At 40.2% G+C, this 116141-nt stretch overlaps 4 protein-coding genes across 7 annotated transcripts; 3 read left to right on the top strand and 1 right to left on the bottom strand.

Moving 5' to 3' along the window:
- Positions 1 to 22632: 22632 nt before the first annotated feature.
- On the top strand, positions 22633 to 73947 carry LOC118805807 (dedicator of cytokinesis protein 7-like). Of its 3 annotated transcripts, XM_036566870.1 has the most exons (50): positions 22633 to 22757; positions 26784 to 26871; positions 30124 to 30299; positions 30493 to 30561; positions 30806 to 30932; positions 32302 to 32514; positions 33065 to 33150; positions 34138 to 34204; positions 34401 to 34550; positions 35702 to 35782; positions 36141 to 36297; positions 38628 to 38752; positions 39344 to 39437; positions 39561 to 39723; positions 46083 to 46200; positions 47040 to 47110; positions 47227 to 47365; positions 47679 to 47780; positions 48883 to 48969; positions 49058 to 49289; positions 49743 to 49907; positions 50315 to 50487; positions 51017 to 51118; positions 52578 to 52664; positions 52858 to 52953; positions 54076 to 54216; positions 54372 to 54485; positions 54611 to 54781; positions 56193 to 56332; positions 56594 to 56763; positions 56954 to 57102; positions 58241 to 58423; positions 59980 to 60106; positions 60193 to 60277; positions 60584 to 60680; positions 60846 to 60980; positions 62479 to 62631; positions 63437 to 63595; positions 63699 to 63799; positions 63888 to 64080; positions 65104 to 65247; positions 65363 to 65494; positions 66805 to 66819; positions 67248 to 67373; positions 67530 to 67619; positions 67732 to 67968; positions 69161 to 69304; positions 69391 to 69497; positions 69585 to 69761; positions 72622 to 73947. In XM_036566870.1, the coding sequence occupies exons 1-50, from the start codon at positions 22708 to 22710 to the stop codon at positions 72662 to 72664; spliced, it is 6351 nt and encodes a 2116-aa protein (XP_036422763.1). In that variant the 5' UTR covers positions 22633 to 22707; the 3' UTR covers positions 72665 to 73947. The 3 variants fall into 3 exon arrangements, with proteins under 3 accessions (XP_036422763.1, XP_036422766.1, XP_036422765.1); XM_036566873.1 differs by lacking the exon at positions 51017 to 51118; XM_036566872.1 differs by lacking the exon at positions 52578 to 52664.
- si:dkey-114l24.2 (uncharacterized protein LOC107990273 homolog) lies at positions 41765 to 44011 on the bottom strand. Its single transcript, XM_036566874.1, has 4 exons — positions 43476 to 44011; positions 42529 to 42678; positions 42126 to 42242; positions 41765 to 42015 (listed from the first exon to the last, which is right to left on the bottom strand). The coding sequence occupies exons 1-4, from the start codon at positions 43770 to 43772 to the stop codon at positions 42004 to 42006; spliced, it is 576 nt and encodes a 191-aa protein (XP_036422767.1). The 5' UTR covers positions 43773 to 44011; the 3' UTR covers positions 41765 to 42003.
- A 2482-nt stretch (positions 73948 to 76429) lies between the features above and the next one.
- Positions 76430 to 98225, top strand: kank2 (KN motif and ankyrin repeat domains 2). Of its 2 annotated transcripts, none has more exons than XM_036566868.1 (13): positions 76430 to 76558; positions 84478 to 84588; positions 88752 to 88824; positions 89355 to 90749; positions 90877 to 91095; positions 92119 to 92224; positions 92360 to 93124; positions 93231 to 93318; positions 94012 to 94231; positions 94602 to 94744; positions 95655 to 95855; positions 95963 to 96061; positions 96167 to 98225. In XM_036566868.1, the coding sequence occupies exons 3-13, from the start codon at positions 88788 to 88790 to the stop codon at positions 96221 to 96223; spliced, it is 3330 nt and encodes a 1109-aa protein (XP_036422761.1). In that variant the 5' UTR covers positions 76430 to 76558; positions 84478 to 84588; positions 88752 to 88787; the 3' UTR covers positions 96224 to 98225. The 2 variants fall into 2 exon arrangements, with proteins under 2 accessions (XP_036422761.1, XP_036422760.1); XM_036566867.1 differs by having other exon boundaries at positions 76430 to 76562.
- Positions 98226 to 98666: 441 nt separating this feature from the next.
- LOC118805806 (hemoglobin embryonic subunit alpha-like) lies at positions 98667 to 102036 on the top strand. Its single transcript, XM_036566869.1, has 3 exons — positions 98667 to 101112; positions 101237 to 101444; positions 101845 to 102036. The coding sequence occupies exons 1-3, from the start codon at positions 101018 to 101020 to the stop codon at positions 101971 to 101973; spliced, it is 432 nt and encodes a 143-aa protein (XP_036422762.1). The 5' UTR covers positions 98667 to 101017; the 3' UTR covers positions 101974 to 102036.
- The last annotated feature ends 14105 nt before the right edge of the window (positions 102037 to 116141 follow it).

The raw sequence follows: 116141 nt of genomic DNA, 5'->3' as shown, positions 1-116141 counted from the left end.
CACCTTTGCATTGCAATATCACAATGTCATGATGCATTCTCACGCACCTAGTAGCTACTAGTAATACTGCATTCTGGACTGCCTTGAGGAGAGGATTGTAAATGGTTAAACAAACAAACTGACATAAACAAAATCACTACATTTTGTTAAGAAGCCTATAGCGTACATTTTTGCTTGTATTTTATTCTCTGTTTCTATTATTTCTATATGTATTTTTCCCCTGGGGTCTACTGTCAGTCATAATTTATTTTTACATGACCATTTTCCAACTTCTCTTCAGCTCTTTGAAACAGGCTGTTTTTGTTACTGTCCCTTCAAGATTGATATATGTAAATGCCCTCAGGACTGATTGGCTGCCCAGTATTAAATCTCAAAAAGCAGTACAGGCTGAAACATTCTTTGTAACTGCAGGGTGAATAGGCAGAGCTAAACTGCTGCAGTCTAAATAGGTGGATGTGTGCTAATGCTTTGGATTTCGTGACATTCCAAAACAATGAATTCAAAACAGGCTGTTTTTCCGGCTTGTTTTCCGTATATGGACCGTATAGATGGGGCAGTGAATAGTTCAGTTTGCAACCTTAACAGTGTTTACACTGTTCTCTTTTATTTTAAAAAATAAAATCTCTTTTATTTAAAAAAAAAAAAAGAAGAAATTTTGTTTTTTCCCCGACATAGGTCATTTAATGTTATTTGTATTTTTCTGAATAATGCTGTTTTCCTGAGCAAAAAAAATCTTACTGCCCAGATAAATAGCTGTTGAAATATAATTTTCACAGTACTGTGTGTGTGAGTGTGTAGGTATGTATATGTATAGGTTGTCTAGTGTGAACATCCCCCATCCTCACCTCCCCCAGCACTGTCCTTGCCTGACCTTGTGGAGTCTCTCGCCGTCCACTCCTTAAATAATCATATCAGTGATTATACAGATTGCTGACAATCGCTGCTCAGGTAACAGGGAGCGGAGTCACCGAGGTCGCGAGTGGGTGGTTTTGTTAGCGTGCGAAACCACAGCAATTTCAAACCTACTTTCAGACGCTGCTTTATATATGGGCAGTATAGAGGCAGCCACACTCGCCTCAACAGAAGGCCTAGTGCATGTTCCAGCTGATGTGTTCATGCCCAGAGAAATCTGCTGAGATGAGTGGGTGGGTAGATGTGTTTGGGTTGGGTAAACAAGCAAAATGTTAACCGCTCCATGCTGTGTCAATGAGACTAGTTTAGCTTGTGCTTTTCTGGGTTATGGGTTAGTGGTTTATGTAGCACCTTTTTTTTCTGACTGTTATGATGTTTAGTTATTGTTGCTATTGTTTTATTTAGTTGAGATTTACACTTGAATGGAAGGTGTGTTTTAAATAAGAATGTATTATTGTTGTCGGACGCATGACTGGACTCAGCAGATTTTTATATCAAGTATGTAATTGGCCATTTTAATATTTCTATTTTGGTCAATCTGTGCTGCAGTTTTACGATGTAAGTAATGTGAGTCAGGTAATTTGCCTTATGCTACATTTGAATGCCACCGATACACCTATACTGAAATGTTGTAGCATGACATAACACAGCTTATCATGGTATATCATATTGCTGTCCTGTTAGCATGTTAGCTTGTGGCTCACAGATTAACTTGTGTTTAGAAAATTAGTTTGGGACACTATAAAGCAAAGCTTTTGTTTCAAGTAGTGTACTTTTATAATGTTCAGTGCTCTAATAAGCTGTATTATTAACTAGTCGTTCTTTGTTTTGAATTGAGGCACCACAGTATCATATAGTATTAAATAATGCATTTTATGAATCATTACACCCCTACTAAATATTGAGTTGAGACTTACTTTCAATGTACCACTTTATTTGATACATATTATTTACCCCTTAAATCACATGCTTACTTCCTAAGGCTCACTGTCCAGTAACTACATGGACTACAATGCAAACTGACTAAGTTATAGAAGTGTAGGTAACACTTTAATTGTAGGGCAGTGTTCACAACACTTACATAAGCCAACTGACATAAACTGGCATAACCCTTACATTTACTGAAAAGTGACATAAACCTTACATTAACATTTATAAAGGTTTGTGTGATCGAGTGTCAGTTGTCATAACACTCTTGGGGGGTGAAATTTACTAAAGCAGCCTTCATGCCAACTTATGCTTGGTGGAATAAGCCTTTATAAATGTTGATGTAGGTGTATGTCAGTTATCACATAAAAGACTTACGTAGATATCATGTAGCCTTCGGTAAACTGTTATAGTGTATAATAAAACCTGAATCTGCCAATGGTTCAGGTCATTTAAGAGGTTAAGTAGGAAGCTGATTGTTCTTTATAAGAATTCAAAATGCCATTTTTGCTTGTTAAAGAGCACTGATGCTATTTATGTTTATATTTGGCTAATGGAAAGTGCTGGAAATGTGCTAGTGTTTCATGTGTTTATTTAGCCCACACAGTGTGAGCTTGGGGTTAAAAACAGAAAGGCTAATAAAAATCACATAAAAAATTAATTTAAAGAAAAATGACCATAGGCCAGTTTGGCTTTAAAGAAATTAGAATCAGCCATGAAAATTCATCATCAGTGCATCTCCATTATTATTATTACGATAATTACTATTAGTGCACATTTTCCATGATGTCTGCTAGGGGTGTTCTGAAGTGCGCCATTGCTGTACGAATGCTGATTGTGTGCATCATTGTAGGAAGTATTACTCTTTCTCTCTGTCTCTCTCTCTCTCTCTCTCTCTCTTTCTCTCTCTCTCTCTCTCTCGGTCTCTCTCCCCCTCTCTCAGTCCTTGTCCTGCAGCCCTGCCCCAGTCCATGTCTGATTTTTCTTTTTTTTTTTACATAATTGCCTTACATAAGTAGCCAGCTCAGCTCAGAGCTTGGATGATATTAGTGGCGATGAATATTGCATGAGGAAAGCTCTCGTTAAGCGTTAATAAGAGGCTGGAGATGGTGAGGACTCATGCTGTCAGGCTGTCTTAACACCGCACCCCCACTGCCGCCACCACCGTCTCCACCGCCACACCCTCTCACCATCAAACCATCATGCCCAAACTCTCTTGGGCTTGTGTACACCCGGCCGGGTGTTTTCGTACATCCCATTCGCCGTGAGCGTAAGAGAAAGATTTAGCCATTTGTCGCGGGTGTTGCAGAGGGTTTTGTGAGGCAAATAAAAAAAGGCCACTTGCAGCACAAAGAGCTAGGTTCACACACTTTCTCTCTCTCCCTCTCTCAGTCTCTCTCTCTCTCTCCCTCTCTCTCTTTCTACCCCGTTCACACTTTGCGTGAATAAACAAGCTTAATTGCGGAGGCTCATTAAGGGTGCTGGCAGGCAGTGAGGACAGCTGAAGCCAGCCTGGAGGTAAGAGGGCATCTGAAGCACCTATTCACCGCGCCGATTCAGAGGTTCAAGCATGGCAGTTGCTTGAAGCTCTCGCCGTAATTTCGGGTGATTATTTTTAATGTTCAGGAGGCCCTCCAGAAGAGGAGATTAACAGCCCTGGTGCTTTTGTTCTCCCGGACATTAAGGCATAAGAGACACTAAGGCTCTCTAATGGCTCTTTCAGCCATCGTTGATTTTGTGTCTGAGCTTTTTTTTTTTCATCTTTTCCAGTCTGTACGAACATGTGGTTGTTGTGTGCGAGATGGTAATGAGTAGCTCGAAAACAGTTTGTGAAGAGAGCATATCATCCCGTGGAAAAAAACAGATTATCCAGCTATGAAAATATCTGAGCTACATGTGGATGCACCCATGACCTGAAAGATTAACATGGGACTGGCTGCTTTTCTTGGTTGAACTGAAACAGTAATTGTGCATTGTGTCATGTTGACATCTGTTGTGACAGTCTTTAATCAGAGCCCCTAACATTGGATTACACACACTGCTGTTTGTGTGGGCACTAACATGCAACATATTAGCATACTCTATTGTGCAATGGGGTTTTGTGATGTGATAGGCTGTTGTGTTGCCTCATGTCAAGCGTCAAGCCAGGACTCCCTAAATCTATTAATTCCCCAAAATAGTACCTACTCATTTTCATTGGCCTTGGTCAAGTACTTGCATTAGTATGTGTGTGATAAGCGATGCTTGTCACTTAGGTGCTTGTTGTGAAAAACAGCCATAATGGCCTTACTTAGCTTAGCCAATGATAGACAATCTCATACCACGTATAGTGATCTGGTGCTTTTATTGTTTTGTTTGATTGAAACATGATTTTGACGCTGCTGTGATAATGGAAATAGTCCCCACTTAGCATTTCATATGTTAGCATTCATGCTGTATTTGCATGAGTGCGTTTCTGTGGGTGATCTGACTGTAGCGGTGTTGGCAAGTCTGACAGCATAAATGGTGATTTGGGTGGGTGTTCTGAGGTGTAATGCTGACAGTTAGTAGTTTTGCCCGTTTAGGGCCATTTCCAGGCCACAGGTGCTTCAAGACAGAGCTAAGGAGGGTCCTGCAGCTTTTTGGCTCTGATACAGTACTGGCCCTTTTCACTGGGCTGTTTTTATTTAGGTAAAATAAGTGAAAATATGTGATTTTCCAAAACTCCTAAACTCCTAACAGCTGTGCCTGATAGACCTGGTAGACCACCAACACAGTTACCATCAAATAAACTGTACTTAAAATTTTCATTTTTGAGAGAGAGGAGAAAAGTTCCACTCTTGCTTCAGATCTGGAAAAAATCCACAGGTGTTTCTGTCCATCCTTCTACTGTGAGAACTCGACGTTAATAGTCTGAAAGGTTTTGTAGCTGTCAAGAAGCCATTTCTGAGAAAATGACACAAAAAGAGTAATATTTGCAGATCAGACAAAGAAGCTGCAAGTGTTCTCTGAACACCTCAGAGTCCAGACCTCAACATCTCAACAACTTCTAAGACTGAACTTTGAAGTGTGGAAAAAAAACCCTACAGATATTTTTGAGAAACTGAAAGCAAGGCTCCTGAAATGATGGGAAGCTGTGATTAGACAATAAGTGGGCACACTAAACACCGAAAAATTTGATATTACATATAGTTGTTAGGGTTTTTCTGTAATTTTCTGTTAACACCTTAGCAGGCCAAGCGTCCGCCAACAGGCCCGAAGTTTTATTACACACTTTGCTAACCTAAAAATAGCTCAACCAGTTTGCATTGGAGTCCCTGTAGTTACTGAATAATAAGCCTTAGTATGTAACAAGCCTGGGATTCTAAGGGGTTAATTTGTTTTCTGTTTATTTCTTGATACCAAAAAAACAAATATGGCCGTTTTGACTGGCGGTGACATAAATGGAGGGTGGCTTCTGACTTTTGCACAGTACTGTATATTGCCCTAATTCAGCCCTGCATGTATTATTTGGCATTTCTCTCGAGCTCGCTCTGTCTGTTTTTTTTTTTCTCCTTCTCTGCCTCTCCATGTTGTCTTTGGGCTATTATTAGAGCAGACAGGCGGGTGGGAGGAAAGAGCTGAAGTAGACGCCTCTTGTCATCTTTTTACTTATTGATTCTGGTTGGCTTTCCATGCCCGGGTATCTGCATGTGAGTGAGTGAGTATGTGTGAGTGTAGAGCTGAATGTGAAATGGAATGAAAACATACAGATGGGAGCTGCACTCTATATTATCATCGCTAAGTCCATATGTTAGCACAAACTTATTGCATGGTTTGTTACTGTGCCTGCGGTGGCATGTGTGTGCATGTGCAAATGTATGTGTGTGTGGGTAGAACTGGGTGCGAAACCTAATGAAAACACACAGTCTCGTACTGTAAACGGTATATTAGCAACACATGGGTCAGAATAGACTTGCACTTTACAGTTTGTCGAAGTGAGGGAGATGGTGGGTGGGCGTGTGACCACCACGCCTTGTTGAGAACATGTTTTACACCCAACCTTGTTAAATATAGAGATGTGGTTATTAATCTTTCATCCAGAGCCGTCTGCATTTGGTATCTAGGGAGAAAACCTTAAATACACAAAGCACTGGGATGCCCTCTTTCTTTTCCTCTTATGTTTCCTTCCTCCTCTCTCCTTCTGTCTCTCTCTTTTTTTTCCCTGTCTCTTCCATTTGCACAACCCTTCAGCCCCCCTTCCAATACCCCCAGCACACGAACTAACACGTCTAAATGTGCTCTGTGCCGAGACTTGGGAGCGAAGCCCTCTCTGCCATGGCTGCGTTCTTATCCTTATCCTTAATTACAATTACACTTTCTTTGTATTCAGCACATGCCCTACTAACGCCCCTTCACTGTTAATGGAATTTGCTCCTTGAGAAGCATTTGGGGCTAAAAATACGGGTGAGAAAGCACCAGGGAGTGAGGGAGAGGCTGGAGAGAGAGAGAGCGAGCGAGAGGGAGGAAGAGGGAGAGTCCATCACATACGTACACGCCTCCTCGTTCGCTGTTTGTTAAAAAAATGAGCTTGAGATTCAGGACTCGTAGATGCTGCCTTGTGTTCTACCCCCACCCATGTCTTTTTTTTTTTTTAATATCACGTCCCATTCCACCTCATCTTTCTCCTCCCTTTCTTTCTCCCTCCCTTTCTCCATCTCTCCCCTTTTCTGCACTCTGTGCTACTCGCTCATCCTTTCCCCTCGCTCTCTTTCCCTCTCCCTCGCTTTCCTCCCCCGCCGCAGTAATAGGAGACTTGCAATCAATAGCACATTAGTCTGGCCGGAAACTCTTGCCGAATTAAATATGAATGACTGAGATTGCAGCTCTACCTGCCTCTCTCGCTCTCTCTCTGAGAGCAGACTCAGAGCCCGGGGGGGAGGGGAGCTCAGCTTGGTGCCGCACAGTAAATTCCCCTCTTATGGAAGAAACCATGAGGTTTGGAGAAAGCTGGTTATATGGTAGGCATATTTTACTCTGTTGAAACTGTAAAATCAGGCTTAGCGAGTATTTATTATTCTTAAGACTTATTCAAGACTTAATCAAGAATTATTTGGTACCTACTTTACATCTTTTTTAGTAATTACTCTGAACATACAGTGTAAGTTATGAAGGTACATTGAAATTGGTCATGGACTAAAGTTGCTCCAAATGTGTACATCATTTTAACATGAATGAAACACTTTGCATTAACACACTTATAACCAAGAGTAAGGGGAAACTGTGTTGATGGAATATACTGTTCATGTCGAAATGTACACAGCTGAACCAAGTAAATTCAATTCACACACATTTCAGTGTATGAGAGAAGAATTGAAATGTGTACCTACATATGGGCAATTTAAATGATCAAGAATGAAAAAATGCATTCTGTCATTGTATAGCAACATGCTTTGTACCTGGGCTTGATTGCTTTTCACTGACTTCACAAAAACACAGCTGGTCTAAATAAGCCTGTTTCTACTGCAATATAAAGCACTGTTCAAAGAAGAGACGATCATTTATTTAATTTCCAGTCAAAACAGCCACTGAGTAAAAAACATTCATTTTCAGTAGATATTACTGAAGAAATCTGATATAGATAGTCTACTTCTGTAATAAGGCAGAAAGTCAAATGAAACAAAAACAGGAGTTTCCAAAACAAGAATTTGAAAAATGATATAGAGAAGTTATACAGAAAACAAGCATGCAAGACCTGGTAGACCACCAAAACTGTCACCATGAGATAAACAGTATTTAAAGCTTATATCTTTGAGAAATAGGAGATAATCAAACTCTACTCTTGCTTCAGATATGAAAAAAATCACAAGTGTCCTGTCAGTCCTTCCACTAAGAGAAGAAAACGTTGTGAGTCTGAAAGGATGTTTATCTGTCAAGAAGCTGTTACTGCAAAAAGGAAATAGACAAAAAGAGGAAAATTGCAAATTAAGCAAAGATTGCTGGTGTTCTTAGAACAATGGACTGACCAGCCTGAAGTCCAGACCTCAACATCATGGAACGTGTTTCTGATTACTCAGATTGTGAGAAGTGGAAAATTCAATTAAGACTGAATTAAGGTGTGGAAATATGTCCCTGCAGATTTTTTAAAAAACTGAAGCAAGTCTCCACAAAAGAATGGAAGCTGTGTTAAAGAAAATGGGTGCAATCTCTAAGTGTGAAAAATTTTAAATTATATTTAGTTGTAAAGACTTCTGTGTAATTTTCTGTTAAATATATGTTTTCTTATCTTGCTGATGCAGAAAAATCCTCTGACTTGTGCACAGTGCTGTATCCAGGCTGGGACAGTAAGTTGTGTGTTCACATATTTCAAATATCTTATAATAAACTCAGGAGCGAGTGGCCACTCCATGAGTGCAATGGCCAAAATGGTGCAGCACTTTGGTCAGTTTTATGGGCTACAGGCAGAGGAAATAGCAGGCAAATGGGAGTAACGCGTGGCTTGATTTAATCGGGAGCCATATTTCATCTGAGCGGAGACGAGGCAGCTCGTGACAGATGGAGTGATATTGTTCCCTTCTTTCTTTTTTTTTTCAGGCTCCGACGGGTGAGGCCCTCCCTCTCCTGTTCCTTGACAGATGCAGAGGGAGGACCGGGCCCTCTTCTCTTTCTGCCCATTGATTTAGGGTGCTTGAAGCTCCAGGGATAGTGAGCAGGGGGTTGATGACTTCCTGTTGGTCAAAGGAAGAAAAGAAAGCAGAGGAGGTGAAATACAGAATCGTGCGTGCAGCCGTTCTTTTTCATTTTAAAAACACAAAAAGCAGGTGTGAGAATAAAACACAGAACTTTTTTTGTTTTTATTCAATTTTTTTCCAGATCTTCGCTCTTTAAAAAGGTTTCACTGGACGTTTATGAACACAGTTTAGTTAGTTTAGTTTACGAAATGCTTTATGTAATGAAATCATCTGCGTTTCTAGTCCAGTGAGTTTGTTCTTTCACTGCCCATGTAAAGCAGCATCTTACAAATAATAAAAGAGATTGGAAAGAAATACACCATCTGGTGAGAAATAGGCCTTTTAACCCCTTTGATATTTAACATTTAGTTTGTGCATATAATGCTGAGTCATTCAGTACTGTGACTGAAACTGTGCCTTAAAGTGCATTAGATCATTTTTGGAAGAAGAGCATTTTTCAATTAAAAAAAACCAAAAAAAACAAACAACCATACTCTTTCAAAACAAGTGTTAAAACCACATGTAGTGTGTTATTTTTGACACATCTGTGTGTTCAGTTAGCGACAACACATTTTGTGCTACTTGTAACACAACTGTTAAGTCATTTAGCAGGTTTTTAACATAGAGTTGTGTTCTTGTGATAGTCTGTGTTTGAGATAAGCTGTTTTGTGGCCTGAAACTAGAAGTGTTAAATTTGTAGTAACTCAAAAAGCATGTTGGTAATTAACACATCATTTTTGAGAGTGTGCGTTGCTTAAAAGTATTTGGAACATCTCTATCGTCACTTGTTTTTAGAAGTATTTAATTTCCAAGAACAACTCTCCAAATCGGTAAGTTTACAGGAGAGCGCAAAAACATCCTTGACTTTTAATGTAATTTAATATAAAGGTGTTTTATTCCAAGCAGTTACAGAGCTTCTTTATTGGTCCATTCATTATGAATTTTTTACACAATATGAAGGGTAGCTGCTGTGTATAAATGATATAGAAAAATAAGAATCAAGGGAAAAAAAATATACTTGATTTTGTTTGGGCAATGACGGTTTGTGACTGTATTGTGGAAATCTTGCTTCATTATATGCAAAATTACATGATTTCAGCTATATTACTGAGAGATTACATAATTTACTTAATTACATAAATTATGTGCTTTTAGTTATATAACTCATCAGTACCTTTGGTGAAACTGACCAATAGAAAACTTGAAAACATTCACCCCCACTCAACATTTCTTTAGCATTCTGAAAGAGATTGCTTTAGGAAAGAGTCCAGAGTTCAATTTATCTGTCTCTTGGGTAACAAAATGTCTGTGAGAAATTGGTGATGCATCAAAAATTCCACAAACAAGTGTAAAAAGTGTATTGAAGAGGTAGAAAGAGACAGAAGGTGTTCAAAACCTGCCCCAGTCTGGCCATCCCAAAGAGAAACTCCAGCAAGCCTGGTTGAGCCTCTGTTGTGCAAACTCATGCTCTCCATGCTTAGAAGACAAACAACAACTATAAACAAAATACTAAATAAAATTCTACATAAAAGAAAGATCGACTAATGTTTGTGCCACTAATGTTTGAGAACTTTTACTTGCCTTGCAATAAGTGTCCAATTAATTACCAGGATCATTTTGAGTTTAATTGTTATTTCTGGTTGTTGTAACTTTTTTTGATGGATTATAAATGATTGATAACATTAGCTTGAAAAACAGTGAGAAACAAGACATACATCATACTCAGAGGAGTGTCCTAAGAGCACTTTTGAGCACTGTATGTGATTAAATTACTCCATCTGAAGTGGAGACTAAATACCAGGCAGAAAGTACCATACATAATGTAGATGTGAAGCAAAGTGAAAGTGGAATTCCTCTTGAATAAGATGGAAGTCCCAGTTCTCAGAATACAGAGTGCTGGCTCTTGTAGAAAATACAAAAAGCTAGTCATCCAGTGTCAACTTGAATAAACTGACCTTGATTCATAATTCAGCACGTTGGTGTTGGCTTTAAATGGCCTGCATAATCACTGTGGCAAAGGTTTCGTTTTCCAGCTTTATCTTTTCCGTTTTCCCCTTTCTGGGCTGTTGTTTACTGTAGGGGGTCACACCTTTACTGAATTTAACCCTTAGAGGTCTAGAATTATTGTTGTCCTTTTGCTATACCTTTAAGATGTAATTACATAATTAAATGCATATTTACATTATTTGCATTCTATTTACATCATGTATCAACGGGTTCAAGCAAAAAATATAAAGGATGTTATGTCTTTCTGCAAAACAAGACTCCACACTTCTCTTTTATTGATTGAAAGTTTAGAATTCACACTTTCAACAGAATTTATCTGCTTGTTTCAATTAACAAAGTGAAAAATAATGTAAAAAGTGATCTGCTTTTGTAATCAGTTGTGATAACTGTGATTCTAAGGTTTAATCTCTATTCGTTCTTTGTTCTTATGTAGTCTGTATGTACAGTGAGACTGAACCCATATCCTCTATCACTCACTAAAGCTCCTACAGTGTAACTGTAACAGGAGAGGATAAAGTGGCAGTATGGATTTCGGCTTGCGCATTGATTAACCAGATTTTAACACATTCAGCGGTCAGTTAGCCCTGCCCCTGGCTCATCAAGGACAGTGCAAATTCCATTAAGTGACCAGCAGCTGCCCAGCGACAGATGCCTGGCCGGGTCCTGCTCCTCTTCCCCCTGCTCCCTAGAGGCGCGGGGGTGGTCAGGAGAGGGGGGAGGGGTCCGCAACCACTGCTGTCCCGAGCAGGAGATGTGTGTTGATGTCTCAGAGCAGCGCCATCAAATGAGCATCTGCCTCGGCCTCCTCCTCCTCGTGCTTCAGCAGACATCACTGCAGCCCTTAAGTGGAGTGGTTTGCTGTTGCGTTGGCCCAGATGATGCATGGCTAAAATTGGCCATGATTTATAACAGAAGCGTGCCTGCTTCAGAACACATGTTGATTGGATGTATACGTGCAGGCGTACTATCTCAAGTACTTTCTCTGTGATTTATTCATAAGCACTCTTTCAGGAAGTGCTATCCTCCCATCTTCTTTACTGGCCATTGCGTTAATTGGGCTTTTTTTCTTCTATGACAATTTACGTATTGTTACTTTCATATCAAACCATCTATTTTACCGTTTTATTTCTTTGCCCATTTGAAATCACCAGCCACCCTTTACATTGTGTAAACACTTCATGACACATGGACCAGTAGAAATAGTTCAGAAGGACTTGGTGTACGTCAACGTTAATGTTAAATGTTTTTTTCTCCTTCTGTAAAGTTTCAGAGATATGCAGCACTATGCAAAAGTCAGAGACCACCCATCATTTATTTAACTTTCAGTCAAAATGGGCACTACGTACAAATTATTTATTTTTCACTTCAGTGTCAGGAAGCAGAAAGCTTTTATTTAACAGAAAATTACACAGACAAGTACAATATAAATTCTTCAGTATTTAGTGCATCCATCCTTTTTCCTTTATTATAGTGTCTTTCTTTTTGTGAGACTTGCTTTCAGCTTTTAAAGAAATCTGCAGGAAAATTTTTTAACACCTCTAAAGTTCAGTCTTGTTGACATTTTCCCCTTCCCACCATTCCAAACACATTTCATGATGTTGAGGTCTGTGCTCTGGGGTAGTCAGTCCATCGCTCTGCGAAAACCAGCAGCTTCTTTATTTGACCTGTAAATTTTTTTTCTCTCACTAATGGCTTCTTGACAGCTACACACGCTTTCAGACTCATAGTGTTGTGTTGTCTTCTCACAGTGGAAAGATGGACAGAAACATGTAGATTTTTTCAGATTTTATGCAAGTGAGAAGCTTGATTTTCCCCTCTCTCTCAAAGATGGAAGCTTTAAGTACTGTTTATCTGATAGTGGCTCATTGTCTCTGTGTCTTTTATTCAGTTTTTGTAAACTCGTGTTTTTTTCACTCACTTTCCTTCAGCATTCCCCTTAATTATGCAAGTGGATTATCATATATCTAATCTCCTTAGAAATATCTCCCGAAAATGAATTGCTTGTACATAATGGCCATTTTGACTGGATATTAAATAAGCAAATGGTGATCTCTGACTTTTGCACAGTTCTGTACAAGGTTCAACAATCAACAATCCGTACTTACGGTAAATGTTTATGTGCGGGATTTTGAGTTATCCAGAAAAGGGAGACATTAGACTGACGAAAGTTGTGTCCTAGGGCTTTATCCAGTCCTGTCATCTCAAGGACTTTCTTGGTTATCCAGCTATAAGCACTCTTAGGAATCTTATTGACTGCCCTTGTCTTTAATTGTGTGTTTAATTGTATGACTGATTTCCACATTTCTTTGACACTAAACATATATATCTGTACTAAGGGTTTTCTGTGTTTTTTGTCTGGGTTTGTAAGGTCTTGTGTTGTCACTAAGAGTCATGTCCACAAGTGCCATTGTGCCATTTACTTACATCTCCTTTACTATCTTTAATTGAGTTATTTCCTTGGCAAGCTGTTTTCAAACTTATGCGAGTACGATAAGGTTTGCATTGCATGCTGTCATGCTCATAAGAAAAGGCTTTTGTCAGCACTGAAAGTCGCATACTCAAGCTAGGCCGCAGCAAGCAAGCAGTTAACGATTTGAGCTTGGCTGGACGGCGAGGCGAGGGGCGGGGGGTGGAATGGGGCGAGGGAGGGAGGGAGGAAGGGTGGACATGGGCGCGTGGCGAGAGAGCAGGTGGATGACGGGCAGCTGAGGAGTGGGGAAGGAGGGGGCCACATCCATTTTGGAGGACTCTTGGGGGTTCAAAGGGACCCTGAAATAAAAAAAGGAAAAAAAGAAAAAGGCAGCCCCATCTGGAGGGGAGTAAGAGAGGTGGGGGCTGGGGTGTGAAAGGGATCTGGAGGGTGGTGTCTGACACTCTTGCTTTTGTTCTTTCGTGATGCAGCAGGGATGGGGGGGTTTGCTCTCCTGCCTGTGTGGTGGGGAGGGGGAGGGGCAGCAGAACAATAGTGCTGCTGGTCGAGGAACTGAAAGCTTTGCCTTCGTAGAGGAGAACAGAGACTGGAGGAAAGCTCTGGAGAAAGAAAGGGCAGGATGTGATGTATGCTATCTGCATGCATCCAGCCAGTTCCATTAGGCTTTTGTGGGGTTAATGTGCACCTGACATGTTTCCCTAAGCAGGATATGCTGGGCGCACAGATACAAGAGGCAGGTTTGACTACATTTAGCAGCATTTATATAAACTAAACTAGTGTCAGAAGACCACGGCTATATGCATATGCTTGTTCTTATAGCCGCAATGCGGTAATTTCCCTAACGTAATAGCTGCAATAAGAATCCATTACATCTCCGACGCAGTCTCTTCCTGGTTGACTACACTGGCCATCCTTCAAAATCACAATCTCTGATACATTCTATTACAGAGGAAACAGACGTCGCATGAATCTCAATAAGTCGGCGACGAAAATCAGCCTTATGTTGTAGCATCAGAATGCAGCGACCTGTACGCAGGTAATGGGATTTGTTCCAAGCTGCTTGTGTTCTGTGGGTGATGCTAAGGTCTTTTACATTAGGTTGAGGTGCTGTGCTGTGTTTGGAGGAGAGGAGAGGTGAAGACGGAAGAAGAGAGATTCATTTATCTTCATTAATGTGCTCTCTTGCCCAGACTCTAGCCTGCGGGGAGGGAGAGCAGCATATATGAAAATTTCCCAAAATGTGGCAGGCCTCTCTCGCGCTTCTCTTTCTCTCTGTCTCTGACTCTGTCTCTCTCTGTCCAGTTCTCTGTGTCTCTTTCTCTGTTCTCTGTCTCCCTCAGTCTCTCTCTCTGTTCAGCGGTCTATGTCGCTTTCTCTATTCTGTCTTCCTCAGTCTCTCTCTCTCTCTCTCTCTCTCTTTCTCTCTTTATATATATCTGTCATCTCTCTTTTTCATCCATCTCTTTTTTCTCTCTTTATCTCCCTTTCTCTCTTTCTGTCTCTATTCTCTCTGTCTCATTCTCTATTCTGTTTCTCTCTTTTTGCTTTCTGTCGCTTTCTCTTTCTCCTCCTCTTTCTATTCTCTCTTTCTCTATTCTCTCTCTTCTCTCTCTCTCTGTGTCTCCCTCTATCTGTGTCTCTCTGGATGTATCCCTCTCTCTCTCTTTATCTTCCCTTCTCTCTTTTATCTCTCTCTTTTATCTCACTCTCTATATATATATACATCTATCCCTCTTTTTTCATCCTTACCTCTTTTTCTCTTTCTTTATCTCTCTCTATCTCTCTTTCTCCTCTCTGTCTCATTCTCTATTCTCTTTCTCGTTGTTTCTCTTCCTCCTCCTCTTTCTATTCTCTCTCTCTCTCTGTCTCCCTCTATCTGTTTATCTTTATCTTCCTTTATTCTCTTTTATCTCTCTCTCTTTTATCTCTCTTTCTCTCTCTCTTTCCCAAACATTAGTGGAATAGGGGAGAGCAGAGACACTCTCAGACATACTAATAACACCCAGGTGAGGCTATCAGTGCTTCATGCACCTGAAACACACACACACACACACACACACACACACACACACTTGTTTTTATACAGTGTCTGGACATGGAATTCCATATGTTTTATATAAGTAAATATACCTACCTCATGTATAATAAGAAAGTCTAACCCTAAAGCAAACCCTAACCTTAAACTCAGTAAAGAAAACAAAGCAAATAGAAATTGTTTTGACATTGCAGTTTTAATACAGCTCATGTAAAAAAGCAGTTTACAAAGTCAGGATCATTTTGTTGGTCCCCACACTGTATGTAACCCATTTTTCACTCAGTTTTCTTTTGTGGTCAGGGCATTTTTGTCCTGGAAATGTACAAAAACAAGCATGTACACACACATTCCTTCAGGCCAGTGCAGGCTACAGTAAGTGTGGGCTACCTGCAGCAGCAGTAGCAGCTCTCCGTGGTGCTGAATTAATGGGCCAGGCTGCTGAGATGAGCTGAGCTGTAGGGAGGGGACTGCCAGCGCTGTGTGGTCATACTCCAGCGAGCGTGGGGGGAAGGGAGCCACTTACAGCACGAAGGAACAGAAAGCAAGGAAGGTTTCACTATCAGCTCACAAATGCCTCTCCTAGCCCACAAACAGCAAGGTCAATAAATGCCTCTGGATCATCTAGTTTTTATAAGGAATGGATATTAAAATAAAAAAGGTCTTATACACAGTAATCATGATATTTGTGTGAATGCAGCAAATATTTTCCATCTCACAAACAATCAAACAATAGCGGAATAAAATCATTGGGACAGTCCTGCCCATAGCACTGCCCTTTAGAATCGCCTGAGCATGCATCAGCCTGTTCTTATTAGGGGGATGCGACACTGTCCCTGAAGAACATTAATCATGCTGGTAAACAGGAATCTGTGAGATCTCTACTTCTGAAATCTGGACAATACACAGGACAATAGGAAAGGTGGTTTGGTTGAATCATGACTGGACACCGCCTTTTCATGGCCTTCCAAACACTTGTGGTGTACATTGCCCCCTGGTGGTCACAAAGTCTTCAGTTTATTTATTTATTTATTATTTATTTATTTAACTGGTCATTTGTGACTGGCGACCTGTCCAGTGTGTATCCTGCCTTCCGCCCAATGACAGCTGGGATAGGCTCCAGCACCCCACTGCGACCCAGAAGGATAAGCGGTTTAGATGATGGATATCACTTTACAAGGTGGAAGTTAAGACTGCAATAAATTACATGTCGAATTTGAATATATACACAATAATATTATGTACACATATATTATGTAAAATTATTATTTGTTAAGTTATCTGCCTTTTTGATACTTTTCAAGTATGAAGTATTCATTCTGGAGATAATTTATATTAGAACTTCATACTTTTTGTTGTCAAGCTTTTCGGTCATTTTACAATCAGTTATAGCTTTGTTAGTCATAAAGCCATATCCAAAAGTTTGGGCGCCCTTGGTCGAATTACATGTTGTTTTGATTTCCATCCACATACTGGGGTAAAAAATTAAACAGGAAATGTAGCATGTGCAAAAGTTTCGGTACACTGTACGTTTTTTTTAAATATATATTAAACACAGCAAATAAATAGAAATTTTGTACTCAAATTAGCACAAAACTGCTATATTTAAGTTTATTCTCTGTAAAGGATGAACTTATTTTCACTTAAAAACTCAATGTAATTTGACGGGGTGTTCAAACTTTTGCTAGCTTTCTACTAAGTATTTGAAACCTGGGAAGTTACACAATACTAGCATATTACATTAATTTATATATTTTTTCTGTATTTCTACAACACTCCCCAACACCCAATTAACACAATGTCTAAAGTTGACTGTGTTTTTTTGTGGTACAATGGTTAATTACACAAAACAGCTAGCATTTGTTTGTTGCCCTTCTGGGTCAATACTTGGTAACCACCTCTGGCTGCAATTACAGCTGCAAGTCTACTGGGCTACATCTCTATCAGCATTGCACTTCTGGGTCCTCATATTTTTGGCCACTCTGTGTGGCAATATTGCTCAAATTCAGTTACATTGGATGGGGACAGTTGCTGAACAGCAATTTTCACGTCCTGCCGCATATTCTCCATCAGAGTGAGGTCTGAACTTTGACTCGCCATTCTAAAACATTTGGGTTCTTGGTTTTAAACCACTCCAGTGTAGCTTTGGCAGTAGGCTTAGGATTGTTGTCCTGTTGGAAGATGAACTTCAGTCTCAGTCTCAAGTCTCATGCAGAATGGTCCAGATGCAGATCTGTTCAGTTCCTTCAGAGTTACCACTGGTCTCTTGGTTGCTTCTCTGAATAATGCCCTCTTTATCTGTTTAGTGACCTTTGGTGGACAGACTCTAGGCAGAGCCATGTTTTTGCCATATTCTTTTCATTTTTTAAAATAATGGATTCAGTGTTCAGTGGAATGTTTTTTATAACCAAAAATTGATACTACTCTGGAACTTTGTCCGGAAGGTGTTTTGATAGTTCCTTGGTCTTATTGATGATGATTCTTTAGATATGTTCTCTAATATAACATCTGTTCCAGGTGTATTCATGATGAGATCACTTGACACTTGAACTGACACAAGTGGACCCCATTCAATTGAGTATGTGACTTCTGAAGACAGGTGGTTACACCAGAACTAATTAAGGGGTTTCATAGCAACATGGCTAAATACTTGTGCCATCACAACATTTTTATTTGTAAATATTCTGATAGTTTTACAGACTATATTGATTTTCCCCCACTTCAGTATGATGGGCTACTTTGTGCAGATTCATCACATAAAATCTCAATTAAATCGTTTTCAAGTCCTGTTTGTAACAATACAAAATGAGGAAAAAATCAAGGGGGATGAATACTTTCTGGAGGTACCTTTAGGAGGTTCGCTCTCTCTCTCTCTCTCTCTCTCTTCCTCTCTTCCTCTCTAGGTCTCTTTCTCCAAATCCTAAACAAATTCAGTGATGCTGTGGCCAGTTCATTGTTCTGAGAACACCAGTAGATTCTTGGTTTGATTTGCAAATGTTCTTCTTTTTAAGTGCCTTTCTCAGTAACGAGTTTGTGAAATCTTTTATCTCCCAGGTCTTGCACAGTTGTTAGGAGTCTCATTTTCTCTATATCTTTTAATACATTTTTATAATTTTTGGAAAAGTTTTAGAAACAGCAGAAATATGCCTGAGAAAGAAATCTTTGAGGCAGCTGAGGTGTGTTTGGGTAGTTTCTTGTGTGAATGTTAGTGTCTCTTTGAAGGGGAACATAATGTCAGTGACTCCTTTGGGAACAGGTTTTGTTGGGTGGACACAGCTGTAATTGGTTGGTGGCATAGGGTGCACAAAACTGGAGTGGACCAAGTGGAGTGAACCAATTAAATACTGATATAAGTGATATATTTGATATTACAGTGCATCTGGAAAGTATTCACAGTGCTTCACTTTTTCCATATTTTGTTATGTTACAGCCTTATTCCAAAATGGATTAAATTCATTTTTTCCCTCAAAATTCTACACAGAATACCCCATAATGACAAAGTGAAAAATGTTTGTTTGAATGTTTTGCAAATTTATTAAAAATAAAAAAACAAAAAATCACATGTACATAAGTATTCACAGCCTTTGCCATGACACTCAAAATTGAGCTCAGGTGCATCCTGTTTCTACTGATCATCCTTCAGTTGTTTTGACAACTTGATTGGAGTCCACCTGTGGTAAATCCAGTTGATGGGACATGATTTGGAAAGGCACACACCTGTCTATATATGGTCCCATAGTTCACAGTATATGTCAGAGCACAAACCAAGTCATGAAGTCCAAGGAATTGTCTGCAGACCTCCGAGACAGGATTGTATCGAGGCACAGATCTGGGGAAGGGTACAGAAAAATTTCTGCAGCATTGAAGGTCCCAATGAGCACAGTGGCCTCCATCATCTGTAAATGGAAGAAGTTTGGAACCACCAGGACTCTTCCTAGAGCTGGCTGCCTGGCCAATCTAAATGGTGGGGGTAGAAGGGCCTTAGTCAGGGAGGTGACCAAGAACCCAAGGGTCACTCTGACAGAGCTTCAGCATTGCTCAGTGGAGAGAGGAGAACCTTCCAGAAGGACAACCATTTCTGCAGCACTTCACCAATCAGGCCTGTATGGTAGAGTGGCCAGACGGAAGCCACTCCTCAGTAAAAGGCACAAGACAGCCCTCTTGGAGTTTGCCAAAAGGCACCTGAAGGACTCTCAGACCATGAGAAACAAAATTCTCTGATGAAACAAAGATTGAACTCTTTGGCCTGAATGCCAAGCGTCATGTCTGGAGGAAACCAGGCACTGCTCATCACCTGGCCAATACCATCCCTACAGTGAAGCATGGTAGCAGCATCATGCTGTGGGGTTGTTCTTTGGCAGCAGGAACTGGGAGACTAGTCAGGGTCGAGGGAAAGATGAATGCAGCAATGTACAGAGACATCTTTGAAGAAAACCTGCTCCAGAGCGCTCTGGACCTCAGACTGGTGCGAAGGTTCATCTTCCAACAGGACAACGACCCTAAGCACACAGCCAAGGTGACAAAGGAGTAGCTTCGGGACAACTCTGTGAATGTTCTTGAGTGGCCCAGCCAGAGCCCAGACTTGAACCCGATTGAACATCTCTGGAGAGATCTGAAAATGGCTGTGCACCGACACTCCCCATCCAACCTGATGGAGCTTGAGAGGTTCTGCAAAGAAGAATGGGAGAAACTGCCCAAAAATAGGTGTGCCAAGCTTGTAGCATCATACTCAAAAAGACTTGAGGCTGTAATTGCTGCCAAAAGTGCTTCAACAAAGTATTGAGCAAAGGCTGTGAATACTTATGTACATGTGATTTCTTTTTGTTTTTATTTTTAATAAATTTGCAAAACATTCAAACAAACTTTTTTCACTGTCATTATGGGGTATTGTGTGTAGAACTTTGAGGGAAAAAATGAATTTAATCCATTTTGGAATAAGGCTGTAACATAACAAAATGTGGAAAAAGTGAAGTGCTGTGAATACTTTCCAGATGCACTGTATATTAAGGGGTTTGAGGATTCTGTGTAATTTTACTGTTACATGTTTCTCTTTTTTCTAACACCGAAAAGTACTTAAAATGGAATTGCGCTGATTTTTCAAAATGTGTTCATAATTCAATCATTAAAATATGAACTCAGTCAGAGTGGTTTGATGTGAGATGCTCCACTCCAGAGAAACTATAGTCAGAATTGCTCACAGTGATAGTGGGAGGAACCAGACACCCAAACAGTTTAATGCCTCTAAAAGCTTCCTCACAGAAAGCAACTACATGAAATGGTTACTAATACTGCCTGATGTCTGAGATGTTGTTTTATGACAGTTTTGAGATAAGCTGTTGGCCTCAAACATATTTTTGAAATCAGATGCATGCAGGGTGTTGTAAAGCAAAAAAGTATCATAAGTATTTTTACTTTTACATATTTATTACTGTTTCATAGTTATCAACATTACTTATAAAAACTCAGAAGATAGATGTAGGTTTGGTAGTTGTTTTGGATAGAGAGTAAAATGACTATATTTCTGTTGAGTCAGTAAGTTTCTCTTCAGTGAACAATTTCACATCAAACCATTCTGAATGACTTTGTTTACATCTCAGCAATTGAATTTTGTAATTGTTATTTTGAATATTGGCAACCTATCATTTACACTGAATATGTTTTCCAGTAAACGGAAAAAATAATGAATGTACTATTTTATTTAGTAGGCAGCAGAGGACATGGTTTAGAACAAAACACCATTTGTTTTTAAACTGTCCAGTCTCAGGACTAAAGAAATGTTCTGATCATTCATGACATTAACATTAGTTATTGGTGTCACAACATGTCACTGGTGTTATTTAAAAATGGTTTAACACCAGTGACTGTGACACCAGTGACATTCTGGTTAAAACTGAGGATTTTGTAAATTGGCTGACTCATTGGTGGTCAGGTGACCTCATGCAACTATAACCCCATTTCCGAGCTAAAGACCACTCAGCCTGCTATCAGTGCACAGTTCAAAAGTCAGTATTCATGATGGTATAGGGGTGCATTAGTGCATATGGCATGGGTGACGCACATCTGTGAAAGCACCATTAATCCTGAATGATATATACAGGTTTTAGGAACATATGCTGCCATCCGGATGACATCTTTTTCAGGGAAGGCCTTGCTTATTTCATAAAGACGATACTAAACCCCATTCTGCATGTATTACAACAGCATTGCTCCGTATTAAAAGAGTCTGGGCGCTAAACTGGCCTGCCTACAGTCCAGACCTGTCACCACTGATAACATTTGGCGCATTATGAAATGAAAAATATGACAAAGGAGACCCCGAAATGTTGAGCAGCTGAAATCCTATATTAAGCAAGAATGGGAAAACATTTCACTTTCAAATCTACAGCGGTCGGTCTCAGTTCCCAAACGCTTACAGTGTTTTTACAAGAAGAGGTGATGAAACACAGTGGTAAACATGCCCCCATCCCAACTTTTTTGAAACGTGTTGTTGGCATCAAATTCAAAATGGGCACATATTTTTCAAAAAAACAATAAAATTTCTCAGTTTCAACATTTGATTTGTTGTCTTTGTACTATTTTCAATTAAATATAGGGTTTACATGAATTGCACATCATTGCATTTTGTTTTTATTTACATTTTGCACAGCGTCCCAACTTTTTTTCGAAATGGGGTTGTATTTAAAATCAGTAATAAAAATGATATATGGCATTATTTTGACAAATTTTTAATTTGTCAATAATTTTGTTTATAAGGCAGCACATAACTTATATGTGTCGCTGGTGCTATGTGATGCCTGATAAACAAAATTATTGACAAATTAATGAAATATAATAAACAAGTATGGACTTGCCTTCTTATACATTGAGATGCTTCATCTCTATTGAGCCCCGACCCAAAGAAGCACTTTAACAGAGTTGAAAATACTATGTTAAAATGTATTACGAGAGTCCTGTATTTTTTATGAAATATAATAAAATACATACTTTTTAAATGTAGTATCGTGTTAATGATATAAAAAGTAAACATAAATCTGTTTTATACAAATTCCTAATTTAGTTTAAACCTCTTAAAAATATTGTTTTTTATTAAAAATGGTTTCTCAAATGTTAACAATTGGTTATGTGACGAGCTGTTTTACATCTGCAGAGCGACTGTGAAACAGGATAAAAAAAGAAAAATCAGAGAAATCATAAGGGAAAAGTGTTATTTAATATATCAACTGTGTAAATGTACATACTGACTTATGGGACCGTGTCTAAAATTTTAAGCCCTGCAGCCTTTGTGCCATGGTTTCCCACTACAAACGGAGAATAACCCGTTTGTTGTGTCCACCCTTTGCCTTAACATCTTTCATTCTTGTCAGCAGAGGGGAATAGAGTGAAGGAATCTTGGTCGATTCTTAAACGGTCCTCCTCTTGTAGATCGGGATCCACCGTCATTCACCGCAGTTCTCTCGGCGCGAGCGCGGCCTGTAGCTGCTCTCTCGGTCACATGGTGTCGCCTGTTCGCTGAGTGAGTGAGCTCAGGTGTTTACGGAGCCGGTGTGGAGAGGAGTGGAGCTCGGCCATGTTGGCCCCTGACCGCTAGGAGGAAGCAGCACGCCCTGCACTGGACACAAGGAAGCGATGTCCAAAGTACCGCACAACAAATAATCAGCCAACTTAGACGAAGAGAGTTTCGGGGGAGCAGCGCTTCAGGCTCGGATAGGATGGCAAGCCTGGCGAGCGAGCGGAGAGCGTTTGCTCACAAGATTAACAGGTCCGTACAGGCTGCTGTTGATTGTTTTTGTCTGTGAGTGAGAGCGGCGAGGCGGCGGTTGCCCTCGCCGTGCTCCTTTAGGTCGGGCTGTCCGCTAAAGCGCATGATCAGATCGGTTGCCATGAACCGCGACGGTTGGAGGCTGGACACGGAGGAGCCTTTTGTTTAGCTCGCCGAAAAGGCGCCTCAGACCCATTTGAAATTAACACTGCTGTCCTTATTGGCGTCGTTCCTCAAAAAAAGAATCACACGTTGCTATACATATAACCGGCATTATCCATATTTTTGTCCTAGAAGTCACCGGAAGGTTGTGTCCCGTGTCTGGGGAAAAGTTATGCGGCCATGTATGAAGGCTATCGATTTCTGGTTGCGTTATGTTAACGTTAGCTAATTTAATTAAGCTAGCTAATAGGCGAGCTGGACTGGCGAGTATCACTGTAGTTTATTCGTGCTTTTATTCCCGTAGAACAGAGACGGTTCGTCAGTTTAGCATAAATGTTGCCTAAAATGAATAAAACTCGGCTAACTAGCTAGTTACGTCTTTTCCACATAAACCGCTTCAGGTCGGGTTTCATTTAGTCATTACACTATCAATCGCTCTTCTACTTTCATTTGGAATGCAGAACAAGGAAATACAAGTTCTCCTTTTGTTTAAGTTGAGCTCTCTCTCTGGATTTAGGACTAACTATTGACTGTTTGAAAACGGTGCTAACTGTTATCTCACTGTTTACTCCAGTCCTTCTGACGGCTAAGCTGCACATCAGTGTTTGCAGTGATGCAGGCAGACAAGGAAGGAAGCTCTAAGAAATAGCAGTCACATTTCACCGTACAGGTGAATACATTCCTGTCCCAGATTAAATCTCACTAAATTTGGTACTAGGAGTGGGCCATGACTTTGTCTACTGTGGTGGCATTGGAGCACACAACATATGCCCCACATAGTACCATGGATACATACACTACACTACCTAATTCCTGCATTATTGGTGCAAGTTTTTATGTGGAAAACGAGCCAGTTTCAAATCTTATGTGGTGCCTCTGTGATGTGACCTCCACATTTATTCTAAAACCTGTTCATTATAATGCTGTTAGCTTCTGCAGTGTCCCACCTATCTTTCTTCCAGTGTGGCTGAGTTCATTGTTTGAGTGCAGGATACAGGAAAGGGTGTGTGGTCCATTCCGGCTGTTGCTTTTAGAGCAGACGGGTTTTCCTTTTTCCTCTTGAGGTGGGAAATGGACGTCCATTATACATACAGCACTCATGCATACATTATTGACTCTGTGTAAACATTGCCTTTATATTCTGCAGTTGTTCTTGAAGACCTGTAGAAAGACACAAAATCTTTGGATCTTGGTCTCAGCTGTATTGCTTCCCTGTTGTGACCATGTGCACTAGCATCCATATTGAGTTTGAAGGTTTTTCACACTTCAGATGAGCACAACAAAGCTTCAAACTGACATTCTTGTACTGTTCTATAAGGCGTTTTCTGACCGATTCATTATCTCAGGAAATCAGTTCCTGGCCAGCCGCAGTAGTGCAGTACAATGTTGACCCCTGGGAGAGGTCTCTCATCCGGTCCACAGGCCTGCTCTCCACTGGAGTATGTTGAGTTGAGGTCAAGGAGTTGTGTCTGTTTGGATGATGGTGCGGGTAGTTAAGAGGCACAAGCTGTCCCTACCACTTAGACAAATAGTTTGGCAAAGAATTAAATTCACACAACTTTCTTCTTATCCCAAATACAGCCGATCAGCCAAGACATGCTTGGCATCTGAAGTTTGATTCTATGAGCTATAGTGCTCTAAGGCTAATGTAGCTAATGGTCAAATGTATGCTGGATAGCTAAAAACAGTAGTATTTAGAAAAATGTTTGTCTTTGCTTTTGTCCAATTTTGTAGACTGTAATAATATGAAAGAGTTTTTCTCAGTAAAACAGTAGAGTGTTTCACTCGATGGTGGAAGGGAAACATGATATTGTTGGTTATTATTATTACTGATGATCAAAAGTCAGCAGTCATCTTTGAGGTGGGTCTAATTTAACTACACTTTGAACAAAAATCGCAGAAAGATAAGAACTGTGTCTTTTAAGTGATGTTAGGAATCATGCTTAATATGAGCTAACAAGGTGAAAAAGGGCCAGTTTTGGTTTCAGATTGACTTTAACATCTTGATCTAGTTACTAACGATTTAGTCACGCACTTCGCCTAGTACTAGTTTGACTACATTGGCCTATCTAATGGGCAAAAATACAGACAGAGGTTTTACGAAACTTCTGTTTTTAGCTGTACAGCATACTTTTGACCATTGGTCAGCTATGCCAGCCTTTGAGCTCCAGTGTAAGATTTAAGAAGCAAACTGTGGACACCAGACGCATCTTGGCTGATCCACTATATTTGGTTAAGGGAAAAATATTGTATTTTTGTTTTTTTTGCCAAAGTATTTCTTTGTTTAAGGGGCTGTGAGCGTACCATGCTGCACTATAGAACAAATAGCACACATAAGGAGAGACAGCCGGGGTTTATCATGGGGAGTGTCAAAGGGGAAATCTGGAACCCTGGCAGCTGTGTGTGTGTGTGTATATACACACTCGTGTGACTTTGAACAACTGAGCCAGTTTGTGAGGGAGCAGCTGCACGCTGTCTTTGAAAGGACGAGGAGGGCGCGGGGGTTGCTGGGGCTTTGTTGAGGGCTGAGCCTGCTCTTTTGCTGTTGGGCCATAAATGGGCAGAGCTGTGACATCGTGCCTGTTTTCTGCCAGAACTCCAACATCACTCAAAAGCCTCAGCTTTGGTGCTCTTTCAAAATTGCTGCTGCAGTATCCCACTTGGCAGCATCTACTGCAAATTCATCATGCAGTTGATCATCCATGTTTTAGTTTTAATCGCAGATTGTTTGTTTGGCAGTGTGTGGACATACTTCATGCTATTATAATTAATAAAGTGGCTGTTAAAACAATGCAAAATGAAAATAGTATGCTGCATAGCTAAAACAGCAGTAGCAGCCGTCTTGAAGCCTGAGTTTTGTTCATACTTACAGATAACAGTATGCCATTCAGAAACCAGATAAGCAAGTCCGTTCGAGATTACTTAACAGCTCAGTGCAGCTTGAGGCAGGTGTGTGATATGCTTGGATGATAATGTAAATTTAGACAAAAGATTATCGTTTGCAGAATTAGTGCGGTAAACAGTATCATCAGGATCTAGATTTAGTTCTAAAGGCCTGTATTACCTTTATGCTAATGGTGCTATAATTACCATGTAATTACCACCTGGGCTAGATTCTGATATTACATCATTTATAAGGACAAGACAGCATGAAACACTGTTAACATCAAGTGGTTCTCTGCATTTGTTTGGTTGGAAACCAAAATGTTGGCGCAATCGGACCCCTTCTTCTGAACATCTTCGTCTATTTTACTGTCTACCAAGGAGCAGATCTCATGCACCAGAGTTTCTTTGGTTCTTTTACTTGTACCCCAGCATTCTTTGCCAGACTGAAAATCTACGTTGTAATTTTTAAAAGTGGTGGTGTAGTTAATTAGTTAGTGATGTTCTGTTTTCACTGTCTATGGTTAAGTGCTATCCTTTCTGTTGTGTACATTTTTAAATTAACCATAGATTAGAATGAATACAACAAGAATGGTTAAATAATGGCAAAACAAAGAAAACTAAATAATTTGCAATACCAGCACTTAATTTAAACTATTGCGATATTCGATATTTGATAATATCAATCACCAGTCCAAGGCTAGTGTGCAGTGATTTAAGCATGCAGCTTGCATAAACATAATTGGTGGTTAGACATTTCTGTTAGTTGTTAGCTACGTTAGCCTTGTAGTTCCAGTGCAAAACTAAAGAAGAAAACTTTAGACAGCAAGCATGTCTTAGCTGATTTACTGCGTTTGAATTAAGGGGGAAATTTGTGTAAAATAGATTTTTCAGCAGAACAGTTCCTCTGTATGAGCCATAGTCAGTTTAAATAGTGTTAGTCTCTCTCTGACCCTCTTTCTTTTTCTCTCTCTCTCTTAGGACGGTAGCTGCAGAGGTCAGGAAGCAGGTATCCAGGGAGTATGGCTCTCCTCAGCTGTCCAAAAAACGAGCTGGGGCCCATCAGCCGGTGAGTTTTTGCCTGTTGATGTGTTTTTGCAGTATGTGGCTTCCTGTTTTATTTTTGCTTACCTGAGCTGTGGAGACTGTCTCCAAGGATGGGGGTGGAATTTGAAAGATTATGCCAAGTATTTGCTTTGAAAGCTACCTCGGATGAAAGGAGGCTTTACAAGCACAATCTGATACCGCAGATCATGATGTCAGTCTCTCACACCAGTCTGGAATCTCCTGGCATTTTACTTTGGCTGCTTTACCATGTTTCTTTTTCCCTTGTGTAAGAGTAAAGCCAAGAGCTTTATGAACAGTAGTGGGAAAGGGAAGTGGTAATTATCACAAACCGCAGTCGCTTTCTCTTCTGCCCTCAAAGTCTCACTACCCTCCCTCAGTCTCGCAGATTTCCATGTGAAGTGTAGTTTGTAAGGCAGACCTGCAGTGTAGGTTGACAAGAGAGATATTCCTTCTTTCTTGTGATATTTCTTCTTGAAAAAAATACTATGCTTTAAAATGAGCTTATTTGAATTTACACATTATTTTACTTTAATTCAGGCTAGTCAAACACTCACATACCCCACAGGAAGTCATACATAGCAAACAACATGACATCACACAGGCTAGATTTGTTATAGGGTTGGATCTGATTCATTCCCCCACCACCGATACACAATCCATCATTTTTTTATTAAGATTTATTTAGATAGTGCCTTTCATAAACCCAAGTCACTTTTTACAGCGTAATCATGAGAATGCTGTTAACCCTTTAAGGCAGATCAAAAAAAGACTATTTCTGCTATTTGATTTACTTTTTTTTTTATTATTACCACGATTTCTCGGGGCTGTTTCCACATTTATTTGATGTTTATACATAAGAACATGACCTAGCAAAGCTGGGAATTCATAGAATTTATTCAGTTTGTGTTAGGGCTGGGCTGAATAGTTTGAATACCTGAGTATTTGTTTTTTATGTTGATATTTGGTTCTCAGTTTGGTAATCAGGAACTTGGTCTCTTCACACTTTCCTCTTGATGTTTAAACTAATAGAGCACAGATGCATAAGAGATCATGGAAGCGCTTTAAATTGTTAGATAAAAGATGCTCAGTGCAGATGTGCAGTAAGAGGCTGGTAATCCACGGGGGCTCAACAACTTCGATGAATCATCTCAAATATGTAAGTATAGCAGTAATTAATATGAGCAGTGCAAGGCTCTGGTGAGAACGACGAAAAAACTAGGGAGCTCAGAGCCTTAGAAGTGTTAGCTGTGGTGAGTTCTGACAGTGATGAAGGAGGGGAACACCAGTGCTGCTGGTTTGGAGGTGAAGTTAACTTTAGTGACTTTAGCTATAGTCTGTTTAGGCTGTGCATCGAGAGAACCATGACTGCGTTAAACCTGACTATGACCGTGTTCAACTCAGCATGGATGCTGCCCTCAGTGCTGCTTTCCATGATAAAAAAATAAAATGGCAAGCTAGCCACATAAAATTCTGGTCAAAAAATGAAAACAGTGACTCATAAACTCAAAAACAAGTGACTCATAAGAGCTGTGCTTTAGTGAGAGGGCATTCATTTTGAATTCTGTAATAGCAACAAACGGTGCGTTGGATTTCAGCTGATTCAGCATATTAAGAAATTGGATGTATGAACTTAAGTAACAAACATGCTTAAAATTATGCTTAATCATGATACGTAGATAAATTTGTTTTTCAGGGGTATTTTAAGAACAAATATTCGTGTACTCGTCCGGAATACCAACAAGTACCCAAAGCCTATAAAATGCTTTTCAGGCCAGCCCTATTTTGTTTCACACATGAATAGGTCTGTAAGGCACACATCAGTCACACCTTATTATTGCTCTGATTAAATAAAACAATAATAAGTTCTTATCCACCTGAACTGCTTTCTGAATGAGCTCACGTGTTTGCTTGGAAAGAAACATTGTTCATTAAACAAGAAAAGAAACCTCATGCATATTTTATATTGTGATACAGAAACATGGTAGCACACAAAAAGCTGCAGTTGTACATGCTGAGATTAAAAAAAATATATTGTTCTGTTGTCAGCAGGGATGTGTATGCACCGTAACTCCTGGTGGCAGACTTGAATGAACAGGTTTTTTTTTTTTTTGATCCTGGTGAAGGCTTTTTGGTAGGGGTGTTGCCAGAGTGTTGAAAATGTGTCCAGTTTAGAACCAGTGTTTTTAAGGGGTGGCAAACTACTTGGAGAAAAGTGAAATGAAACAGCAGTCAATAAAGTACTTCTGCGGGTGGGAATGGGAAAAAAATCAGTCATGCACAGACCTCTAATCTAATGTCAGCTGCTTTTTAATGCAAAATGAACAAACGTTCAAATTTGGAGTAGTGTTTACTTGTCTGTTTGCTCAGCAAACTATTAGAGCAATGACAAGCTGATTGATTGAGTGCCATGGAGGCGAAAACACAATTCATTTTTCTTATAGAGATAATCAAATACGAACTGGAGTTCCTAATGTGGACAAGACGCTGACTACAGGATGATGACTTTAGAAGTCTATGATAGATTGCAGTGTTCTGCAGGAAGTACTGGGGCGATATGGCTTCTCTTGTTGAAGAAATTGCTAGTTGCACTAAAGGAACTTTGAATGATGGTGGTGGCAAAGAGAGCGGAACCAAAGAAAGCTTAATAGACTTGTTATTAATTCAATTATAGCCTTTTGGTTGATCGATTATAAAAATAATTATTTGTTAGTTAGGTAGCTTAGGTAGTCTTAAGGTTCATGTATACCCTCTTTACATGTGAAAAAGAACACGTCCGTTTCAAATAACGTGACAGTCATTGCCCTCATACTTCCATGTGACCCTTACGTTGACATGAGTGTTAACCAATACATCCACTAGAGGGCAGTCCAGAGTGAAACGTTTCTGTCAACAACAAACTTGGCAATAGTGGAGGAGGTTGTAATAACGTACAAACTAACAAAAGAGACGAAAGAGGCACCAGTGTAGACTGTGGTGGGCTGTGAGGCCATTAGATCCTTTATGACGTGTGGACGGACAATTTTTTCCCCTTACATTACCAATGAGAGAAATTGGCATAGTGTCTCGAGTGAACTTTGGTTACACTGCGCCCACAGCCTCATTTAATCTGTATCCGTAAGCTTTCAGAGAACATGCACAAATACAGACAAAATGAACGCAGAGTATGGACAGAACACTGTGTTCGTATCCGTATTTAACATTGAGAATAAACGAGCCTTTAGTGACCTTCTCTTCCTGTGCCTGTACGTTATAGGTGCCCCTTACAGAGGTAGTGGAGCCGGTAGACTATGAGGAATATGTGAGCAGTCATGCCCCCAGTCCTGAGCCTGGACCTCTCAGGCAACTACTGGAGTTTCCTAATGATGACCTGGAGCTCATTCTGCAGGAGAGAGAGTGCACAACACTGGAGCCAGCCCTGCCTGAGGAAGAGTGAGCCCTCTTTGCACACATACACATACTCTCACAAGCACTATACTCTTTCAGAATAACCTCCTTGTGCCTCCACAGGTAAGCAGATAAGCTGCTGATTATGGATAATCTCTTCTGTCCTGCTTATAACTGTATTAAAGAGATTAATTGGTGTTTCATAGTAGCTCTGACGCAGTGTTGTTTTGTGCTGCAGCACAGTGGATCCGAGAGTTAGAGATGCGCTGGGGGTGTACACCGATGACTGGCTCATCATTCAGAGGAAGTGAGTAGGAGGATCTGTGTGTGTTAAAGAAGTACTCCACCCAAAAATGCTAACATGGCCAACTGACATGAAAATGAGTGAACTAGTCACTCTCATTTTGCTAACTTTGCCCCTTATTGTCTTTAATTTGTGATTTGGAATTTTAGCACATTTCAGAGGAGTGAAATTCCTTTAAAGTGTTTTTAATGTCAATTTAAATGTTTCTGTCTATGATGTTTATGGATATAATGACATTCTTTCTCAGGTATCAGCGCTATAGCTCCATGCAGACTCCTCACAACACAGAGCGGCAGAGGGAGAAGCAGAAGGGGCTGGTCAAGCAGACGTTTGAACTAGATGAAGCTGCTGCAGCGGAACGACAGGATGATCAGGTGTGGTTGTGTTAGATGGTGCGGTTGTGAGTAAGACATATTTACTGTGGTGCATTACCTATTTGGACGTGTTCATTTGTCATACAGGTTTTTCCACTTTTTTAAAATTATTCCTTAATAGAGTCCTTGCGTTGTAATGTATCATCTTCTGTTCACACAACCGTTCTAGTAATTACCCAGGTATTGTACTAGGTCTTATAAAGGTTAATTGTGTCAGCTTTACCGGGTTTTTAACTACAGTTTACATTCACACTGAAGCATGTCCAGTTTAAATGAGCAATAAGCGTTTTTCTACTTTTCCTTACGAAACAACCAGTATGGCAATGTTCTTGCAGCTCTATACTGACACCTAAAGGGGTGGGTCATACAGTGTGTCTTTACTGCCCCCTGGTGTTGTGGAGAGGCGGTTTCCCTCTTCTTATTTGATGATGGAATGACAGGTGATAGCTGTTTTGTCAGTGTCGCTCAAAAGATGTCAGAGATAAGTTACTGGTAACTATAAGAGATCAGACTGACAGCAAGACTGCTTAGTGAATTATTTACTCTTCCTGATGGACCAGTCACTATTGCATTAATACTAAGAGCTACAGAATGGATACTAAAGTCATGTGGACGACTTCTGTTTCTACACTGATCATAGCATTCACTTGGTATGTAGTGGGTATGCTTTTAGCATGTATGTCAGCACCAAAATACCGTTACACTTTGATACATATTTAAACTTAAGACTTTGGACATGTTGACAATGCCTGATTAGAACTAAAGTATTTGACCCTATCTTTCCCTTAGGAACGATCAACGCCCTCTGTCCTTCATAAGATTGTTCCACTTGGAAAAGAAGATACTGATATTTTCCCTGGTTCTGGTTCTTTACTGATGCCGGTCTCTTAGTTTTCTTCCTTCGTTTTTGTGGGGTTTTTTTTCAGCTTAACATTACTTTCTGTAGATTCCCCGTCACTTTTGATCATGTATCATGTATCAACTCACCGATCATGTACTGCACTGAATAAACTGTGGAAAAGTGGCTAGCATTGCATTAGCAGCTTTAACCAATGAGCATGCAAATCTTTTTCTTCTACAGCGAGTTTGCCCAGTTGATGTCACACGATCTAAACATGTTTGGACCCGCGCCTCATTTTTATAAAATGGCTGATAAAAGCCTACAAAGTAATTTGAGTCTTCATGATGAAAGACACTTAAAGACAATGACAAATGACTTTTACACAGAGCGTTTCTTTCTTTGGTTGTAAACATTGCATTGTTTGGTTGCACTTTTAACTACCTGGATATGTATGCAGGGGGCTTGAGGCCTGTGTAGCATACAGTTATGGTACTCTTAAACATAATATGCATTTGCCTGTTTGTTTAGGATGACTCTAAGAGGAGATCAGTGTCTCTGGATGACACACCACGGGGCAGCTGGGCCTCCAGTATCTTTGACCTGAAGAATTCATCCCCAGATGCTCTTCTGCCGTCTCTGCTGGAGCGCACGGCTGCTGAGGACATGGACCGCCGCAACACTGAGAACCGTCAGCAGGGGCGCCACCCTGACTTGCTGGGGCTTTATCCTGCACCAGATGAGGTTTGAACCTTAAACAATGGAACAGGGGTGTCCAGTCTCGTCTATATAGAGCCACTGTGACTGCAGGTTTTCATATCGGTCAAATTTGATTCTGCTTATTTAACTAGTCTCTGATTATAATCCTTATGTGTGCTCCTACTTCATTGGAATAAAAATCCTGCAGCTACCCTGATCATTTATGGACAGGATTGTAGACCCCTGCAGTAATTTTTTGTGGGTCTGTGGGTACATGTGAGCCTGATGGAAAAACTGTACAAACAAACGTTTTTCTCTCATTCTCTACACTATAAAAAACCTGATGTTAAGTGTCAGACGAAGCGCAGGAGAACAATTCACCCTTTTCCAGCCATCTGTCTAATAAACCTTTCTCAGAATTCTTTTTCTTTTAGCTCCCTTGACTAGAGCGTTATTGCATCCCCTCATTACCATCTCCACTGCTGGTGCCTCTTTATATCTGTGTACACATTGCTCTGGTGCCTTTGTCAACGTTGCCATGGCACTGTTGCTGTGGAGCTTTCTATCTCACGTTGTGTGCATATGCGTTTGGCAGGATGAGGCTGTGGAGAGGTGCTCAGTCCCTGAGGTGCCCAGAGAACACACAGGCCAGCGGATCATGGTCAAGTGTCTTTCTCTCAAGTGAGTTTAGTCTGCCTGCTTTCTAATCCAAGCCCACACATTCCCCATGCATTCATTCATACCATACTTTCTTAAACAGTATCAGTGGTGTAACTAGTTCTTATGGGCCCCAGTGCAGAAAAAAACAACACCCCTCCATGCAGAATTTACTTTCAATGAATAAAAAAAACAATGTGATTTCCTTTTTTACTTACTATAATGATTCAAACATGTTGCTGCTCTGAAGTCATGCAAATCCTCCCACTAGCATCAAACGTTAACCTAAAGGTTTATACTAAACTAGCTATCTAAGATTTTAGAAATAAAAACAGTGAACATATCATGTTGCAGGTTGGAAAGTATCAGCATGGATGAGATGCGCTATAGGAGGAGGAGTAACAGACGTCGGGGCTGTCTGTGTAGTGTTGACTGATGGAAGCTAACTGAAGATGAATTTTGTTTAAAAAAATGGCACTTTCAAATTCAAGGTCAAAGTCAGCCTTGTTCTCATCACAGATGTATTCAGAATGGAACAAAATGTAGGTTTTTCAGGACAGGATGCTACCATTAAACACCAACAGACATCAGAGCAGACAGACAATAAATACTGACAAACTGTACAAACACTATACAATTATTTCTTATCCAAATATACAATAACTACAGCTATACAATCATTGAGCACAGGGCAGTAGAGAAAATAGACCGATGGTTGTACCACAGCAACAGTAATAGTACACTGATAATTAATAGTATTTAGTAATGTAACGACAAAGACTAATAAAAGTGCAGCATACAGATTACAATGACTGCACATAAAGTGAGTGAGGTTGAAGGTTCACAATAAAGTTGTGGGTATGTAATAGTCACTATCTGTATGAGTTGCCCAGTATAGATTTCTTGTGCAATTGGCCCCCCACCACATAGTTACGCCACTGTATATCACATAGCTGTCTCCATCAGTGCACAAGATCCTGACACCTACACCTGATTTGGTTGCTCTTCTAGGTTTGAAATTGAAATCGAACCAATATTTGGGACACTGGCGCTGTATGATGTGAAGGAAAAGAAAAAGGTACATATGTAGGTTTAGTGCTGCAGTTTTGGTGGTTATGTGTTGCATTAAAACTACTTAATTGTTCTAAAACTACTTAAAATACTAAATACTTTCAAAATAGTTTTATGTAATGATCTATGGATGAAGATTGTAATTGTAGTTCTGTAATTGTCCATCTCCTTTCCTGTCCATTCTCTCCTTCATCTTGTCCCAGATTTCAGAGAACTTCCACTTTGACCTGAACTCAGAACAGATGAAGAGCCTGCTGCGCTCCCACACCCCCCATACGGCCATATCCACCCTCGCCCGCTCTGCCATCTTCTCCATCACCTACCCCTCTCCTGACATCTTCCTGGTCATAAAGGTACAGCCACCAGGGGGCACAGGCCCACAGTGGCTGTGAGGGGACATTCTGGTCAGGAACCTGTAACATCGTTGAGTTAAGAGCTTATCTAGTAGATCAGAGGTCACCAACCTGGCTCCTGGAGATCTCACTGCTTATTAGTGGCAGTCAAGACAACTAGAGGCGAGTCCACATCAAGAACGAGACCTGGACACATAGAGTCAGATTCAAGACCAAGACTTTGTAGTAGCTGGGTCTGAGTTTAAAACGGGATATGAACAAAAACAGATTTTCAGAATATAAAAAGAAAAAGAAAAAAGAGGAAAAAAATAGTAAATATAACATTTTAAATATTATTTAGCCTAAAAATATTATTAATTATTATTATGTTATAGTCTTAGTACAACTTTGTTGTAACTTTTGGTAGAAAATGTTGGTTAAGGGGATTCTCTGTCCATTCTCTAAAATTTTTACTTATTTTTTTTACTTAATTTTATTGTTTAAATTGTAAAGCACGTTGAGCTACTTTGTGTATGAAAAGTGCTCTATTATTTATTTTTATTATTATTATTATTATTATTAAAACTTATTCACAAAACTTATTCAGAAAAATAACCTGAAGTCAACTGAATATGAACCAAACAACATATATCTATTTTTATTATTAAATGAAAAAATAGTTATAACAACATTCTGACCGGGGATATTGGAATTTTGGGACCAGTAAACAAAAACAAACAAACAATATCCAGATAAGCATCATTGAAAGGATCAACGAGCAGTATATTGATTTTATTTCAACATATAAAGAAAGAACAGTTTTTTTCTATTTGACGGTTTTGTTGATATTCAGTCATGATAGAAAAAGGAAAAATATTCAGTTTCCAGTTATCTGAGATGGAGGCATCACTCTTGGTTGTTCTCAAGAATGATTTTCGAGCAAGTAAGTGGTGTAAGTAGCAACTGAGACAAGCCCAAGACCATTAATTTACGCTGTCTAAACCAAATTTAAGTATAATGCTACTCCCTATAGAATTTTGTTACAATCTAAATGATTTTTTATTAATTTTTTTTAAGAGCGTTTCATGAGTTTTATGACTTTTAAGTGGGTTCTGTTCTGTTTGGGGAGAGCATGGACTTAGTTTGGATGTGTTTGTGTGTCTGTATTCCAGCTGGAGAAAGTGCTGCAGCAGGGAGATATAGGAGAGTGCTGTGAGCCATATATGGTCATGAAAGAATCAGATTCTACTAAGGTAAATGTGTCTCTGTGTATGTCTGTGTGTGCATGCGCGTGCCTACGAGCACCTGCCAGTCCATCAGTCTCTCTGTGTTTGCCCATAGTTTAGACGTGCTGGTCGTGCACTTACAGGGGATACGTGTCATCAGATGCACCTGGTATAAATTGATTTCTCAATTTCTAGACTGCTGCAATATTTGCAACTGTTCTTTGAAATGATCAGAGTCCACTGAAGTCACTGTATGATTCTCTAGCCAAGTTCTGTGCAGCCTGGGAACTTTTAGACTGTGAGAGATGCAGTGCTGTTGATTTTGGCTGTTGACTGATGGATTTCAACAGGCAACCTGTCTCGTTGTTTTTGTGTGTTTATATAGCACAAGGAGAAGCTGGAGAAGCTGAAGTCTCAGGCAGAGCAGTCGTGCAGTAGGCTGGGTCGTTTCCGAATGCCCTTCGCTTGGACGGCCATCCACCTCCTCAACATTGTCAGCAGTGTCGGGGGGCTGGAGCGGTCTGACTCCGATTCAGACACAGGTTACTTTAAAACACTCTTGCTCCACATTCTACACCTCGCATACACTACAACACTATGGCTCTGACATATTACATGGGGGAAAAACTTCAATGCTCAAAAATCAGCTCTCTTGGGTCATGTTCTTTTACGTTTCAAATAAATGCAGCAGCACTGCAAAATCACATTAACAGAGAAGAGCAGATTAAATAGCAAAAACAGGCACATTTTTGGAGAATTTGTATGTTTGAATCAGGTGTGAATATGATTAGGTTGCAGTAAATCTCAATAATAATAATGCCCCATTGCAGCTGACTTCTAGTCAAATCTTTTTGTTCTATGTTAATAAGCAAACTATCTCTTCGAGAAACTAATGTACAAAATATAGTCAAGACCAAAAGCCTGAGACCACTAGTGAAAATGCTTCTATTTTGCATTCTGTAAGTTTTTCATAACAAATTATATTATCAGCATAACAATCTGAGTGTTTTGAAGAATCTTTAAAATGTTAACATGACTTTCAGAATTTCTTAGTGTTTGTCTGTTATAATGGCAGTGTGCACTTGAGCTGGCGCAGACTCTGATCACTAACAGTGTCAAAAGCCTCTGATGAGTAGATCGAATCCACCTGAGATTCATCTGAACACGAGCTACAATAGAAGTAATAAGACCAAAAAAGAGTGACTTTTTTGTAAAAAGGCCTTAACATGGTCACAAATTTGCTTAAATTTGAATAGTAACCTACAAATAGTGCAGAATCTTGAATATTTCTTCTTCTTCTTACTTGTCATAACTTTTCTTTGCTAATAGTTAAACTTTGTTGTTTATTTGCAGGATTAGATGAAAACAATCCTAGATTTACAAAGTGGTGGCAGACTTTTAGACCACACTGTATATTAGGGGTGGGGGGAAAACTCGATTCTTAGATGCCTCGCGATGCGGACGTGGACGATTCTGAATCGATTTACAAATGTCAAAAAAACGATTTTCTAAATATTTAATTTATAACGTAATGTTGACGGAACGCAAAAGACGGAACTTGGAAGTGCAGCGCCTGGACAGTCTGTGAGGTGCACATAACAAAAACACTACTGGATGAGCGAGAAATCCGACTGGCACCCCCTGCATTGAAAGATAGTTTAGGTCAGGAGTCGACAACCCAAAAGTTAAGAAGAGCCATTTTGTCCCCTCAACAAAAATCAAACCACCTTGGGAGCCACAACATTTTATGTCCAGTATGTCTCAATATGTGATAATGTCGTAGTATAAGCTAAAAATTATGAATGAAAACGCAAACTTGGCTACTTTGCTCTGCTTTAAGCTTTAGCTATAGCCACTTTCCTCCCATCTCCACCAGAAACCTTTTCCTTAAAAGTAGAAAAGTTTCTTATAAAGTGTCTCTCAACATTCGACTGCTTTACGGGGCTGAAGTTGCTTCTTATTCGCCAGCTTCTTGTTCAAATTTTTCTGCTCCATTTTAAATTCTGCCTGAGGTGCCAGAATGTAAATATGGCACCATTTAAGGTGGACCAGGAGAATTCGAAAGAGAAGCTGACTTTTTAGTGTGTGACTCTCGTTGCAGGTTTAACGTTCCAGGAAACCAACTGCGCTGCTTATAAATACAAATAAGTCTATTCGTCTCCAAATATTTGTCTTAAATTTCTCTCTTTGCCTTTTCATTAGCTACCAGCTGGGTGAGACTGCATTGCTATGTTACCTGCAGTCTGCAAGCCAGTTCTCAGGACCAGGGCTTTTGTGCTATTTTGCACACTTTGGAGCTGAGATTTAGCGTCCCATCTCGAAGATATTTTACAGACACAGCGATCCCCCCCACAACGAGACCAAAACCGAAGTTACAAAATAAAAAAAATAGATAAAAGAAAACCAGCCGTAACATGTGCTGCATGGACATCTATTGCCACACCGTATTTTACCGTAACTGCGCATTTTATCACAGATGAGTGGCAGCCTGCGTCTCACATGCTCCAAACAAGAGCAGTCAATGAGAGCCGTGCAGTTCACTTGCCACATCACTTCCATTAATTTTATTAATACAAGATATTGGAAGTAAATTCATTATAGACTATTACAAATACTTTGCTTTAAAAGTCCTCACTCAGTGAGAAAAAAGAAATCCTGTATAGAAAAAAAAGATGCATCAAGATGCTTCATTAATCGTTTTATAATCACATTGCAACCCTCTGAATTGTAATCGAATCGAAACGTGAGGTGCCTAGAGATTCCCACCCCTACTGTATATACACATCATGCTCTGTCTTACAACTCTGTATCTGAGTTTTTTTTAATATATATCATGCCACTGTGATCACCCCCCCCCCTCCTCCACTCACAGAGCGCAAGGGAACATGGAATGAAAGAAAGAAGAAGGGATTTGAGAGGATGAGTGTGGGAGAAGACATGTGCAACTTCACCAACTTCCGTCCAGCCACTCTCACAGTGACGAACTTCTTTAAACAGGCCAGTTGGCTTTTCTGTAGAGCTACAGTGGGTAGATCTTGTGTATCGTAGAACAGGAATGGGTTGGGCAGCCACTCCTGTTTAAACCTGCACTCATAACTGAATGGCCCAGTTGTTGGCTCCATGTGATGTTCCGTTTGGAGCACATGTACTAGCTAAACAAGCTTATGACAAGACTCAACTGGTAATATGTAATCAGGCCTTGGAAACCAATCCAACTTGGTATAAAAAGCTTCCCTCCCTTTGTTCATTTCACAGAAGTGACATGGGAATAAAATTATATTATTTGCTGATGTCAACAGCATCAGTTACCTAACAGACTGTGTAATTAAGAGGCTAATCTTTCAAAGCCACACTTTTCATAACATGTTTTGATCATGGGGCTTTACATTCAAATGTTCTTGTTTTCTCAAAGTATGCTCCACAAAAAAGCTTAATTTTACAGTTGTGAGCTTAAAATGCGTAATACCATGTATGATGACTTTTAAAAATCTACAGGAACTGTCACTGAAAAAATAGTGACAATGCCAATTGAAAATTTAAATTGAATGTAGGTTACACTGTGTTGTGATTGTTTGTGTTGTCCTGTAGGAGGGAGACAGGCTGAGTGATGAGGACCTATATAAGTTTCTTGCTGACATGAGGAGGCCGTCATCTGTGCTGCGCCGTCTCAGACCTGTCACAGGTAAACATCACGCTACTCATTCAGTAGGGGCACAAGTTAGCGTGAGCTACTAGGTTTTTAGGAGAAATGTAACATACTGTTGGTGTTTCTCTGTCTTTCTTCTCCTCTTTCTTTATATTGCAGCTCAGTTAAAGATTGATATTTCCCCTGCTCCTGAGGCTCCTCACTACTGTCTGTCTCCTGAACTGCTCCATGTCAAGCCCTACCCTGACTTGCGCGTGCGTCCCACCAAGGAAGTGTTGGAGTTTCCTGCACGCTATGTTTATACCCCACACACCGCTTACAGGTCAGTCTCTACACACGCAGATACACTAATACTACACAGTGTAGCATTTTTTTGTATTTTTATTGTTGCGATATGAATTACCACAATAAAAATGTTTCTAAACTGCTGCAGAATGTCAGACAGTTTGTGTATGGGTATAGAGCAGAGAAATAAGCCTAGGTACCTCTGAAAATAACAAACAAATGGGGCTGTCAAATGATTAAAATAATTAATCATGATTCATTGAATTATTTAATTTAATTAAAGTTTTATTTACTCAAATTTCTCCCTACGTAGAGATTTTGTTCTGTGTAAAAAGCAGTGCATTTTGTTATAGCAATGTAAAGGAACAAATGAGCTTTGCCTGAATGTATTTATTACTTTCCTTAATTCAGTAATATTATTTCTGTAATTTTCAGAGTTCTTATAAATGTGAACATGAAAATCACGTGATTCTGTAGGGTGAACAGTTTCCTATTTTCGTCAGTGACGTCCAGTGGCTGCATGCTCCAACCACTGTTTACCAAGTGTTTATATAACATACACATTATATACTTAATCAGTGGTCCCAGCTCCTCTTCAGTTGAAGCTGTTTTGCGTTTATGCAGCTTGTGGATTCCTGTTACAGTAAAGGATCTCTAGGGGAACTGTAGCTTTCCACTTTACTGTTGCTTTTATTAGTTTGCTCATCGTTGTTTTATGCAAAGCTCACACACACCGTCCAGCTTAAGCTTGCTGAAGATATCTTCCAGTGTTAATGCTACTGATATTACACTGACATCAGCGCTGTGCTTTGCTTGTAAATAATACTTCAGACTTGATATATGATAATAAACAAATTTACAATGGTAGTAGCTGGCTCAACTGGTTTTATCAAAAGAGCCATCAGTGGATCATTTAAAAGCTGTATGCGAATGAGAGGACTTCAGTCACGGTGTCAGTCATAGCAACACACCGCACACAAGCAGCCAGGCTTCAGGCTGGAACTATGAAGAGTCAGTCTAGGATGTATTAAAAATTAATTAAGTTTATCGTGTTATCTTATTAGCGCATTAATGTTGACATTAGTGCTGTAAATACATTACTCTGTGATCTGCATGGGTGACCTTGACCACCACCTCAGATCAGCAAATATTAAAAAGTAATATCACAGTTCTTACCAGCCATGAATCGATGTTGTGCTTGTGAAACATTTTTTTCTTTTTTTTAAGCCTGGCTTTCTCGTATGATTCTGCTGCAGATTTGCCATTGAAAGCAGGTTTAATAAAATAATATTAAGCCCAATATTTGCATGACTAAGTTTTTCACTAAAGCTGGAAGTTATGTAATTTTATAAATTTTTAAAAAGGGAGTGTCCACTATTTTTCCTTGTAGTTTGCAAAGAAAAAAGTTAAATGTGCAGTTTGCTGTTATTGGAATATATTATTATATAGTAAGTGTTTTATAAGTTATGTTATTACTTTAATTTGTATGTTGGAGAGGAGTAAGTATCAGATATTGATATTATATGTGTTTTCTTTTCTACCTAGAAAGGACAGAATTTAATTAAATCCATACTGGGCATGGAAAGTATTGCAATTATTTTTTGGGTGTTGGATAAACTTGAAAAGCTAGTGGAAATGATTTAGATAACAATACATTTCAAAGACAGTCCATTTATTTTTGTAGTCCATACTTGGGTATGGAAACCATACTCTTTCATTTTTGTATTATCACATCTCATATCACCATTGCAATAATAAACAGCTTTATCACATACCACATATATTCTCTTACATAAGTTAAAACGAGACATTTGCATTTGTCACTGGAGCTAGGCTTGAGATGTAATTTGCCCCAAGCCAGTGTAGCGGTTTTCCTGCTTCAGCACACATTGAATTGTTAACTGCTGCAAAATGTGATATAGTGCTTTCAGGACTGGATTTCAATAAGGGGGACACTAAGTCTATGTTGTGCTTTGCAACGTATTGCATTCCATTGTATACCACACTGCAGTCGGTGCGTTTCCCCTTCTTTGTTATTTGTGACATGTAAAAAGAGTTTATGAAACAATAAACCACCATTCAGTAAAAAAGAAGTTTTAATTTATTATAAGTTAGAAACCAAAAATACAGTGCATAAAGTCGGACACAAAGACTGCCTCTAAATCTTTAACATGAGTACAAAGGTTAAGATACATCTATTTACATTGTACTGTTTTTGAAAGAGCACGTGTAGATTTTGTGAAGGTATATGGGAGTGTTGATGAGCCTTGTCCTCGTGGGTAAACGTCCTCGTGATGTTCCAGAACACTGTCAAGTGTTACGACACAGACTGAAAATAGAGGCAAGCATTGACATGAGTTACCAGTTTTGCCAGTTACTGATGACACACGTACTTTTAGTGAACCATAGAGTGGAACAGCGGAATGAAAGCTCACTCACGTTTGTTTGTTTCTGTAACTCTGCCAGCTGCTGGTTTTGACTTTCCAGTTGCTGTTTCTGTTGCTGCGTCCAGCTTATCAAGTCATCTAGAAGGGTGTTGTGCTTCTTGGTTGTCTCCTGTCATGAAGATATTTGAATAATTGAGAGATTTCTTTCGATTTGAACTGAAACTTTACAGTGAAACAACGGGTTCAGGTAGCATTTTGATAGTGTGGCTAGATGAAGGTTAGCAGGGCCAATTAGCAGGAGCTCTTGCTGCTAGAGGCAGAGACATGTTTAGCATGTCAGGACTAGGCCAATAACAGTCTTTGGGCAAGACTCCTAATAAAATATCTGCCAACCGTTGTTGTTGAAAACAGTACATTGAATACAGGAGACTCAAAGAGGTGGTGTGGCTACACACCTTCAGTGCTCTGATTCTGTCGGGGGTGAAGTTTGTCAGGTCTGCCTCCAGGTTGATCAGCTTTTGCTTTAGCTCGGCATCTTCCAGCTCCACTCTGTTGACCAGTCCCCTGTACTGCTGAGTCTGGGCCTGTAGCGCTGCCGTCTGGGCCTGCAAAACACAACAGCTGTTCAGTTCTTTGCCCTCCTCCTGCTGCTCCCAGTCTAATACTGCCTGCAGCTGTGTTGTATGTTTATTTTTTCCCCATTCTGTTAAAACTATGGTGGTTGTATAGTGTTATTGTCTTTCTGGCTCATAGCTAGATGAAGTCCTGTAAAACACTTCCAACGTTCCAGGTCCACGTTAGCACATTGATTTTTTTTTTCTTTTGCCTCCATGTGACCTCCCAAAGGCTTATCATAGCTCAGACACTGGTCAAACAGCCAGTATGTCCCTGTTTCTACTAGCTGCCTACCTCAGGGGTGTCCAGCTCTGGACATAGAGGGCCTTGGTTCAGCACAGTTTTGCTGCCTGATTCACGTCAGTAGGTTTATATGCCATGCACCCAACCCCGGGCATCACCTTTCTGCTGCCTTTCGCAGCTGTCATGCCTGGTGATCTGGCGCCTGGCACAGTTTATTTACGAGGTGCTCAGTGGTCTTGGAGATCTACCATCCTAGAAAGTTCAGATCCAACTAACCTGTCTGTAATATTTAAATGTCCCTGAAGGCCTTCATTACATGAATCAGGTATGTTGTTGTTATTAGGGTTGGAGCTGAACTCTGTGGGGTAGTAGATCTCCAGGATTGAGCACTGCTAATTTAGTACATGAGAGGAAATAGTCAAGCTGTGCGAGACTGCAGCCTTCCAGGACCAGAATTGGACACTTCTGGCCTTTCTGCTTGGAGATCTTCGCTGCAACCCCAGACTCACAAAGTGTTTATGTGTGTTTGATGGCGTGTCCTCACCTGGATGAGGCTGAGCCCCTCTTTAATCTGGCCCTCGCTTTGAGCAGCCTGCTCTGTGTCCCGGCCCAGGCGCTGCACCACACTCTCTATGTTGCTAATGGCACGGGTGACTCGGGCCAGCTTAGCTGCAGTGCTCTGGTACATGTGGTGCAGCGACTCGCTGAACTGCAGCACGCCGTACATCAGTACGTTCACCTCGTCCTCCTTGGCCAGCCTGGCCTCACGCTGCACTCTCAGCGGAGATGAGGACACCCCGCATGCCCATACACAAACGCAGATGCAGAGAATGGCCCACATCCTGGGGTCACTGCAAAGGGTTGATGGAAAATGTGTACCTCTTCTTGGTTGACTGAGATTCTGTCACTCGGCTTGTCAGTAGAAGTACGATGGAAGCAAAACTGGTGTCTTAGATCTGAGACGGGCACTCATTCAGTGCTCATTTGTATAGTGAATCTTGGCTTTCTTCCCTTGCTTTCTGCCTGTTTTTTTTTTTTTAGCTGGAGCACTGTGTGCCTCTAACTGGCTTATGGTGACCCACTGGAGCTCTTATATGCTCCGTGGTGAGTGTGGAGCTGAGCTGAGCTGAGGGCCAATCACAGTAGCAGATTATGTGTTTGTCTAAGCGTGTGACCTTGTGATGTAGTGCAGGCAAAAGGTCAAAGCTTGGACATACCAACCTGCACTTGGTCAGGCTCATGCCACATTCTTTCTTAGCCTTATTCACTTAAGTTCCTAATTCACCCAATAGAATTCATTCCATACAGATGATCTACTGTGATGAACAAGATATTTAATTCAGTCCTATAGAAAATGTTGTTCATGCTATTGTATCTTTGTAAAGAGTTCGTATGGATTTCTCAAGTGGATGGGAACAAAGACAGAGGGGAGCGCATGCATGCTGCAATCACCTGTTCACTGTTTGATTAAGCCAAAAGTTAAAAGTTTTAAGGTCACGCTCTTTCATGCTTGTTTCATCATCTGCCTTGCCTTTGGGTCTTACTCAAAATAGCACATCCACAGTTTAATGCCCTTGTACACGTCGACGTCACCATTGGATATGTGTCAAGCTGTTCTTTGATGTTTAGGCTTGTTCAGGGTCCATTTGATCATTTTTCTTTTTCATTTTTCTTTAATGCCATTTCCCAGTTTTAATACTGGAGTACCTCTGCACATTTTAATGTTTTCCTTGCTCCAGTACACCTGACTCAATATCCTGTTCTCAATTTCTTATATTACAAATAACAAATGAAAACATGGAAGGTGTTGTCTAAAGTTTTACGATATTGTGTGCAGCCATGTCCATGATGTGACCATCAAAAAAAATGTCTCAATCCCTTATGAATAACATTTCAGATAACCTACGTTTTTCTGTTCTCTTTTCCCTCTGGTCGACGTATGTTTGTGTGATTTTACGTACCAAAAACAGCCTTAATTCATTTTAACATGATAAGCCTCTTTGTTACTATGCCTTTAAAACTGGTACATGTAATTGCCTTCAGTTCTGGTTGGCTGCCTTGTATTATAACTCTTTCAGAAATCAGTCCAGGCTGAAACATTTCTTTTGAACATTTACATTATTGGACTGGGGAGTGAACGGATACATGAAACACTTTAATAAAAGAAAAACGAAGAAGATTTTATTAGACTCCTTGCGTTTTCCATAGCATCACTAAACAGTTAATGATTTATCTTTTGAGTTTTGGATTTATTTAATCGTACATACTACCAGCTAATCGTCCTGTTCAGTATAGTGCTAACTTGGGGTCTCACTACTTGCTCTGTAAAAATATTTTGGTGTATTTTCTTTTATAAATACTTACATGTCTAGCTCTGCTTGGATGTCTCCATTTCACTTAATGTAAGATGCACTATCAGCTGCTTATTTTCCAGCGTTCACTGAGATTTTTATAGTCCCGTGCAGAAGTCTTAGGCATATAACAAATTGTTTAAAACCATTTATCTGGGCAAAATGTGTGTTGTGCTTGTAAATAACACCATATATATTAAAAATGATGCTAATAAACATGAAAACAGTAAAAGTGACTACTCAGCCTCATTCACCAACATCTTCTGAAGTTTTTTCTTAAATTAGTTCTTGAGAAAGGTCCTAAGAAAAAGTCTACGTCAGATTTATGACGTGTTCTCAAACCATAGAATTGTTCGAACCTTTGTATCTTGAGTGTCTGTGGAACACTTTGACGTATCTAGAACCACTACTTATTAATCTTATCTGTATGTTAATATTAGCGAGCAAATCTGTCATGTGGTTAAAAACATAATTCAAAGAGCAAACGAGAATACACAAATCCATTTTTTCCCCACACAACACACACTTTATTAGAATACCCAATTTGAATGTGTGTGTGTGTGTATGTATGTATGTGTGTGTGTGTATATATATATATATATATATATATATATATATATATATATATATATATAAAACCACACCCTACATTGGTTTAAACTGTGTGTATTAGAGCAGAGAATGCTGGACAGTTAAGGGGTAATTTGGAAACACTTTGTTATGGTGTTGACAGTGCTTGCATGACCTACAATAAGCCCCACTGTTTGCTTGTGAGTTCATAGATGTTGTTCTCTTTATAGGAACCTGCTGTACGTGTATCCTCAGAGTCTAAACTTCAGCAGTAGGCAGGGCTCTGTGCGCAACATTGCAGTGAAGGTGCAGTTCATGGCAGGAGAAGACCCCAGCCAGGCTATGCCTGTGAGTACACACATACGCAGTGACCCAGAGTACCTTAAGTGTTTTATGTTGTATTGAGTATATTTATGTAAGCTCATTTTACACTAAAATAATTTTTCCATCCCTTTGTCAAGAGAATAACTGCATGTCTCTAAAATGGTTCAGTAGGCCTGGCCATATTTAGGTCTCAGGTTGTCTCAATCATGGATTCTCAGATAGGGGAATTATGGGCCAATGTCTGTATCTGATTTTTCATGTACATGTCTCCAGATATGTTATATAGAGGTTTATAAAATGTTGAAATTGGGACTAGATCCACCTGAATTAGCATTATAGAGAAAAAACATTTATTTGTCATGGGTTACAAATCCATCAAATAAATAAAATGCAGACGTTTTAGTACAGTAGCCCAGCGTCACCTAAACATTCTACTCTTTTGGAGTACAAAATTATAATAATATGGTAACATTGGTCAAATATGAAGATTTATTGTTACTATTCAGAAAAGCCTCTTGCATCTTCCTGTTCTAGCCTCTTTTGTTAAGTAATATTATGGAATTATGGCTGAAATGTTAACAAATCATGATATTATGTCCTGTTATTGTTTGTGAAATCATTTCCAATGGATTACTTAATGTTTGTGAAATCATTTCCAATGGATTACTTAATGTAATGTGCATCTTGTAATGCAAGACTAATCTGCATCTGCGCATAGTTCTGTTATCTAGAACAGATCTTTTACTTTTTTGTAGTCTGAAACCCTTTTGATTGAATGGCACCATGGTTTCAACTCTTGGCTGCCACCTAGTGTCATTTTAGAGGTAGTACTCAAACTCTGTATTTTCTATCTTTTGTATCAGGTCATCTTTGGGAAATCCAGCTGTGCAGAGTTCTACAAGGAGGCATATACACCAGTCATCTACCATGACAAGTAAGAGGCCTTACCTGCAGGCAGTTTATCATATATAAGCTGAATTTGATTATTTCTCACACACCAGTGTCCCTTTCTCTCTCCCTCTCTCCCTTTTTCTCTCCCTCTTTTCCCAGGTCTCCTGAGTTCTACGAGGAAGTGAAGATGAAGATTCCTGCCAATCTGACTGACAACCACCACCTGCTTTTCACCTTCTACCACATCAGCTGTCAGCCAAAGCAGAATACACCGTTGGAGACGCCTGTGGGCTACACTGTGAGTGCCTCCCCCTTTTTACGCCCCTTCCACTCCTCCCTAGGGCAGCCATATCACTTCAGGCACCCCCCTTTCCTGAATCACCTTTCTCCCTGTGACCTTCCGCCTAGTGCTACTTTCCCTTATCTCCCTGAATTCACTAAACTCTCTTGCCAGCCCTCTGCTGCAACATAGACTCTCTCTCTGTGCTATTTGAAAGTATATTTGTGTTCACTAGATGATGGAGAGTGGTATAGATGTGTAAATGAAGTGTGCTGATATAGATGTGCTTAAGCAACGGAAGGCTAACAGAAACCTATGTTGCTCTCTGCAGTGGATTCCTCTGATGCAGCATGGTCGTCTGCGCACGGGGTCCTTCAGCCTGCCTGTGTCTGTGGAGAAGCCTCCACCCAGCTACTCTGTCCTCACCCCTGATGTAAGACTACTGGTTCACAACCATGGTCCATACATATTTTGCCATTTTTCCTGCTTTAAAGCAATGTTTTAGATTAGTGTTTTTCAACAGAATCACAATCTGCCTCACCTGAATTATACCACCATTTATCACGAAAAGAAATTTTTGTGAGATTATGTCAAAAGTGTGGAGTATTTCTTTAACAAACCTGATCCAGCTGATCAGCTAATCAACAAGGCTGTGTGTTAGGAAAAGCACTAAAGCTTTGACCACACATATCTGAATATTTTAATTACGTTTAAAAAAACTCTTCATCCACACCAGCACCATTTTTGAAACTCTCTCCATCCACACATGAATGCAAAAACAGCTGTAAAACAAAATAGGAGGTGATAATTCCTCATACAGTTTGATGTCATACAGCCTAAGAAGACCATTGTGATTTTTAACAGTGTCGGTGGAATGTTTAAAAACAGCAGCTTTGACTTTGACTTTGACAGATTCTGTCTGAAGTCTGATTTCTGCCAGAAAATAAGTCTAGCTTTTGCTCCTGTGGGATTGTTCATGGCTATGACAAAGTCCTGATCAGACAAGGAAGATGAGTTTTAGCTTTTTTTTTTTAAATCTGACTTTGGTTAATAATCATCAACCTGCATATCTTTGGAATCATCAAGGATTTTTTACAAATTTGCAATCGAGTGGACAGCCCACTTAAAAGAACTGAGCGCAGGAAAAGATAAAGCTAAATTCAGGTATAGGCTTGTTATCATCCCCAAATTGCCATGCATACACAAACAGCCAAAATTCAGTTCTGGAGGAACGCAGTTTCCATATCAATGTTTTCAAGAACATATACACTTTGCCTGTCTACACGAAAGCACTGAAAAAAGCAGTTTCAGAAAGTTTAGGAAAGGAGGTTTTTTGAAAATCTCCACTCCTGAATCAGTGTTTCTGTGCGGACGGCAGGCCAAAACGCAGAGACGTAACCTAAGTTTTTCAGATATTTCCGCATAGACAGAGGCAAGATTGGCTAGCATTGTTTGCAGGTATCTAATTTGTTTATTGAACTGGGAGATGTACATTTTTCTCTCTGGACTGTGTGCGTATAAATTATGTGTTTCAGGTGCAGCTACCAGGAATGAAGTGGGTGGACAATCACAAAGGAGTGTTCAATGTAGAGGTGACGGCTGCCTCCTCTGTTCACACTCAGGTAACCGATTCAAGCTGCCACACAAACATGCTAAGCAAAAGTTTTGAGTTCCATGCAACATCCTAACATATATTTAATGTGTGTGTAGGATCCTCACTTGGATAAGTTCTTTACTCTGGTATATGTGCTGGAGGAATACTCCTTCCCGTTCCGACTGAAGGATGTGATCATTACTGAGGCCAACGTAGAGGCTGAACTGAAGGCCAGCATGGCTGCCCTGAAAGGGGCGCTGTTGGATACCTGTGTACGCTTCCTGCACCAGCTGCTGAACAAACTTATCCTCCTTATCGTCCACCCCCCTGTCATCGCTGGCCAGATTGGTATGTACCTCTTAGTCTTTTTCCACTGTCTCACATTCAATTCATTCTTTGCTTTTAATGTAAGTTAATGTAAAAAGATTTTATTCAAAGCCAATTTGGAGCATTTCTGTTGGTCCAGTCATCATGAAATTTCCACTCAGTGTAAAAGACATGCCTGGCTCAAATTATGCACAAAACTAAAAATTCCAAAAAATGGAGAAATGGATGTTTTGTTTTTTTGTGAATAGCAATGACATTTACAGAGCAAGTTGTGTGCAGCACACTGCAGTCAGTGCATAAAACCAAAAAAATAAACTGTAACTGAACTTGTGTTTAGTTAACAAGAATTTATATTATATCATATCTTCTCAAACTTGACGCTGGCTTTTGAAATACCTTTTTGGAACAAATGTGTATGGTTCCCGTCTTTTCTTATACCTGAAACATTTATTTCTTATCTCTGTCCCATCGCAGTCAACTTGGGCCGGGCTGCCTTTGAAGCAATGGCTCTCCTAGTCAACCAGATCCATAAGAATCTAGAAGGGAATCAGGACCAGCACGGCCGCAACAGTCTGCTGGCCTCCTACATCCACTACTGCTTCCGTCTACCCACCACAGAGCCTGCGTCTCCCCCTACTGGTGAGCCATCAAACTGTACATTTTAAATAGGTTTACCTCACTGGTTCCCACGCCCAGTCCTGGAGTACCTACATCCTGCACATTTCAGTGTTTTCCCTGCTCTAACACACCTGATCTAACTTACCAAACAATTGATAAGCCCTTCCTGAGTTGGTGTGGATGTGTTACAGCAGACAAAAAATCAAAATGTGCTAGTTTCTTAAAATTTCCCAGTAATATTCTTTGTTCCAGTTGGTGGGGGCAGGGAAAGTTCATTACTTGACTTTGTAATCTCGGAATGGGAGAGTTTAGGTCACATACATAGGGTGCCGGGAGTAATATCAACTGAGTAGGAAGTAAAAGTATATGAAAAGGTGATGAACCTGTTATTTGAGAGAGTGGCTGTTAACCTCTCCGTTACTGCTCAGTGGGTGGACCCTCCTACGAGCTTCCCATCCAGTATGCCACATTATCCCGAGCAACGGGTCGCCCTAGCAGTCTGCACCTGTCCCGCTCCAAGAGCATCAGCAACTCCAACCCCGATCTAGCTTCCACGCCCGCCTCGCCAGACGAGGAGGTGCAGAGAATCATCGGCAGCAAGGTGGGTCCCTCCCTTCATCTTCTCCCATGGAGCCCTTTAGTAATGGACAGTTCAAAGGCACCACCACCCAAATCTCTTTTTCATTACCCATCATGGGTATTTTTGGAATGCTTAGATTAGTATAATGGGTTTTTTGTATACAGTGAGAAGCTCTTGCTGTATAGCCTTTTCCTGTATGAGGGCCATTCTGCTGCTCTAGCCCTCCTGCTGCTTTTCCTGTTTATATGGGATAAAAGGAGCAGGCTCTTCCTGCACTGGCTGCTGGAGGTAGACGTGCATGCCTGTGGTTGAGCTGCTTCCTGTGCAGGACCACGCACTACTCTACTGATGATGATTTTACCGTACTCCACTGTAGCGATTTCTTTCCCCTCCCCTCCCTGCCTACTGACCATGTCCCCTCCCAGACTACTCCCTAGCAATCTGTCCAGTTTCAGCCTTTCTCCCGCCCTTCCTTATCAGTGCCCTGCTGACCGTACCCTACTGTGTCACTGTGTGTTTGTGTTTGCGTGTGTCGCCGGTGGATGAGCAGGGAATAGACCGCTCTCACTCCTGGGTTAACTCTGCTTATGCTCCTGGGGGCTCCAGAGCCGTGCTCCGACGGAACCCCAACTCCAGCTGTGAGCTCAAGCAGGTGCTGAATCTTACCCTATACCCCAATGTTAATACCCTATTACCCAATATCACCCCCTACTTTTCTATTGATACCCCATAGCCCAATGTCATCCCCAACTCTTCTATTAATACCCTATATCACAATGTCCTCACCAACTCTCTTATTAATACCCTGTTCCCCAGTATAATCTCCAACTCTCTTGCAACGTTGCCAAGTATTACCCCGTTGTCCTATTAGTACCCTATACCCCAGTTTCACTCATACTCTCCTATAATACCCTATACCCCACTATTACCCCATTCTTCTATTAATACCCTATACCCCACTATTACCCCATTCTTCTACTAATACCCTATACCCCAGTATCACCCCTACTCTCCTATTAATAACCAATACCCAAACATCGTCTGCAGCTCTCGTATTAATGCTGTGTACTAGAGCTGGGTAACTATTTTCCTTTTAATTATACCCTGTACCATGATTTCAGACCATAGTGTTCTATAAATCACACCTTTATCCGTCAGTTTCCTGGACAGGGATTAAGCTTAGTCCAGGACTACCTTTTCCTTTCAGTAGAGAATCTCCATTCAGAATATTGTGTAGTTCAAGAGACTTAATCCATGTCTTGGAAACTAACTCTTCAAATTCTCCAAATTCCCCATTTTCCTCTTTTCCTCCCATGCTGTGTGGCGGGGCGTGTGAGACATACATGTAAATATCTGTGTGTGGTCAAGTTTACTCTTCATCCATCACCTCTCCATCCATCTTACTTCTTTCGGTTTTGGTTCTTTGCTCTTTTTTTTTGAATGCCTAATTTTTCATGTAACAGCTTTCTTCATGCTGGTTTCTTGTAGGGCTGAAAGATTAATTGTTTTTATATCGAAATCACAACTTGAAACAGCACAGTTCTCATTTCATAGCTTACATTAACAACAACAACCTTAACAATTTAAGGTGGGAATATTTAACCTAATGATGTGGAGCTTGTGAACTGCCTGTAGAGTAGTTAAACCATTCAGAAACAACCAAACATCCATGTGCTGTATACATGTCAACAGAACCAAACTACCTGGGTGTCTGGCACGCTGTGTTCAGCATTGAAGCATATAAATCAGTTGCAGAAGAATTCCTACTTGATATTTTCCCCAAATCATTCAGCCCTAGCTGCTTGTCAGAAAGATAACATGAATGGTTAGAAACATATTACTGTGCTTGATAATCATATTCATAACTAACTTTTGAAACTGATTCGCAGCAAGTCATGGGGCTTTATGGGGAAGTTTCTGTTCTGGTTTAGAACGGTAGTATTCTTAACCCCGGGGTTCCTTTTTGTTGGTAGCTTTTCTTTTAGTTTTCTTTTCCTTTCAGTTTGTTTCTAAGGGGTCCGAATGCCCTTGATTCCATCAGAGCATGCTTCCTCATTTTTTCATTTTCTCCCTCATCATCCTCATCCTCATGCCCATGGCCGCTGCAACAGGCCAGCGAGCGGGGCGCTAACCGCATGTCGGCCTTCATCGAGAGCGCCTCCTTCCTCTCACCACCTTCCAGACACATCGCCAGGAAGGTAAAATACACACCACTTTATTTCATCCCTGATTCATCTTGCCATCATTCTTTTCACATCTCTGCGTACCTGTGTGTTTATGTGTGTGACTTGCCTGAGATAAATTGAGTTTGTTTGTGTGTGAGGGTGAATGGATTTGGTTACCATGTGTCTATATTTTGGATGTGTGGTAATATCTGCTCTCTGTGCTTAGTTACTGCATGAGGAGCTGGCTCTGCAGTGGGTTGTGAGCACCAGCACAGTGAGAGAGGCAGCACTGCAGCAGGCCTGGTTCTTTTTCCAGCTCATGGTAAGTCTCACACTCACAAATCATCATCTCCTCTCTCAGTAGAGAACTAGAGTCCTGCCAGTAGTTTGCCTCGAGTTATCTATGTTCCCTGGCAGCGTTTAATAGTTATTCTGATTACTCAGTGAAATCGTTTTGTCACTAATTAAATGAATCCCATTTCACATCTTACCATGTAACACTGCTTGAAATATAGCCCAGCGAGTGGAGTGTTATCTGTAGTAGTCAGCATGTGAATTGAGTTGACAGCCAAATGAGCAGCACTGTATTATTGCTTTTGTAGATAATTAACTTGCTTTAGGATTGCAGTCACATTGGTATCTGGGTATAAACTGTAACTACCTGTTTGTAGTGGATGTTAAAACGCTACATCGGTGCTATCAGTGAAATACATTTTTGATTTCATTTGTCTTGTGAGAAGTTATTGGTTTATTTTAGGGCAGGCAAACAATAATTAATAGTGATTAATCACATTTTAATTTATCTCTTTTGTCTTCTTTTCTCAAATTTACCCTTAAGAAAGCATTTAAAAGCCAGCTATATCAGAATGTATTTATGACTTTTAATGATATTATTTTCATTTTGGGAATTTCACTTGAACTTGAAAATCTTGTGATTTCCATATTGTGAACATTTTCCAGTTTTCATCACTGACGTCTTATTTATGCATTTTATTTAAAAATCGAATAATGTTTAAAACAATAATCAGCTTACGTGGTCACCAAGTAAGTTAACGCAGTGCATCATTTTCGATGCATCATTGAATAAATGATGTCTAACAGTTGAAAAGCCGTTAAACAGTGCTGCTAAACAGGAGAGAGGAGAGTTGGCATTAGCTTAGCTAGCATGGCAACAGCTCTGCTCACCACAGAACAGGTTTGATTCTGGCTAACTAAAGCAACGATGTTTAGTTGGAAGTGTCAAACTAGGAAAATGAGTTAACAGTGTTAAAAAAAAATTGGTAGCGTCAGTTATCACATTGTTGGTTATTGGTATTATTTGTTTATTATTAAGTACACACAGAATTATCCAGGTACATGTTTAAACTTCACCTCAGGGCTTTGCTTTTCTCCACCTCCCTGAGCTTCATTTTACATGTTTAACATGTGAATCTCTCTCTCTCAGACGAAGAGCATGGCCCATCACCTGTTCCTCACCTCCCGGCTGGACATCCCAAGACGCCAGCGTTTCCCTGATCGCTTTGTGGACGATATTGCAGCCCTGGTGTGTGCCATCAGTGCAGACATAGCCAGCAGATACCACAAGGTAAAAGCTTTTATATAAGAGTTAGCTCTCAAGACTGACCCCACTCTCCAGTTTCGTTTAAGGCATGTCTAACCCTAGCTGTTTTATTGGCTCAGCTGAATGAACAGGTATAGCAGTTAACACTCAGTGTGTGTGTTTGTGTGTCTGGGTTTCAGGATGTTGAGCTTGTGGAGAGATTAAACAGCAGTCTGGCCTTCTTCCTCAATGACCTGCTTTCTCTCATGGACCGAGGCTTTGTGTTCAACCTCATCCGCTCTTACTATAAACAGGTATGTGTAAACACACTGATGTGAACACAGACATTTTTGCATTCCCAGTATTTACATACAGCACAATTCAGTGACATTTACTTGCAATTACAGTGCCATTGTTTTTTTTTGCTGCATGTGTCCAGATCTCCAATAAGCTGCACACAGCACAGAACCCCAGCTCTCTCACAGCTCTGAGGATGGACTTCATACGTATAGTCTGCAGTCATGAGCATTATGTAACTCTCAATCTGCCATGCTCTACTCTCAGCCCTCCTGCCTCTCCCTCACCTTCTACCTCCTCCACCACTTCACAGGTAGGTTATACTAGGACTACGTAATACATTGTTTGTTAGTCATTATAACTTGGGCCCAACAAATAGCAAAATTTTGTGGCCAATACCGATTGAAATTCCGATAACTGAAAATATCAGCTGATGTAATTTTATATTTATACTTATATTTTAATGTTATACTTTATTTACTACTGTAAATACAGTATAATCCATATACTATATACTCTGTACTCCAGTGCTTTACAGGCAAATATATTTGTGAGTTCTCGATTATCACTCTTAAATAACATAACCTCTTCTATCACCTCTTTTTTACTTAATATTCATTAATTCTCTTCATCAAACAGTTTTATGTTGTAATTTGTTATTCTCAGGCAAAAAGATGAAATGTTTTATACTTACCATAATGGTGTTTTGTGTTGAGATTCACCTGTTCAGCCTGTGTTGTCATACAGTTGTGTGCAAAAGTTTGAACGTAGTCATTCAAATTGCTTGTGTAGTTTTTGTTGAACCTTAAATATGATATTATAAGCTCATTTTTGTGCACAGTTTCTATTTATTTTCTAGTTTTAACATATTGTGAGGAAATAAAAAATAAAATATAACATGTACCATAACATTTCCACTGGCTGCATTTTATGTTTTATTTTTTCCCACAATTCAGCAAATAAATAGTAATTGTGTGTTGAAATGTGCAGCAGTGTGTTCTCTGTAGAGGTTGTGTAAATATTTTCGCTTGCAAAATCAACAGTGTACAACTTTTGCATTGACAGTATAGTTGAAAGGAGAGTGCCTCATATTGAACGGCCCTGTGGTGCAGCAGTCAAGGTATCGCAAGTTTGAATCCTGATGGTGCTGCAACCAATTATTGGCCAGTAGAGATATTACTGTGGGTTAGTAACATCAGCCGATATTATATCAGTCATGCCATAGTTATAACGATACTGGCCTTTGCAATATTTATATCTCAGAAGGTTGCAATTTGCAAATGAGCCCTCTAACCAGTCACAATGTTGTTTGTTGTGTGCTGGGAGCATCTTAACCAATCAGTGTTTTTGTGGGTGTTCTGATGAGTTATTCATAAATCCAGCGAAACTAAATTATTCCTGTTAAAATAGTGGAGGCCAAGCACATTGCAGCCTCCTATTCATTCATTCACACACACCCACACACACATCTTTTTTTTTATCCTCTTAAACTTTTGCCATGCTTCTTCCTCACATACCGCACAAATACCATGTGTGTTGGTGATGATGTGTGAGCAAAAACTGGAAACTGTCTGCCTGGAAGAAAGATACCAAACAGAAACAAATAGAGAAAAAAGCAAAGGGAGCAAGACTAGATCAGTCACATGTTTAAATGAAAGTGACATTAAAGATGTAACATTCAAGTCACTTGTGTTATTCTATTCTTTACTGAATTTTCTTTCCAGAGTTCGGCCTTCTCTTGTCCGATGCAGGACCAGGGTGTTGTCACCATGTTTGAGTTATCTGTACCCTTTCGCCAGCAGCACTTCCTGTCTGGCTTGCTGCTTTCAGAGCTCGCGCTCATCCTAGAGCCGGATGGAGAGGGGTGAGCATGCACACACTTGCGCAGACAAATTTATATTCCTGTCTTTATCTGTGGGGGAATCAAATGATGCTAAAAGATGGTAAGGCAAAACTAACCTTGACCTAAATCTTTTTTTTTTCCCAAAAAAGGTGCATTTTTATTTAGAAAAAGAATGTCCCCACAATGCCCCCCTTCCATCATCCTGGGGAATTTCCCTACAAAGAGATAAAAACATGCGTGCAAACTCCCTTCAGCCTAACTCGCTCCCGCTCTCTTCCCCAGTGTTTTCTTTTTGCACAAGAAGGCCATCAGCGCAGTGCACTCTCTCCTGTGCAGTCATGATGCGGACCTACGCTACACCGACCCCCAGGTCCGCACTCACATCGCCCAGCTTTACCTGCCGCTCATCCCCATCGTCATGGAGACGCTTTCTCAGCTCCATGACTTTACGGGTAATCTGGCAAAATAGTCCATCCTCCATATTGTAACTTCCAGCTATTTTTAACCTCTTCTTTTAACCTCTTTTGAATAGTCTTTGTTCTAAAGGTCAGGTTGTGCTCTAGACAGAACAGGAGGCGGCCTTTCCCATCCTTTGTTATTGTTTATTTATATCATTTTGTTGTTTGTTTACTTTCCTTACAGATACCTCACCCCAGCGCGTGCGGCACGCCTCTGCACTTGTCGACGATGGTGATCCAGACAACGGCACCATCAACCCATCTGTTGCCATGGCAATAGCCGGTTCCCCACTGCCCCATTCTAAAGTCAATCCATTCACTCTGCCTTCAGTGGTGAGCATCTCAATGCTGTGGAGTTTACATATTTTCTGTGGTGTTTATCTGGAAATTTTTGTTTCGTATGATGCATAGCTGAGTATATATTACATTTGCAATACTTTTGATGGGAGGTGTTGACATGGGTAAGGAATATCAAGGCTGCGTGATGTACCTTCTAGAATGTTCCTTTCCGAATAAAATGAGGTCATAGCTGCAGTTCCCCTGGTTCACCACCAGAATGTTTTGAAGAGACATCTTTTGTCCCTGAATATTTTTTCACCCTTGCAGTATTGCTCTCTGTCACTAGGTGGCTTGTCCCTGGAATCTAATATTTTTCACTGATGGCTCTCCACTAGGGGGCTTTTGTTGAAGTTTTTACAGTATTAATGACTTGCATATGGTGGGGAAATGAGGGTCATGTTGGTTGGTTTTCTGTGACAAAAATGAATGCTGTTTTTTTCAATAATCGTTACACCCTTTGGTAAACATTAATGCCCCAAACCCAACATGTTTTGCCATACATCTTTTCCTCTGAACGTTGCCAGATCCTCTGAAGGATCATTAAGGTTATTAAGAAGCCAAAATATGGATAGTGCTACAAGCGAAAACTGATGGGGGGTGTGCACAACACAAAATCAAGTGTAGACCAAGTGTAAATGCATTTGGTAAAATCAATCAATTTACAATCCAGATACAAATCCCATGAGACAACCAGTTGTAAATCAGGGTTAATATGATCAATATGGCAGAGATCAGTAAGATGTATCAGGCTACACGAAGTGGAAGACTAATTCTATTCATAACCAATGTTACACCTGTGTCTTTTCTGATTGGTGCCTTGTTGTGGCCTGCTGTGACTGTTTGGCGAGTTCAGGGGAAGAAGGCTCTCCACTAGGGGGCTTTTGTTGAAGTTTTTACAGTATTAATGACTTGCATATGGTGGGGAAATGAGGGTCATGTGTGTCTGTGTGTTTGTTATCTATGTGGGTGTGTGAGGACATCCTTTGAGCATGACTGCCAGAATGGGCCTCTGTTTTAACACAAGGGTCAGACAAGGGAGAGACAAGCCTGCACTGTGCAATTGTGTGTTTTGAGTTAGTGTCAGTGAGATGTAAAACGCACTGAAAGGTGTCTGTGGTGTGTGTTTGTTCAGGCGGGTCGTCAGTGCAGCACTCTCTCTGCTGAGTGCAGCAGGACTCTGCTGGTGAGTGTGCTGTGGGTGCTAAAGAACGCTGACGCGGCCTTGCTGGAGCGCTGGCTCTCAGAGCTCTCCGTGCTGCACATTAACCGCCTGCTCGACCTGCTGCACCTCGCCATCTCCTGCTTCGAGTACAAGGTACCGCACCCATGCACTGTACGTAACACTGTGCCAAGCTGTGAATTAGCCAAATCTCGTAACTCTGAGTAACTTCCAGTATGTACGTTTTGGAAGTTGTGAAGGTTTTATTATATTCTTATTAAAATATAAATAAATATTAGAGAAAAAATAAAGATCTATGCACTCCTGTCTGTGCTTTCTAAGAGCTTCATAGTGTGGACACAGTGCCATATTCTAGTGAATCCCAGCCCTAGCCTTGTCCCTGGAATAACCTTGCCTTGGATATTTTTTTGTTTTCCATGCTGATCCAACACCTGATTCGACTAATCAGCAACATAACAAGCCCTTCCTGAGTTAAAGTGGGTGTGTTAGAGCAGGGAAAATGCTAAAACATGCAAGGCAGGACTTTGCCAAGAATTAAGTTGGAAACTGCTGCTATGTCGCAGTTGCAACTTGACTTCTGTGACCCCATTCACACCTGGCCATTTAATACATTGTGAGTATCTGGATAGAGATTATCCACATAAAAATGCAGGTGTAAATGCACTCAGGACACATTTAAAGGGATTTTAATCTGATCCCTTAACCCTCTTTAGGAGGTGTTCTGAGATGCATTTCAGCCAGATGTTATACAAGTGTAAATGCAGTCATCTGTCCAAAACACATTAGACCAAATAATAAACTAAATTCCTCCCAGTACTGTGACAAACCCTCCCTTTGCTGTTTTCCATATGGGGCGGAAATGCCCGCTGAACTGCCACCACTAAACAGAGGCGTTGTAGCTCTTTCAGTTCAGCTCTTGGTATGAGTTTCTCCTCTGAGTTTAAGCCAGTTTGGTTAATCTATACTTCACCTCAGTGTTATTCACTGCCATGCTATGGTACATTGCATTTCAACGCACTAGGTCCACGAGCATGATGACTAATCAGGAGCTTAATTGTTTTAAATAACAGTCAACAGCTGTCTTCTTGTAAACATTGGTGCAAAGCTGGTGTGAGGAAATGAATTGCTGCATGCAAAGTTGCCCTTTTTCGAGGCTGCATCCATCATTTGAATAGACTTCTGAAGCCGTGTTGTCATTCTGAAGTCAGGGCCATGCCTGTATTAGAACTTCTGGGTCTTAGTTGGTTTTCTGTGACAAAAATGAATGCTGTTTTTTTCAATAATCGTTACACCCTTTGGTAAACATTAATGCCCCAAACCCAACATGTTTTGCCATACATCTTTTCCTCTGAACGTTGCCAGATCCTCTGAAGGATCATTAAGGTTATCAAGAAGCCAAAATATGGATTGTGCTACAAGCGAAAACTGATGGGGGGTGTGCACAACACAAAATCAAGTGTAGACCAAGTGTAAATGCATTTGGTAAAATCAATCAATTTACAATCCAGATACAAATCCCATGAGACAACCAGTTGTAAATCAGGGTTAATATGATCAATATGGCAGAGATCAGTAAGATGTATCAGGCTACACGAAGTGGAAGACTAATTCTATTCATAACCAATGTTACACCTGTGTCTTTTCTGATTGGTGCCTTGTTGTGGCCTGCTGTGACTGTTTGGCGAGTTCAGGGGAAGAAGGCTCTGGAACGGATCAACAGCCTGACCTTTAAGAAGTCTCAGGACATGAAGGCCCGACTGGAAGAGGCAATCCTGGGTACTATTGGAGCCCGACAGGAGATGGTCCGCCGCTGTAGAGGTAACTGAATAGTGTGTCAGTGTGTCTTTCTTTGTGTTTGTGAGATGACTGTTTTGAGCTGGTCAGAACAGCTATGCTATTTGCAGAAAGGAGTCCTTATGGGAGCCAGGAGAATGTGCGATGGAGGAAGAATGTCACGCACTGGAGACAGAACACAGACAGAGTGGACAAGTGGGTTTCTCTCTTGATCATTTTTGCTCTGGATCTTTTTCTTGCGCTCACTTTATCTCTTTTCCCCTTTTGTTCTCACGCTCTCTCTTTCACACTCTCTTGCTGTGTTTTGCTCTTTTGTTCTCTTTCACTCTGTCTGTCTACCCTCCTCTCTCTCTCTATCTTTCTCTCTCCCTCTCTCTCTCTCTCTCTCGCTACATATCCACATCTGAATTCCTATATATGACTCAAGTTGGCCATTGACTTAATGAACTGCATAATCACAGGGTAGTACACTGTGAACAGTATGTGTGTGTGCATGTGCAGGACAAAAGCGGAGGTGGAGCAGGAGTCGGTGGTGGATGGAAATTTGGCGACTGAAGCCTCCTTAATAGTCTTGGACACTCTGGAAATCATTGTCAAAGTAAAGGAACCTCCCCCTCGTCCTCTGTCTCTCTCTCTCTTGCTCATAGTTGCTCTCTTCCACCCTCTGAATCACTACATGAAATTGAGTTCACATCTGAGAATGTATCTGTGTGTGTGTGTGTGTGTGTGTGTGTGTGTGTGTGTGTGTGTGTGTGTGTCTTAGACGGTGGTGCTGTCGGAGCTTAAGGAGAGTGTGCTGGGTGGGGTGTTAAGAGTTCTGCTCCACAGCATGGCTGGCAACCAAAGTGCCCTCTTTCTGCAACACTGCTTCAGCACACAGAGAGCTCTGGTCTTCAAGGTGTGTTTATCTTATTTAGAGAGAGAAAGCTTGAGTGGTATAGATACATTTGAGTCACCGTGAATGCACTTTTGTGTCCTAAACAAATAAACAGTTTGTCTGGCATAGTTTGAGGCAGAGGTGGGCAATATGGCAAAAATGTAATAAGCGATGCGCGGTGACATTGGAATCATATCAGCTTCGGCAGATACTTGCTTAAAAATTTCAGCATTGGACAGATAATACGATTTGAGTAATAATTTAAATATTTGAAATTTGATGACATTTATTGTGCTACTGTTAGGCAACACTAGATTATTATGCTAAAACGTCTGCATTTTATTCAGTTTTCCTGCATCTCTAACCCTCTACAAATAAGTGTTAGATTTCTGTGTAATTTTAATCCAGGTGAGTCGTACTTTCTCCATTTTCTGTTTATATATAAGCATTAACAGGCATATAATCTGATATACTGGATCGATATTGGCACCAATACTGACCTTATTAAATGGATCAGGTATTGCCAGACATTACCAGTCCCCTAATGACACTGATCCTTTGACACAGTTGCTCTAAAATCAACGTATGTCACTGCAACACATAATGCACATCAGATGTTTTCTTTATGAATGCTCCGCTAACAAGTTATAATGACAATTGCATTACAGATAAACTTGTTTAAGGAGATAGACCGAGTATAAAATAAAATAAAAGCCTCTCTTTTTAAAACGTGAAAGTGCATCAGAGTAAAACTGCAGGAGGGCTTTTCTAATTCTGTTGTGCTTCAATTTAATGAAGGCTAAGAAAAGTAAAATTCAGATTTTGGGTCATTTTGACATAATAAGGTGATAGTTAACAATAAATGAGAAGAATGTGGTTGAATGTGAATTGCTTGTCTAATGTGCCTCATTTAAAAATACTTAACAACATCTCTTAAAATAAATATAAAGTTTTGGAATGAACTCTACAGTTATAACACCATATTAGCTGAAGTATACATACTTTAAATTTAAGAAAAAAAAGATATCAAATTGGTTCTGGCCAAGATCCTGAGTTCAGATATCGGGGGAGAGAAAGTAGGATTGGTGCATGACTAATCAGCCTACAATTTCCATATTTCTGAATATAATATAAAGATGCTTGGAAGATCCATTAATGACTGAACATTATCACAAAAGTTATCACATAAGTTTGATAAGTTGGTACAGATAAAAAAAAGAGTAGTGCCACATAAACACTGTAATGTTCAGTGTTTTACATGCTGTGCTACTTTAAATCCATTTTAACAAAACTGTGTTCTCTTTGTTATAAGCCATAAGGTTGGTCAGTATTCTGTACTGATGATATCCATGATAGGCTCACAAAAACCTATTGTGACATAATTGTCATTGTTATCACGATTACAAAAAATTTTGCTCATATTGTCCACCCCTAGTTTGTGGTTTATGAGTGTGTGTCTTTCAATTGTCTGCTCTGAAAAGTTCTTCTTTAAAACATTAATCCATGTGTTTGTGCACAGTTCCCAGAGATGCTGTTTGAGGAGGACACAGAGTTGTGTGCTGATCTGTGTCTGCGTTTACTGCGCCACTGCAGCAGCAGCGTCGGCTCCGTGCGCAGTCATGCTAGCGCCTCTCTCTACCTTCTCATGAGACAGAACTACGAGATTGGCAATGTGAGACACAATCAAGCTTGTTTCTAATATATTTTTACTACAGAAGCAAAAAGATCACCTCATACTATTTCAGCTCCCATTTCTGTTTTGCTTTATTACTATACAGTTGTCGCTGCAAATGCAGCTTGTAACCTTGGAGTTACTTTTGACCCTATGCTCTTGTTCCAGACACTTCCATAACTGATGCAATAGTCTTCATCTTTTGCAACCTTTCCTTCTCTCTCAACTTTCTTGATGCAGAAATTCTTGTTCATGCTTTCCTAACTTCTCATCTGTAATACTGCAATTTATTATTTTCTGGTCTTTCTGCCAGATTGTTCAGCAAACTGCAATACATTCAAAATTCATCAGCCCAACTACTTTTTACTATTCCTGTTCTTTTTTCTCTACTTACACTGTCTATATGTAACAGCCCTTATTCAACTCAGACTACTCATCACATGAAAGCACAGAATGCTATGATCTTGCGTCTTCCTACCTACTTTCCTTTCACTTAGATTCTCTGATGCTCTGGTGCTTAGCCATACTACACCTGTATTAGTCTCTCAAGCCAGGTTTCTGCCTATCACCAGAGTGTCTTGTGCATTTGGTCCCTAAACGTGGCCAAGAACTGTCTACTTTGAGAGATAATAATAATAATGAATAACATTATTATTATTATTATTATTATTATTATTATTACGTTTGGAAAAATATTTCCAGATAGTTTCTATTCAGATGTCCTGATAGATTGTAAAAGTATGAGAAATTAAAGTTAGGGTTTTGCTGTGTAGACCGTAAAAGTGTGTTTGATTTAATCCTGCAGAACTTTGCGCGAGTGAAGATGCAGGTCACTATGTCCCTGTCATCTCTTGTGGGCACCTCCCAGAACTTTAACGAGGAACATCTGCGCCGCTCGCTCAAGACCATTCTCACCTATGCTGAGGAAGACCTGGAGCTCAGAGACTCACCCTTCCCTGAGCAGGTCTCTCCCATGCAAATAAACACACAGTGCTCCCAGTTCAGTATTACCTTGCAGAGTTAGTAGTTCCAAGGCTTCATTCCCTTTTTTGCTGTGTCTTGAGTAGGTTCAGGATCTGGTGTTCAACCTCCACATGATTCTGACAGACACAGTGAAGATGAAGGAGCATCAACAGGACCCTGAGATGCTGCTAGACCTCATGTACAGGTGATCAATCTGGACATTAGTACATCATCATGTCAGTTCTTGACAGGCTAAAATTTTTATTTTGCTCTTCTACTTCTCCATGCTGTAGAATTGCTAAGGGCTATCAGAACTCTCCGGACCTGCGTCTGACCTGGCTGCAGAACATGGCTGGGAAGCACTCAGAGAGGGGAAACCATGCTGAGGCAGCCCACTGCCTGGTACACAGCGCTGCCCTAGTTGCTGAGTACCTTAACATGCTGGAAGACTGCCGCTACCTCCCCATTGGCTGTGTCTCATTCCAGGTACAGGAGCTTTCTGGATGTGTGGTTTGTATATAGTTACATGAGTTGTAAACCAGGGATGCCCAAACTTTGTCTTGGTGGAGATACAGTGTTTGTGGTGGGCTGAGGGCCAAAAAACAAACCAATATACACATAAAGAGAGTAGTTAAGTTTCAAACTTGCTTTTAAAAATGTATTTAATAACATTATGTTGTAATCTAATATTATAGAATATTAATGTTTTTGTTCTCTCAGTAATTGGCAGGGTGGGGTTAGAATAACTTTCTGACCTTCATACTTTGGGCAGCCCTATTGTAAAGATCTGCTGGCTTCAACTAATGATAACTATTGACTATACTATTTATTATCGCCACTATTATAATTTTTATTGATACTCGACTATCTAACTTTTCTGCTTTCTTCGTTTTTTTTTCCTTCGCTGCCATCAACATATAAACATAAACTTGTCTTTCGGTAATAGTTGCTATTTTAAATTATGAATATGTCATTCACATAAATTGTGTTGATTTGAAGAATTGTGTAGATTGCTTAGATTTTAGGGGGGGTGGGGGTGTTGTGTTGGTGTTGGGTCTGCTGCCAGCACATTAATCCCCCCATTTCCAAAACTCATCACAGCAGCAGTTCACGATCATTATTCAGCCAACCCACAGATATAGCCAGAACTAAGATATATATTTGGATTTCTCCCTTGAGTAGCACGAACCATGCCGCCAGGCCCCGCTACAGGGGCTTGGTTTCTGAACTTCTCACCTTTTTCACTGATCATGAGTTTACATATCTACTTCACTGAAAGCTCTGTTTCTTCTTTTATGGTGCTGTGAAATAGAAACCATTTTGTTCTCAATCTTTACTGTAGCATTTTTACAATCTGCCTGGAAGCATGTATCATATGAAAATTATAGAGCACTGTTGAAATGATGCATCAACAGTGAAAATCCACATTGGAATTTTTTTTCATAATCAGTTTCAACTGTTGGTTCTAGCCCTAGTAGTCAACCTGTGTTTCTTCTGTGTTTGGTGTAGAGCATCTCATCTAACGTGCTGGAGGAGTCAGCTGTGTCTGATGACATCCTCTCCCCGGAAGAAGAGGGCATCTGTGCAGGGAAGTACTTCAGTGAGGCTGGGCTGGTGGGGCTGCTGGAACAAGCAGCTGCCTCCTTTAACATGGTGAGAGCAGAAGTCTACATAGAAAAAGAATTCAAAGGCTGGTTATCATTAACCAATAGAAGAGAAATAGTCCCTCTTACATAAGTGAGTGTTTGACTGATTGTCTGTACTCCAGGCTGCAATGTATGAAGCTATAAATGAGGTCTATAAGATCCTTTGCCCCATCCATGAGGCCAACAGGGACTTCAAGAAGCTGGCTTCCGTCCATGGAAAGCTACAGGATGCCTTCAACAAAGTCTACAACCAGGTCTGTTCCGTGTTTACACATGACTGGAACTCTGTAGGAGGCCTGCAGGGAGTAAGCACAATCTTAAAGGGACATTTCATTCAAATGTGCAGTTACATGACACTTTTATAAGCACTTTGACAGCTGACTTAGATCTACATAAACATTCATAAAGGTTAATTCGAACTGGTTGCTGAAAAAAGGTTATGTTGGGCTATTTTCCAGGTTAATATGACACAGCACATTGTGACACAAAAATACTGATTTTGTAGGCTTTGTGTGCATTTTTATGTCATGTCAGAGTAATGCTGATAATGTAACAGCTTGTGAGGCAAGTTGGAAAATTGGACAAAGATGAACAAGCTTATCGTGAAAAACTACTGTGCCGCCCTGTTATATTGTGGCTTTTATGCTGACTGCCATGAAGCTCTAAGGACGTGTGTTTGTTTTATATAAATTTATTTTTTCTGGCCCATATCCTACATTTATCTTGAATTTGATCATTTCCCCTAATGTCTGCTTATAATATGAATGTGTTTTTATGTTCCAAAAACAGACACTGAATTCAGAATTGAATTCAGAACCATCAGCCAACTGTGTTTTGCACACTGTGGAATTAGACCTCCGCATTTAACCCATCCGTGCAGTGAAACACCCACATACATGCACACTAGTGAACACACGCGCTAGGGGGCAGTGAGCACACTTGCCCGGAGCGGTGGGCAGCCCTATCCACGGCTCCCAGGGAGCTGGGGGTTGGGTGCCTTGATCAAGGGCACTTCAGTCATGGACTGTCAGCCGAGGGGATCGAACCGGCAACCTTCCGGTCACAGGGCTCATAATTCACATCCACATAATTCACTGTACATTTCCATTGTCTAACCTCCCTTTATCCTTTAAAATTAAACAGGCTATTTTTGTTACTTTTGTGTTGTAATATGTAATGAGCTTTTTTCTAATTGGCTGTATTATGTATTATATGATAAAATCTGAAAATTAATTACAACTGTTTTCAGCACCTAAACCCTTGTAAACATCATAAGAGGGGAAAAATGTAGGACATAGTCCCTTTAATTCCTATGGCAATGTCATGACGTTTTTTTCTTGTCATTACAGTAAAGTGAAGGGTTCAAATCAGTTAGCATGATCTTGTTTGCATAATTCTAGGTGCTGCTACAAAAATGCATTCTTCTTTTGTAATTTTACGGGGATTTTATGCTTGTAATTGTCAGAGTTTATTGATGGAGTTTGATTCCAGCTTTTTGATCTGTGTCTTATCCTTTTTTTCTCTCTGCTGCTGCAATTATATGCTGGTCTGGTTCTGTCTGCAGAGCTCAGGATGGGAGGTATGACTCCAAAAGCACATATATGATGATATTCTGCTGCATTTATCATACTGTATACTTATCAGTGCCATATGTCTGATCTTTTTTCACTCACTCTCTCCCTCTGTCTTGTTCATTATCTCCATTTTCTCCCTCGTGTCTGTCCTGGCTGGATGTGTCTCTGGTGAGTATGAGGACATGAACTTCTATCACAACACCAGACTATTCCCTTTGACTCTGTTTCTCTCGCACACTTATGTAAGAGCGTTTCACAAGAGTGGCAGGAGTCAAAATTCAATCTAGGCCTGCCAGCTAACACAGAAAAACATGCACTCAGTGATCATCCCTCAAGTGGCTGCTAATGTCATGTTTGTTTGGGCTGATGGTGTGTTCTCCTCATCTCACCTTTTGTCTCCATCTCTTTTCTCCCTCCCTCCTGCAGGGAACAGAGGATGTTTGGGACCTACTTCCGCGTGGGTTTTTACGGTTGTCGCTTCGGGGATCTAGACGAGCAGGAGTTTGTGTATAAGGAGCCCTCTATTACCAAGCTGGCTGAGATTTCACACAGGCTGGAGGCATGTCTCCCTCCTCTGTGCAGTCATGATTACAAGAATTACAGTGCATGATAAGCTCTAATTGTTTACAAATTGTCACAAGTACTTAGTCATAAACTTTGTTGCAAAAGAACGTCCTAAAGTTTGTCTATACACTTCTTCCCTGATTGTGATTAGGAGTTTTATTCAGAACGCTTTGGTGACGAAGTTGTGGAGATCATCAAGGACTCCAACCCTGTGGACAAGAACAAGCTGGACCCAAACAAGGTCCTTAAAATAATCCATATCTATTTCTACAGTTCTTGCTTGATTCATAACATTCTTGTAGCTACGCATGTTTTAAGCATTAAAAGTTTTTTCTTTGTGTGCCGGCACCCAGGCATATCTTCAGATCACATATGTGGAGCCCTTCTTTGACACATATGAGCTAAAGGAACGAATCACTTACTTTGACAAGAACTACAACCTGCGCACATTCATGTACTGCACACCATTCACGCTGGACGGCCGCGCACACGGAGATCTGCACGAGCAGTACAAACGCAAAACCATCCTGACCACCTCCCACGCATTCCCTTACATCAAGACCCGCATCAATGTTATCCAGAAGGAGGAGGTACTGACACCTTTTTGTCTATGAAGCCCCTTTCACACTCAAAACCTGAAACATTATCGAGATTCTTTTACCGGTAATACTTGGGCTTTGCATCATTCACACATGCAGCCCCTAAATGATATTTTACCGGGATGCAAGTGTTCATACAGGTCATGAAAATCCCACTAAACAGGATGAATAGCCAACAGCATGAATAGCCAGCAGTTTTTTCTTTTATGAAAATACACTTCTGTGACTTTTTCTCCAGTAAAAATTGAAAACTTGACTGTAGAAATGTTCTGCTTTGCTGGCCATGCCAGATTCACACACCCTTCTCATTTAAATACAGTTAAATTCCCAAATAAAATTGTGTGTGTGTGTGTGTGTGTGTGTGTGCTTGTCTTGCAACAAGACATTTTTGCTTAAGTGAGGACATTTTCATCATTTGAGCATGTGTTGTTTTAACCACAAATTACATTTTTTCAAAAACTAACATAGCAGAATAACTGTCTTTTGGATACTGACGTTGAAGTTAGGTTTAGGTGTAGGTATAGTATTATTTGGCTACAGTAATACTAAAATCAGTAGAAATCAATGGAAGTCCTCACTAGTAATGTAAGACAAATGTTGTGTGTGTGTCTGTTTCTGTGTGTGTTGTGTTACAGTCCTGCTTGGCCCCATTGTATTTTCCATTCTTCTGTTTTTCTTTCACAGGGCGGAGTCAATTAGTAGGACTGATTGGCCTCCGTGATCATAGCTTGGCAAAAGTATAAAAGACTCTTCTCCCATTGTGTGCAGCTCTCTGCATTTCCAGTTCACGTAGTTATTAGTTAGTTCGCTATTTGCACCACATTTTTATTTTGCATCTACTCTTTAAAAGAGAAATTTTAAAGAGTAGTTTGATTGGTTTATTTTATCGCGTTATTTTAGGCGCGTCTTCCACATTAACACTGAATGATAGAAAAAAACACATGCATTCCAATCTGACTGTTCTCATCAATGTCGTTGGCCACAAATCTGATATGTATCCAAGCTATGACTACATATGAAAGTGCCTCAGATCTGATTTGAAAAGACCCTTTTTATTTGTCCACACAGCTCTGAAAACATCAGATCTGGGTCACATTAGGGCAAAAAAATTGTGCCGCTTCAATGTGATAAAGGGAACCTAGACAGAGACGTTTCATGAAACTTGATCTCTCTCATCTGTCAGATAATCCTCGTTCCAATTGAAGTAGCTATTGAGGACATGCAAAAGAAGACTCAGGAGTTGGCCTTCGCCACCCACCAGGATCCTGCTGACTCCAAGATGCTGCAGATGGTGCTGCAGGGATGTGTGGGTACGACCGTCAACCAGGTGAGCTTTTATCACCAAGTGTTTTTGTGGAGTGTAATTTTACGCATGTGTGAACTTGTGGGAATTAAGATTGTTGTTGTTTTCAGGGTCCTCTAGAGGTAGCCCAGGTCTTCTTGTCCGAAATCCCAGAGGATCCAAAGCTCTTCCGGCATCACAATAAACTACGTCTCTGCTTTAAGGACTTCACAAAGAGGTGAGGAGACTGACATACAGGCACACAGACTCTCACACAGTGTATGTGCATGTCCTTATCTCCTAAACCGTGTTTGTCTTATGGTAGATGTGAAGATGCTCTGAGGAAGAACAAAGCTCTGATTGGGCCGGACCAAAAGGAGTACCATCGCGAGCTGGAGAGGAACTACAGTAAACTGAAAGAGGCTCTGTCCCCTCTAATTAACCGCAAGATCCCCCAGCTGTACAGAACACTACAGCCACTGACTCCCACACCTACACAAAGGTAACACTGCCCACAGTCTGCACTGTACTGTCCTCGCAAGAATGGCTGGATATGCGCTCTCTTGTTTTATTGATGGGATTTGATCATATCCGTCTGTTATTCTTGTTTCCTTCATAGCTAATAAAAAGTAAAAAAAAACATGTTGGATTAAAAATACTATATATACTTACTGTGATAACAAAGTAATTAATTTATTTCCAAATCTAAATAAATGATTCTCTAAAAAAAGCAGTTCCACCAAATAAAGCAAACAGTACTGGGGCTACAGTAGGTCTGTATATTGAAACAAAACATCTGAATGAGTTTTTCTACTTTATAAGCTGAACAAAGGCGACAATAGGCTGAAGTACATTCTCACATAAGTTAACAGAGTGATCTGCTTTAGGTCGCAGACATTTTCTGACAGACTTGCTCTTCAAATGTGGATGTTTTATAGCATAGGTAGACAGTAATCGTGTATTGTTTACAGATGTGAAATGTAAGGGGTTAGCAGTTAGGCTAGCCAAGGACTGCTACACACTGACAGAGCAATTGTTTTTCTTCACTGTGTGTGGCACATCTTTATTCATGAAGCCACTCTCTTTTAGCTTACAGTGACAATGCTATATCACTAGTATCAGTAACACGTAATGTAGGAGTCCTCAGTTTTAAAAATAAATGATTCTCTAAAAAAGCAGTTCCACCAAATAAAGCAAACAGTACTGCGGCTACAGTAGGTCTGCAGGGTTTAAATAGAACTTTGCTTGCTTTGGCAGGTTCTCCCAACAGCCCACTAAGACTGTGTTTGCAAATGCTGCAATGCATTGCCTTTGTAACCCTTCCTAAAATAGCATATAGGCCAAAGGCTACAAAATAAATGAGATTCTATCAGCAAAATTATTAGGCAGTGCATATTTGTGGGTAACAATAAAATGAGGTGATTTTTGCCAGACAGCACACTGATTATTACAAGAAACCTTCTCATACTGTACTTGACAGTGTCAGATAGCTTGGCTTTGGCCTTGAGGAATCCATTACTTATGTCCCAGTGCTATTTTTGCCAGTAATTCTGGATATTAGCCTACCTAGAACTGGGAAGCTTTGTTAGTGATGGCTACAAGCCACAATTACAACTAGCTTATATTTCATTCCTTCTTTGTCATGTAGTCTAAATATTCCATAGCTATGAATATATACTTGATGCATATGTCAAAATTGTGACTTAATGGAAAAACATTTGACCATTTCTTCTTCACTTTTCAATTTCAAAGAAAATAAGCCTAAACTTGTGACCTAGTATATACGTGGTTGTTGGTGTGTAAAAACCTGAAGTGTACATGTGTGTATACTGGCAATAATTGGGCCTAAAGAAAAAGCTTAAAACACACACACATGCAGGGGTGCAAACTTGGTCTGACAAGTGCGGGGGCTCCATTGTCGGGAGGAATTTGAACGTAAAAGTACCTGAACAAAGTACACCTGCAGTTACAGTTAGCATAGTATTATAATAACAAAGACTTAATCATTATTAAAAAAAAAAACAAGCATAATTACGTTTTTCTGAAATGTGCTCAGTATATCAGCTTTTTACCCTTTACAGTGTCAGGTTTTGTGACTGAAATATGCTAATCTGCATGTTGCAATAATTATATTTACAGAAAATAGGAAGAACTATAAAATAAATAAGTCAATGAATGATTAGTGTAGCAAATAGGTGTTACAAATAGCTGAATATAAAATGGCAGGGCAGGTCAGTGTGTAAAAAATTTAGGGCATAAAACATCAATATTTAAGCAGACTTGTGTTGTTCATGATTCAAACAGTTCACTAAAACTCCTCAGAGTAAAACACCAAGATACATTTAGAAACAGCAGACAGTAGTTCTACACAATTATCAAACATTTTGATCCGCAACCCTCTTAAAGTGTTTAGCGCTCTTCGGGTATTTACCACACCTTTACTCCCAGAGGGGGAAAATTTATGCATGATGGCGACCAAACACACAGAGGAATGTGACATTGCCAACAACAAAAAAAGCAGTTCCACCAAATAAAGCAAACAGTACTGGGGCTACAGTAGGTCTGTATATTGAAACAAAACATCTGTGTCAGTTTGTGAATATTTATATTTCACCTCGCCATTCTGAATGAGTTTTTTTACTTTATAAGCTGAACAAAGGCGACAATAGGCTGAAGTACATTCTCACATAAGTTAACAGAGTGATCTGCTTTAGGTCGCAGACATTTTCTGACAGACTTGCTCTTCAAATGTGGATGTTTTATAGCATAGGTAGACAGTAATCGTGTATTGTTTACAGATGTAAAAAGTAAGGGGTTAGCTGTTAGGCTAGCCGGGGACTGCTGCACACTGACAGAGCAATTGTTTTTCTTCACTGTGTGTGGCACATCTTTATTCATGAAGCCACTCTCTTTTAGCTTACAGTGACAATGCTATATCACTAGTATCAGTAACACATAGTGTAGGAGTCCTCAATTTAGGCTATGTATCTATTGTGACAATTGTCCCCCCCAAGTGTATGCTAACATGCATAAAAACACATGTATTTGCGAACACTATTCATTTGTCCACGCAAACTCTTAGATAAACACCCCTGTCCTTGCACACATGCAGCTGATAAAATATTCTCATTTATTTGAAAGTGTCGGCACGTTTATTTATTGTATTTTGAGCTCTTTTCTCCAGCCAGCTGCATCCCTCCTGTGAGAGTTGGCTGGCTGCGGCTGTCCTAATCAGGGCCAGCAATCCCGGCATCACCTGCCTCACAATCAGCCCCTTCACTCGCCCTGAACAAACACTCTCAGCTTTCCAGTCAGATCCGCTGAAATCCGACCCTGTTTCTCCATCTCTTCCCATTCTGCAGGAATTCTCTCAGCAGGTCCAGCTTTCGCCGGACTGACTGCTAAAGAGCACCGACGTCCAATGCAGGGCCAGGCACGAACCCCGTGCCCAGGCACCAAACTGCCTTCTCCTACACCGTGCATGACCTTCCTGGGCCTGCTCCCCCTCTGCCCTGCTCTCCCTGTGCTGTGTGAGGAACCACGTGTTTACTCAGAAGGGTTATCTGTGGCATAAACATGGTCTCCTCGTCTCTCCTGAGGCTGGGCAGTGAAAGCTGCTCAGGCAGACTCTGTAGGGGAAAAGCTCCAAAAACGAGAACTCCTTACAGGCTGGAGGTAATTTTAGATTTTTTGCCCGACATGGGAATCCAAATAGTCCACTGCACTTCCTCCTTTTGTGCTTGTTGTGTGCTTTTTTTTTTGTGTGTGTGTGTGTGTGTGTGTGTGTGTGTGTGCACGCATGCGCAGGAGTGGGGAGAGAGAGTGAGTAAAACTGTGTGAGTGTACTGGTGTAATGTTTTTGCCATCGAGAGCTCTGCAGTGTTGAGTAATTCAGCACTTTAAGTCTAGTGAATCCTTCTCACTGCCATTCTGAGCCCAGCCAGAAGAGCTGACCAAAGCCTTTATGTTTCGCTACCATGTCCCAAAAATATTTATACTCTGTGAAATGTTTAGACACATTAGTTTTCCCCATTGGCTCAGGGAGTGACTATGATAACTGCTGAAAACGTGATGCTCTCCTCCCTGAGCCCTGAGAAGCTTGGCTCAAGCCATCGGTCATGACATTCCCACAGCAATCACTAAACTCGTAATGCCGATGGGTACAGAACACAAGGAAAGCTGCGGATTGTGGGGCATATAGAAGGTTAAAACTGCACAAGTGTAGTAACAGCACTGACAAAGCACACTACCACTGCACTGTAGGGAATTGAGACTGCCACTTGTTCTTAGATCTGCACTCACTCAATCACTTGTTAATGTGTTTCTTATTGAATGCACAGAGGTGAAATGTAGCCCACTAGTCTATACTGTAGTAAAGCAATCTATTTTATAACTGGACACAAGGGGAACTTGACAATGGTGAAAAAATACAGGGTGACGTATCTAGTTCTTCTGCACTGTCCTGGAATGAAACTACTGCTAGTCTTATATTCACATAACTACTATAATGGACACTATTGTATCTGCTGTCTTGCACATTCTAATGTCCATGTGATGTCTACTGTTTTCTCAGCTCCAAATACTGTGCAAAATACTGACCTAAAACTGTACTGTCAATAACCAAACTTTTATTTATTTGTGTATATTTCTTTTTTACTGTTTGTATTAAACTTGATTCTTAATCTTTACACTGGTTAAGTGTTTTATTACCAGAACTAAGAAGATTTTTAATACCTAAGCAAGTTATTCCACAAGAATGATTCCAAATGGACGTGACAGTTTGATGTTTTTTTCATGTCAAGAAATCACAATTTTTTGTCCTCAGTTCTTTCAGTGGAACACTGTGCACAAGAACAGTACAGGAAAAAAAACAGATTTTCCATGGAAACTGTAAGTAACTATATGACTTTTTTGTGCCAAATAAAACAGAAAAGTACAAACTCATCATAGTGATCTGTTGACGGAGAGGAATGAGATGGGGTGGAATATTTTGTGCAAATCTGACTGCTTTGCTGCCTGTTACGAAGGAATCGCTTTCTCAGTTTTTCAACAGTAAATTACATGACTTTTCTGTGAATTTTGCAAAAAAAACCAAAAAAAAACAGTAATATTACAACTGTTTTCTCTGTTTTGTGTGATGGGGTGGACATTCTCGTGTGACGCCCTCTTCCGAAGATGAAGAAAACAATATTCAGTAAATTTAATAAAAACTAAATTTACCAGATTTCGAACTCTGCTCCTCTGAAGGCATAAATGACGTAATTTACTGTTGATATCACTTAATATAACAGTACAGTAGTTTTTTAATGGCTAAATAAGTTAGTGTGACAGGATGGAAAGCAAAAGATGAAAGATGTAGATAAATGATTTTTTTTCTTAATGTTTTTATTCTTTAGTTATTATTTGTGTAAATGTGGAAACAACTATATTTGAACTTGGCAAAGGTTTGATATATGGTGCTATACAAATGCTTTTGTCGGTACAATTGTCTTCACAATTAACAGGCATAGCATTAAAGTAGCAGCTAGATTTTGTCATTTTTTTTATTTTGATGCCCAAGTTTAGATTGTTTACTTTTCTATTGTACACCTTTTAAAAACTAAGTTCTTCAAGGGGTTTTTGGGAACGCAATGGTTACATATCGCTGCTGTCAGAACAAAACCTCATATTTCCATTTTTGTCGTTTTTCAGTTTTTGACATAATTTGAAAATGTGTTGTCCTTTACATTGTGTGTAAATTTCATAATAACCTGATGAAAGGAAATGGCTCCAAATGACTTGGAAAAAAGTCTGGTTCCATTGACTTACATTAAAGGTAAAGTATATTTTTGTTCTTCTACTGTAAAGTTATCATTTAGGAGATATGAGGTTTTGTTCTGACAGCAGTAATGTACACGCTTAAAGATGGTTCTTCAAGAGTTCTTTAGTAAAGTTAATTGTTCTGTTTAGAAACATAAGTTCTATATAGAATCACTTCATGCTTAAATGGTTCTTTGCATGGTGAAATTTTTCTTCAGACTTATGTAAACAAAAAGGTTCTATAAAGCACCAAAAGGTTCTATTGTTAGAAACCTGACATCATAATCAGAGAACATTGTTAGTGCTATATAGAACCATTTTCAAAATGGTTCTACATAGAACCATATACAACACATGCACACTCAGTCTGAAGAACCATTTCACCATGCATGAAATGGTTCTAAACAACCGTTGCCTTGGCTAAAGAACCCTTGAAGAGCCATCTTTTTTGTAAGTGTGTAGATGATGTTATGGAAAACTTGTTTATGTATGGTCCTTTAAAGAACCTTTTTAATTGTATATCACAAAAAGGTGCTATTTTAAGTCATACCATCTTTATTTGATGTCAGAGAACCTTTTTTTCCCTAAGAATGAAGTTAAAACTGATTTCGTTCCACTAATAACAGAATTTAAGCGGTCTTTATCGCTACTGCTGCTAATGAGCCCGATAAAGAAGATGTACTATCAAAGGAAAGAGGCAAAACGCTATCTAAAGAGAAATGTTGAGGAATAGCAGGTCTGTCCGGCTCACAGACCAGAGCTCGGAGAGACATCACCGTCAGCCCGCCATGTTGGTTTGGTCCCCGCTGCCGGTTTTTTCTGATATTTCACACGTGATTCGTGTCTGTGTCCTTGTCCGCGTTGGCGCAGCTTCTCCGCGTTTAGCAGCGGTTCAAAAACACAAGCGCGAGGCTGAACCAGGAGAGGTTAACTCAGGAACACAGGCGACTTCGCTTGGCTTTGTTCGAGATGCTCCTGTGCCCTTATTTTAATAGTTAATGAGCGTAGCGGGCTGTGGCTAATCCCCCCTCAGAGGCGCAGTGGGCTGTTGTAGGTTACAGTAATGGCAGCCTGGCCGCGTTTCTGTGAGGAAAAACTGACGTAATGTTCCGAGTAGCCCATATTCATAAAAACGAGGACGAGTTGGAGCCCAGAGATCCACACAGCAGCTCGGCACCTCTACACATCCGAGAGAGATGGAGGTGTCCAATTAAGTAACATTAACCGATACATGAAAAAAATGTAGTATTTAATTAAGGGCTAATAAAATGTCTTCTCTCTAATAAAAGTTAGGTTATTTGTTGTGATTGCGACATTGAATTTTAGTGCTGATGTTGGATAATAAAATAAGCTGAGGTTTGTATGTAGATGTGGGGTGGTGAGCGTGCTGCTGTGGGCTCTTTAAGAGCAGAGGGAGGGGGCTCAGGACTGGGCTGCAGTGTTTTTGTCTCGCTGTCAGTGAGACTGCTGGCCTTACACGTCTGAGGGGACAGCGAGGGGGTAGGTGAGCACCTTCATTTTTTAATATTTTTAATTGAATTAATTTTCTCAGACATGTACCCGGACACGCGCAGATATGCAGGGCTGTTCTCTGCTCTCTCGTCCTCGCCGTCTGAGATGCTCCTCTCTTTGTGCTGTTGGGGGTTTTTGCCCGACTTTCCAATTAAGTAACGGGACGCCGAGCTGAGAAGCGTCGTCTCTGGTGACTTTGAGCGTTTTTGTTGTGTCGGTTAACTAGAGGCTGTTTGAAATGTGCTAAATGCTAATATGTCAGTTTTGTGGTGAGCGGAGAGGCGGTTTGAAGAGCATCTTAAAGGAAAGCGCACACAAAGCCGTGTGGATGTGGCGCCTGTGTTCCTTCACACCGCTCACACACACTCACTTCAGCGTTTCTGCATCGGAAAGTAAAGACGAGTGGAGGAAAACCGCTTTTCCACACCGTTTACTGATTAAAAAGGATGTCGTAGCTCAGCATGGTTGACGCTCATTTGAGGGAAATAAACAGTAACTCTCGTTCTGTGAATTTGACTCACGGTTTCGCAAAGAAACCTGTTTTGGAGGTTTTTACAGTGCTCGGATTTGGAGTTGGGGAGTTTTGAGGTCCAGTTCGTGAATGCTGGGCTCAGGGGAGAGGGTGGGACCGCGCTTTCGCGGACTTTTCATTACTTCCAGATGTTCATCATGCTGCGGCCTCGCTTTCAGATCCACTCTGCAGTGGTCAGCAGAGTGACTGAAATGTGGCTTTAGCCCCGTTGGCTTGTTTTTACTGAGGCACTGTTGAGACAGTTGCTCCTGCTGTTAGGCTGCTAGTCACCCATTATTTTTGACTAGCCTTTTTAAGCCCTAAACTTCTGTTATATCGCTTCAGATCAACCACACAAAGCGGAGAAAGTGCATGTCTCTGGTTTATTCAACTAATTTAAAACACATGTCCCTCACACTGACACCCGGGGTCAAACTATCAGCATCCTGTTCGGTCCTGTTTTGACTTTAAAGGGAATCCCACCGATTTTTCAAAATATCTCCCTAATTCAGTGGTTATGACATAAACATAAACAGTCATTCAGACATAAACATAAACAGTCATTCAGAGTGATTTCTTTACAGTGTGGTTGTGACCGGACTCTCCCAATGTCTACAGCGCAAATATAGCCAGTTTATTTACTAGCCTATCCAAAACCACCAGTCATTGTTGATGATGGTAAAATAATGGTCAGTTTTATAAGTTTTCTTTGTGGACTGTTTATTGCCTTAGAACGTCCTTCATGAATACCTCCACCAAGAATGGATTAAAATACATCGATTAAAATAGTTTTGGACCCAAACAACCATTTCATGTTGTAACCTTGTGTGAGGGAGATTTCAGAGGTGGACGTCTGGCTCCAATGCACAATTCTGACTCAGTAAGTTTCGCTATAATGGAGCACTTAACAGCAAACCAGTCTGAACGACTTTGTTTATATCTTAACCATTTAATCATGCAGGAAGTTTGGAAAATGGGTGGAGTTCCCCTTTAAAGGGCATTCAAGTGTTTAGTGCCGCGGTTCTTTTTTTGAATTACAGAAACGTTCAGTACAGAAATAGACTGTACAGGTGCTGATGCTGTGACGTCACTCCGCCGAAACCGCTCGCGGTCGGTGGCGCGCTTGTCTCTCGCGTGCGTGCGCATTCCGGATAGCAGCGTTTGGCGCGCGCGCGGGAATGTGGAGCTGTAAACGCCGTTTCTAGGATGGAGCATGCAGTTAAAATGGAACAGCCGCACGAACGGAAAGACCTTAACATTTATTTTAACCTGAAGACACGTCAGTCTCTGTCAGGCGATGTCTCAGAGACCAGTTAGAGCAGAGTTTCTCAGTCTTGATGCTGGAGAGCCCCTGCTCTGCGCCAAAAACTCGCAATTCAACTCATCAGCTAATTAACAAGCTCTAAGTGTTAGACAGTGCAGTAATAACTGAGGGGCAAGGTGGCAATCGCACTGGAGCCCATGGCGCAGGAGGCCCACAGAAGTCAGACACCCTAAAATCGTTGGGCCAGTCATATAGATACCAACACAATTAATATAGACAGCCAACACAACCACTTAACTTCCATCAACACTGAACAGACAGATCTGATGTCTATTTATCAATCTGTCATTCATAACGCACCTTATCCATGGTAACTGTTTTCAGACAGATCCTTCACACACCTCCAACATGATATTCATTAATTATCTTTTTAAAATCTTAAATAGGTAGTCTAGTGTGAACATGTAGTTTAATAGTAGATGCTAGTGGGTGCATTAGCATGCTTTCTTTGCATCAACTTGTTTGAAGCATAATAGTGAGTAAACAAGCAACATTGTCATTTTTTTAAATAATTGAAAATCAGTTTTTTAAGGGGGGCATACATTTTTGTACTAGGGCCCATATCCTAGTTATCCTAGTTACGCCCTTGATTTTACAATAGTGAAAATACAGGGCTTCTGCATCCGGATTCAGAACCATCACTTTGTAGCACATTACAACAAAAGGAAAAGGCACTTATAGTCATTAGTGCTCTCAGTCTTTTGTCAACCAGAAATAGAGTGGATTCAAGTATAATGGGATATAAGGCAATACCAGACTGTGTTTTAGATAACAGGACAGGTATGACAATTGTCCTTTTGTTCAGTTTCCCACTAAAATATTTTTACAGTTTAATTAAGCCACTGACAGTATTTACTTTTGCTCATTTAGAAAGAATATACTAGCAGGAATCAGCTAAAATTGGAATGTACAAGAGCTTCTTAAAGTGTCCCCTACTACTTGTTTGCCCACGATACCTTAATCTGCCCTATAGTGAAAGCAGGTAAGCCAGCATGCCAGATCAGATCTAATCAAGGAGCTCACCTTTCTGTTTATTCAGCATTTTCTCACAGACCATGTCACTAAAGAGGACACTAAGTTCATGATTCTTCCACCACCATCACCATCGCAAAGAGGTGTTGAATAACATACGTACAAGTTATTTAGGTCATAAAGAAAGGGGGAGCTTTCTCATTATTCCTAATTATCTCATCATTTGTGATTGTGCACACAGTTACAGCTTCTCACAGTGCTTCAAAAAGCCAGGTAACTCTCATTCATGGTATAGTAGAGGTGGGCAATATGACGAAAATGTAATACTTCAAGACATGTTCATAATACATGATATGTCACGATAGTTATTTTTTGGGACGTCTGATATGTTGGAACTGACAAAAAACAACCACATTTTTAAAAAAAATATGACAAACTATGAATACAGTGATTTTCAATAAATGTTTCACATACTGTGCTGCACTAAATCCAGTTGAGCAGGTCTGATGATGCTCTGTTTGTAATGAAACATGCACTGGTCAGTGTTATTAAAGCACTGGTGATATCCACAGTATGCTCATATTGTGATGCAATTTATCATGATAAATATTGTCATATTGCCCAACCCTACAGTCCAGTCATGTGTCTTTAGTATATTTTATATTCATTTAGAATGTTTTGAGTAATTTCCAGCACAGATGTGGCCAAGAGACTGGATTCATAGAAATGCTAATGCTAATAGAATAAAACCTGATAGAAAACCTGACAGAAAGCTTGGAACATCTAAGGACACGTGACTACACTCTGAGTTTGCCATTTTGAAAATGAGATTAATCTGGCTTTTTGAAGGATTAAGCAATTGCTCCATTGGACTATATTTAAGCCCAGAGAAGCTGCAGAGGAGCTTTAGTTTCTAAATACTAAAGCTATCAGAGAGATTGTACTACGCAAGATTATAAATGATGGGAAACAACAATTTTAATAGGGTCTGGCTTAAGAAACACGGGATGCATCTTTTAAGTACGTGTTTACACTACTTATGTGCCTTGTTTTGCCATTTGCTGGACCAGAATGCGGGAAGGCATTATCCTCAGTAAACACTCACCTAAGCCCTTTAAGACATTAGTCTAAAAGAGAGGATGGAACTGTTGCAAGCATGAGTCTCCTGAGTGAAGGTGTGTCTCTTCCATGTGCAGGGCATGTGTAAAGGGCCTGTGCTGCTGGCTGCTACACTCCTCTAATCTGGAAGCGTTTAACGAAGGCATTAATGAGGGGAGTGCGTAATAACAGATGCTGCTTATGTTTATTGGAATAAAACGTCGGTACTGATAAACAGAGTTTGGTATTAGTCTGTTAGCCTATATGGGCCTCAACTGCCAAGTAAAAACTGCTTATCTTGGATTTTAACTGAATCTGCCTCTACTCTTTCCATGACACCTCCCTGACCCCCCAACCCCCTTTTGTTTACATTACCACTCGGTGTGCGGTCACTCAACCTAAGTCTCCCCTCTTGCCTTAAACAGAACCTTTTGCACTAAAATTTCACACACATTTTTGCAGCTCACAAAGTTGTTCTGCTCTTTGTCTTGGCCCATCTCTCTGAACGTTCTCTCTTCCATGCAGCTTTTCACCACCCTTCATTCCACCCCTCACTCTCATAGGAATTATGCTTTAATTCTCTTTTTTCTTTTTGGTTGCTTTAGTAATTCCTGTCGCCCCACCCATAGGCCGTTTCCTGTCGGAGGTCAGCACAGTGGCCAATAGGAGGGCGGCGTGTGTTTTCTTCTGCTCTCGTCCCCGCGGTAACGTGAGCAGGGTGAAGCCCCTCCTCGGCCTCTGAGCTTTGGCTGTAGCCCACCATGCTGTGTCTTTTTCTCCATACCACTCCCTGATGTAAAAAGCAGCCCTAATGCATTTGTGAGTGAAGGCCACGCTGACTTCATGGAGGGAGGCTTTCAGCATTGGTCATTGTGGCTTTGCAGCCCTCAGCTCAAGACTCTGCATCATTCTGAGAGGATTTGTCAGGCTTGTCATGTGATGTTTGACTTCAACAAACCAATCCCATATAGACACGTTCTGAAAAGAGCTGTGGTGCCAAATTGTGTTCTGTAAGAAGTAAAGATTTTTATAGTTTCCTTCGCTGAATGTCAACAACTCTTTTTCTGAGGACCACCAACAGAAAGCGATTCCAAGAACTCCAAGCTTCCTTCTGGCTATGCTAATCATATTGAATTCCATTTGTTTACTTGTATCTGTTCTCATTTCAGAGAGCCTAGTTCATTGGTTGGATCGATGAAACACTGACTTTGAAATCTACTTGAATTCCACCAACAAAAGATAGCAAAAGGAAAGTTTAATGCACAACTACACGTAATAACAAAGACCTAAAACCTTCAGGAAGCTTCTTAAACGTTCTGTTCTGGCCCGGACTCTGTCTCTGTAATCTCCCAGACGTCTGTTTTTCCATGGCCGGTTGAAGGAATGCATAGAAAATGATTGCAATCTCTTAGGAGGAGCCTGTTTAATCTATGCAGAGAGGGCCATTGTGATTACAGCATTATTCACCCCTTAGTCCTGAGCTTCAGTTAAGCTCGTTTAAAGCCTCATCAAGGCTCTCTGTGCTTACTTTGCAGCATATGGCCAAAGTAGGCTTCGAAATGTAAAGTTGTTGGTATTTGCAGTGGCTCACGCTGGGAGCACTCTTAAGCTGAAAGCAGGCCGGAGCTCTGCTTCCCTGCTAGAGGTATTTTTGTTCTAGTTTCCATTAGCATTTACCACTTTGTCTTTTTCTTCCCTCTCCTCCTTCATCTTCCTTTCCTCACACATTGCCACTCATTCCCCACCCCCCCATGCTTTCAAAGTTTCTTCTTCCCTACTCCTCTCCCATTCCTTGCCTCTCGTTCTCTCTTTACAGCTACTGTATCTCTTTCTCCTGATCTTGGCCTCTCCTAGTCTAGGTTAGGAGGAAGTGAGCGACTCGTTCCTGGGTCCTTAGGGAGCTGCAGCTCCCTTTCCTGTAACTCTTTCTGACCTGTACCCAAATGTACTTGTTTGTAATGAGCCGTTGCTCAGTTACTATAATGGACTTTATCATTTGGAGGAAGTCCTCGTTTGGGTATACGCTGGACAGTCTAAAAGTGTCCATAGAGGACAGGAAGGTGGCCATTGCCTTCTTGTTGCAACTGTTTTCTTTGAGTTAGAATGCCAGTCTTTTTGTCAGGCCGCATTAGCCTATGCCAACTCAGAGGATTTTTTTTTTTTGCTCAAAAGTTATTTTTTAATGGCTCAGGAGACTTAATGGCGATTCTCCTAACATTCCTTAGAAGAAATAGCATAAGAGACATGAAATACAGGAGAGATAAAGGAGAGACGAAAGTTCAGTTGCAGATAAAGATGAGCATTATTGCCTAATCACACATTGTACAGATCTAAGTACAATGTGACACTTTATTGAAATCTCTACTAAAACTCAAGAGGAGACACGTGAAATTAGTGGGATCTTTTGCTCAGGAGCTGCAGGAGACAAAAGTCTCCTTTGTCCTTCCATATAGTACTGAAAAAGAATATTATGTGCAAAAAAAATTAAAAGCCTTTCAGTAATAGTGGAGCTGCTATTATTATATTATATATTATTATAACACTGCCATATTTAACCATTTAAAAGGGCTCTTTAAAAAAAACATATACAACTGGTTTATTAAAGAGAACCATGTGACCATACAAAGAACCATATATGCATTCAGATAGTTCTTTGAGTGTTAATGCTTCTATATGGAGCCTTTGCCTTTACTACAGGATCTTTGAAGAGCATTTTTTTAAAAGAATTACCGTGATATTAATGAGTTATTGTATTTTTCTTTCATGTAGGAAGCATTATTTGCATTAAAATCTGTGATATATCTTTACAAAAGGATTTTCAGTCTTGGTCTTTAAGCACTTTCAATTCACTACAAATAAACAGAAATATTGCACATGTGATAGATGTCATTTACTTGTTCCTGGAGATTCCATGCATGGAGTTGGGGGTGGGGTCAGACTACTCTTCACTTCATAACACTGTCAAACTTTTTTAGTGTATCAGAGAAAGAATGGGACTTCTCATGCGACCATTACATGAGCGTTCAGGCAGTAGCGCTCTCTCTTTCTCTCTCTGTCACTCTCTCCCTCTCCTCAGCTCCTCCCAACTATATATTAGAACCAGCTGTGGAGCTCAGGCCTGAATGAATGGTTCTTTTGTGATTTGGCTGTCACTGCACTCCTGTATAAGGGTCTGTTTCTGTGTCTCTCTTTCTCTCTCGCCCACTCTCTTTCTCAGTCCAGACACTGGCATGATGAAAGTGTTGGAACAATATAACTGTGTTGCCTAATGGAATGAATTAGCAGGTCCATTAGCAGCATTTGAATATGCATTTCACAGCCTTTCCAGCAGTGGGTGGTTGAAGAATGTGATTCCCCAGGGATTTTTTAAGTCGTTTGAAATGCATCATTTTCATCAAGGAAAACAAATGATCCTTGGATGCCGCTCTGTCTGGTCTTGTCACAGCGTGGCCATCACGCCCGTGGGAGCCTTGCTGTTTGATCAGCCCTGGATTATGGTGAAGGTCGATTTGACCAACGAGTTGTATGTTTGTGTACCTCTGGCTCTGGCTTCAGGAGCTTGAGTCATTGGAAGTATTGCAACCGAAAAAAACATTGCTCACTGTGCAGAGTTTTCCCAGACTTTGGAGCGACTTGCCAAGCCTCATGTTGTTGTGGTTCTGTGTGAAAGAGGGTGTGTGTTGTTTGTGATGGTAAGCAGTGAGGATGCTGAGCCCAGCAACATATTTCTCACCAAGGAGGCGTTTGGCTTGCCACTCCCATAGATGATGGTCCGCTTTAGGCTTCAAGCCTCATTTTTCCCTGCTTCTGGACTCATGAGGTGTGGTGTCCTTGGTGTGGTGCTGGGTGATAAGGACATTCCACCTAAACAAGGGGTGCGGCCCCAAAAATATCCAGTTCAGTGCCAGTTCAAAGAAATATGCCAATGTTCATAATTCTTCTACATGCTATTTTATGAAGCAAATGTTGAATTCAGCTCATAAATCTCATGTTTTCATGCAGGCTTGAGGTGCCACCCTCAAGAAAGAGTGAGGGAGAGAGAGAGAGGGACAGAGAGAAGAAGGGAAGGAACAGTCCTGGAGGTTGGGGTGGAGAGCGCAGCATCGTTGCACTGTGAGTCATATTTTCTGAACTGAGAAAACTCCCTTGAAATGGTCCTCACTCATGTCCTGAGCCCTGACCTAGGGCTGGAGGAGATTCTCTGGGATTAGGGAGTAAATCGTCAATGTCATTACAAAACTTTTTAATGCTGAAATGATAAACAAGTACTTATCTTTAATGTACTGCTTATTTCAGTTCATTCATCATGAAACACTCGCACAATGTGAAGGGCCACTGGTAATTCAAAGCAGTGTAAAAAATAAATAGAAAAAGGAAAATTCACAAGGTGGATATGACAGCATTAAAGTCTTCAAGAATTAAAAATGGTGGCATTGATTTCATTCACAGCAGTAAGAAATGAGGTGGTCAGCCTTGTCGAGCCTTGAATTGCACATAGTGACCACAAAGGACTTATTTTCTGCATCTGGAGGCTGGCTGCCAAGTATACCCAAGTACACCCCATACTTATACCAAGTATATCCTATACTTACACTGACATTCTTTTGACGGTATGACACAGGCAGAAGAATACTGTTTTCCTTTTTTGTTTCCTTCAATCTAGATTCCATGTTTTTTGTAATGATAGAAAAGGATGATATTACATAGTTGTGATCGCTATTTGAGGAATACTAAGCATCTTTGGGGGCCCACTTCCCTCTTGATTGCTAATCTCAGTAAGTTGACTGCATGACCCTGGTGGCAGGCGATATTACCCGCTACTGGTCTGGAATGTAGGGGAGGGAGGTATGGAGGGAGGAAGGTAGGAACATGGTCCTGGGGTAGTGCTTTTTTTGCATTGAGGTGGGTAGAAAGGGGAACTAGCTGTTCTACTACAGGCCTAACGTGGGCTGCTATGGAGAGGAGGAGCTCCACCAGGCTCTGTTCACTGTCAGCTCAATGAAACACTGTTTACGGTCAGGGAGGAAGGTCACCGGCACACATGCACACACTCACGTACACCCACACACACAAACACACACAAATAGGCATGCAAGCTCCTGCACCAATGCTGCTCTGTTCTGGGGAACAGTAGAGCTGGTATGATGGACGCTGGATAAAACACCAGAAAAAAATGGAGGGAAGAACTGAAAGGAGAGAACACTGAGTATTACAAGAGAATACAAACCGAAGAGCACCTTCCGTTGGATGGTGGGGCCAGAGACCAAAAGAAGAAGAAGAGATGGATATGGGATAGAGTTTTTAAGTGCGTGGAGAGGAGATGGCAGTTTGGGCGCTATTACTGAGAGCTTGGATGTTTATCGTGCTGTGTGGCTGAACTCCACACTCTAATTATATCTCATCAACTGTCTCCCTGTCAAGCCTGTCCCCCACCCTCCCACTGGCTTTTTCTCACACTCACACACACCCAGACAAAACCGTACCCACCACATTCAGTACTATGCAAAAGTCAGAGACCACTCTTGGTTTATGTCATTTCCAATTAAAACGGCCCTAAAATATGAGGTTTATTTCCCAGGAGAAATTTCCAAGGAGATTAGATATAAGATAATCCACTTCCATTAGGAAGGGGAAGGTCAAAGGAGAACAAGTGAAACAAAGTTTCAGGTTTCCAAAACTGGAGATCTAAACTCACCATTAACGTAACTAACAACTAAGCAAGACCAGGTAGACCAGTTTTCATCTTTGAGAGACAGGAGAAAATCAAGCTCCGCTACTGCATAAAATCTGAAAAAAGCCACAAGTGTGCCTGTCCATTCTTATACTGTGAGAAGACAACTCAGTGCTAGGGGTCTGAAAAGATGTGTAGCTGTCAAGAAACTGTTACTGAGAAAAGGATATAGATGAAAAAAATAAATGTGCACTAGAAGATTGAAACTGGACATCTGAGATGTCGAGTAAGATTCTATGAACTGATAAGTTTTTATAATCTTTGGAAATAAGAGAAGGCAGTACATACGCTGCTGAGGCGATGAAAGATTCTTTGAACTTTGATATTAAGGGAGGTATAACAACATTTTAATGTTATTATACAACAATTCAAGTGATACCCTCTGGAAAAGCGTTTGATTGGGAAAAGATCTTTTAACAACACTATAAAGAAGATAAAAAAGAAGATACTGGTGTTCTCAGAACTGACCGCCCCAGAACCCAGTCCTCAACATCATTTTTCCACTTCCCTCTGAAGGGCCTGGGTTCGATTCCCTGGTTGGGTGAATAGGGTGTTTTCGGTGTGGAGTTTGCAAGTTCTCTCCGTGTCTGAATTGGTCTCAGAATAATGGACTGACCACCCCGGGGGTTCAGACCTCCACATTACTGAATGTGTTTGGGATTACTTGAATCGTGAGAAGCAGAAAATACAACCAACTTCTGAGACTGAACTTTGGAGGTGTGAAAAAATATCCCTGCAGGTTTCTTTGAAAAACTGAAGGCAAGTCACCTAAAAAAAATGGAAGCTGTAATAAAGATAAAAGATGGACACATTAACTACTGACCATTTTTCTATTATACTTAGTTGTTGAGGCTTCTGTGTAATTGTGTGCTAAATGTATTTTTTGCTTTTTTCATTGATGCTGAAAAATGAATAACTTAATAATGACTTAGTTAATGGCTGTTTTGACTGGTAATTAAATGAAGGGTCATCTCTGACTTTTGCAGAGTCCGTTATATACAGGAACATACATACTCGCACAGAAAAACACACCAAGACACATACTTTTCAAGATGCTTACTCTTCCACATAACCTGTGGTTAGACTTCAAAGGACATTTTTCTTAAGCAGCACATAATGTCGTAATTAAATCATCTGGCTCGTTGTGCCCTTGGGTCATCACACTACATTTCAGGTGGATGAGAGAGTGAGGGTAAGAATAGAAGTGAGCAGATAGTGGGAAAGAGAAAGAGAGAAAAAGACTTTTTTGTTGATTAAAAAGGCCACGAAAATACCGAGTCAGTTTTGTCAGTGTTTCCAAGTGGCCTAGTTTCCCCCCCGAGTAGGCAAGAATCTAAACAGTCTTGGAGGGTCATGAGATTAGGCAGAGGGGAAAGTGTTTTAAATGCGCAAAGCAGAAAGCGAGGCCCCGTTGTTGGGTGAATAGAAAAATGAACCATGCCTGACCTCAGCCCGATGGACACAGTGTTCTCAAATTCCTGTTAAGTCTGAGCCAAAAGTTTTAAACTTGCCACCCAGTTTATGCTAGGAACATAGATAGCCTGTAGCACAGCCAAGCGAGAGATGACTAAAGTGTATAATTCTCCCCCTTAACCCCCCCAGAAACCCTTCTCCACACACTAATGACCTAGAAAGTTAATCTTTGGCAAGGAGGCTCTCTAACTCCAAAAGCCATTTTTGAAACGAAGGGGGAGCACAGGCCAAAGCCAGCAGGAGAGTGTTGCTGCCTGAAACAGCATGCTACGTTAGGGGCTAATATCAGTGCAGGAATATAGGCGCCCATTCGTGGAGGCAGTAGCTGTTTTGTTTGGCCCATCTGATTTATAGGTGGAACAGGCTTTCTCTGCTGGAGTTGGGATATGCCACTGAGAGACAGGAAGGAGGAAGAGGAGACAGCGGTCAGCTGCAATCTCCTGATCGTCAGCTGACTAAAGAGAAAGAGAGAAGGGGAGAGAGGGGGAAGGGAATAAAAGGAGGTGGGGGAAAGAGAAAAGGAGATGGAGAGAGGTGGAAGGCATGGAAAAATGTGGAAGAGAAATGAAGTGTGTGTGTGTGTGTGTGTATGTGTGTGTCTTCCAGCACCTCCATATGGAGTACCACAGTGAGAGCAAATGATTCCTAATAAGGTTGAAACTAGAAGCCATTTCTCCACGAGTTACTGTAGCTGCCAACAAAACTTTTCTTTCCGTTCTCTTCTCACCAAGCATGAGAACCAGAAACAAACAGAAAATGAACAGTCAGGCTCTAGCGGTGGAGAGAGACTGGGAACCACTCAGAGAAGTGGTTACGAATTACAACTGTTGTAAAACCAGCACAAACACCTAACGTGCTTTATAACACAGGGTCAGAAGAGTCTGGACAGGCTTCCTCCTGTACCTCTGACACAATGGGCAGAGTTTTACTCATGATTATGGCTGTTTGTGTGTGTCTGCATATGTGTGTGCGTGTATGTGCAGCTGCACTTGGATGTCTCTGCAAGGATGGTGATTGACAACTTGCATGCAGTAATCTCTCTAATGTTCTTTCTCTCCCTGACCTTCTTTAGGTTTTGAATGTGATGGTGTGACAAGAGGTTGACATTATGGCTCAAGTGCTGCATATGGACACCAGCTTCCCAGGTACATTTATATCGCAGATACCTTGTATATACTACCTCTTTCACACAGCAAGCATAAACATTTTTATATTGTTCAAATTTAATGTGGGTAGCTCTTCTTTAGGACTTAGAATAATAATCCTCAAAGAGAAACAAAGAAATTAACAATCTCAGTGTGTGCCCAATGACAGGCTCTTAAATGCATAAATTATTATTATTATTTTTTTAAATAATGGAAATAATAAATAAAATATTACAAATACCTAAAATGTCTTAAATTGTTTAGATGTCATTACCCCCGTGATTACAGTAATTTTATTTGAGAAATAGCCGTTATTGTTTTCCTACAAAGTCTGCTACTGTACATCTGTTTACCAAGAGGATTAGGCTTAGACCTCCCTCCCAAACTTTATTTCCATTAGGAGATGCTAAGTAACTACTGCAGCAAATTCTTTAGCTGTATATTGCCTGCAGTAAATGCTATTCTCTGTAGTCTGACTCAGATTAGACTGAGATTTCCTCTGGTTTAAAGTTGATTTCCCCTCTCTGCAGGGAAGATTAACCCTCCAGCTCCAACTTCCCTGCACGCAAAGGACTCAGAGGCTCCTTACTCAGTAGAGACCCCCTATGGTTACCGTCTGGATCTGGACTTCCTCAAATATGTTAATGACATTGAGAAGGGTAACACCATAAAGAAGGTGCCTGTGCAGCGCCGGCCACGATATGGCTCCCTGCCGCGCGGATATGGCTACACTGGCTCATGGTGGACCTCAACCGAGTCCCTGTGCTCCAATGCCAGTGTGGACAGCCGCCACTCATCATACTCATACTGTGCCCCAGGCTACCACACCACTCAACGGCCCGGCTTCGGCGCAGCCCGTGTGGAAAAGACCTTGCTTGATGCCCGGCGCAAGCTGGAGGAGGAGAAAGATGTCCGGCGCTTTTCCAACCTGGGCAGCATGCATAGCAGTGTGGCCGGCTCTAACACTTCGCTTTCCAGCGCCCACAGCTTCAACCGGGCCCAGGTAGGTGGTGGCTCGTACACGTCGGCCAGCTCGGGCCTTTCCACGCCTGTGTCCCCTACCCCGGCCCACTTGCAGCATGTTCGTGAGCAAATGGCCCTGGCTCTGAGGAAGATACGTGACCTAGAGGAGCAAGTGAAGACCATCCCTGTACTGCAGGTGAAGATTTCTGTGCTGCAGGAGGAGAAGAGGCAGCTCAGCGTGCAGCTCAAGAGCCAGAAATTCCTGGGAGTGGGTCGGGGTCGACCACGGGAGCTCTACATCGACATCCCTGAGGAGGATGTTGGGGCTGGAACCACCAAGGTAGAAGCGGGATTGTCGCCAACCGCACCTGATGGCTCACGCCAGGACTCAGGGTGTGAGATTGAAGACACAGTAATTGTGGGTGGCGCACGGCCTGGGAACAGGAAGGAAGTTCGCACCATTGGGGTGGGTCCTGATGTTGAGGAGAATAAAGGCACCCATCAGGTCGGAGTAGATGTGCGTGAGGAAGACTTGGGCTTGCTGCCAGAGACAGCAGCTCTGAAGACCAAGGTGGAACAGCTGGAGGTACAGCTGAAGAGGACAGTGCAAGAGCTGCAGAGTGCCCAAAAGAAGGTGGAGTCAGCACAGAAGGAGAGGGAGAGGCTGGCTGGACCCCCACAGGCTGACCGTGCTGTTAGGGCTACGAGCCTGGGTTGGCAGGAGCAGCAGCAGGGCCGGGTCGGGGCTGGCCTTCACACAGTGGTCAGCTTCACCCAGCAGGACCAGCAGAGGCAGCAGAGGACAGTAGGAATCCAGGTGTACACACTGGAGCAGCCCACAGTGGTGGGAGTTGGCACTCTGTTGAGGGCTCAAGACTGTAGTTCCCCCACAAGACCTCTCTCTGCAGCCCTTCTGGAGGGAGGGCCTCACAGAGGACATGCTGAACCACTGGTTGCAGAAGGTAGTATTGCAACAGACCCACCCCACTCCCTTTTCCCATTGTTTACCAGTCAGTTATGAAGTGAGGTAGCCATAAATGTGAAAGCTGAAGTTTGCTGTGTTTGTCTTCTCCCTCCTACTTTTCTCAGAATCACCAAGAGAGCTGCCAATTGCAATAAGCTCCAAGCAGGTACGAGAGGTCTTGAGAAGCGAAGTGTCCACGTCAGTGCCCGTCACCAGCCCAGCTATTGCCATGGAGACAAAGTGCAATCAAGTGGCTCCCCTTTGCCTGAGGCTGAAGGAAGGAGAGGCACACCAGCAGCCAGCCACAGAAGTCATCCAGTCGCATGAAGATGCAACCAAACCAGGTATCTCCCTCTATTTGTAACTTTTTGGCATTTGTCTATTTAATAGTAAAGGAATGGTTCACTATAAAATCTGATTTGCACAATTTTCTATTTATCCCAGATGTAGTTGATCTGCCACGACATGTTTGGTGCCCACATTTTTCTTCTTTAATTTAGAGCTAGAGCTATGGCGTTAACTTTGCTACTAGATGCCAATACTCACCCAAATGTTTGGGCAAATGTGCGCAAAACCCTCTCAAACCACAACCAGGCCTTCAGTAAAGTTGTTGATGTGGATTAGGACATAGTATGATTTACTGTGAGCTATAAAAATGAAAAAATTTTACTGTGTAACAGAATGCTGCAGGTCCCATTTTAGACAACAGGTGTTGTGCCAAATTCTGACTTCCCTTCACACGTACGCATGTCATGCAGGCATATGGATTTCACCAATTTAATTTCAGTTTTAATAAATAACTGTTTATCTTGATTTAAAAACTGAAATAAATGTTTAAACACAAACAATTTGCAAATATAATCTGGCATCCATATGTCCACATGATGCGTGTGAATGTGAAGGGACTTTGAATTTTGCAGCAGAGTCCAAATTCAGCACAATACCTGTTGTCTGCAATGGCTGTCTGCTGGGTTTAGCTACAGTGTAAAGTTTTGTTTATTTTAATAGCTCACAGAAAGTCACACTGTGTCCTAAATCATGTTGACAAGTCTGTGTAGTCTTAATGAAGTCCTAGATGTAGTTTAGGTGGGTTAAGAGAGGTTATAGTGATGTATTTACAGAAAAGATTTTACATGATTTGATTTCTAGTGTTTGTTAGCAATGTTAGACTTTACTGCTCCAATGCTAAACCCCAGAAGTAAGATTTGGACACCTTGGCTTGTCAACTACATCTGGGGTTAGTGAAAAATTGTATAAATTGGATTTTTCACCATTATTTTAACTTTTATGTTCAGACATAGATACAGTCCACTAGGTCCTCTGAAGATTTTAAACTTTAATGTTAAGTATCTCTGTTTCTGTTAAAGCCTCCCCTCAGTCCAGCTTGAGATCAATAATGAAGCGTAAGGCAGAGAAAGAACCAGGCTCTCCCTCAACCAAGAAGAATCTCCAGTTCATAGGAGTCAATGGAGGGTAAAATGGATTTGTATTACATTGTCATTTTCTGCATGTACTTAATGCATACTAGACCTTATTTTCCTACTAAACTGCTTGTAGTCAGTAACTCTTTGTGAAACCACTAAATAAGATCAGTACCATGCACTGCAGGTACGAGTCCACGTCAACAGAGGAGAGCAGTTCTGAGAGTTCAGAGGATGAGAGTGACGCAAGTGAATATCATGAGGCCACAGAAAAGCTACCAGAATCTGCAGCTCAACAGCCTCAGGCAGCCTCTGTCACCAGCCCTGCTGTCTCTGCCTCTGAGTTCCCCAAATCAGCAGAGACAGAAGCTGGCCCTGCACCTCAGCACAGCACTGTCCCACCTTTAGTCAATGAGGCTTCCACTCTGCAGAGCACCAACCAGTCACCAGCCTTAGATACTGCTGCATGGCAACAGGTTATCCAGTCACCAGCCTCAGATACTGATAAACAACACTGTGCAAGCCAGTCGTCTACCACTGCCATGACTCCTCAGGACAGAGTCAGCCAATTAGCAGAGACAGGTCCTACTCAGCAGCATACCTCCCAAAGCACTGTCACTTCCCCTGAGCAAAGCTGCATCCAGTCATCAGCCACCTGCATGGTGTTGGAACAAACTGTTAACCAAGCCAAAACCACTGACTCCAGTTCTCAGCAGAATTCTAACCAATCAGAGGCCTCAAGACTGACCTCTCAGCAGCCCACTACTTTATCCTGTACCTTTGGCTCCTCTCAGCCAAATGTCAGCCAGTCACAAACCACTGACCTCACTCCACAGCAGGGACCCCTCAAATCAAAGGTTTCAGATACTTCTGCCCAAGAGGACACAGTCCCATCTCCAGCCAGCACTCCAACTAAAAATACCTGCTCAAACGCAACTAAACAGGAAAACAGGTGAGGTGCCAATTATAATTATTTTGATATTTACAAATATATGAGTGCTGGGTATTCACTGAATGATGTGCTGAGAAAGTTGAAGTCTTTACCTGTTTGGTTTCAGAGGGGAACTGAGTGAGGGCCTCATGGCAGCCCTTCACACCTTGCAGAGAGCACTCGGTGAACCAAATGCCTTCAGCCAGCAGGGGGCGGTATGTATGAACTTGTATAATATTTATCTGTCTATCTATCTATCTATCTATCTATCTATCTTTTAAAGTTAAAATTAGGTAAATGTTTACCTTGGATAAGTTTATGTTTTGATACCTAGCTAGCTCACAGTGAATAGCTGATAGGAGGCTAGTTAGCTCAGTAGCTCCTTTACCTTACATTTGATTCACATTAACTAATAAGCTAAGTTATTGTGGACATTTTTAACTAAGCTAGCTAATGGATATTTTTTTAATCACAAACACACAAATCATTTAATAATAATAATAATTATAATAAGTAGACTAGATATCCATATGCAAGCCACCACTTTCTTTATCGATTGTAGAGTTTCTTGGCTGCTTTCATTTTCCAAACACACAGCATGCTGACAGTCATTATCATGGCGACTGCTTGGGCAGCTCTTGCTGCAAGCACATTTCCCACTGGCTGAAAGAACTGTAGGCTGAACTTAAGGGTGTGTTCAACAGACACTTTGTTTCACTATAGAACAGAGTAAAACAACTATATGCAGTTTTTCTATAAAAAATGTAGAGTTACGTAGAGTTTTGAGAAATGAGCCAGAATGCCATTTCATCCCATCCTACTGCCATAGAAGCCCATTCCCAACCTTGCACCAATAGCATTTGTGACATGCCTTTGTTTAAAGCCTTGTGCTTATGTTCTGTTCCTAGAGGACGGCCTACACTACAGTGCTGCAGGAGTGGCTACGCGTTTCGTGCCACAAATCAGCGGATACAGCAGTAGTCCGAGCCTACATGGATGCCTTTGCCTCCATCTCACCCCAGCTGCTAGAGTTTGTGGTCAACATGGCAGACGGCAATGGAAACACAGCACTGCACTACACTGTCTCACACTCCAACTTCCCTGTGGTCAAACTGCTGCTGGACACGGGTTAGTTCTTGTGGTGAAGAATGTTAACAAATGTTAATAATAAGGAAATGGACTTTTTTGCATTGTGAGTGTTTGTGTATCTACAGCAAGGCTGTCCAACTCCAGTACTGGAAAGCCACAGAAACTCCATTTTTACAAGTTTTAACTCTGTTTAGTGGTCCAACCCGCCTGATTAATCTTAGCAAGGCCATGACAATTAGCTGACAAACTTAATAAGGTGTATTAAAGCAGGGAAATCCCCAAACTGTATTGTGTTGTGGCCAAGACTGTCAAACAGACAGTCATGAATCTAGCAGTATTCTATAAGTGTACCAGGCAGACAGTGTTGCCCTTGTTCAGCATGTGACAGGTATGTGTTTGCCTTGTGCAGGTCTCTGTAATGCGGACAAGCAGAACAAGGCTGGATACACTGCTATCATGCTGACAGCTCTGGCTGCGTTCCACTCTGACAGCGACCTTCAGACTGTCCTGCAGCTGCTCCGCACCGGAGATGTCAATGCCAAGGCTAGCCAGGTGCGCCCTTTACTGGTCAAACAGTGTAGTTCAGTCCACACCTTGCCAGCTATTTTTATTTTAAAACTGTGAGATTCAATCAAGTGCAGTTTTGCCTATGAAAAACTGAGATAGAAAGTTTTCTTAGGACATTAATAATACAAAGTCCTACACAGACGTCAAAGACCACCCTCCATTTTTTTAATTTCCAATCAAAACAGCCACTGTTATACACTTTTTTATAAGATTAGATGTTCGATAATTCACTTCCATATGGAAGTTTCCAAAACTAGAATTAAAAAAGTATTAAAAGATGTAGAGAAAATGGGATGCCACAAAACTGTCAACATCAGATAAACAGTACTTAAAGCTTCACCCTTGAAAGAGAGGGGTCGAATCACTTGTCTCAGATCCACAGGTGTTTCACACATATATAAATAGAAAGACAGACAAAAAGAATAATAGTTGCAAATCAAACAAAGAAGCTGCAGGTGTTCTTAATGGACTGGTCACCCCAGAGTCCAGAACTCAACATCTCAGCATCATTGAATGTATTTGGGATTACTTGAATTGTGAAAAGCAGAAAATACAGCCAACTTCTAAGACTGAACTTTGGCGCAGTAGAAAAATATCCCTGAAAAGCAAGTCTCCTGAAAATAATAGAAGCTGTAATAAATGCAAAGTGTAGACGCACTAAATACTGAAACCGCTGATATTACGTGCATTTGTTGAGGCTTCTGTCATTTTCTGTTAAATGTGTTTTCTGTTTTTTCCTGAAGCTGAAAAATGAATAGCTTATTGGCTGTTTTGACAGGAAATTAAATAAATGAAGTGTGGTCGGTTTCTGACTTTTGCACAGTGCTATACTTCAAGTAAATCATCACATGGTCTGTAGATAAGACTGACATTAGTACATTTGTTTGTGTTATAGGCAGGGCAGACAGCTCTGATGCTTGCGGTCAGTCATGGCCGAGGGGACATGGTCAGGGCCCTGCTGTCCTGTGGAGCTCAGGTCAACTTGCAGGATGATGACGGCTCCACAGCTCTCATGTGCGCCTGTGAGCATGGCCATGTGGACATTGTGCGACAACTGCTGTCTGTGCCAGGCTGTGATGCCACCCTTACAGACAACGTGAGTGGAAATTGTATATATTCACCTTCAGATTTGATGTATTCACAATGATCTCTGTCTTTCCAAAGTATCCAAAGTGTCTTTATCAGCCTTCTTTGTTCCCTCAGGATGGCAGCACTGCTCTCTCCATAGCACTGGAGGCCAGTCAGAATGACATTGCCGTGCTTCTGTACGCCCATCTCAATTTTGCCAAGCCACCGTCCCCTGTGAGTAAAGTTATGCACACACGCGCACACACACAAACACACACATATATATGTGATTGTGCTGTGTTCTTTACTGTGACTATACTTTGTTTCCAATACTCTCAGGTGTCTCCAAAGTCTCCGATTTTGGGATCCCCACCATCTTCATCCGAAATGAAGTGAAGGAATAAAAGAGATGGGCTGATTCTTCCTTTTCCAGTTCCTCGTCCACTCTACCATGTGTATATGTGAGAGAGATTGAGTTTGTGCCCATTTTTGCAGGCACAGACACATCTTACTTCTGTATACATTTGCCCTGTGTGACTATATTTGGGTGATTTTGTATGTGTGCACTCTTCCAAGATGTAAGCACTTGGTGCCATTCAAATATATTTTCGGTGGTGTTTTAACAATACTTTTTCACCTGATCATTCCATCATAGAATAGAAAACCCACACCCGGTTTCCTATCCCATGATTTTTTTAAACAAACTTAGTTTTGTTGCTTTGATTTGCTGGTTAGCTTATTTGATCCCACATACAGTAGGAAATCAATTAAATTATCTGCCTATTAATATAATTTATGCAGCAGCGTTGCCTTTGTCTTTGATAGGGGTGAAAAAATATTACGTTAGTAATTGTACCTCCATGATTAGTGAATTAGCCATATTCTATTTATAAATTTAAGAGCTACAATTATTCTTTAATCAAAACTTGCTATACTTATTGAAGCCATGGTGCTCTAGCCCAGGGGTTCTTAACCTTTTTCACAGTGTGAGCCTTTTTTTGTGGTTAAAAATATTTCAGGACCCTCCCTTACCCAATAGAAATTTAAAATCCATAATAACCTGTCTTCCATGGCCTAAAGGTGGAGCCATTCTGCAGAGCATCAAATTTGTTTTCTCTGTATTTTATAAGGTATATATCTTGTAACACAACTCTCGCAACCCCCCGGGACCACATCCCGACCCCTGAGGGGGTCCTGACCCCCAGGTTAAGAACCCTTGCTCTAGCCAAACACTGTTACTGACTTTTTACAACAAATAAAATCTTTGATAAGGGGTGCTAAGTTATGCACAGCACATCAGAATATTCTGACCAGCCTTTTTTAACAGTATTGTCTTCACATATGTCTTTTACACAAATCCATAGATCAGTACTGGGTCATGTATGACTAAGTGATTCAAAGGGGAAGTTTGTCAGTTCAAAGGTTTAATAATGATAATATTGTGATCTTTTTACTATTTGGTTACAGTTTATAACGTCTACACCTGTACAGCAGTGTGTCAAATAGGATTTGCCTTAGCTTGTTTTTGTGCAGACTAACAGCAATATTACATGCTCTCCACGTATACTGATTATTGTCACCGTGCTAGATAGAGTTGCAGCCGCTGATTCTTCCCCGACTTGTGTAGTTTCAGTGTGTGGACTGTGGTTTTGCCTCTGATCATGAAGGTTACAGCCTTTTAGAATATGTATGCTAGACTGTAGAAATGGCTTGTTTTGTAATTATAAATAAAGTAGGCTCTCCGAAGACAGAATAGCAAATAGTTGGACTGAACTTTCCAAATCCATTTTGGCTTTTCAGTTGAGAGTGTCTGCACAGTGAGGGGTTGCACATGTTGCCAGAGATGTTTAAAAAGTAGTGAATTTCCACAAGACTTTGAAGAGATTGGTAGAGATGTTTTGCTGAGGCTGGGATGGACTGTGGGTGGAGCTAGTGCTCTTTGATGCTGAAGTGGGCACGGTACTGTGCCCCTCAACCAGTTGCTGTTGTTGTGTGGGTCTAGAAAGTGTGGAAAAAAGGCTCAGAACTATCTATGAAGAATGTCTTGAATAAGATGTTTTCTGAAATAAGAATAATATATGTCATTTCCAAAGGTTTTAAGCAAATGACTATACAAGTTTTTTAGCTTTTATCCACACAAGTTATTAACTGTTTGAATTGCAATCATTGTGTAATATGATGGGTAACTAGATTTTTTATCATGTTTTTACACATGCTTTCTTATCACCCGTTTAGGAACTAATTGGTTTTTATAATCTTTTATATTTGTTTTATTTAACTCTCTCTGTATATCTTTATATTTGTAATATCTGTTCACAAATTCTGTATATCTTTTGGCACATTTGCCCTTTTAATTAGCATCATGTACCCCTATTAAAAAAAAGAAATCCACACATTGTAATGTTTTGTTTTTCTCGTTTTTGAAGAAATAAATTTAGACCTTATAGACTTGGGCTTTATGTTCTGAAATGTCTGGATGCATTGTGCCGGGTGTTCTGTGGACGACAGGGGGTGCTGTGGACCAACGTTAAACTGGCTTTCTCTGCGCTTTCTTAAGTGTTTTTGTCACTCGCCAGGGGGCGCAACGAGACCAGCATCAATTTGGTTTTCATACTTCAAGGCTGCAATTATTTGAATCAGTAGTGGGGAACTTTGATCCTGGAGGACAAAATTCCTGCAAAGTTTGGTGATTTTCCTGCTCAAATACACCTGATCCAACTCATCAGTTCAGTGCAGGTTTAGGTGATGTTTCAGAGAGCAATGAGCAAACTTGAATTGGTTTATTTTAGAGATGAATGAGCAAACAGTGCTGGTCATCAGTTCTCCACCATGTCAAACATTTACTGTATAGATCACTTGGGACAAAGTAGCACAGGCTTGTGGCAGTTTAGGGAAGTTCAGTTGACTTCACATTGCTAAGCAAAAATATATGCTAAAGCCATTTGATTATCACCAGCCTAGAAAAAACAATGAACTAAAATTAGAATAAATAATAATTGTCTTCATTATTTAATCATTTAATTAGTCTAACATGAATTGCTGATGTATTAGTACTTTTTAGCCCAAAGTAAGAGCTCGTCTTGCTCCACATTTTCACAAATGGCACAGATGTCCAAAGATAAATGCTGGAGAATTCGCCATAGGCTAATCTAGATGACACCCAAGGGTGGAGCATCAAGATAGACTGTGTGCATGTTCTCAGCAGATAGGAGCTGGCTTGTCTTTTTTAAAGTACCATTTTCTTCTAAGCCTAAATTCAAATGCAGCATAAATATTAGGGCATATCTACATCAATTAGGGCAGGAACATAACCGGCTTAACTGGCTAAAAAATGAATTGAAATAGCACATCATTGGGTGAAGCATGTCATTGGCTGACTTTTTCTACGAAAGCATCTCCAGTGTCACAGGGTTCATTCAAAAGTGGCACTGCTTCTATAGTGAGATTTGTTTTAAAATTCTCTACACATATTCTAGATTTCAGATATTGGTATCATTCAAGGCTCACACAGAACACAAGAATAATTCAATACACACTTAAAAAGATGATTCTTCAAGGGTTCTTTACTAAAGGCAATGGTTCTATTTAGAACCATGAGTTCTTTGTAGATCCATTTTTATTGCTAAATAGGTCTTTGCATGGTGAAATAGTTCTGTAGATTGATGGAGAATGTGTTATAATATTTTTGAAAATCGTTCTATATATTACTTGTTAGAAACTTGACATCATAACAGTAGAAGAACCCTTTTTGGTGCTATATAGATTTTTGCATTTTGTTAACTTATTACTTCTGTTAACTCAAATTTTTTAAAGAAAAATCACTTTTTAAAATAAAAACATTGAATGATTTCAGTGTGAAACTCCAATAGTAAGTTAACAAGAAGAACACATAATGGTAACATAAGTGGACTTAACAAGAGTTGAAAGGTTAAGACAGAAAAAAAGTGTATTATTTAAATAGTGAAATTAAGCTGAAAGACAGGAAACGAAAAGAAATAGCTTTATACTTCTTTTTGAACAAAATTTCAAAGATGAAAGAGGAATGAAACTAGATGAGAAGATCAGGGACACAAAACGAATAGACATTGACATTGAGATGGCAGCTACATCAAATTTTGTAGCTTCAAAACTGTATGAACAGCAGAAATTTAATAATGAACCTTGTCTGTGAAGTTAAGAATCCAGCAATTAAAAGGTGAAAGATTAACAGTGGATCAAGATAAAATAATATAAGAACATATATAATGTGTAGATTGCCCATTCCCAACACTATTCTTCTCAAATTCATTTCACATTGAACAATGTTGCAACACACCAGAACTAGCGATTCCCAGTCCTGGTTCTGGAGGACCTCTCTGCTGTGCTCTGTTCTGCTTTTGTCTTTTTTTTATATTTTATGTTCCCACATCCCAGCAAAGTCTAACCATCTTTGATGTTTTTTTCAAGCAACATGAGGCAACATGAACTGACATTAACTTTTTTTGCAGCTACCAGTTAGCTTGACAGATGACCATAAAACTGGCTTTTAAACAAAGTAATTTTGCTGTTAATGTCAAACAAAGAAGTATAAAGTTTCCAAAGAGCTACATTACCCAAAGTAGGTATTTAACAATGTTTAAAACAATGTTTCAGGCATCAGGCAGAGTTTTCAATACCATTTCTGTGTAATATCTTTCTGTGATGGAACTTTTAGAGGGATTAAGCTCTTTAAAGTTAATTCTACCAAATTTTAAAACTTTCCACAAGTCGTTTGCTGTCATCAACATTGATATAAACCTCAGTAGACACATGTAAGTACAAAATGGCTATATTTGTGTTGTAGACATGGAGACCCCTGGTTGAACCATTTCACATCAAACCACTCTGAATGACTTTGTCTACATCTCAACAGCTAAATTATACAGAAATTCAAGCTGCCTCCAAAACCACATACTATACTACACATTTTACGCTAATGAATGTACTTCTGTTGGTGGTGTACTATTTTTAAAGCTACTATTTAGTGTGATAGTATGAGGTTTTGGATACAGCCTTAGAGTTTCCTTCAAGATTACAATATGAGATGCAGTCTTTCCAAGATAAAGTCGAGGGAGGGGTCTTAACAGCTCAGTATGTCTTTGGTCCTGAGTGGTCAGTGCATATAAAAAGCCGTGACAGGATTTTTTGGCACGCTTTCAACAGCTAAGAACAATGAGTCTTACCGCAAAGGATAAAGCCACAGGGAAGGCTTTCTTTAACAAAGTCAGCCCCATGGCTGAGCAGATTGGTGAGGAGGTCCTCTCCAGGTAATATTCTGGTTAATTTTCTGTTCTTTTCATTCCATATTTCATACAAATACATCTAATCCAGAGAAAAGTGAGCATCTGTTGCACAGTGAGTATTTATACACTTTGTCTACATTTTTATCAGGACTTTGACCGTCTATCCTCAGACAAAGACTTACTTCTCCCACTGGAAAGACCTGACCGCAGGTTCAGCACAAGTGAGGAAGCATGGACTGACCGTGCTGCAGGGCGTCCTCCGTGCTGTTGAATTGATAGATAACCTGAAGGAAGGCCTCCTTAACCTCAGCGAGCTCCACGCCTTCATACTGCGAGTGGACCCTGCAAATTTCAAGGTAGTTTAGTTTGTAAAACTGCTCTCTGTCTTCAAGTCATTCTGTGCTGTCAAAGTGTTTTACTGCCCATTACCTGTTTCTATGGTTCCTGCTGGTTTTTTAATGTGTTTTGGCTTTTTTAGAGGGTTGATATCACAATAAAAAGGATCCTAATGGTTTAACAGGTGACCAATGCCTGATTCTAAAAGTAATCGAAGGTTTCCTAATGGGATCTAACGGTGTTCTACAGGAAACTAGTGGTCTCTATTGGAAACCATGAAGCCAATTCCTATTAGAAAGCAAAACCGTTTAAAGGGTTTTAATCCTAATGTGGGCCTGCATTTAATCCTAATGTTTTCTTTTGGCAGGGACAAAATAGGCCATTAATTTGTTTGTTTATTTATTTATTTGTTTGTTTTAGATCATCTCGCACAATATCCTTGTGGTGCTTGCCATGCTGTTTCCAGATGACTTCACCCCCGAGGTGCACGTGGCGGTGGACAAATTCCTTTCACAAGTTAACCTGGTCCTGTCTGAGAAGTACCGTTAAGAATGACACTGTATTTGTCTTAAATATGAATTAAAAAATAAAGCAAGTTGTTAAAACCAAAAACCTATTTCATTCTTTGTTCAGGCGTTCTACTTGTGATGCCTTAAGAAAAAAACAGCAAGGTACCTTGCTGAAAAAACTGCTAGAATTCCATGCTGGTCTAGTTCTGGTCACAGCATTGTTGACTTTACTTTAAAAATAATGCAAACTTATTGCCTCGAAAATGTTACATAACAGGTTCAAGCTTAAATAACTTTATATTTGAGTTATAGTTATTATATATAGTTAACTGATCCACACTTCTTCTGCAAGTAAGGTTAACTCACACAGCCCGATGTGTGTAATGGATTGGTAACAATTGAAACAACTTTATTATTATGTGTGGATTGTTCCCTATAGTAATGAGCAAACAGCTCATAAGACAGGATTCACAGTTTTCTGAAGACTCAAATGGCTTCATGTATCTTTACTATTGTGTTTAAAAAATGTTTAGAGGATGGTATTTACCATCTGCCAACATAAATGACCAATAAATCTGAACACAAAACACCATCATGGTGAAGAAAGCAAAAACATCTCAAATTAATCCTAACAACATTTTAGCATGATGAAGAAGTTATGACTTGAATATAACATTATGCAAAGAGAACTGATGAAAAATACAAAAAATAAGAGTTAATTAATATAAACCAACAAAGCTGCTAAGAATGCTGGAAAGCATTTTGGGCAACAGACTGTTCAGGCAGTAAGACTTAATTTAGCTAATTGTGAATTAATCAGCTAAGTGAATTAATTGAACTTAAGTAGATTTACATAAGTAATTTGGGTATTGCACAAGAAATTGTGAGTGTTACTACATTTGCATTAGTAAGTTTAGTAGATGAGTAAAGTAAACAAAATAAAAATGATACTAAAAATAAAGTGCAACTGTTGTGTTTTACAGTGTAGTGTTGGTGGTGACCAGCATGCTAATTTCCTTTGCTGCTGACCAGCGTACCAGCATCCAAAACACAACTTAGGCTGGTGTAGCATGGCATGTGCTACCCCGGGCTCAAGGAGGATGCTGGAGGCAGGGTTTAGGGTTGCAGCAGCCATATTTATTTAATCACACAAAATAAACAAACTCTAAAACCTAACCAAAGGTACGCGGGCCACTTTTCAGTGGCTTAAGCTGGCTAGACTTTTCAGTCTCTCACACTCAAGCTTTTCAGCTCTTCAGTCTCTCGCTCTGTTCCCTCTCAGCTCTTTTAAAAGGCGCTCGCGCTGCCAGCCAGATCAGCATCAGCTGGCTCTCATTAAGGGAAGCGTGAGCACCTGAGCCGAGAGGGAACGAGAGCTCGCCCCTCCGCCTCTCCGTCACCGCCCCCAGCTTGCAGCTCAGCCGCCCGGGTCGAACGTGAGGTGTAGTGAAGCGGCCTCGCTGCGTAACAGGGGGCGGGGCCCAGGCGGCGGAGCTCGGGACTCGCTCCTTGCCCTGGTGCCTCTCGTTGCCGGCACCGTCGTCGTCTTCCTCCCCCTCCTGCCGTCACTCGCGTCACTCGGGTTACTCGGAGGAGCTCGGGCTTTGCGCTCCGCCCCCTCCCCACTCGCGGCTCTCTCCCTGCAGTCCTGGCCGAGGTTCGTCGCCGCTGGGTGTTCGGGCCCCGCCTTCCTGCCGGCTCTCGCGGCCGTCATCGTCGGGGCCCGGGGGGCGGGCGCATGCCACAGCTGGTTTTGCTGGTGATCAGCCATGCTGGTCTATGCTGATTTTTTCACCAGGGTAACCCTACAAAGTATTTTGATCTTGGATATTCTGTTATTTCTTTAGTTTACTTTTTTACTATGTTATGTACTTTATAAACCCTAACCATCATTTTCTGAAAACCCACCAGCTCTTGCTAGCTCAAAGCTTTTGGTGTGAAAACAAAGTAAAGCAAACAAATCCAAGAAAAGGTACATGTACATGCATTACACTAACACAGAAACCTGGTATTTGACATTCACAACCATAGACTTTAACATGCTTACAGCTTTTAAGCTTTTACATTAAGCATTATGTTTATATCCAACATTTTGTTTGTGTTAGGAAAATGTCTCGTTACCTAATAAAATTTGTGGCATATTGTCATGTCTGATCTGTAAGTTAAATGTAGGGCATAGATTGCAGTGTCCTCATGTTGAGGGTGTTGGACAAAGATTGTCAGCACACAACAGCTTTTCTTATCTGCTGGATGTGGGCTTCTTTCTATTTTTACCACCAAATGGAATTTAAAAGGAGCGTGAACTGGTTTGGGGGGCAATATGACCACTTTCATTCCAAGTGTGATCACATTTTCCTAAGAATTATTTTGGTTCTCACACAAGTTTGACCAAAACCAAAGTGAATTAATTTGATGGCTTAAGCACAAACAGCTATACATTCAAAGTTATATCTGTGTCCTTAGTAGGTTTCAAATGATTTGTCTTCTTAACTTTAAATTTCTTAAATTTAAACTTAAATTTTTCTGAAAATTAATGTTCAATTTTTAAACACACTATCTTATGCACATGCTGAAAGTTTGTTTAAAAAGTGCTGTAATATAAAAAGCTCTTCACACAGAGGCCTATTTATTTAATGCCTAACAAGTGAAATAGGTTTAGGCACATAACATACTGTTTACACCACATAGTTTAGATCAGGCATTTGGATTTAGAAGAGAGAAACCCTGCAAATTCAGTTTACTGTAGAATGGCATTTCATGATCTCTGGAAGTCTGAGGGTGTGAATTATGGATATTAACGATATGGTTCTGACCTTAGGGTTAACATGTTTTAATGATTATTTGGTCAAAACGTTTTGCCCAATACACAACACACAAAGACAACTTCTTGCATGATTAAGATCTTATTCGACACACCAATTTGTTAGTGTAAATTAGTTTTCCAGTGTAAAAGAGTTTTCTCTCTCAAAGCTTGTCAGGTCCTGTATGCATGTCCACGAATTCAGGAAAACTCCACTTTAATCTATGCAACTACACAAAATTTTTAATTTGTTCTCTCTATTAGTTCTTGAGGTATGCACCATCAGCTTCTGAATCCCATTTTAAATATTGAGTTTAACTGCTGACTGAGTGACTGAACTGAGCTGAAACATCAGCTGAAACTGGGTACAAATAAAACACTAATAACAATATTAGTGTTGTGTTAATAATTTTTTACAGTAAGATAATTTATTAGATGGCATAATTTTAAATATTTTGTGAGATATTTTATCTTTAGGTCAGTATATGCTTGCCAAGCACTTTATTAGGAACATTATACTAATACTTTGTAGGGCCTCCCTTTGCTCTCAAAATAGCCTCAATTCTTCATAACGTGAATTCCACAGGATGTTGGAAACATTCCTTTGAGATTCTGGTTCGGTCAGCGACACAACTGCCTCATGCAATTCCTGCAGATTTTTCAGGTGCAAGCTGCAAATCTCTCATTCTACCACATCCCAAAGGTATTCTATTGGATTCAGATCTGGTGACTGGGAAAGCAACTGAAAAACACTGAAATTGTCATGTTCATGAAACCAGTTTGAGACGACTTTTGCTTTGTGACATGGTGCATTATCATGTTGGAAGTAGCCATTAGCAGATGGGTAAACTGTGGCCATGAAGGGATGCACATGGTCAGCTACAATACTCAAATAGGCTGTGTCATTCAATCAATGGTTGATTGATTTTAATGGGCACAAAGTGTGCCAAGAAAACATTCCCCACACAATTACACCACCTCCACAAGCCTGGACTGTCAAAACAAGGCAGGTTGGGTTCATTGATTCATGTTGTTGGTGACCATACCATCTGTGTGCCTCAGCGGAAATGGAGATTCATCAGACCAGGCTACATTTTTACAGTCTTCAACTGTAGAGTCTGTGCCCACTGCAGCCTCAGCTTTCTGTTTTTGGATGGCAGAAGTGCAACCAGACGTGGTCCTTTGCTGTTGTAGCCCATCTGCCTCACTGAGATCACATTTTTTCCCCATTCTGATGGTTGATGTAAGCATTACCTGGAGCTGCTAATCTGTATTTGCATGATTTTGTGCACTATACTGCTGCCACATAATTAGATAATTGAATGCGTAGCCTACTTCCCATGTCCCTGTTTTTGTGTTTTTGTTGAAAGCCCTCACAACATTTCTGTCATTAACTGCTGTTGTTTTCCTTGGCCAGCCACTTCGATATCTGGTTGTAAGTACACCAGTGGTTTCTTTATTTTTTTTTAGATATTCCAAATTGTTGTATTGGCTATGTCCAATGCTTGTGCAATGAGTTTGATCAATTTTTCCTCTTTTCTCAGCTTCTAAATGGCTTGTGTTGTTCCCATAGACAGCTCTAGTCTTCTAGTCTTCATATTGGTTTATCCTTTTTAAAGCTTTTACAAGCAAAATCCAGGGCTCAAACCAAGAGTAAATATGCAGAGCTATTAACTATTTAAACAATCAATTAAACAGGGCACAGCTGGGCAACAAGAAACGCCTGTCACATGGGCCAATATTTTTGCTTAATTGAAAAATGGGTCGGTTTAAAGGTGCCATGTTCTTAGTTGTCTAACACATCTGGATGTAAACATCAGGTAATAAAAGGTGAAATTCTGATCTATCATCTCTTATTCATCTTTTGATCTCAAATTTCTCCAGTGTATTATAAATGTGTATGTATTATTTTCCTGACCTCAATTTATCGTGTGAACTACGTAGCTAGCTAATGTTAACCTTAGCACGCTAAGCCAAGTCGGCTAACGCTAACTAGGTAGGTTAGCTACGTTTGTTAGCATTTAAGGCTAAAGTAAACAGTAAGATAGATGCACAATGTAAAGCCAGTACTCCCTATTCATAATTACATCAGGCTCAATTTTATCTAAGCTTATAAACTACATTAAACATTAACCTAGCTGATGTTTTAGCCCAGAACCTTGCAGTAAAATTAGGTTAGCTAACGTTAGCTAGCAAGGGGATTTTAGTTTGCCACATGATGTGATTAATAGTAATGGCCTGTGCAAATCAGAATGTTTATTTTCTGTAACTGTTAACTTATATGATGGTGAAGTCTCATGTGGTGTTAAATTATATTTATCATGAATGTCTTTCTCTCTGTTCAGTTTTCATCCTACATTTCTTTCAAGTTCAGCATCCAGTACAAAATCTTATGGAAATGTAAGTAATCCATTTAGTATTTTCCATACCATGTATGAATGAAATATGAATAATTTGGACAAATGAAATGAATTAGAAATGAAGCCCAGTTTTTTCAGTACTATATGTAATTGTACAGTCCCCAGTGTATCATGACTTTCTCTCTGCTTATTTTTTTATCCCATGTGGTTTCCAGTTTCTACTTCCAAAAAAAAAAAAAAATCTTGTGGAACTGGAAGTATTCCTTTAAAGACTTTCCTACACCATGGCGAAATAAAATTAAAAGACGTTAAAGTTCAAGTATGTTCATGGGTTCATGGGTTTTTTATGTGATTGTAAAGTCTTCTGTCATGTTAAAATATGTTTATAATGAATCTGTAGCAGATATGAATAATTTGCACTTTGCTAATTTAAACTACGGTTCAGTATTGTTTCTGAATGCAATATATAATCATAAAGTCTCTCTGTTCAGGTTTCAGCCCAAGATGCTCCCAAGTTCTGCTTCCACCGAAAATCTTGTGGAATTATAAACATTCCTTTAAAAAAATGTCCATGCTGTGTATGAAGATATGAAATGAGAACGCAGCTTTGTTTAGGAGTGCTGTATATGGTGGCAAAGTCTCCTGCAAAGTTGAAATGCATTCAGTGTGAATCATGTTTTTTTTATCTGTTCAGGTTTAATTCCAGGTTGCTTCCAAGTTCTGCTTCTACCATAAAATTTGGAACTGTGCATATTTTTTAAAGACTTTTTGATGCCATGCATAAAGAAATTAAATTAAAATCAGAGCTTTGTTCATGAGTGTTGTATATGATAGTAAAGTCCTCTGTGATGTTAAAGTGCATTCATTGTGAATCATGGCTTTCTCATTGTACAGTTTTTAAATGACATTGCTTCCAAGTTGTGCTTCCACTACAAAATATTGTTGAACTGTAAGTATTCTTTTAAAGATTTTTCCAACCCATATATAAATGATTTGGTCATCGAAATGAAATTAGAACCCAGCTTTGCTTATGAGTTAAGTATAAGACGGTAAAATGCTCAAATACGTTCATTAATTAACCACAAAGCCATTTTTTCATTAACTTTTTCTTCCCCTTTTTTCCCCCAAGACTTGCAGTAATAATGGAGCAGACTTTAGGGGTCAGGTTCCTGGACAGGGATTAAGCCTAGTCTTCGACTACACAGCATTCTGATGGAAATTTTTCATTGTAGGAAAAATGTAGTACAGGAGTAGGTTTAATGCTTGTTCAGGAAACTGACCATAGATGTTAATTTAAGGTGTGGCTACACAAAACCTCATCACTTTAAACCAAACTGATCAAATTCTGTGGATTTTTTGTAGGACTGACCCTAATAATTTGAATACTCCGGTGTTCATTCTGTATAGTATTTGAAAGCTTCGTAAAAATAAAAAAATAAAGGGTGAAGCTAAGAACAGCCAAAAATTCACCACAGTTATTTTACATTCTGTTACCAGCACAGGCCAGGTCTGTACTGGTATTCATGTTTTAGGACCAAATAAAAATATTTTTTTTCAGATTTGCCACCATTACCTTTATCAAAATTGCATATGAAACTCAAAAGACACATGTGAAGGTTACCTGAAGCAGGTGAAATGGTTATTGAAAATGTATATGTTAAGCAACAGTTGGTGACTTATGTACAGCATACATGTATGCGCACACACGTTTTCTAGTTAAACTTTGAGTTACTGGCAGAATTTGTTGTATTTTCACTAACGGTGAGCAGTGAGTTTACATGTGCACACAAAGAGATGCCCACATGTGGCATCATACAAATGACTTTTACATATTTCATATATATATATATATACATACATAAATATCATCTAAACCACTATATATATATATATACATACATAAATATCATCTAAACCACTTATCCTTCTGGGTCACGGTGGGGTGCTGGAGCCTAACACAGCTGTCATTGGGCGGAAGGCAGGATACACCCTGGACAGGTCGTGTCGCAGGGCAGACAGACATACACATTCACACCTAGGGGCAATTTTAGCATGTCCAATTGGCCTGACTGCATGTCTTTGGACTGTGGGAGAAAACCAGAGTACCCAGAGGAAACCCACACAGACACAGGGAGAATAAGCGCACACAGAAAGGACCCTGGTCACCCAGCCAGGAATCGAACCCAGGCCATTCTTGCTGTGAGGCGACAGCGCTACCCACTGCACCACTGTGCCGCCTATATGTGTATGTATGTATGTGTGTGTGTGTGTGTGTGTGTGTGTGTATGTATGTATGTATGTATGTGTGTGTGTGTGTGTGTGTGTGTGTGTGTGTGTGTGTGTGTGTGTGTGTGTGTATGTATGTATGTATATATATATATATATATATATATATATATATATATATATATATATATATATATATATAAAATACAAACGCCATCCTTTGAAAAAATGATCTGACTGGTGAGTTATTCTTCACACAGCACATTCTGAACCTAAATATATTTTGCCATGAAAGCTGTTACTGTCCATTGTCAAGTAGGGCTGCAACAAACGACTAATTCAATAATTGATTATTCTGATTAGGAATCACTACATTATCAAATAACTTTCATGTAGCTATTAGCTTTCAAATTTGCTAAGTAACAATGAAGACAGTATAGATGAATAACATTCAAGAATTCACTGTTTTAATAAACTTTCCTGCTAATACAAAAGATAAAAAAATAAAACTCCGATATACTTTTCCTGTCAAAAATTATAACCAAGGACATGCAAAGTAACAGCAATAAAATATAACAAAACTAAATGTTCTACATTAATCAAGTAAATAAAAAAATCAATCTAAATTTAAATGTTACAATAGTGCAGTCTGTGCTCTGTGCATTCTGCTGTCTGTCTACACTTTGCTGCAACTAAATTCTACAATCACAGGTCTTTATTGAAACGGAGGGAAGTCAGCGTCTCTCCGGGCTCTTGTGAGAGTCTCGCTCTCCTCTGAGAGCCGATACTCCCCTCAGCAGAGAAGATGCACTCTGATGGAGCGGATGGGAAAGTGGCGAATGTTTGTAGTAAACTTCTCTATGAACAGTTTAATGTGAACGATTTTGTGTAAACGCTTTATTTCAACGGTAACCCTTCGCCCAGCTACCCTGGGTGTTCACGGAGAACTACGTCCATAAACTGTTTGCAAGTGGAGCCAAACGTTCGCGGAGAATAGTCCTGTTTTAAACGCTCTCCTGTGTCCGCCGAATTTAAACGCACCAATGGCCTCGACGTTAAGACGACGATGCAGTTTAAAACTGTAAACGTTATCTGGAAAGTCAACAGGGTCGCTGTGAATAACAGTTACTTGCTTCTCTGTTGCAACTCCATTAACGATACCAGAGAACAGTATTTCGAAGTAGACGTTACAGTTCAGCTCAGAACACCAAGTAGGACGGAATTTAACATTAACGTTAGCTACCTAGCTCGCTAGCACAACTATCGCCGCGTCCCAAACCACACACTTCTGTACTTCACATACTACACTAATGAATGCACTTCTAATGGTATATGCGCTATTTTTACACACTATTTAGTGTGCTAGTATGCGGTTTGGGACGCGGCGTATCTTACCGAGATGAATCTTCATCCAGTGAGCCGACGAGTTTCCTCTTACGATGCTCCATCATGGAGGATGCGCTCCCATACCAGCTGAGGTCGGCTTTACAAACAGCACAGCTGACAACCTTTTTTTCTGAGTTTAGCTCTCACACTTTTGAGGATTTTGTTCTTGAGGCTGCCATCGCGCTGTTGTTAACTCTCCAGTAAGCGTTAATGTCAAAACGTTCCTAGTGAACGCGAGAAAGACGCGTAATGACATCACCAACTAATCGACTACTAAATTAGATGCCAATTCATTTGGTAGTCGATTTTAGGCGACTAAGTCGAATACTCGTTGCACCCCTATTGTCAAGGCAGTGAGCTGTTTGAGATTCAGCTTTGTTTTCCATCTTATAGATGTTTAATATTGCCCATTAATGGGCTGTTTTTGTTGCAGTTTTCAGCTCTTTGCCTGCTTGTTTTATGTTAAATAATGTTAAATACTTCACTGGGTGTATCTACTATTTTTGTATTTGTTAAACTTTGAAATATGAAATGACCATTGGAGTTATCTGCTTTTGCCAAAAAACAAAATGAAAAAAAAAAATAAATAAAAGGTTTAATTCTGTAAGTTACCTATATTTTATTGAGTTATTTGTACTTGATAAAAACAACCCAAGTGCAATTTTATTGATATTACCAGGAATTCACAATAAAAAAAGTATTATGGAAATTCATTAAAATGGGGGTATCTGTTTTTGCAAATGAACTCTTCATGTATCTACATATATCAGTTAGGGCTGGGTGATATGGCCAAAATTGTTATCACGCTAAAAAAAAATCATATCAGTCGATATTGATAGATATCATGATAAATGTCAAATCATTATTTCTTTCATGTTTGAAGGCTAATTTTTGCTCCTGAGTGGTTAATTACTGTTTTTGTAATATTCATTATTTAAGAAAGAAAACAGTGTATTTTTAACTGTCTGGTGGTAAGTGCTAGGCTCTCTGGTTACATGTGCTAAACTGTTTAGTTTCTGAACAGCGTTAGCTGAATACAAACAGCAATCATTAGCTGGCTCAGTAGGTTAATGATGGATCACACCACCTTACTCCTATCACTCTTACCACATCCATGTCAGAGCTTATCACAGTATTCAAACACTAGCTAGCAGACATCTTGATGTCTCTTATCTATCATACGAGTTTGAGGGATGGAAGAACTGCAATATATCTGATGCTCGCTGTGTAAAAGCATTAACTGCAGTGTGATTTAATGCTGCTAAAGCTTGTTAGGATGTTAGGAGAGAGGTTAGTTCGCTCTGGGCCAGTACAGATACACCTCTTATCTCGTTACTCACACTTGGTCACAGGAGAAAAGATCGCTGATCGGTGCACTCAGACAGGTAATATATAATTCCACGTTTCAGTTGTTGCTAAAGTATATTTGGTGACTCATTTTACTCCTTGACCCCCCCAGCTAATCACCACCAGGACTGTCACTAGAATGTGTAAGTGAGAGAATGGTCTATTATATCAAACATTTATCGAACATTTCTTATATTTCTGTCGAGGAAAATTATATCGCGATAATTATCGTTATCATTTTATCGCCCAGCCCTAACATCAGTCTAAATATACTTATCATCTATATGTGTAATGATATGTCCCATATGTATTTTTAAGTAATGGTAACATGCCACCTGAGTATTATAATATTTATAGAAAATGTTTATATGTAATAATAACCATGGTGCTCATTTCTTAAAAGATTTGCCCTGTTTTTTTCTACAAAGTAAGAAAATTTACTCCTGTAAATGTATGAAAGTAAGTACACGCACACACTCCACCTACCAGATATGTCCCCTATATACATTTAGACTTGTGAAGAGAGGAAAGCAAGAGATGGGCTACAGTTAGTAATGGTACCTAAAAAGTATTGTAGATTTACCTAATAAAATAGGCAGCAGTTTATGTACAAGGTATGCATTCTTAATGAACTGGCAACTCAACATGTTTGTTTGCTTGTTTGTTTTTATTCATTTATTTACTTAAAACCCATGAGGAATAAAGGCTCAAATCTGAGCAGGAGACGTCCAGTGACTGGTGTTGCAGTGACAGAAAAGGAGAAACAAATCAGGTTTTGATGCTTCACTCGCATGAGTTTAGAAGATAAAAACAGAAATCAGAGGGAGTGACTGGTGCTGCAGTTACAGTTAAAACAGTAAGTTATTATTTTAAGTGAGCTGTGATTTGGTAGCTAGATGCTAGCTAAGTAACTTAAAATCTAGTATCAGACTAATGTTTGTGAAATCTTTGTTCTCTCCTCTATTCATGTCATTTGTGACGAGTCAACAGAATTCAGACGCTCGCGGATAAAAGGTGCAACAGTCGTTTTATTATAGTCAGGCAAAGCCGTGGTCAGAAAACAGGCGTGGGTCAAATCCAAAAAAAACAGCCAGATCACAATTGTGATAATAATACCAGGCAGACGAGAACAAAGGGAATAAGCAAAAATCATGGTCAAAAACAAGCCAAAAGGTCAAAAGCACAGATCCACAAACGATAGGCAGCAGTACAAAGGGGTTAAGCAAAAAACAAGGTCAGTGAAATATAGAACAGGTCATAACAGGCAAAGACAATCAGAATATAACGCTCAGTAAGGTGTGGTGTTGGTGTTGGTGTTGGTGTTGTTGGTGTTGTTGTTTTTATTTATTTATTTATTTATTTTGGAATAAACAATACCTCGCAACGTCTACATCTAAAGCCCGGTCTTATATACTAAACTAGTATGGTCATATGACAGGATACACAGGTGCACAACATTAGTATTCTGGCGATCGGGAGCGCTGATAGGTGCGTGTGCGACTGTCTGATGTCATGTGATCTCCTGAAGGATTGTGGGTAATGGAGTCCGTTTCAGTTTCTGAGTCTGAGGGAAGTTGTTTTGACACGTGATCCCCACATGCGTGCTGGGAAATGAAGTCCGAATCTTCCCGATGCGTGACATCATTGCTTTGAGGCTTAACCAAATGTGTACAAAACTTGAGTAAAAATAGAAATTATCCTTATAAAAACTACTTGAATTAAAGTAAAAGTATTCTGTTTATGATTTTACCTAGAAAAGTTATTGTTTTTTTAATGTCAGTGTGAACCAGATATCATGTGTTGAAACCATTGTAGATTATTTTATATTTTATATATGTATTTACAAGTCATTGCAATTGAAGATGGAAGATAATGGTTAAAAAAAAGTATGTAGTGTTTTATGTGTAATGACTTGTGTTTGATACGATCATGGGCATTAGTACTTTCTGTTAAGGAGGGCTGTGTGGCTGCAGACATCAGAGTTAACTATTTATTGACTGCTGAGAGTTAAATAATTTAAAACAAGTACTCAAGGACAAATGTTGACTGAATACCTATACTCAAGTAATATTTAACTAAGAGTATTTCTGCTTTTACTCAAGCTTGTAACACTTGTCTTACACAACAATTAAGAAGTTGTGTGCTTTGTCCACCCTGCTCCTGACTGACCTTCTAAGCCCAGAAGAGGTCAGGGACAAAAAAGTATTTTTCAGTTATGGAAGCAAAGTCTTTACTGGATTTGAGAGGCTTGAATGCTTGTATAAGTTTAGTTAGTCAACAGAAATATGCCTGTGTCTGTTTCAGTTTCTCTGCATACCTTTTAGCCCCCTTTCAACCTGTTCTTCAGTGGCAGATCCCCACAGGACCACTACAGAACAGGTACACTCTCAGAAAAAAGGTATGAAACTGTCACTGGGGCAGTACCCCTCTTGTCACTGGGGTGGTACCCTCAAGGGTACATCTCAGTACCTTTAGTCAGGGAACATAATTGTACCATAATCCATTGAAATTCTATTTTCTAAGTTGTAATGACTCCACACACTGTTAAAAAAAAATCGTACGGTCAAATGACTGGCAGCAAAATATCCTAATAAATATACGAAAAAAGTACAAAAACAATAATTTTAGGAAAATTATCAGTAAAGGTTTTGCAGATAAAAACTGTTATTTTACAGATTTTCCCTAAATTATTGGGTCAAAATCCTTCAATAAAATGATAGCACAAAAATAAATGCAGATAAAAACTGTTACTTTACAGAATTTTCCTAAATTATTGTGATCAAAAACCTTCATTAAAGTGATAGCATTAATAGTTCTGAAGATAAAAACTGTTACTTTACAGATGTTTTTTTTTTAATTACTGCGATCAAACACCTTCAATAAAGTAAAGGTCACTAAAAGTTCTGCAGAGAAACACTGTTATTTTACAGACTTTTTCTGAATTGTTACCAACACCTTTAAAAAATAATAACACTAAAAGTTCTGCAGAGAAACACTTATTTTACAGTTTTTTGGCCGCATTTGCCATTTTGCAAAGACTGACTGGACAGAGACAGAATGTATAATGTCTACCAAATTCCTTCATTCTACTTATTTATAGACACAAGTCAGAAAATCTGCTACAGGTACATTTATTGACATCAACAATAACATTCAAGCAACAATCGATTCGAAATGGGCAAAATTTGTGCCCCCACCAAATAAATTACTTTAGAAGTAGATCAGACATAATGGACCAGAAGTCACAACTTGAACAACCGGTCAGTAATTCAAATTAAGCAGACAAAATATTAAATTATGACATTCTAATGATGTAAGACAAGGAATGCAAATTTTACCAACCATTGACTGATGTTATTGGTTTATTATCTTTATTCTGTTTATATAAAAATGTGTCAAGAAAAGTTTGGGCTTTATTGAAAAACACAACTGTAGCTTAGCCATTTACCACCATTAGCTCAAATCCAAAACAAAGTGCTCTCAGCCCTACATGACAGAGGAAAATTAGGCAATATAAACATGGTGGGTGCTGTCCTTCCTCAGTCATGTTGGGGGGGTTAATATCTTAACACTAACATCCCACCCTAAGTATAGTCAAGAATTTACAGTGCAAAACTAACTCCTTTAAAATGCCATTTGAAATATCAGCATGAAGACAACTACAATTTCAAAAACCAACATGAGCATAAAGACTGAATGCATTTTTTTGGTAAACATTTAAATTGAGCTGTAACGCCAGACCATCCAAACAAACTTACTTTTACATCTGAACATTGAATATGTCTGATTAGCTTGTGTCCATCCAAGTTCATCAAAATCTTCTGGACAAACTCAAATGTGTATTTTAAGTTATCAGAAAGCTAAAAAAGGGCATAAAGGAGCCCAAGTACCATGATGAATGCACTTCCAAGATTGTTGACTTCTATCACAATGGCAAGGTCCCATAGCTCAGCACCATCCTCATTACCGTCTCTTCAAATTGTGTAAATCCCCATTGTGCACTCACATGTCCTTCTCTGCATCACCAATGACAGACCTGAACATAAATACAAACACATAATCACTGACAGGTCAGAGAAGTGCGCAAGC

Source organism: Colossoma macropomum, unplaced genomic scaffold, assembly GCF_904425465.1.
Source record: "Colossoma macropomum unplaced genomic scaffold, Colossoma_macropomum, whole genome shotgun sequence".
Classification (NCBI taxonomy): domain Eukaryota; kingdom Metazoa; phylum Chordata; class Actinopteri; order Characiformes; family Serrasalmidae; genus Colossoma; species Colossoma macropomum.
Note: the sequence above shows the minus strand (reverse complement) of the source record. Positions and strands in the feature narration are given on the sequence as shown.

Coding starts and splice junctions, on each gene's coding strand:
- LOC118805807 (XM_036566870.1), top strand. CDS start 22,708: ATGGCAAGCCTGGCGAGCGAGCGGAGAGCGTTTGCTCACAAGATTAAC. Junction 62,632..63,436: donor AGAACTACGAGATTGGCAAT/GTGAGACACAAT, acceptor TTAATCCTGCAG/AACTTTGCGCGAGTGAAGAT. Junction 63,596..63,698: donor ACTCACCCTTCCCTGAGCAG/GTCTCTCCCATG, acceptor TGTCTTGAGTAG/GTTCAGGATCTGGTGTTCAA.
- si:dkey-114l24.2 (XM_036566874.1), bottom strand. CDS start 43,772: ATGTGGGCCATTCTCTGCATCTGCGTTTGTGTATGGGCATGCGGGGTG. Junction 42,679..43,475: donor AGGGGCTCAGCCTCATCCAG/GTGAGGACACGC, acceptor TGTGTTTTGCAG/GCCCAGACGGCAGCGCTACA. Junction 42,243..42,528: donor ACAGAATCAGAGCACTGAAG/GTGTGTAGCCAC, acceptor TCTTCATGACAG/GAGACAACCAAGAAGCACAA.
- kank2 (XM_036566868.1), top strand. CDS start 88,788: ATGGCTCAAGTGCTGCATATGGACACCAGCTTCCCAG. Junction 88,825..89,354: donor TATGGACACCAGCTTCCCAG/GTACATTTATAT, acceptor CCCTCTCTGCAG/GGAAGATTAACCCTCCAGCT. Junction 93,319..94,011: donor CCTTCAGCCAGCAGGGGGCG/GTATGTATGAAC, acceptor TTCTGTTCCTAG/AGGACGGCCTACACTACAGT.
- LOC118805806 (XM_036566869.1), top strand. CDS start 101,018: ATGAGTCTTACCGCAAAGGATAAAGCCACAGGGAAGGCTTTCTTTAAC. Junction 101,113..101,236: donor GGTGAGGAGGTCCTCTCCAG/GTAATATTCTGG, acceptor CATTTTTATCAG/GACTTTGACCGTCTATCCTC. Junction 101,445..101,844: donor TGGACCCTGCAAATTTCAAG/GTAGTTTAGTTT, acceptor TGTTTGTTTTAG/ATCATCTCGCACAATATCCT.